Source organism: Onychostoma macrolepis, chromosome 04, assembly GCF_012432095.1.
Source record: "Onychostoma macrolepis isolate SWU-2019 chromosome 04, ASM1243209v1, whole genome shotgun sequence".
Lineage (NCBI taxonomy): Eukaryota > Metazoa > Chordata > Actinopteri > Cypriniformes > Cyprinidae > Onychostoma > Onychostoma macrolepis.
Genome location: NC_081158.1, coordinates 8,518,565 through 8,662,743, shown reverse-complemented (window position 1 = coordinate 8,662,743; position 144,179 = coordinate 8,518,565). Strand labels below are relative to the sequence as shown.

General features: G+C 37.4%; 5 protein-coding genes, 2 long non-coding RNA genes and 1 other non-coding gene across 23 annotated transcripts in view; 5 read left to right on the top strand and 3 right to left on the bottom strand.

Annotated features, from left to right (window-relative positions):
* The window catches only part of LOC131538474 (interferon-induced very large GTPase 1-like), an 8,314-nt gene extending 5,818 nt beyond the window's left edge, over positions 1–2,496 (top strand). The window contains exon 4 of the mRNA XM_058772347.1: positions 1–2,496. This exon is cut by the window's left edge and continues 287 nt beyond it. Within this exon, the coding sequence (XP_058628330.1) occupies positions 1–2,496 (2,496 nt within the window).
* A 46,761-nt stretch (positions 2,497–49,257) lies between these two features.
* Positions 49,258–57,212, bottom strand: LOC131538851 (uncharacterized). Its single transcript, XR_009270712.1, has 3 exons — positions 55,429–57,212; positions 51,330–51,420; positions 49,258–49,662 (listed from the first exon to the last, which is right to left on the bottom strand). It is a non-coding gene; the product is annotated as an uncharacterized LOC131538851 (long non-coding RNA).
* Positions 57,213–57,222: 10 nt separating this feature from the next.
* LOC131538761 (gastrula zinc finger protein XlCGF8.2DB-like) lies at positions 57,223–84,288 on the top strand. 6 transcript variants are annotated; one of them, XM_058772862.1, is made up of 3 exons: positions 57,223–58,859; positions 59,346–59,552; positions 81,560–84,288. In XM_058772862.1, the coding sequence occupies exons 2-3, from the start codon at positions 59,396–59,398 to the stop codon at positions 82,549–82,551; spliced, it is 1,149 nt and encodes a 382-aa protein (XP_058628845.1). In that variant the 5' UTR covers positions 57,223–58,859; positions 59,346–59,395; the 3' UTR covers positions 82,552–84,288. The 6 variants fall into 6 exon arrangements, with proteins under 6 accessions (XP_058628845.1, XP_058628842.1, XP_058628847.1 ...); XM_058772859.1 differs by having other exon boundaries at positions 57,223–58,644; positions 81,560–84,287; XM_058772865.1 differs by lacking the exon at positions 81,560–84,288 and adding an exon at positions 73,948–75,128 and having other exon boundaries at positions 57,227–58,644.
* A 6,310-nt stretch (positions 84,289–90,598) lies between these two features.
* On the bottom strand, positions 90,599–93,854 carry LOC131538848 (uncharacterized). 3 transcript variants are annotated; one of them, XR_009270709.1, is made up of 3 exons: positions 91,638–93,854; positions 90,923–91,543; positions 90,599–90,826 (listed from the first exon to the last, which is right to left on the bottom strand). It is a non-coding gene; the product is annotated as an uncharacterized LOC131538848 (long non-coding RNA). The 3 variants fall into 3 exon arrangements; XR_009270708.1 differs by having other exon boundaries at positions 90,599–91,224; positions 91,381–91,543; XR_009270710.1 differs by having other exon boundaries at positions 90,599–91,543; positions 91,638–91,749; positions 91,941–91,984.
* A 2,938-nt stretch (positions 93,855–96,792) lies between these two features.
* LOC131538715 (gastrula zinc finger protein XlCGF57.1-like) lies at positions 96,793–125,392 on the top strand. 5 transcript variants are annotated; one of them, XM_058772774.1, is made up of 7 exons: positions 96,793–96,807; positions 97,724–97,797; positions 98,431–98,539; positions 104,926–105,210; positions 105,514–106,434; positions 108,761–109,541; positions 123,807–125,392. In XM_058772774.1, the coding sequence occupies exons 4-6, from the start codon at positions 104,952–104,954 to the stop codon at positions 109,498–109,500; spliced, it is 1,920 nt and encodes a 639-aa protein (XP_058628757.1). In that variant the 5' UTR covers positions 96,793–96,807; positions 97,724–97,797; positions 98,431–98,539; positions 104,926–104,951; the 3' UTR covers positions 109,501–109,541; positions 123,807–125,392. The 5 variants fall into 5 exon arrangements, with proteins under 5 accessions (XP_058628757.1, XP_058628756.1, XP_058628755.1 ...); XM_058772773.1 differs by lacking the exon at positions 123,807–125,392 and adding an exon at positions 109,928–110,052; XM_058772772.1 differs by lacking the exon at positions 123,807–125,392 and having other exon boundaries at positions 108,761–109,842.
* On the top strand, positions 107,594–107,668 carry trnaa-agc (transfer RNA alanine (anticodon AGC)). Its single transcript has one exon. It is a non-coding gene; the product is annotated as a tRNA-Ala (tRNA).
* Positions 117,602–121,605, bottom strand: LOC131538779 (uncharacterized). Its single transcript, XM_058772891.1, has 2 exons — positions 119,965–121,605; positions 117,602–119,534 (listed from the first exon to the last, which is right to left on the bottom strand). Exons 1-2 carry the CDS (start codon positions 120,220–120,222, stop codon positions 118,752–118,754), a joined length of 1,041 nt encoding a protein of 346 aa, XP_058628874.1. The 5' UTR covers positions 120,223–121,605; the 3' UTR covers positions 117,602–118,751.
* Positions 125,393–131,187: 5,795 nt separating the features above from the next.
* LOC131538744 (gastrula zinc finger protein XlCGF52.1-like) lies at positions 131,188–136,376 on the top strand. 5 transcript variants are annotated; one of them, XM_058772822.1, is made up of 3 exons: positions 131,188–131,933; positions 132,541–132,695; positions 133,708–136,376. In XM_058772822.1, the coding sequence occupies exons 2-3, from the start codon at positions 132,611–132,613 to the stop codon at positions 134,850–134,852; spliced, it is 1,230 nt and encodes a 409-aa protein (XP_058628805.1). In that variant the 5' UTR covers positions 131,188–131,933; positions 132,541–132,610; the 3' UTR covers positions 134,853–136,376. The 5 variants fall into 5 exon arrangements, with proteins under 5 accessions (XP_058628805.1, XP_058628806.1, XP_058628804.1 ...); XM_058772823.1 differs by having other exon boundaries at positions 132,445–132,695; XM_058772821.1 differs by having other exon boundaries at positions 132,045–132,695.
* Positions 136,377–144,179: the final 7,803 nt, after the last annotated feature.

Sequence of the window (144,179 nt, the reverse complement as noted above, 5' to 3'; positions counted from 1 at the left end):
TCTGGATTTCCACTGGAGCTGATGGATGGAGATGCTTCTCATGTATCTCTGATATGGGTTACTGCTGTTTTTGATGAACTTGTCAAGAAACTGGGAGACCAGAGAGTCTTTGTGCTGTCAGTTTTGGGAATTCAGAGCACTGGGAAGTCCACGTTGCTGAATACCATGTTTGGACTCCAATTTGCAGTCAGTGCTGGCAGGTGCACCAGAGGAGCTTTCATGCAGCTGGTCAAAGTCTCAGATGAGATGAAAACACAGCTTAAGTTTGACTATATTCTGGTTGTTGATACTGAAGGTCTTTGTTCACTAGAACTGTCTGGAAGGGAAACGAGAGATCATGACAATGAACTGGCCACATTTGTTGCAGGTCTTGGAAATCTGACATTGATCAATGTTTTTGGAGAAAGCTTAGCTGAGATGCAAAACATTCTTCAAATTGTTGTTCACGCCTTCTTGAGGATGAAGCAGGTTAAACTAAATCCAAGCTGCATATTTGTGCATCAGAATGTTTCAGACATCACAGCTAAAGAGAAAAATATGGAAGGAAAAAGAAAGCTGCTAGAAGAACTGGATGAGATGACAGAACTTGCTGCAAAAGATGACGTCTGTGAGGTTCAGTGCTTCAAAGATGTCATTAAATTTGATGCTCTGAATGATGTGAAGTATTGTGCACAACTGTGGGAAGGGAACCCACCTATGGCACCTCCAAACCCAAACTACAGTGAAAATGTTAACGACCTAAAGGAAACAATATTTTTTCATGCCTCACAATCTGATGGTATTATGTTGACACAACTAAAACAACATATGCAAGATCTCTGTGAGGCATTGCTTAATGAACGTTTTGTATTCAGTTTCAAAAACTCCCTGGAAGTTGCAAATTACAGGAAACTAGAAACTGAATACAGCCAGTGGTCTTGGAATCTTAAGAATTCTATGATGGAAATTGAAAACAAACTACTTATCAAAATAGAAAATGGCTTAATTAATACAATTAAGGACAATGATTTTGAAGACCGATTCAAAGAGATGAGTGAAGTAAATAAACATATGTCAGAATTCTTTAAGAAGCACAAAAATGCTTCTATGCTGTTTCAGTGGAAAGCTTTTGAGATAAAAATAAAAGAACTTCAAGAAAGCATTGTGAGCGAATCAAAGAGGAAACTGAATGAGGTTCTTAAACAGCGAGACATAAATAAAAAGATCAATGATCAGAGAACACATTACGAAAACATTATCTATGAAAACAGCAAACAACTTGCTTTAACACTCAAAGACACATTAAAGGATACAAAAATTCTGGAAGAAAAGTTTGATTCCTCTTGGAAAATGTGGGTAAATGACATCAGGAAAGACACTCCTGCATTGGCCGACTCGGATCCTGTTCTTTTTTTTGAAAGCAAGAAAGAAGTACACTACAATATTTTCCAGAAATGCTGTGAAGGAGCAACATCATGTGCCATTTTTGGACAGTTCATCTGTAATAAACTAAAAGAAACCATTCAACAGAGTGTCTACAAAAAGACTGCCAGAGACCTGGCAAATGAAATGAGATCAAACTGTGAATCACTGAATGGGAACCGATCTAAACTAGAGAAACACATCCTGAAGGTACTGGCAGAAGAGGAGAAGTTTGACATGTATGTGTCATACATTCATAATCCCAGAGACCTTGTTGAGAGTTTCATCAGAGATGAAGTCAGTAAGTACATCAGTGAAAAGTTCAGTGTTAGTGTTCTGCAAAAGATAAAAGAGGGCATTAAACTGCACCAGCAGAAGATCATAGAAGCAGCACATGAAGCATCTAAACTGGTTAAAGTAAAGAACGATGTTGATTCATGGTTAAATCATTTTACAAACCAGCTGTCAGATGTGCTGATGCTCTCTGAAAAGATCTTCACCGGAGTGAGTCATAATGATGTTGACATCAATCTCTTAGTAGATGTGATCCGAAGAGAACTCCCTTCTGTAAAATTTGACACAAGCAGAACAGAGGTAGTTAATTTTCTAGGTAAGCTAGACTATAAGGACAGGCCAGATGAGATTCTGATTGATCACCTTTGTCAGTGCTGTTGGGTTACGTGCCCTTTCTGTAAAGCCATCTGCACCAACACCATAGAAAATCACGGAGGAGATCACAGCGTTCCGTTCCATCGTAACGTAGGGCTGAATGGGTGGTATTTCAGAGGAACAAATAACTTGAGCGTTGACATCTGCACATCAAAAGTAGCAAGCAATCACTCTTTTTTCCCAAATGCCTCAGATAACATACAAATACCATGGAGAGAATACAGAAAAGGAGGTCCCAAATATGCTAACTGGAGCATTACACCTGACCTTTCTGAGCTGCCATACTGGAAGTGGGTTGTCTGCAGATTCCAAAAAGATCTGGAAAATAAGTACAATAAAAGATTTCTGGAGTCTGGGAAGATTCCAGGTGAATGGAGGAAGTACACAAAACAGGAAGCTATTGAGAGTTTAAATAAACACTATTAATAAATAAGTGATTTTTTTTATTCTACAGCAAATAGATACAAATTTGCTACAAAAATGAATAAGTGAAATTCCATGCATAATGAAATGTATTGTACCCCCCTAATTTAGCAGTATAGCTGTTCTTCTCCTGTTGCTAGGAATGGCTTTCCTTTATAGACTTTATGGCAGAATTTGTGGACTGCTCAAGTTCAGTATCTTTATATATCTGATATATAATTTTGATTGGATTTAATGCAGAAATCCATATTTAACTGATTGGGGGAAAAAAAGCTTCAGGTTTGGTTCTTATAGACCTTTTGTCTTGTGTTTTGTTCCCCACGTGCTCCCTCATGTGCCCATATATGGATTTTCCTGTCTTTTATTAGTTAATTTGTTTCCAGCTGTGTTTGTTAATGTCTCGTTTAGTTTGATTATTTAAACCCTGTGTTTCTATGAGTCTAACGTCTGGTATTGATGTCAATGTTGTGTTCTTGTGTGTCTCTGCCTGTCACGTGTTCCCTGGAGTTTTGAGTTTGGATTTATTAAAGACTGTTTATGTTAAGTTTATCCTCGTCTCTGCGTTCCTTCAGAGCTCAACCGTAACAATTGCCTCTTTAAAATTTTCTTTACATTTTTTTATTTCTGTATACAAGCCAAGCATTGTTTATTATTTTATTGCTACTTTATTATTGCTGCATCTCTGCACTCGTGTTTATAAAAAACAAACTTTTTAAACTTTTGATTACAATCCCAAACTCTTCTGCAATCACACATTATTGTATGACAAGATCAGAATTTTGTATGGAAACAAATTCATTGCCTTTAATAATATCTTTTGAAAATCAATAAATTGTGTGCCTTTGCCTGTGATTTGGAACAAGATAACCTTTATTCTTAAAACAAATGAAAATCTGTGTTATTCTTTATAATATTTTTGCAGTATAATATTCTGTTATTTATTCTTAAAACAAATGAAAATCTGTGTTATTCTTTATAATATTTTTGCAGTGTAATATTCTGTTTCAAATGCAAAAGTTCTATGAGCACAGCAAAATCACAAGTTTTAATGAACACCTCTAGGCATATATACAATATACAAGTCTCAACCACAGGTGTAGGATCTACTCTTTGTAGTGTTAACTGTAGAATTGGTCATGCAGTTAATTAAATCAACTGAAGAATTCAGCTAAATAATTCAACAGTTATAATGAAATAAACCAATATAATTAAATAAATGTAAATTGAGCATTTTGTGATGACTTGAATAGAAAACTAGTTTGTAAATTGACTTGACTAGAATATTTGCCCCTCAACTTAAAGGATTAGTTCACTTCCAGAATAAAAATTTCCTGATAATGTACTCACCCCCATGTCATTGTAGGGTAATGTGTAATGTAAATAATAAGTCAATTTAGCTCAAAGGGAATCATTTATGATTTTATAGGGAATTTGAACAGAATCACTGGTTTACAGCTGATCACTGAGTCGCCGGCAATTCACTGAACGAGCCGTATAACCTCAACTCTGCACTGGATATTAAAATCCAAAATATAGTGAAAACACTATTAATAAGCACAGTAACAAGATCGGCAGTTTAAGACATTAACTTGTAAGCAAAAAACACAAGATACTTCTCTTTTCAATATAAATAAGACTTTATTTATATAAACCTAAGACATTAACTAATCTAACACATGAACACACGCATTCACACGTTGCAGAAAGAGAGAAAGCGAGGAAAGGATGAGTTTCTATTGCATAGACCTGAACAACCATCAATCACTTATTTAACCCTCGCATTCAGTTTCTCAATGAGGCTAAAATTTATATTAAATGCACCAGCTCAGTTAGAATCTGGAGGTTACTTGCCTCTGTGTTAAGGGATTCCCTTTTGTCGTCATCGTTGCAGAAAGGGGGTTCCCCAAGTTGCTGATTGGCTGGAAGTTCAGTAGTCGTTGAAGGGATGTCTTGGGCTTTGGCTGAAGTTTTGAGGCGGTCACAGGCTCGAGTTGAACTCGGAGACAAGGCGTGGCGGCAAAACTTAAACTGAGAACACGAAACTCGCAACGGAAAGAAAAGAAAAGAAACTAAAGTAAAAGAATAAAATGATGTAACGAGACTAGGTGGTTTTTCTTCTCATCGTGGTGTTAAGTAGCAGCTGGCATGTAGGCCAGATCACCCTAGAAGAGCGCTAAAAAGCAGTGTCAAAACTCAGGTGTCCTGAGTTTTTAAACTTGGCTTTTGGACACGTCCCAATGGATGTCTTGACAAATTAGATATGATCTTAGCTCGTTTCTCCTCCTCATCATAAATCATGTATCCGTCACATGGTCCGAATTTTACACGCTCTTGCAAAGTATAATTTTAGACATGATTTCTATAACAAGACTATAATACATTTGACAAAGAATTGATTGGAAGAAACGTTTCAAGCACGATTTTTCAAACTCATACATACCAAACAAGGATATGAACCCTTAAGCTATTTTGGTTATTAAAAAGAAATAGCCTACATAATATGTGATCAAAACATGATAGTCTAACGTTTGGGTTACATACATAATATGGAGTTATGCATAGAAATCATTAGTTGCTCATAAGTCCTTTTAAGATGATTTTAGGTGCATATGGAAAAGACAGTGTCTGTGAACAAAGGAATTTCAGTCTGGTTCTTTGTCTTGTATGTGTGGGGGAAAAGTCAATCTAAGAAAGCTTGTGATTTCTCTCGTGGAACACATGTGATGGCCATCTCTTTGACCATCAGTCTTGATTACTTGCCCCAAATTTGACGATCTCCTTCCTGCATTGGACTTATCAATAAGTATTCTTTTGTCTTAATGTTGCAAGCTGTTCTGGAGGAGGCTTGTTGGTTAGGCTTGCTTCAGACGGGTTGGAGCTAGGGATCTGATTTACGACGTCCTGTTTTCATGGGGCCTCTCTGAAATTTCGGCTCCTCATGTTTCGATGTTCTGATCGAATCTTAAATTTGTCTGATTCGTCCTGATCCTACATAACAGATTAATAATATAATTTAGTTCATAAGAGAAATATGGTTTTAAAAACAAAGTAAAATATCACGAGGTTCTAAATTATAGGCTTTGTTTAGTTTTGTCTATTTTAAAGTCAACCCAAAATGAAATAGAAAAAGGGCAATAGAAAAATAAATGTTCAATATAAATGTTCAATATCTTAAACTGATATGTTACAAAAGGTAAATTTATTACAAACACTATGAATATATCTGCTAACAGCTGCATTTACAGGATAACATCTGTGAATAATTTTGTAAAGTACTTCTTTTACTTTATTAGAAATAACATATTTATATCCAAATGCTAAGCCAAGGCATACAATGAGGTTTGAGTAATTTTGATGTACATGGAGGATTGGATCCAACATTAAAGTAGTTTCTTATAAAACTGTTATTGAAATGTTTGTCAAAAAAGAGAGACCATTTACAAAAGGTTGAACATTTTGTAGGGTTGTATTATTAATATTTACATTTGAGAATTTGGTTAAATTCTTTTTCGTTTACCAAAAAAAAACAAAAAAAAATTGTAATAAAATTAGGGTAAGTGTATAATTGCCCACTCTTGTCAATAAGTTGGTATGCCGAATCCAATTTTCCATATATAATGATTTTTTTATTATGAGTGATATTACCATTGTTCCATATAAAAGATTCCATATAAAATAAGTTTTTGTACAAAAGTGACCGGTAAAGTAATAATTGTTTGTGATAATTGGCCAAAGCAATAAGTTTGCCAGTTATACAAGGACACTGCAACAAAAAATCCCCCACGTTTTTCAAATAATTGATACAAGAAAATATTGAAAATACTTTTTTTAAGCCAAATAATTTTTATAATTTGGTTGAAAATTGTAAAAATAAGAATATTTAGAGATTTTTACAGTTGGTTTGATACCTTTATCTCAAACGGTGTCAGAGTTGAATGAATTTAAGTAGGTAGAGTATATAAAACATAAAAAATATGGATTCAGTACCATATATAAAAACAATAAAACCATAATCTGAAAAATAAAACAAGCCTTGTGCATTACAGGTAATAATATTCTGAATATTTTACAGTTGGTTTGATACCTTTATCTCAAATGGTGTCAGAGTTGAATGAATTTAAGTAGATACATTATATAAAATATTTTCAAAAATATGGTATCAGTACTGTATATAAAAACAACAAATTAATAATCATAAAAAACAAGCCCTGTGCATTATGGAGAAAAATATTTAGAGATTTTTACAGTTGTTTTGATACCTTTATCTCAAACGGAATGAATTTAAGTAGGTAGAGTATATTAAACATATCACAAATACGGTTTCAGTACTGTATATAAAAACAATAAAGGCATAATCATAAAAAACAATCCTTGTGCATTACAGGGAATAATATTTAGATATTTTTACAGTTGGTTTGATGCCTTTAAATCAAATGGTGTTGTTGTTTAATGGATTTGTATTATTGCATACATTAAAAGTTGTAATAAAATTTTAAAATTTTTGCTAATTCCAAAAACAGAGCCTTATACAATAACAGGGATGTTTTTCTGAACATTTTAGTATTGGTTTTATAGTATAATGTAATGTAGTTCAATTGTTTAATTAATTTAAATGAAAAAAAATTTAAATCTAAAAATTGAGCCTTGTGTGAAGGGCATATATTTATAGCTGCGTCCGAAATGGCATACCCATACTATATAGTAGGCAAAAAGCAGTAGGCAAGCGAATAAGTATATTTGAATCCTCAGTATTCATAAAAGAGTAGGCGAAAATTGCACTAATTCTTGCAAGATTCGGACGTACGTATACTTAATTTGCGTTCTAATATGCCTACTTACCTACTATATAGTACAGAAAAAGAGTGGGTGAAGAAAGTAGTATGTTCCAAACCTCAGTATTCATAAAAGAGTAGGCGAGAAATCCCTGGATGTCCTACTGCTTCAGTCCAAATTCTGAAGTGTTCATGGATGGATACTTTTCTATCCCAGAAGCCCACACGAGAGGATACGTCATCATCGAACGTGACGGAGAACAGCGGCGCGGGTGTTTACAAATGTGAGTATTACCAAAAACATAGTTTCTTGTGTTAAAATCGTGTTTGTTGAGTCTTATCCTCTCTGTGCACTCAGACAATGATAGACTCGATGTCCCTTTGTCATCCATGATCAGATTCAGTCTGACTGCAGCAGTGAGGATGTGATGGACGGCAGAGACAGGTGAAGGTGGACGCGGTGGTCAGCTGCTTCATCAGAATAAAGCTGCAGAACTGGCACAGCTGTGTTGAGATGGCAGTAGGATGTGGGTTCACCGTCTGTAAATACATGATCATCAGAACAATATGTTTGAATAAAGCTTTGTTTCATGTGTCCTTGACTTGTATTTATTGTCATGATTACTTTTATTTATTCTTTTACTCATTTATTCATGTTTCGCAGTGATATTACGTAGCGCATGAAAGTAGTCCCCAGCTATATTATAACTAGGTACCTAGCTGGGGACTACTTTCAGGCGCTGCGTAATATCACTGCGCCATGGTACGGCAGCAAAGTTCCTTGATTATTACGCCGGAATGAGAGTATAGTTCTTAATCATATCAGCCTAGAAAATCGCAACTTTTCATTTTCTGCCGGTCTTAGTACACGATATAAGTACAGAAGGGTCAAGTTTTAAATAGGACAAATATCGAAACTCTTTGGTCATTTTTGAACGCGATGCTACTGGTCTAATAGGATTCAATGATCTATGCTAAGCTATGCTGAAAGTGCTCTCGCCAGATCCAGAGATCAGCTGAATGGATTCAAAAACGTTAAAACTCAACTTATTAACTCTGGGGAGTTGGAGAATGAGCCTATTTCCAAAAAAAGTGGAGTGTTCCTTTAAGACTTTTTAATGCAGCCTACACTAATCCATAATGATCAGTAGGCTAAGCTAAAAAATAAAAAGCCTGCACTGACAACGAAAATTAGAAGGTAGTAAATATTTGGGTGGTGTAATATTATAATACAATGTCATTAATCAATATATCAGGATAACCCATGTTATTTAAATGACTAAAATAGCCAATAGACAATAATGAGCAATAATAATTCTCCACACTGCATAGGATGATGCTATGACAAATTCAAGCGCACAGCTTCACCTAGGCCCAATTATTAATTTGTTTAGTCATATCATTTATAATTTGATTAAGAGAACAACAACAATAAACTTTTCTTCAGGAAACGGCCAGAGTATAATAAATAGCAGCACCGTATGTAGCGAACAATAAACGATATGGCAAGACAAAAATGAAATAATAAAACCAAAGTTTGACCAATTATGAGTAACGTTAGTCTAAAACATCTAAATATGATGTCTGGATCACTGTCAGATGAGCCGTCAGATGCTGAGCCGACCCAGGACGCATGACTCTCCATCACTAAAGGCATTTGTTTCTAATACCGATCTTCCATAAATCGCCTACTTTTAGTCATTTTGACTTTATTTATGAAACTGATAACCGCTAAATCGGTGAGTGAAAGGCGTTGCCTAGAAATGTACAATGTTAAAACATAAGCGGCAAGAAAATGACAGCGCAAAAATACATGCATTATATAGCGGGTACATTTGACCCGCGAGGCGCTTATAGGTATAAATACTCAGGTTTTTGATCTGGTTTTATCTAAATAATTTTTAACAATATTGGGTTGTAAATTACATAATTTTAGTAAAAGTCAATGACTGGGAGACTTGAATGTTTTGTTGAAAATCTGTTATGTACATTTGAAAAACAGGTACGGGTAAAATTTACCCCGTGGCGGTTCTAGTGTTAAATAAAACTACTACATATAAACACAAAAACAGAGCTAAACAAAAACCTTCTGAAAAGTGGTTTGACCATGACTTTAAAACAATAAGACAAGAGCTACGATTAATTTCAAATCAAAAACACAAAGATCCAGTCAACTCAGAATTACGCTTAAAGCACTCAGAACTTCTGAAACAATACAAAAACACACTGAGAGTATAAATTGGATTATTATAACAACACACTTCAGAAGATCGAAAACACAATTGATCAGGGTCAGTTCTGGAGCACTTGGAACAGTCTAAACAATACAAAGCCACAAGAACTAGCCATACAAGATGGTCAAATTTGGAAAGATTATTTTGAGAAGCTCTATACACATCAAGCTGACCCTCTGAATAATCCCAACCAGTTAAAAGTCCTTGAAAAATTGAATGCTCTTGAATCATGTATCAAAAACAACCAAAATCCACTAGATTATCCAATAACCCAACAAGAACTTAGTGGAAAACTGAAATCCCTCAAATGTAAAAAATCCTGTGGCCCTGACAACATAAAAAATGAGATGTCAGTTGTCCTGAACTTCAGAGTGCACTACTCAAACTTTTTAATTTGACTTTGAGTTCAGGCGTTTTTCCTGAGGTCTGGAACACAGGACTCGTCTCTCCTATCTTTAAAAGTGGAGACAAAACAGATCCTAATACCTACCGAGGGATATGTGTAACCAGTCTTTTGGCAAAAGTATTTTGCCCTATAATCAACTCTCGGATTTCATCTTTCTTAAAGCAGCACAGTGTCATCAGAAAATCTCAAATTGGCTTCCTCCCTAAACATCGAACAACTGACCATATTCACACACTACACACATTAATAAATGAACATGTACACCAAAAGAAAGAAGGAAAAATATTTGCATGCTTCATAGATTTTAAGAAGGTTTTTGACTTCATTTGGCATAATGGATTGTTTTATAAAATCATTCAAAGTGGCATAGGGGGTAAAATATATGACTTAATTAAAAACATGTATAACCAAAATAAATGTGCAGTAAAAATTGGACAGCAAAGGACAGACTATTTTTCTCAACAGCGAGGAGTGAGACAGGGCTGCTGCCTCAGCCTGACTTTATTTAACATATATATCAATGAATTGGCAGATAATAATAATAATAATAATAATTTTTATTTATATAGCGCCTTTCTAGCACTCAAGGTCACTTTACAAATCAAGCTTAAGGAACAGAGACAATAGACATCAGATCTACTGGACCAATCAGACAGTCCAGGACTACAATTATTCACCAGAGAAGTCAAATATTTACTGTATGCTGATGACTTGCTAATTCTATCTAAAACACCAGAAGGTCTCCAGAACAACTTTGACATTTTAACTAAATACTGCCACGATTGGAACTTAGAAGTCAACATCCAAAAAACTAAGATTATGATATTTCAGAAAAAACCCAGAAATCTAGAACATAAACATCTATTTACTTTAAACAACACCACACTTCAACACGCTTTACAATATAATTATCTTGGTCTGGTTTTAAATCCCACTGGAAATTTCAATTTGGCAATAAAAACATTACTTGTAAAAGCCCGCAGGGCACTGCACGCTATTCGAACAAAATTATTCAAAATAGACATCCCCATCAGAATCTGGACAAAGATTTTCGATAGTGTCATACTGCTTATTGCCCTGTATGGAAGTGAGATCTGGGGCCCAATGAATAACTACAGACATAAAGATTGGCACAAACACCCTTTGTGTTTTTTTGAAGCTCTGCATGTAGAGTTCTGCAGAAGCATCCTTCATGTGCACAGAAACACACCTAATAACACCTGCAGAGCGGAGTTAGGCCGTCTCCCCCTGAATCTAATCATTAAAAAAATTTACACTAACTCCACCCACAAACGTATGATTGGGATAGTCAAATTTGCAAAAGACGGTTGTCAATTGTCAGATTCAGTGGCGCAGATGGTAAAGCGTGTGTTACACTTCTTTTGACACAATCGACCATGGTTTGAATCTGCCTTTTGGCGAACTTTTTTTCTTCCTTTTTAAATTTCAAATCACATCAGAAAAGCATTTATTTTTTAATAAAATTGAAGGAAATAATCAAAAAGTTGAACATATTGGGTAGGGTTAGGGTAGGTGTAGGGAGAGCTTTTGTCCCAATAAGGTGGCATCCATTTAATAATTTGAAATAAAATAAAAAAAATTACACTCAATAAGTTATTGCATACTATTTTATAATGTTTAATTTAATCATTAATTTTATAAATCATCCAATTAATCATACCCTTTTATTCAATATTTGCAATAAGTAATTAGCATTCTATTTTAACATAGAATAAATAGAACCTAAAGATATTTCCACTGTGTAAATAGCATATCACTAAAGAATACTGCTATTTTCACTTAGTCTCCGTAATATCTCCGCTTTTCTTTCGAAGATGAACGAAAGTCTAATATGGTTTGAAGCATCTTAAGGGTGAGTGATGACAGAATTCAAATTGTTTTGGGGGAATTATGAAATTAATTAGAAAATATAGCAGTATGTTCTTATTTTTACCAGCTTCTACAAGCGTGTATAGCATCTGGCTTCGGAACCTCACTGTGAATTCAGGTAAGATTTGTATTTAATTAACGTTATTTGTCTGTACCAGTCGTGTTTTTGACTCATGCATTGGCAGAAAAAAAAATAAACATTAACATTCTTTTATTTGCAACATGAAGTTTATTTATTTCCGATTTCCTGAACAATTTGGCTTCATTGTAATGAGGTTAATGATCTTTGAAAAACCATGATTATGAACATACAATTACTTTGTCTTGAGCTGATCAGCAAACTGTGGTAGTTTTTGTAGGGTTTGATACATAAATATAATTTTAATTTAGCTCAAAGGAATCATTTATGATTTTATAGGTAATTTGAACAGAATCACTGTTTCACGGCTGATCACTGAGTCGGCAGCGATTCACTGAACGAGCCGTATAACATCAACTCTGCACTGGATATTAAAATCCAAAATATAGTGAAAACACTATTAATAAGCACAGTAACAAGATCGGCAGATTAAGACATTAACTTGTAAGCACAAAACACAAGATACTTCTCTTTTGAATATAAATAAGACTTTATTTATATAAACCTAAGACATAAGCTAATCTAACATGAACACACGCATTCACACATTCACACGTTGCAGATAGAGAGAAAGGATGAGTTTAAGAGAATGAGAATGTGAAATCCCAAGTTTATAGCAATATGTGCTATTGCATAGACCTGAACAAACCATCAATCACGTAATTAACCCTCGCATTGAGTTTCTCAATGAGGCTAAAATTTATATTAAATGCACCAGTTCAGTTAGAATCTGGAGTTGTTTTACTTGCGTTGCCTTGTGTTACAGGGATTCCCTTCTGTCTTCGTCGTTGCAGGAAAGGGGTTTTCCCGAGTTGGTGATTGGCTGGAAGTTCAGTAGTCTTTGAAGTGATGTCTTGGGAAGCCAATGGTTTGGCGTTGGCTGAGGATGGTCTTGGAGTCAGTTGCTGGTTGAAGTTTGAAGCGGGTGCAGTCGGAGCTGGACTTTGCGGCAAACTTAACTTTTGAACACGAGACTCAACGGAAAGAAAAGAAACTAAAGTAAAAGAATAAAATGAGTAACGAGACTAGGTGGTTTTTCCTCTCATCATGGTGTTAAGTAGCAACTGGCCTGTAGGCCAGAGCACGCTCAAAGAGCGCTAAAACAGCGTCAAAACGCGGTGGCGAGAAGAAGAAGGGGCGATTTGATGGTGTCCTGAGGTTTTAAACTCGGCTTTTTGGACACATCCCATCTGGTGTCTTGACCAATTAGATAGGCTATTATCTTAGCTAGGGTTGTTCCTTCCATCATAAATCAGCATGTTATCTGGTCACATGGTCTGACTTTTCACACTCTTGCAAAGTATAATTTCGGATGTGATTTCTATAACCAGAATATGATACATTTGACAAAGAATCAGTTGGAAGAAACGTTTCAAGCTAGAATTGTCAAGCTCATACATACCAAACATGAATAAACCTTAAAGTCATTCAATAGTTATTAAAAAGACATACATAATATGTGCTTAAAACATGATAGTCTAATGTGTGGTTACATACATAATACAGTGTTATGTCTAGAAATGTCCTTTTAGGATGATTTTACGTGCATATGAAAAAGAAAGTCTCTGTGTAGTTCTGTGGGGACCAAAAGACATGTTCTTTGGACAGAGGAATTTCAGTCTGGTTCTTTGTCTTCTATGTGTGGGGGAAAAGTCAATCTAAAGAAGCTTGTGATTTCTCTCATGGAACACATGTGATGGCCATCTCTTTGACCATTAATCTTGATTATTTACCCCAAATTTGACGATCTCCTTCCTACGTTGGACTTATCAATAAGTGTTCTTTTGTCTTAAATGTTGCAAGCTGTTCTGGAAGAGGCTTGTTGGTTAGGCTTGCTCCAGAAATCGGAGATAGGAATCTTTACGATGTTGTCCTGTTCTCCTGGAATTTCAGCTCCTCATGTTTCGATGTTCTGAATGAATCTTAGTTTTGTCTGACTCGTTCTGACGCTACATTTTGGTTGGTTGGTGTTTATATTTGTTCAAGCTTGACAACATTATGACTTTATTTTCTAATATATATTTCTCATTACAGATAAGAACAAAGATTAAATTGTAAGAGGGGTTGCTTATAAGAGCATACAGTACATCTGAAACTGCTGAGGCTGGGAAGGTTTTTGACTATATTTCCAACCAGGTACATTGTTCTGTCATTCTTAAATAGAAAACAAATCATCATTTGCCTTTTTTTGTGCGTGTGAGAAATATTAACATTTGTTGTTTTTCAGATCAGCTGCTATAGAAGACAAACTGAAATGTGAGTGCAGAGACAAGCAAAGGGATAGTAAGTATATTTTAATATCGTATCACCTCTGTTATAGAGATTTTTGAATCAGGCCTAAAGGAGGGGGATTCGGTCAATCTTGGAAGAAAAATGTTAGCAATGTGTCCATTCCAGGTGGCTAATTTGTGCTTCCTTTCAGTCATTCATGTCAAAATCTGTTATCTAATTTTGTTTCTGTTTTGTTTTTTTCTAAAGCTGCAAGGCACTACTGACTAGGCTGTTCCCAGGTCTCCGGAAACCTGCGACGACGCTCGGCTCCATCAGCCCTCCGTCTGCGCCTTCGGATCCACCAGCTCTGTCTCCATTGGTCGGCCCCCAGAAGTCGGCAGCCACACCATCTACATCTTGGTCCCTCCCTCGTTCGACTCCGCCGTGTATTGTCAGCACTGGGATGCTCTGGGTCTGTGCCATGTGCCAAACTCCATCTAAGCCGCCAAAGCATCATCATCATCATCCTCTCGTCACCATCCCTTCACCACATCCTGCCATCATCCGGCACCTTTGCCTCTCACCATCCCTACATCATCTCCTCGTCCACCTCCAAAACCCCTCCATCCCTCCCTATTCTGTCGCTTGAACTTGATCATCTTCAGTCTTTGCACACACATCTATTCACTTCTGAACTTTGTTTTTCAGTCAATTTTTATGTTTTTTTCCTTCAGAAAATTGCATTGTAATTTATTTATTCATTGATGTAAAATTCTTTACTTTTCAGTAATACAGGTATAACTGAAATGTTCTACAAATGGATAAGATTGCTCTGCCATAGACATTTTCATGTATTATGTTTTTTGTATAATGTTTTAAAATGTACTTGAGTATGTTTGTAGTGATACAAATATACTATAAACGTACTTGTATTTCAAGTGCATTTTAATACATTTAATAGTATGTTTTTTGTTTTTCACCAAAGTATATATGCTGCTGTACTTTTTAATGTACTTTATGAATATTTGTAATGTACAAAATATACAATACTAATCAATATAATATACTAGTAGTGTAATGCTAATGCATTTCTAATGAGCTGAAATACAATTGAAATGTACTTGAAGCACATTAAAACGATGCTTCAAATATACTCTACCTGTAGTTCATGAAATATTAAAGTACATTTTAAATGTATTTTAAAAAATACATTTAAATTGAACTAAATATACTTAAAGTGGTTCCAATTTAACACAATTTCAATATATTAAATATATTACAAATAGATTAAAATTGAACTTAAACATATCTTGAAATACACTTAATATACTTCAAGTTGTTTCAAAATAATACAGTGTTATGTCTAGAAATGTCCTTTTAGGATGATTTTACGTGCATATGAAAAAGAAAGTCTCTGTGTAGTTCTGTGGGGACCAAAAGACATGTTCTTTGGACAGAGGAATTTCAGTCTGGTTCTTTGTCTTCTATGTGTGGGGAAAAGTCAATCTAAAGAAGCTTGTGATTTCTCTCATGGAACACATGTGATGGCCATCTCTTTGACCATTAATCTTGATTATTTACCCCAAATTTGACGATCTCCTTCCTACGTTGGACTTATCAATAAGTGTTCTTTTGTCTTAAATGTTGCAAGCTGTTCTGGAAGAGGCTTGTTGGTTAGGCTTGCTCCAGAAATCGGAGATAGGAATCTTTACGATGTTGTCCTGTTCTCCTGGAATTTCAGCTCCTCATGTTTCGATGTTCTGAATGAATCTTAGTTTTGTCTGACTCGTTCTGACGCTACATTTTGGTTGGTTGGTGTTTATATTTGTTCAAGCTTGACAACATTATGACTTTATTTTCTAATATATATTTCTCATTACAGATAAGAACAAAGATTAAATTGTAAGAGGGGTTGCTTATAAGAGCATACAGTACATCTGAAACTGCTGAGGCTGGGAAGGTTTTTGACTATATTTCCAACCAGGTACATTGTTCTGTCATTCTTAAATAGAAAACAAATCATCATTTGCCTTTTTGTGCGTGTGAGAAATATTAACATTTGTTGTTTTTCAGATCAGCTGCTATAGAAGACAAACTGAAATGTGAGTGCAGAGACAAGCAAAGGGATAGTAAGTATATTTTAATATCGTATCACCTCTGTTATAGAGATTTTTGAATCAGGCCTAAAGGAGGGGGATTCGGTCAATCTTGGAAGAAAAATGTTAGCAATGTGTCCATTCCAGGTGGCTAATTTGTGCTTCCTTTCAGTCATTCATGTCAAAATCTGTTATCTAATTTTGTTTCTGTTTTGTTTTTTCTAAAGCTGCAAGGCACTACTGACTAGGCTGTTCCCAGGTCTCCGGAAACCTGCGACGACGCTCGGCTCCATCAGCCCTCCGTCTGCGCCTTGGATCCACCAGCTCTGTCTCCATTGGTCGGCCCCCAGAAGTCGGCAGCCACACCATCTACATCTTGGTCCCTCCCTCGTTCGACTCCGCCGTGTATTGTCAGCACTGGGATGCTCTGGGTCTGTGCCATGTGCCAAACTCCATCTAAGCCGCCAAAGCATCATCATCATCATCCTCTCGTCACCATCCCTTCACCACATCCTGCCATCATCCGCACCTTTGCCTCTCACCATCCCTACATCATCTCCTCGTCCACCTCCAAAACCCCTCCATCCCTCCCTATTCTGTTGCTTGAACTTGATCATCTTCAGTCTTTGCACACACACATCTATTCACTTCTGAACTTTGTTTTTCAGTCAATTTTTATGTTTTTTTTCCTTCAGAAAATTGCATTGTAATTTATTTATTCATTGATGTAAAATTCTTTACTTTTCAGTAATACAGGTATAACTGAAATGTTCTACAAATGGATAAGATTGCTCTGCCATAGACATTTTCATGTATTATGTTTTTGTATAATGTTTTAAAATGTACTTGAGTATGTTTGTAGTGATACAAATATACTATAAACGTACTTGTATTTCAAGTGCATTTTAATACATTTAATAGTATGTTTTTTGTTTTTCACCAAAGTATATATGCTGCTGTACTTTTTTAATGTACTTTATGAATATTTGTAATGTACAAAATATACAATACTAATCAATATAATATACTAGTAGTGTAATGCTAATGCATTTCTAATGAGCTGAAATACAATTGAAATGTACTTGAAGCACATTAAAACGATGCTTCAAATATACTCTACCTGTAGTTCATGAAATATTAAAAGTACATTTTAAATGTATTTTAAAAAATACATTTAAATTGAACTAAATATACTTAAAGTGGTTCCAATTTAACACAATTTCAATATATTAAATATATTACAAATAGATTAAAATTGAACTTAAACATATCTTGAAATACACTTAATATACTTCAAGTTGTTTCAAAATAATACATTTAATATGCACTTAGTACAGTATAATATAAATATATTAAGTGTGTCTGAAAAAGCACAATTTAAATATATTTCTTTTTCACCTGGGACACAATATCATGTTAATAATTTGTTCTATTATATTTCTGTTTTATATATATACACACACACATACACACTGCGTTTTGTGCAGTTGTGGCGGTGCTCACGACAAAACCTGTCAAATCCAAGTTGGAAGGTTCTGAGAATGTTCAACATCTGTATTTATTTTATTGTTTTACAATTGTTTTGTTTTGTAAATAAATAAACAAACAAACACTTACATATGCCCATTAAAACACCGTATTGGTAACATGTCACTAACCAGTACAAAAATACTGTGTCCAAAATGTCAAACCCAATTCAAATAAACTGCAATAGAAGTTAAAACTAATGGAAATCTGACACTAAAATACCTCTGGCAAAATAGGCAAACCTTAGCAATAGGATTGTCAGGACACTTGTAGATGTAAAACACAGCAGATCTGAAGATGACATTGTCATCAACATAGAACACATGAATATTGCTTCATTAGACACTGACGCAACTGCAATCACTGACCGTGACACTACAGATGGAACATATACTGAAACTGTTAGAGACACTACACAAGACATTGAAGATCTGGAGTTTGATCAAACTTTACTGGAAATACATACACCACCACACACAACACATCCTACACCCAACCCTCCAACTCAGCACGTCCAAGTTCAAAAACAAACAAACAAATAGTTACGTTCAGTACAGCTAAAAAAGAAAGAAAAATGAAAAAGTGTTATTTTTTTCTTTTCCCACTGAATATATAGTTTGTATTGTATCATTTAATTCTTGTTAAATATGTTTCCTTGTTCAAAACCATACGTTTTTTTTTTTTCTTCCATTTTTGCATGTGTAAATAGTATTCAAAAGACTGCATGGAAAATCATGTTTGAAAATCACAACTGTCCCTTTATTCTACAATCAATTTTGTTCATTCTTGTAATGCAAATGTACATTTTCAGCATCATTTCTCAAGTCTTTAATGTCATGATCCAGAATTCAGAAATAATTTTAATATGCTGATTTGCTGCTCAAAAATGTTTGTTTCTTAGTGCTGAAAACAGTGCTGCTTATTGTACTTTGGACATTGCAATACAATATGTTTTAAATCAGAATTATTTCATAAATATAAATAGGAAAAATAACACTTATTTGAAATTAATATGACATTTGTAATACATAGGCCTAAAACATTTATAGTGTGTTAAACATTGTACTATTTTCATAATAATAATATAACAGTTAAGTGCAGAATAATATAAAGGTAATACTTTGTATTGATTATTACTATAATTAATTTAATTTTGTGTCAATTATTCTGGTAGTATTTTACGATCATGATCACATTTCTAATATGACAAAAATGTTTTGAAAAAACAAATTGATATTTATAATTGCTATTTTAACAATAACAATGCATTTTTAGAATTTTATTCAATAAATGTAAATATTTTAGTCTTTAAAAAATATTTAGTCTCACCTAGATGAGCCCCAGAGACAGACCTCGTCACCTAGACGGCCATCGGGACAAGACCTCGGGAACCAGATGAGTCCTCTGCACAATCTGACTTTGCTGCAGTTGGAACAAACTGCTGGTTCGTCTGGCCAGAGGAGAACTGACCCCCCGACTGAGCCTGGTTTCTCCCAAGGTTTCTTTCTCCATTCTGTCACCGATGGAGTTTTGGTTCCTTGCCACTGTCGCCTCTGGCTTGCTTAGTTGGGGACACTTATTTTCCAGCGATATCGTCGACTTGATTGCACAGATACCATTTAAACTGAACTGAGCTGGACGATGACATCACTGAATTCAATAATGAAATGCCTTTAACTGAAAATCGAGTGTTTAATCTTGCCATTTTACATTATTGACACACTATTTTCCTATTGTAAAGTTGCTTTGACACAATCTGTATTGTTAAAAGCGCTATATAAATAAAGGTGACTTGACATGTTATCTGGGATGCCCAGACCGCAAGAGGTACTGTGGCAAGAAATGATGCAGAAGTTGCTTCTGTTGCAGGTATTGTGCCTTACCAAGAATGATCGCATCTCAGTTTATTAAAATATGACAGTGGATTTAAGTACAAATTCATTACTTTGAATTGATTCTCAGTTCAACTTCTGAAGTTCAGCATCTGTGTGAACACCCATTTATCCGGGTCGGTGACAGGCGCATGACCTGTAGATTGTGGGTTTGAGTGCGTGTGGTGCAACTTTATATAATTGTGTGTAATGTTGTGCTGTTTTGATTTGTTTATTATCCAGATCAGCACTGTACAAATCTTTATTGATCCTGGATTAGAAATAAATGTTTTTGTCCATGCTGTGTACATTTTCATTTGAACTTCTGTTCATTCTGAGTTCACTCTCACCGATAATTACGAACCGGCTGTTTTCATTCAATTTCAAAAATTAAAAAATTAAAAAACAAAAATAATAATAATAAATAATATAATTATTTCCTCAATCACATTGATATACCCCTTCCCCCTCCCCCTCATTCATTTTAGTTTTTAGCAATATTAACTACAAATGAATACTATCGCCACCCTGTCATGTATCATGTATGAGTCATGAGTCTATGTGGCCAACAGGGTGGACGTTTTGACTTTCAGTTAGCATATTAGCTTACAACAAACTAAATAGTTTGTCTGGTTGTTGAAGAGAATTTGGTATATTTAAACTTACACATTTTGAAAATACTGTATTCTAATCTCTTCTGGCATATTTTATGCCGACAGGGTGGACATGTTAAGCTTTGGCAAAGCAAGTAAGCAAACTCATACAAAGAAAATTTGTCAAAAGTCACCAACTTGTTCAACTCTTGTCCACCGTTGAAATTCCTGCCACTGAAGAGATGAAAAAATCTGTTGTCCTGATGTCACTAAAGGGGATGGCCTTTTCTTAAAGGGGCGGATTCCCCAATACGACAGGGTGGATAACCATTCAAGGGACATGGACAAACTCTTCTTTTTTATTAAATAAAAATATTGTTTTTATTACCAAATGATCAATACACTCAAATTGAGTAATCTCTTATTTAACAAAATATTAATAGGAGAACAAAAGTGATTGTATATATATAAGAACCTCTATATAAATTAATGTGTCTGTGCAACAGGACCTATGGCAAATGTGAAACAGCGCAGGTGAGCAATTAATAATTCTGATTAGGGAGCAAATATAACACAATCTCAGAAATGGTGCCTCATCCAGAAACTTCAACATGTCTCTCAGCAAGTCTGTCTTCACGCTGTCCACATACCAGACTGATGCAGCCGGACCAAAAGGAACTGTCAGGAAGATGGATTTGACCTGGACTCCCAGCATAATAGGATGTTGATGTCCAGTGAAGATGCCAGAGAACGGAAGGTACCAGCTACACAGTTTAGTCAACTGGCTAATTTTGAGGATGTCATTTATACCCCAATATAATAGTAATGGACTTTTGACCAGTCTTTAAAAAAACACACACAAACAGACAATGTAGTGCAATTTCTGGATTCAAAGGCCTACTAATACCAGTTCATCAATTATACACAAACACAAAAATTAAAGAGCTTATGAGACAGAGGAATTCTAAATTATTACATACAAGTATAAAAATATAAACAATTATAAAATTCATAAAATTTAAAAAGAATAACAGAGAATGAATGCAACAGAGGGGCACCTGGCTTAATATGTATACGAAATCTTGGTGTATACTCTGGTTGATAAATAAAGGACTTATGGATACTTAAAACACATTTGAACTCACTTGAGTGTGGTTTTCAACAAAAATTCAACACAAGAATTATATTTAATAACAAAATACTTAAACAACAATCCACAGCATCACATTTACGATTAAAAAGAATCTTAGAACATGATTACATTAGATGTACAACGCTTATTCTTTTAAAATATAATATTTCAGCAGTCCTACAGTCCTTTTAAAATGTCTTTTCAATATATATAAATATTCTGATATCATATTATGACATACTGTATATACACTATCCGATAAGATGAGAGACAGTAATTCATAACAACAAAATATAGTTTAAAAAGCCAAATAAGACCAAAAATGAACCCCTCTGAAAGTACAGAAAATTCATGGGAGCTAAAAAAAATTATTTCTTGTTAATATCATAATGTGGAGAGATAGGATAGGGTTTCTTGCAAATACACACAATTTGATGAAGTTATTATGGATCTATAAAGATAAATTGAAGATTTTTATGGCAATAATGGACTCTAAAATCTGAGTAAACGTTTATAAAATTGTCATGTTTTAAAACGTTCGGAAGGAATTGGGGAAATATGGACGTTTTCACTGTGGAAACAGCTATAAACAAAACATTTAAAAAGCAAAATAGAACTTTTCCGGACAAAAGACAAAGGGAAATACTTTTTGGAAATGTTAGTTGACAAAAACCCATGCAATTTTATGCCTAACACCGTGTTTTTGTCTAAAACCATCAATAAACACGACACCAGACTTAAAAAAATAAATAAATAATAAAAAACATCCTTACAGGAAAGAAAACGGATAAAGATATTTTTTGGAGGTATTTGCTGACTTGGACTTGACAATGATTTGTGTTTTGGTCTAAAAACATCAATAAACGATGCCAAAAGTAAAAAAAAAAAAAAAACACCTCTCTTGGACAGAAAACTAATAGAAATATTTTTTAGAAGGGTTTGCCCCACCAAATTCGGGGGCCATCAAATAGATGCCAAAAGACATCTTTTCTGGATAGAAGATGAATAGAAATATTTTGTAGAAGGGTTATTTTGCAGAAACTTTTATTTTCACAGTTTAAATCGTGTTTTAGCTGAAAGGGGTGTGACTCTGAAATCGCATGACAATGACGTCACGGACAGCGCCCATCAGAATCACTTGACACAGTAACAACCCAGTATTGTTAGTGTGTACTTCCTTCCTCATAAAACGATGTTTAGACAGCCTGAAGAAGTAGCAGCAAGTTTCAAACGTCACGATAGTTCTAGACATCGTATTTTATAGGAATTCCTTACTTTGATTTTGTTCTCAGATCTTACTGTAATGGAGTATTTCAGAGCACGTAAGGTACCAGCTACACAGTTTAGTCAACTGGCTAATTTTGAGGATGTCATTTATACCCCAATATAATAGTAATGGACTTTTGACCAGTCTTTAAAAACACACACAAACAGACAATGTAGTGCAATTTCTGGATTCAAAGGCCTACTAATACCAGTTCATCAATTATACACAAACACAAAAATTAAAGAGCTTATGAGACAGAGGAATTCTAAATTATTACATACAAGTATAAAAATATAAACAATTATAAAATTCATAAAATTTAAAAAGAATAACAGAGAATGAATGCAACAGAGGGGCACCTGGCTTAATATGTATACGAAATCTTGGTGTATACTCTGCTTGATAAATAAAGGACTTATGGATACTTAAAACACATTTGAACTCACTTGAGTGTGGTTTTCAACAAAATTCAACACAAGAATTATATTTAATAACAAAATACTTAAACAACAATCCACAGCATCACATTTACGATTAAAAGAATCTTAGAACATGATTACATTAGATGTACAACGCTTATTCTTTTAAAATATCATATTTCAGCAGTCCTACAGTCCTTTTAAAATGTCTTTTCAATATATAAATATTCTGATATCATATTATGACATACTGTATATACACTATCCGATAAGATGAGAGACAGTAATTCATAACAACAAAATATAGTTTAAAAAGCCAAATAAGACCAAAATGAACCCCTCTGAAAGTACAGAAAATTCATGGGAGCTAAAAAATTATTTCTTGTTAATATCATAATGTGGAGAGATAGGATAGGGTTTCTTGCAAATACACACAATTTGATGAAGTTATTATGGATCTATAAAGATAAATTGAAGATTTTTATGGCAATAATGGACTCTAAAAATCTGAGTAAACGTTTATAAAATTGTCATGTTTTAAAACGTTCGGAAGGAATTGGGGAAATATGGACGTTTTCACTGTGGAAACAGCTATAAACAAAACATTTAAAAGCAAAATAGAACTTTTCCGGACAAAAGACCGACAAAGGGAAATACTTTTTGGAAATGTTAGTTGACAAAAACCCATGCAATTTTATGCCTAACACCGTGTTTTTGTCTAAAACCATCAATAAACACGACACCAGACTTAAAAAAATAAATAAATAATAAAAAAACATCCTTACAGGAAAGAAAACGGATAAAGATATTTTTTGGAGGTATTTGCTGACTTGGACTTGACAATGATTTGTGTTTTGGTCTAAAAACATCAATAAACGATGCCAAAAGTAAAAAAAAAAAACACCTCTCTTGGACAGAAAACTAATAGAAATATTTTTTAGAAGGGTTTGCCCCACCAAATTCGGGGGCCATCAAATAGATGCCAAAAGACATCTTTTCTGGATAGAAGATGAATAGAAATATTTTGTAGAAGGGTTATTTTGCAGAAACTTTTATTTTCACAGTTTAAATCGTGTTTTAGCTGAAAGGGGTGTGACTCTGAAATCGCATGACAATGACGTCACGGACAGCGCCCATCAGAATCACTTGACACAGTAACAACCCAGTATTGTTAGTGTGTACTTCCTTCCTCATAAAACGATGTTTAGACAGCCTGAAGAAGTAGCAGCAAGTTTCGAAACGTCACGATAGTTCTAGACATCGTATTTTATAGGAATTCCTTACTTTGATTTTGTTCTCAGATCTTACTGTAATGGAGTATTTCAGAGCACGTAGTGAGCCAAGGAGGGCTCCTCGACAACATGTGAGAATTAGGAACCTCCAGTAGATCGGAGATACAGATCCTTTTCGAGAAACACAAAAGCACGTTCACGTGCTGATGATTTTCGGTTTGAAGAAGATGATTTTCCTTCTGGTGGCTATGACATCGAGCCCCACCATCGTGACGACGAGAACATCCCCCCAACAGCCCGTTTACGGATAAACTGTGACACGAGAGAGAGGCGTCACCGTTCTATTAATCATGATTTCATTCCTATTGAAAATACCGTATTGTCCCGAATATAAGACGACCCTGATTATAAGACGACCCCCCTTTTTCCAGATGTACCTGTTGGAAAAAGGCTTTTTGAAAACCAAATCTTGTTTTTTTTTTTTTTTTTCTCTCTCTCTGTAAAACACATTTATTCTTAAATTATTTTCATATTGCATATTTTTCCAATTCTAATTTTTGTTTTGAAAGTATGGTAAATACTGGTAAAATGTACCAACAATGACATTGGAAAATTTTGATATACCATTGAAATAACAGGTAGCCCATCTGAATTATATAACAATTAGGCTATCCAACTCATAGTAGCCTACCAAAATGTTATTATCAGTAGACGTGAAATCTTATTGTAGTCTTCAAATCTGGGTACTGTCTTATGTTTTAAAATCACTTACAGAGGAAGTTTGGTCCCATCAGGCTAACATGACAGTCACGATCATGCTGCTGTAAGCTTTCTTTTTCATTTGTTTTCATTTGTGATCTTTACAACACACATTACATTACATATTTCATGGCACACTCGTTTTATGTGTTTTTGGCGCCACCTATTGTTGTGGGTGTATTATTGACATGTCAAAGTCTAGACCCTGAATATAAGACGAACGCGTTTTTTCAGATGTATTTCCAAGGAAAAAACATCGTCTTATATTCGGGTCAATACGGTAATAATGATTTCGATTACAAAAGAGACACAAGTGACACTTTTCAACAGAAACAGAAATACACAAACACTGATCGGTTCACACATGATGAACAACGCACATTCACCAGAGAATTCATTAATTCTGAGTACAGAAATGGTGGTGGAGCAATAACAGAAACTACACAAGATCACTGCCCAACGAGAGGACGAATATTTAACTTCAGAGCCCCCCAGAGCACATAATCTCACTTATCATGACACATATGCGGACTCAGCCCGCACCTCAGTGGCCCAGGCTAAGAAACTAAGCCTTGTTTGCCAACAGAGCGAACAGAGACATAAACACCAACACAGTGTTCAACAGAGACACATCCTATTATGGTCAGAAAAGGGACAGAAATAAATGTTACCTCCCCAGAAAAAAAGAACAACAGGTGGGGAGGGGTGTAAAAGATATTTTGATAAACCCAGTGAGGACAGTCTGAAGAAAAAGAATTACACACCTGCTCTCCTTAGACTCAGAACGGCTATGAAATTAATGTACGACTTGATTCACCTGGTGCACCATCTTGAGAAGGTCACCACCAGAGTGGTCAATAACATGCCGAGTACTTTCAGGAGACTGACCCAGTTGCTGACCAGCACAGTAAAACCAGCTGTACCGAGCAAAAGAGTTGAACAGTTGCTAGAAGGTAACGCAAGAAACTGGTCATATACCACGCAACTCATACTCGAAGAACATTACAACACACTGGTAGAACAAACAATAGCAGAATTCCAAGAAAGAACTCATCAGGCGGATTGGTTCCACGCCTTTCAGACGGCCAGCAGCTGTGCCAGAAGGAATTTCAGAAACAGGATTGACTCGGACATGTTTGAAAGGGTGGAGGTGCTGTTTGCGGCAGAAATGTGTGATGAAACAGAAAACAGTAGAGGAAAAGAGGCTACGAGCACTCAATGCACAGCAAACACCAGACCTTCAAACACGTATGCTGAGGTAGTGAGCGGTGACACACCCAGAGTAGTCAGGCCAAAAGCTGGGGTGCAACATATCAATGTTCAGATACAAACCTCCCCAAGAAGGGACAAAAATACAGTGGAAGGTTCCAGGTCCACCCCCCTCCAAACAGAGGGGACTGGTCTTTTTTACCAGGAAATTCCACCGCTGGTTCGAACCCCCACCTGCGATACAACCCACACCCACCACGCCTTATAGGCTGGTGAAGCCACTGCCACAAAGAAAGCCCAGAAGAATTTTCACAGAGATGTTGGTGGACACGAGTGTGCCACCTACCACCAATGTGAAATCACGAGCGGAGGAACAGTCTCAATCTGTGGACAGGGCAGAGGCGACAACCCTTTACAAAACCATAAATCTGATGGAGAAGGTGACTGTCGCTCTAGAGCCTGAAGTGCTCATCTTTTCGTTTGGAATAAACAAATCAAAGAGGTGCATCAACACCACAACAAAGGAAATTTAGAGAACGTATAGGATGGCGCGTAGCCACTTACCACACACTGAACTTTATTTCCCCATCATCAATTTCTTGAATCAGCTCCCATCGGAAGAACAAACGTATCTCACAAAGATAAACGAGTATATCCGAGACACACTGAGCCACATTGTTGCATCGCCCTCTGTCCAATTCGAAGTGGAGAGAGACTTGGTGCACTGGACCACAGCCACGGTTAAGGCCATGCTAGAGCATTGGCTACAAAATTTTACCTTTCGGGGTCCATCAACCTTATAGACAGTAATGAGAATCTCATAGTAAATCTCTCTTCATCCCTCACCTTGACACCAGAGAAAAGTGCAATACTACTCAAAGGCCTTTCTTTTGTCCCAGCACCACGTAATTTGAAAACACAGTGGATAGAATTATTAAAAAGTATACAGTCCTACCATAGGAGAGTAAAGCTGGAGACCTTTTTCGAAGGCAAGAAAAATAAAAAGAAACGTCCCTTCAACCACAGTTTGGAATGGACCCCGTCACTTGCTAGGCTCCCCAAGCTGATCACTTCCATCGTCAGGGCAGATCTATATGCTTATAAACACTTACACTGGGGAATGACAGAGAAACAGATCTTGACCGTGGGTGAAGGGAAGGACTTAAATCAACTCAGAAACAACAGAAATATTATCAAACCAGCTGACAAAGGCAACGCGATGGTACTGATGGGCAAAAAAGATTATATCTGGGAGGTGATGAGACAGTTAAAGGTCACAGAACACTACAGTCCATTAGATGAGCCCATGTAACCCAAGACCAAAACTGAAGTCAAAGAAATTTTAGAAGAGAGTTATTAGCAGAAAATAAAAAAAATACCTTGTAGGCCCTGACACCCCTAGGCCCAGGAGGTTCTACCTCCTCCCCAAAATCCATAAGAGCCCAGACAGCTGGAGTGCACCATGAAAAATACCCCCTGGAAGACCAATCGTATCTGATTGCAGTAGCGAAACATATCAAACAGCTGAATTTGTGGAATATTATTTGAATCCAATCTCACAAAACTATTTGAAGGATACTTACGACTCCATAGAAAAAACCAGAGGCCTAAAGATTCCGCCCAACGCTCTACTCTTCACTATAGATATAGATAGTCTATATATGAATATCGAGACCCGGTACGCAAGTGCATGAGAAAGTTGAGCGCTCTCTGTCTTCTCCGTCTCCGCAAACTGTTTTTAGAAACGCGTCACTAAAATGAACTGTAACTCAGCAAATACTTCACACAGAGACATGAGAAATATATCTATAGAAAGCTTGAAGTGTCTACTTTGAAATTAAGCAAACATTCTGTGATGAAGTAATCCGTATGAAACCAACACGATGTTCAATCTGTCCCGTCTGACTCATTATCTCTAATGTGACCCCGCCCGGCTCATATGTAAATAGCCACGTGGTAAGTGCGCACGTGCAAACGCCCAACACAAACAAAGAGTGAGGAGATGCATCGCGGCTTCTGTTCGTTTCTGGAAGACGCGCCGAGTAAAAGCAGGATTTCCCTCGAAAGAAGAACACGATTTCATCCAGCAGAGGAGATCAATCTGATGAGTAAGTAATGTTTCTTTTTTACATTAGTTAACGTTTTATTGTGACATAAACTTGAACAGATTTACTAACAGTTAGCTGGGTTTTCCCCCAAACGACAACATGATGAATGCTACGCGTCTAAGAATGTTTAGACCATGTTTATTATTAATACTCTGTTCACAAATAGATTTTAATAGCGTGCTAAACAATAATAATTAGTTTCTCAGATATAAAATATCATTTTTTATAGTACAAAGTACATCCTTTTATTGTACAAAGCATGCTTGAGTCTGTGGCTACAGAATCATATCATAGACTACTATAAAATCATACATACTAGACTATATGACTACAAAATCATAGTTGGGTTTTTCCCAAACTATAATTCCTGACTACAATGTTTGAAATCGTGTAAAACATTTTGAATATGAAAGGCAATTCATTGTATTTAAATTTCTTACAGCGCGATGATGTTTTCATGCTCTATATAAAACAATAAAAGTAATATGAGTGTACACTGTAACATGATGAATGCTACGAGTCTAAGTATGTTTAGTACATGTTTATTATTAATAGCCTACTCTGTTCAGAAATAGATTTGAATAACGTGCTAAACAATAATAATTAGTTTCTCAGATATAAGATTTTTCTCTTTTTTATGATAGTGATATATATGATATTTATGATATATATACAGATGTTCCTGATATTAACATGCTCACAAATGTTTTTTTGTTTGTATTTTATTGAATCAGATACCAGCACCAGATGAATCCTGATGTCTCTTCAAACTGTTTTCTTCTGAGAGCGCTGTACCAACATCAGATGTTCAACTACACTGATATTCTGTCAAAACAAGCTCCTTCTCTACTGATTGTGTTTTTTTCTTCTTGAATCCATGGAAAGACTTAAATAACACACGTAAATATCAGGTATGATTTACTTGTTTCACTTGTTGAACAGAATCTGTTGCAGGAATGACTCAAAGTCTGTTCACATCTCTGTGGTTAGATCAGTGTGCACAATAATGTGTCTTTGACCTTCATTATGTATGTTTTGATTATACTGTGTTGTAAATAAAATACAAATAATTAAAAACCTTTTTCAATCTCCTCACATTCTCTCTTACCTGCCTCACAGTCACAGTCACACTGATGGGCCATTAGGGGAGGGCCCTTTGTCTCTCAGGTGAGACTCACTTAATATTCATGGCCATTGCCACTCCCTCGCATATAGACCCTCGATCACAAAACATGTCTTGAAAATTTTAAATCAATATATTGTTTTCTGTGAATGAGTAAGCAGAATGATTTTCACATAATTTTGAAGTAAATATTCTAGGCTACAAGACTGATTACTCAAAAGTCTTATTCAGAGCTATTTAGTGTGGGTTTTATGGCCTTATTTCAGCTACATTTTTTTCCCCAAAACTTACAAACCACGCATAATATTTTTTTTCTAAAAAATGCAAACATGTACATCCATCTTGGTCACATATTATTGTAGCACAGTTTGTGCTGAATACAAAAAAAATTACATGTTGGTCAATAGTATGTTTTAAGTAGCTGAAATAAGCACAAATATCAGGGCATGTCAAACATCCCAAAATGACCTCGGACCCCAGAGGGTTAACTTAACAAAAAATTATTTTGAGTTCAAATAAGTTTTATCTGCAAACCAAAGGTACTGCCATGGGAAAGATGTTTGCACCCTCGTATGCCAACATATTCATGGCCTGCTGGGAAGAGTCGGCGTTGTCCTCGTCTCATTTGAACCCACTCGTATATTTCCGCTTTCTTGGTGATATTTGGGGTATATGGGCTCATTCTAAAGAGCAGTTCATCACTTTTAATCAGAACCAGAGATCAATAAAGATAACATTTGAGGTTGACACCACACAGGTTAATTTTTTGGATGTGGTTACTTATAAGGGACCGAGATTCAAAAAAGAACACCAACTGGATTACAGACCGTGTATTTTAAAGAAACCGACACGCACTGTTTGCTACAAAGAAATAGTTTTCATCCAAAGCACACATTTAAAGGCATCTTGAAAATCACAGCTACTCAGGTTCCACAGGATTTGTTCACAGGAGGAAGAGTTCTTGAAGGTGGTGAAGATCCTGTTTAAGGCCCTGAGATCCTTCCTGAGGAACGTGCTAAGGTTATACAGAACATCCAACAGTAATCCAGTGACGAATGTACAGTTCAGAAATAAAATAATGACCCTTGTGGCCTTTTACTCAACTCGACACAGCTCAACAGTGCACTAAAACAAACTTTTATACATTTTTAGATGGTACATGATACTTGCAAAAACATAGGCCTATTGCAGCATATCATAGAAAAAAATCTATTAGACACCTTGGTTCAGGGTACAGTGGGTGCTCCCCAGTCTAAGGCCAAAGTGGTCTCTTGTAAATATTATGTGCCATTAAGGTGGGTGAAAAACAGAACTAATAAACAAATCCATGAACAAATCCATGAACTCCAACAGACTTTGTCCCCTCAGACTGCAAATTGCGTGTACCGGTCAGGAATATTCGACTGTGTTTGCTTGTTTCCATGTGCTCCTTGACCTAGTTTTCCCTTGTGTGTGCCATGCCCATATTTGTTTATCTTCATGTCCCTGCTCCTAGTGTGTTTATTGATTTCAGGTGTGTCTCGTCTGTTCCCTCATTAAATTCTGCATTTAAAGAGTTGTCTGTCCCGTGTTTCCTCGTCTGGTGTTGAATGTCTTCATGTTCTATGTTTGTGATCCTGCTTGCTTGTAATCCCTTGGATGTTTATTAAAGATTGTTTGTTTGAAGTTTATTCCACGTCTCCTCACTCTACGGTGTAGCAGCATACCGTGACAGAACACCGGACAAACTATCAAGATGAACTGGGCTGAGGAATCTCTCTTCGAGTTCCAGCAGTAGGGAAGGCTTTTGGAGCAGTATGTGGAGGAGTTTCTGAGCGTGATCCATCTGGTGAGATGGAGCGCTTCCGGATGGGACTAAAAGAGGATAATTTGTTCCGATTCCTGATGACTGCCGCAGACCCGTAGCGGATTTTATAAATTACGGTAGTGATTAGTGATGCCATAGAAACACATAAGCCACTTGGCAATATTTATTTTAAACTGTTTAGCTCTTCAACGCAAGGTTTCAGCAGACATTTTGTGTGCAGTTTCACAGAGTTTTGGCTTGTCAACACAGTTCACCAAATGCGATGCAAATGCAAAACTCGAGATGTGAACTTTAGGATATCTAGATCAGTGTTGATATGGTGAGGGATTAAAGTAATGTCAAAAAGGGAAAGTGTTTCATGTCTTCAAAACAAATCATTTCTACATGAAATAGAACAATTATTAGGATAAAATAACAGCTCATCTTTGGCCTGTCATAGGCTCAAATATACATTAACCCTCTGGGGTCGACAAACGCGTATACGCGTTTTGAGGCAGATTTTCCTGATAAGGCCGAAATGAGCTTGAATTACTCTGCCATTTTTGATCGTACAGATAAAAGCAATACACCATTCGAATCTGTAAGGGGTCTACTTTTATTTGTATACACTCATAATAACAACTAAACTTTGTGCTTCTGAAGGATAAAGAAAACAAACAGGGTGCGCTCTCTGTCTTCTCCGTCTCCGCGAACTGCTTTTAGAAACACGTCACTAAAATGAACTGTAACTCAGCAAATACTTCACACAGAGACATGAGACATATATCTATAGAAAGCTTGAAGTGTCTACTTTGAAGTGAAGTAAGTCTTATCGAAAACAAACATTATGTGATGAAGTAATCCGTATGAAACCAACACGATGTTCAATCTTTCCCGTCTGGCTCGCGCTGTTCATATGTAAATAGCCACGTGGTAAGTGCGCGCGTGCAAACGCCCAACACAAACAAAGAGGAGGTCCTTCATGGCGGCTTCTGTTCGTTTCTGGAAGACACGCTGAGTAAAGGCAGGATTTCCCTCGAAAGAAGAACACGATTTCATCCAGCAGAGGAGATGAGTAAGTAATGTTTCTTTTTTATATTAGTTAACGTTTTATTGTGACATAAACTTGAACAGATTTACTAACAGTTAGCTGGGTTTTCCCCCAAACGACAACATGATGAATGCTACGCGTCTAAGAATGTTTAGACCATGTTTATTATTAATACTCTGTTCACAAATAGATTTTAATAGCGTGCTAAACAATAATAATTAGTTTCTCAGATATAAAATATCATTTTTTATAGTACAAAGTACATCCTTTTATTGTACAAAGCATGCTTGAGTCTGTGGCTACATAATCATATCATAGGCTACTATAAAATCATACATACTAGACTGTATGACTACAAAATCATAGTTGGGTTTTTCCCAAACTATAATTCCTGACTACAATGTTTGAAATCGTGTAAAACATTTTGAATATGAAAGGCAGTTCATTGTATTTAAATTTCTTACAGCGCGATGATGTTTTCATGCTCTATATAAAACAATAAAAGTAATATGAGTGTACACTGTAACATGATGAATGCTACGAGTCTAAGTATGTTTAGTACATGTTTATTATTAATAGCCTACTCTGTTCAGAAATAGATTTGAATAACGTGCTAAACAATAATAATTAGTTTCTCAGATATAAGATTTTTCTCTTTTTTATGATAGTGATATATATGATATTTATGATATATATACAGATGTTCCTGATATTAACATGCTCACAAATGTTTTTTTTGTTTGTATTTTATTGAATCAGATACCAGCACCAGATGAATCCTGATGTCTCTTCAAACTGTTTTCTTCTGAGAGCGCTGTACCAACATCAGATGTTCAACTACACTGATATTCTATGTCAAAACAAGCTCCTTCTCTACTGATTGTGTTTTTTTCTTCTTGAATCCATGGAAAGAAGTAGAAACACTTAAATAACACACGTAAATATCAGGTATGATTTACTTGTTTCACTTGTTGAACAGAATCTGTTGCAGGAATGACTCAAAGTCTGTTCACATCTCTGTGGTTAGATCAGTGTGCACAATAATGTGTCTTTGACCTTCATTATGTATGTTTTGATTATACTGTGTTGTAAATAAAATACAAATAATTTAAAAACCCTTTTTTCAATCTCCTCACATTCTCTCTTACCTGCCTCAAAGTCACAGTCACACTGATGGGCCATTAGGGGCCCATAGGGAGGGCCCTTGTCTCTCAGGTGAGACTCACTTAATATTCATGGCCATTGCCACTCCCTCGCATATAGACCCTCGATCACAAAACATGTCTTGAAAATTTTAAATCAATATATTGTTTTCTGTGAATGAGTAAGCAGAATGATTTTCACATAATTTTGAAGTAAATATTCTAGGCTACAAGACTGATTACTCAAAAGTCTTGTTCAGGACTATTTAGTGTGGGTTTTATGGCCTTATTTCAGCTACATTTTTTCCCCCAAAACTTACAAACCACGCATAATATTTTATTTCTAAAAAATGCAAACATGTACATCCATCTTGGTCACATATTATTGTAGCACAGTTTGTGCTGAATACAAAAAAAATTACATGTTGGTCAATAGTATGTTTTAAGTAGCTGAAATAAGCACAAATATCAGGGCATGTCAAAACATCTCAAGGGCCCCAAAATGACCTCAGACCCCAGAGGGTTAAGTGGCAATGTATGTCAAGTTATCTAGGGATTCTTTTCAGCCATAATGTCTGCCCAAACTTGAAAAAGGGTTCAATCAACTTCAGAGGGTGCATGGAATAACTCAGAACATCTGATTCTTCATCATCGAAGCAATTTATTGAAAATCTTTCAGCAACAACTTGATCTTCCTTTGTTATTTTCAGAATTTAATTCAGATGCTGAGCTCAGATGCTTAGCTTAATAACCTATACAGAAAAAATATGAGTCACTACATGCAGTAATGCAGTCATTTGAGGATGTTAACTCATTTAAACTACAACCAATGTTACTAGAATACTCACAAATCACAAAGTACAGTACATAGCGGTTCAACAGCAACACTAAACCAAGTGCATTTACTGCACATGGCCAGTTAGCATATTAGATGCTAAACCCGCTGGTTTTAACAAACAACTTGCAAGACATTCACAATTGGTCTTTTAAACCATCTGTAATCACTAAAGAAATGAGTCTTTATCCTGCCAGTAGCATCTCAAAGTCGATGAACACATTGTGGCTTTTCCCAGCTGTCTTTGAACAAACTTAGCATGTGGTTTACTCCAAACTCAATGGCTACATCCGCGCAAGCTTTAGCAATCTTTCTACTTTGGTTTTATAACCAGTATCAACACCAACTTGGGTAGGAGAAGCACATTCACTTTTCCAGCAGAGATCCCTCTGCACACTGATAATCAAACAAGCACACCTGGTTCTATTTAACATGTGAAGTTTCAATGGCCAATCAGCTTCCCTGTTTCTTCCAGGTTGCTCTATATGCCCACAACCAATAGTATCCATTCATTTTTATCTCAAATCAAAACATTTAATCTAATATATTTTATTCTTTATTTAACAATGATGAATATAATGTTTATTTATTTTTTAAACACGATTTCAAGTTTAGCTTAACAACGCATATTAAAAATGTTTTTAACTTTTAAATACAAGGTTTCAGCAGACATTTTTTTGTGGTTGTGGGGGAAGAGGAGAATGTGAAATCCATTTTTATCTACATAAATGTGTATCTACACAAACTTTTCAGGAGGAGGTGATGTAGACACATTGCTCTGCCTGAAATATTAGTTCCTTTGCATTAATATTAATTTTGTCCTTTTTTTTTTTTATTTTCCTTATATTTTTATCATTTTTTAATCTTTTTATAATTTTTTACATTTTAATAGATGTGTGTGTTTTTAGTACATGTTTGTGTTTATAGAATAGATTTAAATTTATATATAACTGTAAATGTTGCATTAAAATGTGAAGTTTTACAGAGTGTCGTGTTTCACAGAGCTTCAGCTTGTCAACACAGTTCACCTAATGAGATGCATACTCGAGATTTCAACTTTAGGATATCTAGAACAGTGTTGCCATGGTGAGGGATTAAATTAATCACATAAAAGGGAAATAGGATGTGTTTCGTGTCTTTTAAACAACAATTTTTTTTTGTAAATGCTTAAAAATAAAAATAATAAATTAATAGCTGCTCGCATAAAATTCAAGGCATTAATGTTTGCCTATAAAACCACCTCTGTCTCTGCCCCCCTTTACCTAAATGCATTACTTCAGACCTATGTGCCTCTAGAACATAGGTCACTAACAGGCGGACCGCAGTCCGGGTCCGAACCCAGAAGCCGTCCCATCTGGACCCGGACCTACGTATCTAGCTTCTATTTCAACTGGCGCAGCTTTTGTAGTCTTTACGGTAGTGGACTCCGGTCCGAAACCGTGAAGGCTTTTGACATAATGAAATAAATACCAAACGCTAATTTCTAGTAAATCAAATTTATATCTAGCAGATCAAGGTCAGCTCTAGAGCCGTTTGGGTGCAGTCGTGCGTGCAGTGATGAGTCTGCGCACAGACAGATGAAACTTTCAGTGGGTGAAAAACAATGGCATTTTCAAAAATTAGGAAAGTTGACGGGTCCTTAAAAATTTTAAATGTTAGAAAGTCTTAATTATGATTTTAGGAGGTGTTAAATGTGGGGACTGAAAGACAAGAATTGCGATTAAACTTAAAAAAGGCTATTCATTGAATAAATATGAGCGCTGCACGTTTCAAAGTCATCTGCTTCGCTGCTTTGTGGAGTCTGTCTCTTGGGCTTTGCCGTTCCCAAAGCGCCATCTGCTGGAAGAGAATGATTTTCCATTTTCAATCAGCCCGTACGTCTGCTGTTGTCAAAGGCCAATGTGAAAATCAACCCATGTTTTTAAGCAAACACGCAGAGTTGTAAATGTGAACTGGTAGATCAACAAGAAGATAATGTGTTATAAAATGTAAATTAAGGCAGTAAAATATATTTATATGTTGTTTAATAATATAATACTTGATTGTTTTTGTGAAAACCTGCATCTGAACTGTAAATCATGCTTTTTACAGTTATTTAATTTTTTTTTTTTTTTTGTGCAAGTCTTGAAAAAGGTCTTTTAAAAGTCTTGAATTTAAGCTTAAATATCCTGCAGATACCCTGGCCTGGCAAAAACCATCAATTGTTTTTTATATATAATTGTTCGGACCTCGGCTGGTGGGGAGGGTTCATTACTGTACCTCGAGCCGTTTTAGTAGAAGACCCCTGCTCTAGAAGCTTGCATTCTGCAAGTGAACGACGCATTATTGTTCATCCCAAAGAGGCACAAAATCACTTTCACTGACTTTTTTCATTAACTGTTCCCATCTGGTGGATTGACCTGCCCAACTCAATTCCAGCAGCTGAGTCCTTAGCCTTCTTCAAGTAACGGCTAAAAACACATCTCTTCCATCTTTATTTGACCCTCTAACTCTGACACTCTATTCTAATTCTATTTTTTCTATCTGTCTTCTTTTTATTTAGGAAAAAAAAAACACACACACACTTGACCCTGGTCCGTGTAACTCTTTGCAGTTCTTTGATCAATTTGCAACTTCAAAATGAATCAAATGAAAAATAGGTTTCAAACTTCAATTTTCCATTTTTTGGAATACGTCACAAATGGATAATTGTGTCTCTGTTTAATTGTCAGTTCTACACTTTGGGTTGCTGCTTCCGATTTAGATTTTGTAACAAACAAACAAAAATGACTCATTAGTCTAGTTTTCCATTTTTGTGTTCCCGCTAGCGGTCGGACCGTACCATATTACCGCCGAGTGAGGGGAGATTAGCCTTCAGCCAGCAGCCGCGGCGCGGACACAGAGCGCTGTCGTGTAGTGTCCTATGGCACTTCTGGCCACGCCATTTTATTCTTTCTTTTTTTTTATCTGCTACCCAGTATGACAGAGGGGCGACACGGTGCAAGGCTCGTGCATTCGGATTTCAGAAAAGATTTTCTTCTCTTCTTTATTGTTAAATTGAGGCATAACTGTAGTAATATGTTTGTATTATGAAACATACGGCATTTTTCCAATAGAATTTAACATCCCACCAATAGAATCCATCACATACCAGTAGACACCATTATAGTTTCCATTAAAACCAATACAATTCCCATTATAACCATTACATTTTCTATTGTGTTTTGGGCAGGGTTCTATTGTTTTTTTGTTTTTTTCAGCAGGGCCATCAGAACTGCAGACCTGGCCAGGACTAAAGACGGGAAGACTTGAAAGTGCCACCAAAAAGAAAAGGCAAATTTGTTTTCAGGAATCAAAATAAATCATGATTATGCAGTAGAGGTCTGCCTTGCCCCGTTTAATACTTTTTCTTACAGCTTGTATAAATTGAAGATGAAAAAATATACAAACCTTATGCTGCACAAATACACAAACGCTATGCTAACCATTCAGAATAACTGAGATCAAATGTTTTTAATTAAACTTGACCAGAAGGTAAAGTAATGAGACCACCACAAATAACAAACACATTTTACCAGAGGGCTGTTTCATAAAACAAGATTAGACAACAAGCCAGGCTTATTTTGGTTAGTCAGACTTATTGTTGGTGGATTCTGTTTCATAGAGCAAACTTAAAATAGTTCAAACTCAGTTACTCTGGCAGCTTATGCTGGAAACGTAGCCCTGGTCTGGGACAGACTAACTGTCAGGCTAAGCCGAGTTTCTCTAACATTGACCAATAGATATGCAATGATATTACCACTGACTCTCTCATGAACAATTATCTGACTTTATTAACCACTGTCAGTCCAAAAATAAAAGTGTACAGAAAATGCAGCTTAAATAATAAATCAAATTAATCATATAGGCTAAAACCGACTGTAATTAATGTACTGGGCCCAAGATGTTCCTTTACAGTTACTGTTATCATAAAAAATACACACTTACTTGTAGGTTGAAAGTTCTACATGAGTTAGATTTAATGTTCAATAACAAATATTTTACATTGCATGTACAATGGTAATGTACTGTATGTAATTTTTTTTTTTTTAGGTTATTTAAAGTCAGGATTTTGACTAAAATCCCAGCTTTTCTTTATCACTCTTTATGAAACAGGCCCCAACTTTTCATTAGCCTTATAAAACTATCAACTATTAAAAGAAAACATCACAAAGTAGTAAAGCCTAAAAACATATTTAAGCGTATGTGTAACGCACAACTCAATATTGAAATATTTATAGAAAAGACAGATTACTTGAATGAAAGCAGCTTTACAGTAACATGACAAAACTGTCATTTTCTTGTTCAGAAACGGTTACAACTTCAGTTTCTACTATAAATCAGCTCTCCAGTGTTTATGTTCTTACTCTCAAAGCCTGTCCTCAACAAACTCCACAAGTAAAAATGAGCTGAAAAGGATTTGTGTCAGTAGGTGGAGCATCAGAGCCACACCCTATTTAATTACCACAGACCTTTCTGGAAAGTTCACTTTGGCAAGTTGATTCAAATTAAAGGGATAGTTCACCCAAAAATGAAAATTTGATGTTTATCTGCTTACCCCCAGGGCATCCAAGATGTAGGTGACTTTGTTTCTTCAGTAGAACACAAACGAAGATTTTTAACTCAAACCGTTGCAGTCTGTCAGTCATATAATTGCAGTCAATGGGTCCCAGAGCTTTGAGAGTAAAAAAAAAAAACATACACAGACAAAACCAAATTAAACTCTGCGGCTCATGACGATACATTGAGGTCTTTATTTGGTCTTTATTAACTTTTATTTGGGCATGATTTAGCTTTTTTGCTTGAAGTATATTGGGGCCTTAAAGGAATAGTTCACCCAAAAATGAAAATTGTCATTTACTCAGGTTGTTTAAAACCTGTATAAATTTATATTGTTCTGCTGAACACAAAGGAAGATATTTGGAAGAACGTCAGTATCCAAACAGATCTCATCCCCCATCCCCCATTAATTTCCTAATATGGTAGTGAATGGGGGATGTAATCCGGTTCGCGGTTGTGAGTGTCACCTGAGTTTGGAAAACGATGTTTACATCATACAAACTAACTGAACTCAGACATCAATCGAACCTGGGTGCACACCAGAATTTCTGTTGTGAAAGCACCCTAAATGTTTGAAATGCAAGAACCAAAAAACAACTGAAAGAATACAAAGAACATAAACCTGAAGAACAATTAAATATTTTGGAGTGATCAAATGCAGTAACATTTAGTGTCTGTTCATGGAGGTCTATTTTTCAAAGTAGCATTTATCGTTTATAATCAAAGAAATGATGATTAAGGTACAGAGCAAGAAGGGCAGAGGGAGTGTTTTCAGTTCATTGCTATGGAAGTTGATCTTCACTCCCATGAACAAGTATGGAAGTATTTTCCGGACTTTTTTCAAAAGGAATTGCAAATTGTATTTTCAATTGCGTTTTCCACATGTGGGCGCATAAATTGTGATATAATCCAAATGCAATTGCAAATCTTGCATTACCGTTTGCATTTTCGCTTTCGTGAACTCACAGTGACTGCCACATTTCAAATGAAAAAGCAAAGTCCATTTGCAACTGTATTTCCCATGTCTTACTAGTTATGAGCCTGTCATATATAAATAGCGATATTAATTACCACATTTGGTTTTTTACTTTCTCTGCGCCGCGCATGTAACCTGCCAAAACTCAAATGAAATCGCAATTCCTTTTGCATTTGAATTTCCGATGTCTACACGGACAGCTGCCAATCAAGTGTCAGGGGTGGGACTATTTTATTGGGCGTGTTTGTATTGGGAAATGACGTCACTCACAGTCGACGGCCAAGAGGGGATATGCCAGTAATAGACGATTTTGTGGAATGTTTTGAACAATGCAGGTAATCGGTGAAATTATGGAGGAAATTATGACGCTCGCGCAGCAAGTTGATGACAGTTCATACTCTACAGATTTCCTATTACTCAGAAGCCATTTAGTTTTGGACAGGTTAAATGAGTTTGTGGCCGTGACGAACAGCAACATCAATAATGTTGTCTTCGCCAACCTAAGTGAAGTGGCCAACAGGCTTTTTGTGAAGGACGGAACAACTAAAGGACCAGGACGTCCTTTGATGGACATACCACTAGAAATGATTGAGTACTACGTGATATGTGGTTACTCATGTGCCCAGCTTGCTCGGCTGCTTGGAGTATCTGAGCGAACCATTCGAATAAGACTGGAACAGCATGGATTAAGGTAAATACTGTTTTCATAAATAAATTAGCAACTGACCCTTCGCAAAAACCCGCCATCCTTAGTTACTGTTGCTATGTCCGACAAGTCGTGCTGTCATGACAAGAACACCTGTCAATCAAGCTCTTTGCGAAGGGTAAATTGGAATGTTATGCATTGTGCATATAACAAATACAAATTCATACAGTATAAAACATATATATGGCTGCTACTTTTGGCACTCCAGACCAAGATTGTTTTTTAAATTATTATTAGGGTCCAAGCCAAAATGGCGCAGGGCCCTATTGTTTCCTTCAGGATTTTTTTTTTTTTTTTTTCAACCTTCCGGGGGTTTTTGGGGGCCTTAACATGCTCAAAAACTCTTGAAAATTTGCACACACGTTGGAATCCGCGGCCATTAGGACGCCGCGACCCGGGCGTGGCACAGGGGCTCTACAGCGACCCCTGGAACACAGTCTGAAAACTTGATGTGTAGCTCACACATAGTTGCACGTATTCATATGAAACTTGGTACACATATAGATCTCATTGAGCTGAACAACTGTCGCGCTACATGTCATAGGCTCCACCCAACAGGAAGTCGGCTATTTAGGGCTATTTGAAAAGCACATGCTCTGGAATTTGATATACTCCTCTGAGGACTTCCATACGATTGCCACCAAACTCGGTGAACATGATCTCAAGACATTGGGGATGCTAAATTGCGGAGGGATTTTTGATATCTCGAACGGTTTGCCCGTGGCGAGGTGATGAATTATGGCGAAAAATGAGAGACAGGAAATGTCTAATAACATCCACATACATTGTCTGATTTTGATCAAACGTCAGGGGTTTGTTCGTTGTATGATGCCGATCGAATAGATGTGACTATTATGAGTAAAAGTTATAGCGCCACCAACTGGCAGCAGGAAATGTGTCCATTTCAAAATGCTTTGAATTCAGCATCTTATTTTTACCCGATTTGCTTCAAACTTCATCAGAATAATGACAAAACACGGCCGATGTAAAACTGTGAAGGGAATATTGATATCTAAAATATTGTTGCCATGGTAATATGTCAAAGTTGAATATTTTGTTCCGGTTATTTTGAGGCAGATAACATGCTTAGAATTCCATGAAACTCAATACACATATCCGTATTAATGATAGTTAGACACCAACAAAAGCTCATAAATGGGCGTGGAAGAGGCACTCTATAGCGCCACCTTTTGTCAAAAGTTTGGGGGTTAGTTTTAGCTACAGACACCAAACTCGGTACATAAATTTTTCTTATTAAGCCGGACAACTTTCTAATTTACAGTCATTAGCTACGACCAACAGGAAGTCGGCTATTTTTATTTTAATGTTTGTTTTTTGAGAAAACAGGCTGTAAATAAACTCATACTCCTCCAAGCAGAAACAAGTAGTTCACACCAAACTTTGTCAGCATGATGCCAATATACTGAAGATTTTAAATTGCGGACGGATTTAGGATATCTCGAACGGTGTGGTAATGGTGATTTATTAAAATAACAGTGAAACAAATAGCAGTAATTTTCTTATATCTTTAAAGTGTAGTTTCCAAACACTTCAACACTTTTTACATAAATATAACAAGTCATTCTGAGGAAACATGCATAGTTTCAAAAATGTATCATGCTCAGGGGCCACAAAACAATTAAAACTATAACTGAAATTGGTTTAAAGGTGAAGAGTGTAATACCAAGGATGACCACCAGATGGAGGCATTACCTTATTTTTCATGAGCCGCCTGTATGTCTATCAGAATGAAAAGTAATGCATAGAGTCAGCTGAAATGTTCTGTACTGTCAATATTCTTTTACACACACACACATATATATATATATATATATATATATATATATATATATATATATATATTTTTTTTTATAGTGATAGAATATAACAGATTAAAATAGAATAGAATATTAAAAGTATTGGTAACAATTTACATTAAGGTCTCTTTGGTTAACATAAGTTATTACATTAATTAACATGAACTAAAAAGAACAATATATTTTAAAATCATTTATTAATCTTATTTAATGTTAGTTAATACTGACATTAAAAATATTAATGCTATGTTAATTCACAGAACATAAACTAATGTTAAGATACAACTTTAAATTTTAATAATGTATTAATACATTTTTAACTTAACATTAATTAACATTAATAAATATTATATAAGTATCATTCATGTTAACTAGTATAGTTCAAGAACAGTTTTTAATATGAGTTAATTCAAAACTAACAAACTAAGTATGAACAACATATGTTTTACTATATTTTTGTGTTAGTAAAAAATTCTTTGTTAGTTCATGTTAAAGTAACTAATGCACATTAACAATAAATTTTAATTAATAATGTAGTAGTCAGTTTTGAAAATATAATTAACCAAGATTCATGAATGCTATAAAATTATTGTTCGTGCTAACTTCATGTTAACTTATATAATGTTAAAAAATAAAAACTTATTTAAAAGTGTTACAAAAGCTTTACATATTGTTCTTTATGTGTGTATGTGTGAGTGAGTGTGTGAGAGAGAGAGAATACAGAGACTAACATTAATAAAAGCTATATAATTATTGTTCATATTAATTAATATAGTTAATGTTAATAACTGAAACCTTATTGAAAGTGTTACCCAAATGTTATATACATTTGCGTGTATGTGTGTGTGTGTGTCTTTCACAGTCTTGATAGTTTGGATTAACCCTTTCAATGCTGTATCTCTCAAAACCAGACTGACAGAGGGTTACTGTAATGCATGTGCCCGCTGGGCACAGTTTTCCTGATGCCACCGGGGTGGCGGTTGCGCTGACGGCTTGGGCCCGCCATCGCTGCTTGCAGCTATATTTGTGATCTTGTTATGCTTTGTGTTTATGTTTTATTATTGCCTTGTACAAAAATATATGCTGTTAGTTAATATATCTTGTTCTGACCCTTAAAGGCTTCACTCCAGGTATGTTCCCTGTACATTTCAAATGTAAATTTAAAAATGTTTAATTATGCACACAAGAAACTATTTCAAAGTATTTCAGTACAAACATGTTTGAGATTTTTAGGCTTGAAGTCACAGAAATGTTTGTGCTGAAATACTTTCTTGTGCGTGTGTATATATACTTTATATAATCTGAAATTAGGGAACACATTAACTATTAACTAGGTATTAACTCCAAATTACTGCTTATTGTTACCAAGTAAGGTAGTTGTAGTGGTTATGTTTAGGAATGGGGTATGGTCAAGGGATCTAGAATAGTATAATGCAGAATAAGGAATTAATATGACCTTTATAACCACTAATGGATAATATAATATAATATAATATACAATATGAAATAATATATAATATGGTAGTAATATGCAGGCTAAGCATAATTATGTGTTCCCTAAAAACAGGTACCAATATGTATTTAGATACCAATACATATGTTGAAATATTAATAATAAACCCTTCTATGTTGTGTTAACTTCTGTGGAAATGCATTTTTAGTTGCTCATTAAGAAGTAGTAAACTGTTGAATGTTTGATGTTAAAACCTGCAACAAAGTATAACACTAGTTTATATTTGTTTATAGACTCATAATGCAGCAGACAGAGTTTCCAAAGCAATAGAACTTGCATCTGGTTTAAAGCTACCTCCACATAACCATCTGTTTCATGGCTACCTACATTTTGAAGCATTGGTACAACATGACTACAAATATTCATGCACCAATTGTGGCTCTCATCCTCCTGTAGTTATTATGGATCTTCATAAAAAGGGAGTGTTCAGTATGCCAGGTAACAGCATATACATTAAACCCATTCTGAAAACTTTTTTTTTTTCTTTTGTCTTTGTTTTTAATGTGAGGGACAAAGAATGTTGTTTTCCTTCTGCAGTGAGTGAGGTGCCAGATCCAACCGAGTATACTGGGGAAGTTAATGTGAAGGACTTCTGGGAGTCTGTGTCCTTGAATATTATTTCCCTTGGGTTTGTGAAGGGTAAGAGACGGATTTTCTTTCTCACAGAAGTAAATTGTACCCGGCTCTTCTGAATGATAACCCCTTTTCACACATACTGTCTTTACTGGTAAAATGCCAGCAAATTGCATCATGTGTGAACGGGACCTTTCTGGTGAATCAGTACTGCCAATTTACCAGTAAACAAAGTTGTAACATTACCAGCAAATTACCAGTATGAGGCGATGTGTGAACAGCACATGTATTTACTGGTAAAGTCATTCTGATTAATTGCTGTGTGAAAAAGGCTATTGATTAAAGGCTATTGATCAACTAACTTGACAGATGTTATAAAATTTTTCATTTGTGTAACAGTTTGTTCTGGTCTTTTAAATGTTGTAGCTCTTATAGTCCTGGGGGTGTTTATTTCTTCAGTCAACTAAAACCTGGCATAAACTACACTTAGAATAAACTATTTGCTGGTCTACATTCTGGTGGACTACGTTCGTTTAGCTCAGCACTTGAAAACCACAACATCTCAGCCACCACCAAAAATTGTCCAAAGCACATGGAATATCTCTAAAATAACCTATATTTAAAAAAAAGAAATTTTCATGCAGCTGGAGAGGAGAATCCATTTATTGTTAAGCCAAACTTTGGTTTTTGGGCACCATGGATTGGACCAGAAACACGAAGATCTGATCTGGTTTTAAACACTGAGTGGGAAAAAGTACATCGCCCAGCAAAAATAAAAGAGCAGGCAGAGCTAGACATTGCTGAAGATAGACTTCTTGAGGAAGTCATGAAAACGAAGGTAGGGATTATTTATGATATTTGTTGTTTGTGAAACTATTTGAAAAATTGTTTCAACTTTACAGGTTGATGATGTCAAGAAACTGTGCAAAGCTTGTGGGGTCGATCCATGTGGTTCAAAAACAGACCTTATCCTCAGGCTTCATAAAGAAATAAGGAGTAGGAGCGTCTATGATCAAATTTTTGAGAAAGTTTGGGGTGCATCAGGTATGGAACCATACTCTTGAGTTTGTTAATCAATCAAATTTAAAGTATTTAGCATTTTTATTATTGGTGATTTTAGGAGGCTGGTCTACCGTTATGTGCCCATGTGGAGTGGTATACAGCCTGAAATTCAACATGAGAGCGGAAAGTCCAAGAGACTACATTGATATTTTAATGTCCTGGCAACATTTACCAAATGTTAGCATTCATGATTTTGCCAGAAGTCTGGCAACACATGGTAATCTGAAGGATCCGTTGGTGTTGCCATTTGCTCCACATGAGGGAAGACTAATTAGCCCTACAGAAGAAAACATTGCTTTAGCAAAAGAAGGCAAGGTCAAGGTTGATCTTCCCTGGATAAGAGAGCCGGGAAATCCCCCAGATATCAATGGGCATCCTACAACAGGTAGTTCAGAGCATTATGTCCTATACGACAAACTGCATGAAACTAATGCTAAAGATCCCAAGGATTTTCTAAGAAGAACCGCCATTGTCCTAGAATTGGCTGGGAAGGTTAATACCCAAGTGGTAGAACAATTTTTTGCCCAAATGGAGAAAAACAACTACTTTCTTAACATGATGTCTCCCAGCTCTCAGATCTTTCTAATTCAAAATATAGTCCACCATCACAACACCCTGCTTAACAGATCAAGGCTGGAGAAAATACAGAAGTCAATGGGAACTGGACAAACCTCCATGAACAAGAATGGGCAGCTTGTCATTGGTAACATATGTTGGTGTTTGTAACATATTTCATGATATTCATGCTCACGCAAAAACTACATTGTTACCAAAACACTAACCTTTACCTACATGCAAATAGTTTTTACTCTTTTCCAGATTATTGACCAGCAGATCCAGGAGGAAGAGCTCGAGATAATTGGGGTGTCAGAAAGACACGATAAGCTCATCCTTCTCGACAGTAGGCTGGACGACTATGTTGTCCCAGCCCATTTCTATGCAGGCGACCCTGACGACTTGGTAAACCAACTACCACTGAAACTGAAAGTTCGGCATATACAAAGACATGTTCTTAAGATAGAATGCCTGGATTCACCTAAAAGTGAGGAATCGCTGAATCTACTTCAGGATGGGGCATCCCTAGATCCCGGTCAGAGTGGGGAATCACCTGATCCACTTCAAGCTGCTGCATCCATAGATCTAGATCAGAATGGGGAATCCCTGGACCCAGCTGAGAGCATGGAATCCCTCGATCCAATCGACTAATGGAAAAAAGACATTGGTTCAGTTTGTTGTTTTTTTTTCTGTAATTTAATCTAAATAACTTGAATGAATTCACTAAATTAATAAATTCAACCTTCTTCTATTTCTGTAAGTTCAACTTAATATTGTGTAATGTTCAATAATTTTGTTTATAGTTTAAATAATGTTTAATTTCTTATTTGTTCTTCTTAGTAACACTTTAATATCTTTGCATGATTGCAGATGATTTGTGTAATTCCTAGTTCTAAATTATAAATTCCTAATTGCATTGCACAATTACTAAGTCTCATCATTTCATACCTACCCACCACACATACATTTATAGATAAAGCCTTAATGCTGTTGAAACCTAAAGTATTAAGAGTTAAAGTATTAAACTTAACAGACAGGCCAAAAATAACAATGAATACTGCGGTCGATTTACCTCGGAAGTCGAGGCTGGGAATAACATCACATCCAAGTGGACCTCGTTCCTCTAGAGAAGTCAGAAAAATAGGTATGTGTTCGACTTGAAGCAGCGCCGTGCAGACCGAGCAGTGTTTGTAGGGGTACTCAAGTTCAGAGGCCAAGCGGGCCGCATTTAAACTACATCAAATGTGAAGGGCCACTCATTACAATTTGCATTATCAAACTTTAAGAAAGACAATATTTGCAGATTTACAGATTTAGATTTTTTTATTTTTTAAGAGTAAAAATCTAGAACAAAAAAATTGGATTAAAAGTTTGTTTTGCTATATTGATGCAAAAAAATACTTTCATAGATAAACTCAAAATGCTAAAACTCAAAACATTCTTGAGCAAATAGAGTTCACAAATTTCTTTAGAAAGAAGTATTATTTTTCATATGCATATTAACTATATTGTATCAGTATTTTATTTTAAAATACTGTTCTCCCACCATGATTCTGAAAAAAGACAACTAAACAAAATAATGTGTAATTTACTAGAGTTTCTATTAAAAATTGCTGCAGTCTATATATAAAACACAATATTCAATGAATTTATAAAAAAAAAACTTGCTCATTAAGACTTCACTTGTATATGACAGTAAACATACGACGCGACAATATATGATTTATGTTCTTCAAGCCACCTCTGGTATTTTCATATTAATAAAGTATATTTATATTCCAAAGCTAATCAACATAGCCTTTATTACCATATAGAATATATTATCTCTGCCTAATTCTGTGATGAAAACCGCACATCAGCGACAAACACTCGACTGATGTTGTGGAGTAGAATCATCCCTTACAAAAAATTACTGCAGTTTTTAAAAAAAGTAATACTGCAGTTTTTGTTACATGTAGAAAAATGCATTTTTTTGGACACGAAAAAACTGCATTATTGCCGTTTTACTGCAATACATCTGAAGTACTATTGAAATACAACTGCAGTAGAGCTGTAGTATTACTAACAAACAACTGCAATAGAACCGCAGTATTACTGAAATACAGCTGAAGTATTACTACAGTTATACTGCAATAAATCTGCAGAAATACTGCAATATATAATACAACTGAAGTACAATTCAGTACTACCAAAGTGCAATACTAATAAAATGCTGTACAGTAACACTGAAATGCAACCAGAATATTCTGAATAACAAGTTTTATTTTACACATCTGCAATATAATAAATTAAGGTAAAAAACAACAGTGAATGTCTCAAACAGCAATGCAACAATAAATGATTTTACTTTTCTTTAAACTTAAAATAACAGGCTGAGAGTTACACTAAATGTATTTAGTGTTTATTTACATATCACGCAATCATGTACATTTCTTCCCGCATTATTCAGACAGGTTTCATTTTTTGAAGAGCTTCTCCTCATCGTTCTGCTTGGTTTTTATGACTGCCTTCATCTCAGATGTGGAAACATAAAAATAATAATAATAGAAAAAAACAATTTACAAATATACAAGTATATAATTTAAATATATTATTATAATACAGTATATAGAATATATGTGTTGTGTTCCACTGTTATTGTGTCCCCTTCATTTAATACTGTGTGTAGCCTATAACCCTCTTCACACATAAGTGGCAATCCATGGCTAGGTGTGCATTACATGATTTTAATGCATGAGGTGGAGGCACAGAACCACCCGACATGAAACGGGTTGCCTCCACTGAAGTTGATTAAAATTAAAAATAAGACCTTCATTCCTCTTTGGAACACAAAGAAATCAGAGAGGTTTCTGACCCTGCACAGAAAGCAATGCAACTTACACATTCAAGTTCCAGAATGGAAGGAAAGACATCGTTAAAGTAATTAATGTGACTCCAGTCGTTTTAACTCAATTTTATGAAGGGACACAAGTGTTTGCGTCCAAAAAACATAAACTACTTTACCACTTATTTACAAAAATATTGATCTGTAATGTGCATTCATGAGAGCATCACAAAGCATGAGAGTTGTGTTCATGCGACAGAAGACAAAATTGAGGTTAAACCACTGGAGTCACATGGATCACTTTCACAATGTCTTTCCTATTGTTCTGGAACTTAAATGTGTAAGTTGTGTTGCTGTCTATAGAGAGGGGTCAGAAAGTTCTCAGATTTCATCAAAAATATCTTAATTTGTGTTTTGAAGATGAACAAAGGTATTATGGGTTTGGAACAACATGAGGGTGAGTAATTAATGACAGAATTTTCATTTTTGGGTGAACTAACCCTTTAATGTTTGTGGAGTACAATTTGACTGGAAGTTAAGCATTGAGAATAATTGCTGTTATAACTACATTTCTTTACTTTTCCATTCCCTCAGCTCTCTCTCTGTTTTCATGCTGAAATGGCAGTAGTATTGTAAATCTTCTTTTAGCTCTTTGATTTCATTTAACTCCTCGATCTCTTCATGTCTGAAGATCTCTTCCATGGCTGAGGAGACAGAGGACTTATACACTTGATTTCTCCAGCACTCCCACTGGTCTTAGTTTCTGAAATACAATAGCAGTTATTATGTATTCTAAACTATAAAGATAATCAGGGGTGCAAACTTGTCACCTTTCGGCGAAATTCGCAGTTTTCACCTTGAAATAGGTCATTCACGTGAATCGTGTAGATCTTTAAAAAAAAAATTAATTGGGGGGGGGGTCGTATCTGCGTGTCATCTGTGTCACGTCACCTGTAGCGTTTTTTTCCCCTGTTGGCAAAGGAATGGACCCGCCCTACTCTGCCTCTAATTGGCTTACCTTAATGTCCTTTCCCTCAACCAACCAATCTCACTCCTGAAGCCTAACTTTTAGACGCTGCAGGCATGCTATCCATATTTCCAGAGGCTACGTAAAACGTGTAGGAACAAGCTAATGGCAAGCAACTTATGACCGAATGAAGAATGTGCATCAGTGTGTTTTTTATTTTTTCCGTTTTATTTCATTTATGAAGGTGATGTAAACTGAATAATTATATATTCTATTATAATTATATAATAATATTGTGTGTAGGCTATGTAACATATAGTTTTCATTTGATTCATTTCGACAACTTTACCGACACTGCATATAGTCTTTGGCTGCGTCCATTGCATCCGACACGTTTTTTCATGGACACGCCGCCAAATCGGAAAGTCGGGGCTTAAAGAAAATTTCGAGTTTCCCACTCGTAATAACGACTTTGTGGTGCCATTCATGTGCGTTCAACTCGTACATGTATCTGACATGACTGTAACAGCCTATTTCAAGACGGAGAAACCAACACAGTCTCATCCCAACTCGTCACATATCGACTCTTGGTCAGGACCCTTTGGCGTCGTTTTTTGACGCACAGGGTACCCCTTTAGCGTCATTTTTCGACGTGCAGGGTCCTCCATTGCTTTAAATAAGAAACCCTTAGCGTCAATATGCCGACGCAAAAGGCTTATCATCATGATTAAATTATATATTAGGCAATAATATTGCTATTATTGCATATATGTTGGGGTTTTATTTACATTACACTATTTACACATTTATGAGCACGTAACCCAACCCCTAAACCTACCATTTGTCAATAAAGCACAAGATACAACAGGCAGATGCAACTACCGTCATAATTTGTTTTTTTGTTTTTTTTAATAATATTCCAAGTCTTTCGAGGCAAAGCGATTTATTTGTGAAAGGAATAGACGAGATCGCCGTCTCTGTCCGCCCTAAAGCTCTTAATGTGTGCTGTCTCTGTGTGCGAATTCAAAAAATGCCGCCAGAAGAAGCCTTACGTTAGCAATTGGCTCTTGTGTGTCTCGTGACCAATTGCGTCATGCTGTTGTGAAATGCCATTGGCTCTTGAGTATCTCGTGACCGTGACCGATTGCGTCATGCTACGGGAGTATCTTTTTGAATGAGATGTGAGCGCGTTAACGGAGCGGGATCATTTTCAGCGATTAAAACCTTATGTTTTGCTCTCTTCTTCGCATAAAGATATCGTATGGCTTCAGAAGACTTGGAATGCAACACGACATGTTTGTAATGCATTTATAATGCTTATTTATGGTTGTTTTTTGCAATAAATACCTGTGACTGCACTTATATTTGCCTGTGTGTGTTTTATATTGTTCAGAGGTGGGTAGGTTTGCACCCCTGATAATAGTTAATAAAAGATCAATTAAATTAAGTAGATTACTGCTCACCATTATTTGAGTGCTTGTTTCACCACAGCCATCACCCTCTGTTGAATTATATTTTTGGTCGTCTTTTTTTAGTTGTTACCAGTGCATTTTCCTGAAAATAGCAATCACACACTAAAAAAATGTCCATTTCCACACATCAATGTCACACTACTGCACATAAATGCTGGTGTACAGTGCTGTGAAAAAAAATCCTGATTTATTCTATTTTTGAGTATATCCAGCACTAAATATTGTCAGATATTCCTAAGAAAATTAACACAAAAAACAAAGGCAAATACAGTTATCATTAATAAACTGTAGTTTGTGTTTATTCAGGTTGGCTGTTTCATGCACTTTTTTTTGAATATTTGAACCAATTTAAGTCAAGTCACCATTATTTATATAGCGCTTTATACAGTACAGATTGTTTCAAAGCTGCTTTACAGTGATAAAAAGAAAAATAATGATGCAAACAGAATTCACTTCTGCTGTGAAGCAGCTCTAAACAGTAAAACGTGTCATTGTTCAGTTAAAATCAGTGTTGACTCAGTTAATTTCAATAACTGTATAAAATAATTTCAATGCATCTAGATAGCAGTGGTGTCATCATCCAATAGTGTCAGTGGAGTCAGCTCAATAATACTGCTGAATATTATTAGTCCCCAAATAAGCATGCCAGAAGTCGACAGTGGCAAGGAACCCAAACTCTGTCAGGTGACAGAATGGAAAAAAAAAAAAAAATTGGGAGAAAGTATGTATAGTTCATGGATCAGTTCCCCTCTGGCCAACAAATGAACATGATTATGATTCAGGCTGCATCACAATTTAGTGTGAAATATACAGGACTGTAGGCCTACAAGTAGCTGGAGTTACGGATCTCATTTAAAGACTAAAATCTAAAATCAGGTTTACATTTGTGGCTAACTAGAATGTGAGTGACCTTTAAAGCATTTCCAGAAATAAAGTCTCACCAACATCTGTTGAGTGCCTTTTCACTTCCTCTCTTCTCCTCTTTCCTAATGCTTCCTCCGTTGCAAGAGTTGCAATTTAGTTTATTCCATTATTGTAAATGATGTACTGATGCTATTGAACTGAACTGAGCTGGACAATGAGTGCGTTTACATGGACCCTCTTAATGCGATTATAATGACATTTTGGCGATATTGCGATTATGCTTTACCTCATGTAAACGCAATACTTCGACCTAAATAATACGATTAAGCTTATAATCGCAGCAAGCATAATCGTATTAACATAGGTGGCGTACACCGATTTTAATCGGAATATACAGGCATGTAAACACCTTAATCGCAGTATTGCCGCTCTGACCAAAGTGCGCATGCGCTTGTTACATATATGAATAACGTGACACGCACCTGTAATAATACGGAGATTAGAAACGATGGAGGGGAAGAAAGCATCGCATTCTGAGGAAAACACAACAAGCTGCCAGCAGTCTCTGTGCAACATGATCTCACAGAATTACGTGTAATGTTCACGGACTTAATTAACCCTGAATCTGTGGTGGCATCACGGAATCGCCGAAAATGCCGTGATGGACTCACAGAAGTGATACCAATGTAAGTCAGTGACAGGCATCAGCCGTGCCCCACGCACGGAAACCAGTGAATCCGTGCATGGACCACGGCTGATGCCTTCTGTGAGCCCAACATGGAACTTTCGGCGATTCCGTGATGCCACCACAGATTCGGGGTTAATTAAGTCCGTGAACATTACACGGAATTCTGTGAGATCAGGTTGCTCTGTTCCTTACCCTCATCCAGAAAGGACGAACAGAACGCGACGGCAGCGTATAGGCAAACAAATTCCATCATATTTCTATCATGGCGCTGAAAAAGCGTGGAATACAGCGATACAAAATCATTATGCATTAGACGTAAATAGATTAAAACAGCGACCAGTAACTAGGGATGCACCGAAATTAAAATTCTTGGCCGAAGCCGAAGCCGAACAAAATGGCATTCTTTTTCCCCAGGACTGTTTTTCCATTTTTTTTATTTATTTTTTTTTGTCACCACTGCATAAATTAAATATCCAAAATGTGCTTTTTACTGTTTTGTCCTGCTTTTCAAAAAAAAAAAAAAAATAAATTACAAAACACCAATTTAAAAATATTTACTTAACACTGAACATTTTTTTAACATTCTATCAGACATTATACCAACAAAGCAAAATTTTACTAAAAATTAATAAGTTACTAAAATAATATTTTTGGGCCATTTTTGAGACCTCCTTCTTGAATCAGGCATGTATTTTTTTACTGTACAAATAAATGCAGCCTTGCTGAGCAGAAGAGAATTCTTTTAAAACATATTACAGATCCCAATTTGAACACTATTGTGAATGTTATAATAAATGTATAGAGCTTTTGTAGGGTAATTATTATTATTTTTATTTTACTTTACAGAACAACAGTAAAATTACAATACTAACATTTATGAATGTTGATGGAGTTGTTGCTTTTTCTTACTGTGCGTTCACACCAGACGCGACTTGCGCGAATAAATCGCGCTATTCGCGCGTAGTTGGACGCTTGAACATTTTGAGTTTACTCGCTTCATTCGCGCGTGAAATTCGCTTCATTCGCGCGTGAAATTCGCTTCACAACAGACGCGAATTCGCGTCATGGGAGGGGCTTCTGCCAGGCGGCTCCAGTCTCGTTGAAAAATGGCAGACATGGATTTTATTGAGAGGGTAGCTGCGCTTTATGTGTTATGGAAGGCTGAAAAACAGCGTAGACTCGTTCGGCGCCGTGTCTGGGTCCATCAGATCCTTTTTATTCCTGTTTCTGTAATGATACGAAGATGTATCATACAGCTCCGGGAGCCCACAAACAGCTACGATCACTTTGTCCTCCATTGTTGTTTCGATTCCGCCGCCGCTATGTCATAATCACGTCACTACTAGAGCAAGCTCCTGATTGGTTAACGCGCCAATTTTCGCCAAAGTTCAGATTTTTCAACCGCGCGAATCACGCGTTAAGCGCGTCAACGCCCAAAACGCTCAATTCGCGCCGCCTCATTCGCGAATCGCGTAATTGCGCCGCCTCATTCGCGAATCGCGTAATTGCGCCGCCTCATTCGCGAACCGCGCCGCAAGATGTCTATTCGCGTCTTTGCATTGACTTAACATGTAAATCACTCGCGCTTAACGCTTCATTCGCGTCTGGTGTGAACGCACCTTGAGACTTTATTTTGGCAGAAACCCGCAGGAAGATCTTAGTGCTTCTTTTTGTTGACAACAGCATGCAGATATTTAAATGATACTCATTACGAATTTGGGAAGATGTTTGTAGCACTTATCACATTGCCATGTGCCATTTACTGAGCAAAAGACGAGTAGGCTACAGTGTTTTAACGCAGATGTTCCTCGCGCTTTGGACTTTGAACCCTGGCACCGCAAGCTCGTGCAGCGCTGTTTGAATACATGCAATCCCTGCTTGTATTAGAAAACATAACATTCTGCAGTTTATTTACTAATCAGTTGAGGCTATTTCGCGATTTCAATCATCATAGTAACAGCATCAACCACCTCTTCCTCTTCTCATCGGAGACATGAGATGCAGCGCTAAGCATCTAACTGTCGGTGCTTCGTGCTTGGAATTATTTTTGCGTCTTTCTCTGACAGTTTTAAATACTTTCACACTGCAGACGTGTTTGCTGCATTAGTGCGCGCCTCTATTTGATCGCGTCACGTCATTGTTCGGTTCAATTTATTCGGTCTTTTCGCTTATTCGGCCGAACACCGAAAGAGATTTTTTTGCTATTTTCGGCCGAACAATTTCGGTTGCCGAACATTCGGTGCATCCCTACCAGTAACACTGCTCTTTCTGAGTCCATCATTTGTGCTGTCCAGTGGGGTATGTGAATAATGGCAGTGAAAAAATTAAAAATTGTTGGTGTTTATTATAGTAAAAGTGTAGTAAAACAGCATTAAACCAGTTGTTTTGTCTTTCTATCATTATCTCCTCGCGCACAGACCCGCTCGCGCTACAGATACAGAAGCGCATTTCCTCTCATCTTCTTCTCATCTCAAGTCTTTTTACATCTGTCTAGAATTATAACTAAAGATATATGAGGACATTAGACATTATACTCACCGCTAAACTGGATGAGTCGACTAGTCTCCACCTCTCCTGATGAACTTCTTCCGGAAAGCGTTTCTTCTCTTTTGTCGCACTTGTGAAAGGTCTCGGAGTGAAATGTTATATCTTTGTGCTTTAATTGTGATAGTTCACATATGAACGATGTTGTCAAACCAAAACGTGTTTTATACTTTACATCCATCCTGCAGCAGACACTACGGAAAAGACGCTGATTTACTGTCGGTTACTTAATCCGCTGCTCGCGAGACTCGTTGTCAGGACAACGACCTTTGGCGCGAACAGAGCCGTTTCTCTGGGCGCGAAGGAAGATCTCACGTGCGGGTTATTAATCGATGCGGGTGAAATATTCCATAGGCAAATATTTTTTTGTACAAAAATATTTTTGTACGAATATTTTATAGGAAGCCAACGTTACAAAAAAAAAAAAAACACTTGCCAAGTCTACTGTAACCACAGCACTTCTACATGTTGCACAATACAGCATAACTGCAGTACAGGGCCTATAAGACGGTTTCAACGGCAACAACATAAACAAACGTTACTGCGCATGCGCACTTTTGTGGCCCTAACTTAACTTCCGGTAGACTTCCAAATCTAATCAACAGCTTGAATCCCTCTTGAGTAGATTATTTTTTATAAGCAAAATATTTTTGCTGCGTAACTGACTTATTGAAAATGCAAATTCATTCACTGCCAGCAGGAGGTGCTTTAAAGCGGGAGAAAGAGAGGTTTCCCGATAACACTACACAAAGCAGAGCTCTGCTCACAAACGCTGCTTTATCAGGCATATTATGGACGTTTTTTCCTAACAAAATTAAAATATCTAAAAAGATCAAATAATAAATCAAACTCTCAAAACAACTACCCAAATGATAAATCATAGCATATAACATGCAAGATGAAATGAAAATGACAAGACAGTCTTCCTTCAGAAATACAGTGATATAAAAACACCAGCGCCTTGTTTTGATTTTTAAACGTGCAGTACGTGTTTATTCAACAAAGTCTTTTGGAAAATCGGTCAGTTTTGATATCGTGGCAGGTTGCCAGAAATAAATAACTGTATGGGAAATAAAACCCACAGCCCAACTTCATTACTCATCACTTTAACTTTAACTGCGTTTGTAGCCAAACCTATAAACAAACACACACCGGAAGTTAATTTAGGCCAGGCGCATGCGCCCGATGAAACCGTCTATACAAGAAGACTTTATTGGCAATGAAAAGAACCTCATTGCCATTAAAGTGAAATTACTGAACCTAATCATAGGAGCTTTATTTAAAAAAAAAAAGCTCATAAAAAAAAAAAAATACAATTAAATTAATTTAATCAGACAGACTTAGAAGTTTTTGCATCTGAAATTTTCACCTGCATTTCAGCGTATCACTGAACTGCAGTTATATTGTATCTGTACTTCATTATACTGCAAATCTACAGTTGCACTTCATTGCACTTCAGCTTTACTGCTCTTGAACTTTAATGAACTGCAGTTATATACTTCATTATATTGCAATTGTCCAGTTGTACTTCATTGTACTGCATTTATACTACTTATTGTACTTCAATTTACTGCAGTTATTTTTTGTAAGGGCAGTACTTAACAGGAAGTGCAGTTCATCAAGTAATTCAATTGCTGTAGACGAAACATAAAAACAGTTTTCCAACTTTAGTAAAACTGAAGCTATTTTATGTTCGACTACTTTTGGATGATCCTCTGAAGTGTCTGCATCACTATCTGCATTTGACAGAGCAACAAAATCTATGTCTGCAGAAGTTGAGGAGCTAGCATCTTCAGGACTACCAGATTGCGATTTTTATGCGAGTTAAATGTACCATATACAGTGCACAGCATAAATAAGTACACCCCTTCTGAATAAATATAAAGATGTATTTTCTTAATGATCACTAATATAATTAATGGAAAGATGGCAAAATTGAAATGTATTAAATGTATACTTAATAAAAACAACAAAACATATTCCAATATTTTCTGTAAGATAAGTAAATTAGCCAATTTTGTTGCCAATTTAATTCAGCAAATGTATAATATTCTAGGACTTAGTATGTCCTCCAGAACTTTAAGTATACTGCTCTGACCCTCTTAGCACTGAGTGTACAAGTTCATGACAAGTTTTCACATCTGTCCTGTTTAACTCCTGGAGGACGACCTCCTTAATTGCTCTGGTCTTTAATGGGAAGTTTTGCTCAGCTCGTCTCTACAGAATCCCTCACAGCTGCTCAAGAGCGTTAAGACTGAGTGAAATACATGTCCACTGAAGCATTTTTACCTTGGGAGAATGAATATCTTCATTGTCATGCTGAAAAAATGCCCAATAATGCAGGGAATGAGGGGAGGGTAGCATCTTCTGTTTCAAGTTTTTGTATTCCATCACACAGTAGTGTGTGAATTCATGACAGCGTTGATAAAGCACAACTCCCTCACACCTTCAGCACTCACTCATCCCCATATAAGAGCTTTACTACCACTGAACGTCACTGAGCACTTCTCACTGTACTCCTCCTCTAGCAACACCAGAACACTTTGGATCCGAAATGATTGACTTGGTCTCTTGAGACCAGAGTATGGATTCCCAGAAGTCTCTATTTTGTAAATATGGGCCTTGGAAGAGGTTAAATGAGTTTATTTTGCTTTGGCTACAGTAGGTAATTCTAGCGATGACAACAAGCATGCATGTCACTTCTGCAGGCTGCATCATACTCTGTCAGATAAAGTGTCACTCTTTTCATAGCTTTTGCCGGCTCTGAGACACCTGCGTAATCAAATGTATTTTTGTGTTCTCAATTGCCGTAATAGCAAAAGAAAAGAAAATATCCATGATAGCATTTCAATGAATTTCCAAAAGAGGACGGAAATAATAAATAAATACATGCATACATACATAAAATAACAAGAGATTGATTATGATAGTCAAAAGAGTGAAAGATGTCAAATTTGCCATCACTCCCCCTTTATAATAGAAACAGTTATGCAGCAGCTAGTTATGTAATTTAATGGCAAGGTAAGAAAACATAAAGTATAGTGTTATAAATGTACATTAATTTAAATAAATAAATAAAATGTTTCTAAATTTATGATGCTTCTGTGGAAATGCAGACCTTAGTTTGTAAACGGGACTTTTATTTTGCTCTGGTGGTGTGAGGTCATAAAGCAGCGCCGCGCTCCTGCATCTGTTGTGATTCATCCACAGGTTTGTGGTTTTAAGTGTTTAAATCAATGTAAACTCTTCTGTCAATTTAAACGTTTTCACAAGCCAAGTACAACAAAGTAATCCTGCTTAAATATAACGTTGTAATGCTTTATTTAACGCTATTTTGCGAGTAATGTGCATCCACACATTAGAAACGGAAAAGCTGCGTCTCATTTCGCTCCCTATGTAGGGAATAGTTTCAAAACTGGAAAAAAGTGAGTTTTTTTTTTTTTTATTTTTTTTTTTTTTTAAAGTAAACTGAACCAAATCATTCCTGAAGTGATTCACTGTTTTGAATCGCTCGAATCAGCGCGCGATGAAGACAAACACCGAGAACAACAAACACAAACATGTAATGATAACTTTTACAAAGTAGATACGATGTACAAATAACTGAATACCACATATAAGTAATAAATTACTTCAATATGAACTTTATTTACAATATTATATGTGTATTTTAATGAGGTGGTTTAAGGTCATTATCCTCAGAAAAGTAAGGGACAGAATAAGGGATGCTTAAAATATTTGTTCTGTAACACAAAGTGTATGTCATTTTCATGGCTTAGTTTTATTTATTTTCTATATTATTGGCAATCCTACAGTGCACTGACCACTGAATTAGGGAGCTGTTTAAGACACACCCAGAGATTTAGTTTGCGTTTATTTTCCTTTATTAATTATTTGCATCTTAAACACAGAAAAACTCCTGAAGAAGCAGCTGAGATCCATGTGATAAACTGGTATAAAGATGGAGTTTATTAAAGAGGAGAGTGAAGACATGAAGATTGAAGAAACATTCAGAGTCAAACAAGAAGATACTGAGAAACAAATAAAGATGGTGTTCACTAAAGAGGAGAGTGAAGAAACATTCAGAGTCAAACATGAAGATACTGAAGAACAAACAGGTTGGTTTTTATTCTCAAAGCTGAACTCATTCATTTGATCCTTATTAAAACGTCCAGCTCTACAGAGAGATATGAAAACGATGCACAAGTAGCCTAAACAAAACAGTTATTTTGTATAACATTTAATTAAAAAACTTAAAAAAAAAAAAATAATAATAATTTGAAAACCTTACGTTTCCATCACTTGATTATGCAACAATATACAAAAACTTTATTTTGCATAACATTAAATGTGAGCGATTACATACTAATCTTAACATACCTGAGCATAGATACACATCAAAAAAAAGTTATGTTGTATTTACTTCACTTTATGTCAATTGGGTTACTTTGCATTTAAATAACATTACTTCATTACATACTAAGGTTCCAATGGGATGATTTTAGACTCAAAATTATTAATAGATGCACGCACAATTATCCATGCATTACATACATTTTATGCATGTTTATGTATCTTAGTAACCACAAACAAGTGCCTTTCAATTTGAGTCTGTGGGATTTGGGATTAAATGATTGTGATTTGTACAACAGATATGCTTGCAAATAAAATTTGTTTTGCATTAATATGTCATAAATTATGCAAAAAGGAATCTGTGCATTTGTAAATCAGGTCACGTGCATGCATTTATTGATATCTTGTTTGGTTATTTGGATTTTGAGACTTTGCAGTTCACAGAATTTCAGAATTTCATAGCTATGCAAAGATTTGCTTTTAAAAACAGTATCATAGTTACTAAACTATTTCTTGTTATGGATTTCAATCAGTATTTAACCCCAGAATGATTTCAAAGTAAGTCTGATTTTGTGGTGGCTGTGCTTTAAAATTAAATTATTATAATCTTAATTCAAGGGATAAAGGATTGCGAAAGTGATAGTAATCAGTGCTGAGTTCTACTTTGTAAGGCTAACCCTGCCTGGTTTACACGTTTGAAAATTATTAACAGTTGCAAACATTACTTTTCTAAATTTATAATCAAAACGTAATTCAATGTAATCAGTTACATTACTTTAATAAAGTAATTGAAATAGTTACACTACTTATTACATTTTAGATAGGTTACAGATTTCAAGTTGCCTATTACATTTCCAAAGTAACCTTCCCAACACTGATTAACGTGTACACGATTTGAAAAATTTGCATTACTACACTGAAACAAATGCTTTTCAACCGGTGTGAATACTTTTGTGAATATTTCTGAATACAAATGTTATACTTTGTATTAAAGTATCATAATTTGTGCATGTAGCGATTAAAATGTGCATTTATGGATCAGGTGACGTGCGTTCGTTCGTTCGTTCATGTCTCTTCTGAGTCTATTCTATTTTGACGTTCGTTCCACTCTTTTAGCCTTGCGCTATCCACACACAAATAGCTCGCGATCTACACGCAGCTGAGCCTAAGAAAATTAGCAACCACTAGATGGCACTAGCCCCAGTCACATGTGCGCATTCAATTGTGTATGGTTTTATGAATGTTACATTGTGTTTTCTGTTTATTTTTGGTTTGGCTATTCTCCTCTGCCCCTAGAAATATAATAAAGATGTTTTATTAAACTTGTTCTAACTTAACTTGTCTTAAGACACAGAATAGCTTATATTAATTTTCCAAACAAGTCATGACGGTACATTGGGGTTTTTTCTGTAATTCAACGGCATGTTGTCAGTTATTCATTCCTTGTAGTATTATTATTATTATTTTTAGGCCATTATTATTATTATTATTAAAGGGCTGTTATAGTTGCTCATTTAAGCCATTAGTAATCGCATGTTTATATTAAATTAATTACTTAAACTGTACTATACTAAACCAATGAGCTTTTTATTAGGTTATAGCCTATTCTCTCAAGCGGACGCATAAAGCTTGCTGGTCTGTTTTCCCCAGGCTCTCCGCAATGTTACGGTTTTTCACTGGATGTCTCTTTGACTAGTGCATCTTTGAGCCTATATTTAGTATTGAGGCTACATTACATTTATTCATTTAGCAGATGCTTTTTTCCAAAGTGACTTGAAGAGGCAAATAGACACAAGAAGTGCTTGTAATACCGAGTTTCATGCATTGTTCAAATAAGTGCAAGTTAGACTGGGGATTAAGTAAAGAGTAGTAAATTTTATTTTTATTTTTTTAAGATGAAGTCAGATGGTGTCGAAAGATGAGTTTTCAGTTGTCGCTTTAAAATTGTCAGGTAATCAGCATTCTGGATAGTGGTGGGAAGATTATTCCACCAGCCAGGAACGGTGAACAAGAATGTTCTGGAAAGTGATTTTGTGCCTCTCTGTGATGGTACCATGAGGCTAACAGATATGAATCCTAAAAACTAATAATGTCTGAGCAAATCATGAGTTTTCGCTTTACACCTACTTCTGACTAGGCGTAAGATTTAGTGTCAGACATAGCACTACGCCGAGATGGTGCAACGTAGAGATGCACGGTTAATCGTTAAAAGATCACGATCTCGATTCAAACACCCACGCAATCCCATTTTTAAATGACAACAATTCGCCCGTGTCTATTAAACCTTTGAAAAAAAATCATACAACATTCAAATCTGCGTTCGCGCTGCCACTGACACAGAGAGCAGACATTTAACATGTTTGGGTAAGAAACAGCTTCTCAAACAGTCTTTTCAACTGCACAGTATTATTTCTGTCTTATATAGTCATTCATATTTATCACAGAAATACTGGGATGAAAGTTTGCAGTTCAGATATTAGTTGCGATTTAAACTTTATCTCATGTAAACGCAATACTTCGATTTAAATAATGCGATTAAGCTCATAATTGGAGCAAACATAATCATATTAATATAGGTGGCGTACGCTGATTTTAATCAAAATATACAGGCATGTAAACACCTTAATCAGAGTATTGCCGCTCTGACCAAAGTGCACATGTGGTCGTGACATGATCAATGACGTGACACCTGTAATAATACACAGATTAGAAACAATGGCGGGGAAGAAAGCACCCTCATCCAGAAACGGCGAGCAGAACGCGACAGCAACGCAAGCAAGCGAATTGCCGTCACATTTCTATGGCGCCAAAGCATGGAATACAACCATACAAAAGGGTTTTGCATTAGACTTAAATAAATTAAAACAGCGGCCAGTAACACACCTGCTCTTTCTGAGTCCATCATTATGCTGTGCTGTGCAGTGGGGTACGTGAGGCAGTAAAAAAATTATAAATAAGTACAACTCGCGAATAAGAATAATGGAAATTGCATGTAAACGGGAGTGAAGAGATTTGCTCTTGACATGTAAACATCATAATGCAATTAAGTCCTTACATTATTCATGCGCATGTAAACGTAGTCATTGATGTCTATGGTAGCGATCAAAATAGAGTTAATCCCCTTTTGAAAGTGAATGGCACTTCAAATAAGGTCGATTGCATTGTTTTGCCACCTAGTGACTGTTAAAAATATAATTGTCATTGAATCTTTCATTCAGGAGATTCGTTCAAAAATGCTGATTAATCCATTAATAAATAAAACAAGTGAAGTATTTATGAGCGAGTCAATTAATCATTCATTCAAACTAGGCATGGGACGATAACCGGTTTCAAAGTATACCGCGGTTTGGAAAATTCACGGTTTCAAAACCACTAAAATTTTCTGTTATACCGTTCCTGCGGTATGCACAGTTTTTTTACGTGTCGTCAAAGACAGAAAGTGCCGGACTCCCTCAGTTGTGAGCAGTGAAGAGCGTAACGAGTCACACGACTCCCCATCCGGACAGCGGTCAGTGAGAGTAACCTGTGTGTAGGATGATGGCCGCATGAGGTGAATCCCTGGAACTTTTTCCCCCGTCGAAAAAGGCGAAGTCTGCCGTATGGGAATTTCTCGGGTAATGTAGACTAATGTTCCGTACACAATGATGTTCCGTACAGATGACGTTTTGGCGGCGATCGCTAAATAAATACTTCCAGGTCGTACACAAACGATATATCTGTCTCGTCTTCATTTCTCCCTTTCACCCTCAATCAAGACAGAGACCCATTCACCGGTTGTTTCAGTGTTGAAATAAATACTATTTTGCTTGCTACCAAGGCAGATAACATACCTAATTAACTAGCTAATGTCAACTAGTTTCCTCCCTCGCATTACTTCACAGAGCGGGGAATAGCAGACTAAAGTACTACGTTTCTGCGATTTGGTACAATAAATTTAGCTGGTATCACGTCTATAATTTTAAGCCTCCTGCCATTGTTTACATCTGTTCAAAATCACGTCATTTAAAAGAGAAACAAACTGCTGGCTCAGGTGTCTTTGCCACTGTTTGAGTGTTATACGGAGAGAGACCATGTGTGTGTGTGTGTGTGTGTGTGTGTGTGTGTGTGTGTGTATGAGACACAATCGCGCACTCCTGATGTCTATGTGCACACATCTTTGTACCTCACCGCTCATAACTTGGACTGAAAGATGAATGTGTAGAAAGTGAGCATATCTCCAAAAACCTTGTTGAGCTGCAGGTTTAATGACTGCATTTTTTATTTTTTACAGAAATTGTTTTGATTTATGTTTTTGATTATTGAGCTGTAGGTTTAGGTTAAGTGACTGAATTTTCTATAATTTATTTATGTTCTGATTATTGTTGAGCTGCAGGTTTAGGCTCACTTAAGTGACTGCACGTAATTTAATTAACAAGAATTCAATTATTTATATTAATTATTTAGCCTGACATGTTTACCATTCCAAAATGTTCTATATGTTTCTTAAAAATAAAATGTATTGTGTTCAGTGGAAAAAACGTTGTTGTTTTTTATCCAGACATTTAAAAATAACATATTTTAGAGCTATAATCGCAATACCGTGATACCGTGAAACCGTGATATTTTTATCTAAGGTTATCATACCGTCAGAATCTCATACTGGCCCATGCCTAATTCAAACCATTTTTTCAAAATTTTAATATTACAAATTGGTGTATTTAATATATGTTGAAGATATATATATATATTAACATGGTTAGTAATAAATTAAAATTAATTAAACAATTTTAAATAGACTGCAGCAATAATATTTTGTCACAAATTATTTTGTTTAGTTCAGAATCGTGGGAGAATCATGATCTCAATTCAAGACAAAACAAATCGGGATTCTCAATTTATCCAGAATCGTGCAGCTCTAGTGCAATGAGTATAAATTCTACACATGACTTAAAGTGCATTTTACATCCAGGCTAGTCTTACAACCAGGTGTACGTCCAGCTGGCGCAACCGGCCCCTGGAGGACATGTAGATTCGTAATAGTGAGTGGAAGTAGGCGGGTGCTAAACCTGTGGTTGTTCTATATGCAAGGAAATAAAGAGAGGTGTAACATGGGCTTTTGGGCGTGTTGAAGACCAGTCATCCCACTGCATTCTGAATCATTGTGCATGCTGGAAGTCCAGCCAGAAGAGCAATGCAGTAGTCCAGCCTAGAAATGACAAGGGCCTGGACAAGGTGTTGTGCAGCATGCTCCGTTAGGAAGGGCCTGCTCTTTCTGGTGTTGTGCAGTGCAAACCTGCAAGATCGAGCAGTTTTTGCAAAGTGGTCTTGGTAAGTCAGCTGGGGGGTATTTCAGAAAGCAGGGTTAACTTACCATCTGCTAAACCCTGAACTCTAAACCTTGCTTGCTCGAGGTATGCTGGTTCCAAAAACACGTCCGCGAGTAAGTTCATTCAACACAGAGTATGTTCCTGGTTAACACACAAGGCATTCTCAACAGAGCAACAAATTGACGAGTCACTATGGAACGCCACGCTGCTGCTGCTTTTGTTCAATGGTCATTTACATTCTTGGTGCATATCGGCACCTAATTGATGGTTGTGCAATCATTTGTCATTTTTTTTGTTTAATCTTTTAATCACTGAGAATAAGAACAATATTGTTTGTTTGATGCTAATTATATAAGTTATTATATAAGAAGAAATATCACATGTCTTTTTATTACAGAAATATATTATAGAAAATGCAGATCCATGACATTAAAATATAAGTATATTATAATAAAATGAACATTACCTTGTTATAATAGTGTTTTATAATTAATATATATGGATAACTATTTAATATGGCAATGTAATAAATATAATAACAGAATAATACAATATTACATATTATACAGTATTTGGAATAGTGTTGATAAGTAAATATAAGTAAATATATAAGTGTAGTGTATATAGTATATTTGATCATTATATTGTAATAATGTACAATGTCGTGCGCAATCTGTCACGCCCACTGGAATCTCGTCAGTAGGTCACGCATGTGCTGATCGCGCTGAAGTGAACTAACCCTGAAACAGAACATAATCCAGAGCAGGTTCTGTTCAGAGAATAAGTTGCTATGGCTACTTACATACCCTGAAAGTTACCTCTGTTTTTGGAACTGAAAACTTTGGTTTGAAAAAAACAGGTTTGTCTGCCTGCTTACTCTCAAACATACCCGGGTATGTCACATAACCTGCTTTCTGGAATACCCACCTGGTCATCAAAGATTAAACCAAGATTTCTGACCAAACTTGATGGGGTAATTGTTGATGAACCTAACTGGATGGTGAAGTCATGCTGTAGAGTTGGAGTGGCATGGAAGACCGGGAGCTCAATCTTTGCCAGGTTGTGCTGTAGGTGATGTTCTTTCATCCATGCCAAGATGTCCACCAGGCAGCCTGAGATCAGTGCAGCTACCGTTGGATCATCTGGTTGAAATGAAAGATAGAGCTGTGTGCCATCAGCATAGCAATGGCAGGAGAAGCCATGTGCTTGTATGATGGGACCCAGTGATGTAGTGTATGTGGAGAAGAGGAGGGGTCCAAGAACTGATCCTTGAGGAACCCCAGAGACCAGTTGATGTGCTCTGGATACCTCCCCTCCCCAGGCCACCTTGAAAGACCTACCAGTGAGATAGGATTCAAACCAGTGGGGTGCAGATCCTGTGATGGTAGACAGGATAATTTGATGATTCACAGTGTCAAAAGTGGCAGATAGATCCAGCAGAATAGGAACGGAAGATTTGGAATCAGCTTTTGCAATCTGCAATGCTTCAGTGACTGACAGTAGTGCAGTCTCCGTTGAATGGCCACTCCTGAAACCTGACTGGTTAGCGTCCAATTTGTTCCGTGAAATTCAACAACTTGTTCAAGTGTTTTTGCTATGAATGAAAGTGGAGACAGGTCTGTAGCCAAGTAGGTTTTTTTTAGCAGTGGGGTTACCTGAGCCTGCTTGAATGCAGTGGGGAAAGTGCCTGTGAGGAGAGATGTTGATGATGTTTCTGAGTGCTGGTAAGAGTGTAGGAGAGATTGCTTGGAGAAGGTGTGAGGGGTTTGGGTCTAGAGGGCATGTTGTTGGATTCTGCCTCAGTGAGGAGACAGGAGGAGAAGAGGGGAGTTTTATAAGGGAAATACTTAAGTACTGTTAAAATCAGATACTTTAAAACTTTTGCTCAAGTTGTTTTGGATTTGGTGACTTGTAACTTGTAGTAGAGTAATTTTCACTGTAAGGTATCTGTACTTTTACTCAAGTATGGTTTTCAGGTACACTTTACACCTCTGAAAGCAGAGGAGCAAATACTGAGCCCTGTGGCACGCACTGCAAACATGCACCTGCGGGGCCCATGCTGGCTTTTTGCGGGCCCAGTGGGCTAGGGCCAGCCCACACCAAACCTAAACAGATGGCCAGGCGAGGCTCCCATAGCTTTGGGCTCACCGTGGGCTCTCTGTGAACAGCCCACACTATGGGACTGCCCACATTAATTCAATGATGGCCCAGTGTGGGCCAGCCCATTCGGGCCCAGAGCAACTTTTGTACCTTTGGGCCCATGCAGGTTTTTGTGTAGGTAGCCCTGTAATGCAACTAGGAGAATACAAACAACACTGATTGGCCATTCTGTAACCATTCAATTGAACTGGAATGGCTCAAACCAAAAGACACCTTTTCAGAACCTGTTGTTTCAAGAAGGCCAGGGATCCACAAATCGGGCTCACGAGATACACTTTCCTGCAGAGTTTAGTTCTAACCTTAATCAAACACACCTGAGCATGCTAATCAATGTCTTTAGGATCATTAGAAAATCACAATTGGGTGAGTTTGATAAAAGTTGGAACTAAACTCTGCAATAAAGTGGGTCTCACGAGTCATATTTGAGGTGCAACAGACATGAGCCTGTTAATAATTTTGTGTGCAGTTTTCTTCCTTACCACTAGGGGTGCTAGGGTGTCTTAGATTTCCTTAAGTAAAGCCATGTGGGTAGAAGGAGTAGCAATAACAAGTAGCAGTAGCCAGCATAGACATAATATACGTAGACGCCTCATAGACTGACGCTGCCTATTGGAGCTGACGTACAGCGCGGCCGCCATCTTGGATGGGTCTTCGATGCGCCCGTCCTGCATTTATTTCTACTGAGGAATGTGTATCCCCAACTACAATAATCATAACCAAAATAACCAAAATTATTGTTCAGTCTTACTTGTGAAAGGTAATCCCACGCGATCTGGTATCTGCACGGGTTATTGCAACACTAAACTGCACAAAATACGGGCATAAATTGCTCGCTCTTCATTGACTCCGGTGCTAGCGTAGAGTGAGGAGACCCAACCAATAGGGCGGCGACGCTGGATTACGTTCCAGCATGTCATGAGGCGTCTGCATATATTATGTCTATGGTAGCCAGCATGGCTCACCTGCTGAGCATATTGTGCTGTGTTCTGGTTGGGAAATGTGTCATTTCAAGCCCAGTCTAAAACAAGGAGTTGATGTTTTTTGCAGAGATGTTACATGTATGGCCTATGTTTGGATTGATGCTAAGAGTTTAAGACAGTGGATTTGTATGCATTTTAGAAGGACTCTTTATTGGTGAGGTCACCACATCATGGTCCAGTTTGAATCCAGTTTGAGAGAGCCCTGCTCCAATTTGAGGCTCCAGTTGATCTTTGATCAAGTTAGTTGATGAATCACAGGATCTTGAATGGAAAGACCTGGCCAGAGTCTGGCACAATTTCAAGGTGTGTCAAAGACTTTTAGTAATGCCGAGTTCACACTGCTCGATTTTAGCCCGATTTTTCACTCGCCGACAGGTTTTGATAAATTGCCGACAAATGCCCGAAATCTGAGGCAAATCGGAGCTCGTTCACGCAAGTGACAATCACGCAGTGTGAATTATCAAAGACGCAATCTCAGAGAATCGCAGACACGCCTGTGAAATATTTGACATGCTAAATATCTGGAGCTGTTGGCGATTCACAATCCTGCTGTGTGCAATGATTTCTGACTGAAAACTACATCGCGATCACCTTCAGCCAACGAGAGACAAAGATACAGGGCAGAGGGAAGTTCGGTGAACAGTTATAGACCATATAAGTATTTTAATATGTACAATTATATCATACAGAAACAAGCACAAACGCTTGACCAGCCGCAACATCAGCATAACAGTTACTGCAAAATTATTTACCACTCTTTGCAGGACACAATCCCTGTTCCCTGCATCTCCCTCCTGCATAATCCGTTTTTCTTTTTGTAGCTGGAAATCAGCGCACAGACAATTTATGGGCTATATTTTTTTTTAATACTTCCAGTCTTGCTGGAGAACAGCGGGCTGATGCACGCAGGTTCTCGCGTTATTTCCTTATCAATTCTCGCGTGTTTTGTTGTGAAACGTAGTTTGTGAATCAGACAGAGTTGTCAGCAATTCTTCCTATTGTAAAATCGTGCAATGTGAAAGCCCCTGTCGCCGATACATCGTGCAATGTGAACACAGCAGTGACTGAATGCTACCCCAGATAGTCACGCAGTGTGAAAACAACAGCGATCCGACGAGTTTGAAAATCGTGCAGTGTGAACTCGGCAATAAGCATCTTCTCTTAGATATCCAGAATCCTAGAACTCCAAACTGCCCTGATCTTACAGTGTGAGGATATCACAACCCTAAGAAGGCTAGTGAGCCAATGAGAAAGTGTCCTTCCTCAGGCAAAGTTTATGACCCTTTGTCTTCAAACATGGTGTTTTGCAAATATAGTTTGATTGGGAGTTGAGTAAAAAAAAATATTATTTTTATAATTTCAGTGTTGCATAGTTATCATCATGTAATGTAAAATATCATCCAAGAACATAAAGAAGCCGATAGATACCAAATATAGCATACATGTGATATTAATTAATGTTTAAAGGTTCATGCAAAGATACATGATTGTATATCAAGTGATTTTATAATATAAGGGATACAACAATACAGTTTGTCCCACGGTTCAATATGTTTTTTTTGCAACAAATTAACAACAGAAAAACTCCTGTAAACCTCTCTACACTGGAAAAAGTGTGGATTTTTATGTCTGCTTAACATTTCTTTTGAAAGAGGTATTATTTTTCAGATTTTTACCCAAAATAGGATGGATTGGCCAATATTGGGTGCTATAAATACATGTAATATGTGTTTCATTCATACTGAACGCCAGTGGGCGTCCTCGCGCACACAAAATCCACATATGCATCATAGAAGTGACGTTCCAGGAAATCCCTAAAATGGACAAAGGCATCGCTATCCTGTAACTGAATAAAAAGAAGATATGACGTTATACGTTTAGAATGATGAAATGTAGGCTAAGGAAAATAAACACTCTCCCACGACAATATATGGTTCATGTGTGTTTTTCAAGCTTTTTCTATTTGACATAGCCTTTATTACAGTAAAGAATTTTCTGCCTCATTCTGTGATAAGAAGCCATATCAGATCACAAAAGGAAGTTATTTCAAACACTCGACTATTGTTGTGAAGTAAAAACAAGTTGTTATGTTCTCTTTTGTTGGACAACAGGTTTAGAAAGAATTATCATTGCATGTCATTACAAGGGAAGATGCTCAGCGTGTGTTGCTTTTTCAAATATAAGCAGGGATGTGTTTCCTTATCTCAGCACGTGAACTCACGTGCACACACACGGGCAATTCTGAGAAAAATAAAGCACACGGATATTATTTAAATGCAAAACTGAAAATCTGCAATTCACAAGCATGTATTGAACAGTGGATGTCGTACCAAATAGTTTGGTATTATATCAAGAATTGTGACATCCGTTAAAAAAATATATATATATGTATGTATGTGTGTGGGAAAAGTCCAGGCAAGCAGGGATGTGGTCCTACATGCAGGTTATTAATGCAAGAAAGGAAACAAAAGTCAAGGAGCACAAGGAACAGGAACCATGAGCAAAAACACTGTAACGTTCAACTACTGACAAAGCACAAGGAAACACAAACGCTATATATACAAGGGAGAACAAAAGGAACCAACAAATTATTATGGTGGGTATAGTCCAATGAGTGGATATGGCAACTAATGAGTGTAACTATGGAGACAAACCAGGCACACCAGCAGACAGGGGCAGATGGAGTGGAAGAGGGCCTGGAGACTGTGGTGGAGCAAGTGACCAGGTTGGAGCAGGCAGACCGGGTGGCCAGGACGGAGCAAGCAGAGCGGGAGACCAGAGCGAAGCAAGCAGATCTGGTGGAGCAGGCAGAGCCAGAGACCACCAAGGCGGAGCAGGCAGAGCTGAAGACAATCACAGCAACGTGGGTGGAACTGTCACATAAAGCAAAGCGAGGTTAGTAACTGCCTCTGTGGCCATGACAAAACAGGCAGAGTGTTCAGAAAAGGTTTCCATGCCCATGACAGGACAGGCAGAGAGCTCAGGGATGGTTGCCACCTCCTTGGGAGGTTCTGTAGAGGTCAGTGCCACCTCGGGACACACAAAATGGCGACCACCATCACTGGAACGGGCAGCAGACGTGGAAGAACCGCTGAGGCCATTGTAGAATGTTTTCATTAATCTTGAATTAATATAATACATAGAATAATGCCTATTTGTGAGAGGAAAATATTCTACTATTATTAATTTTGACTGTGTGAAGGTGTCTGTTAAGGATTGCAGTGAGCCGAGAACTGAGTGAATTATTTAAAGCTTGAAAAACCCATATATGGAGAAGCTAGAAACTACTACATGCATGACAAACTATTGATCACCTCCAAGGACACATATATGGTAAAAGACACTTTGTCCAAAAACACAACGGAGCACATATGGAGTATTGTGAAATGGCTTGAGGCAAATATATATCAGTGTGAAACAGACATTCTAGAGTTACCTTTGCAAACCGTAACTCGACTTTGTTGTTAGATTAATGGCTTCAAAACCTCTCTAGCAATTTATTTTGAACAAGGAAAATTCTACAACACCATCAGGCTTGAGAACGCTGAGGGTGCCAGGATACCAACTGCTCGCACCGCATCAGTGGTGGTTCCGCCAAACTGCAAGCCCTTGTAGCCTCAGATGTGACGTTTATGACACTCGGAAACACTGGTTTGGTGTCCATGATGGCTGGAAACTCTGGCATGGTGGCCATGTCGTGAAGAGACTGGGGTAGCAGCCCTGTGGTGACGAGACTCTGGAGAGGCAACCACTTGGACCAACATCAATGGAGGGTCCGCCCCACTGGGCGCCCCAAGATTGGTCCAGTAACTGAGATAGTGCAGGCTGATAACACCCCCCAAAAAATGTTTAGGGGAAGAGTCCTCCCTCACCTGAAAACGCCTGACCTAGAGGATCATTCAGACCAGCACAATAAAAGGTAATGAGAGAACTGTCTGGAAAGTGAGTGTGGTTTGCTTAGTCCAAAAACTCGTGGGTATGGTCCTCAAGGGAGTGCTCCCCTGGTGCAGGAGAATAAGCTGCATACCTGCTAGATCCATTGTTCTGTCATGTGTGGGAATGGGTCCAGGCAAGCAGGGATGTGGATATATATTCAGGCAGTGTTTCCCACACGTTGATTTATCCACATCGACAGCCACAAATACCCACCGCCCCCTGCCATCAGCTCCCGCGTCTCTCACACACGAGCGCAAATTTAGCAACTTTCAGACCCTTTTAGCGGGGGGTTTTTTTCCATAAAAAGTACATACTAACAAACCTAGCGACTTTTAAAAAAAAAACTTTAGCTTTCATTTAGTTGGAAGATGTCGCCAGTGCTGCCCCGCGAGTGCGAGGTCTGACTCTCTGCCTCTCTCGGCGTCTCTTCTGTGCAGCGAGCGGCAGAGAAGCAGCGCATTCAGCTGGCCGTACCGCAGCAGACTCATCAGTAAATGAGTACAAAACAGCGTTTCCAAGCACCTGTCGCTTACTGACTGTTTGGACTTTTAAATTTGAACGTAATTCGTCTGTTAAAATGCTCTTAGTTTGTTACTCGGGCAGTGCGCTGAATAAGACAAAACAGCAACATAGCCAAAACCACCAGTATGTTGATTTTATCAGACGGTGTTGCGACTATAAATCAGGATTTAAGGAGTTTAGTGAGAGTGATTCCTGGTTAACATGTAGTATTAATGGGTCGTGTTTAGTCACTATTTATATCAGTTTTATGCATGAAAACAGAAAATATGTAAAATTGAACATCTGAAGTGCCAAAACTTGTCTGATCGCAAAGACGCAATGACATCATAAATATGCAAATTAATATGTGCAGTCACCTGCTGCCACAAGTGTCACAAAATCCTGTGGGAAACACTGTTCATGTATGATATTACTGTACTAACGGACACAAAACAGTTGTGTTTTCCATAGTTATGTTTGATGAGATGTATCTTCATTTACACAAAGTGGTAGCAGTCAAATAGATAGGACAAAAAACATTATTTCTTGTCCACAAATGCCTACATAATTCTCAAGCTTTCCAACAGAATGTTGTGGTATATGTTATTGAAAATCCAATAGGTCTAGGAGAGAGAGATATCGTTAATAATAGGGTGACCATACGGGCCATTTTTAAGGGATGAGTCCTTGCCAGGAAATATCCAGGTTTTGGCTGTTTTGCACTTTGTAGATCAATCCTTGTATGACATTCATGAGAGCTATAGAGCGCAGAGCAGATGGCTCCTTATGCTTTTGAATTGCTCACACGGTACTTTGGTGTTGAATACGTGCGTGTATTTGCATTGCTTTGATCATCGTCTGTAGATCTCACCTTCTCGCGAGCTATAATTAGTCGATTATATACAATACCTGCATGTTATTGGTCAAACTACTTTTTGGATGTTTTAGGCAATATAAAAATCCTGGCCAGGACGTGTCCCATATAAATGGCATATGGCCATATGGCCACCCTATTTAATAAGAACAGTTTCAGTGGGACTTAAGTCCTGATTGATATTGTTCAGAAATACAGTTTTTCTGCAAAACTCTTAATTGATCACACCTGAATCAAGGTATTCATTACTTGAAAACTAAAGGTAGGAGTGCTGGATCTAAATTCTGCAAGAATGTGACACCCCTGTTGTAGACGTAAATGGCAGATTTGGGCCATTGTTACATTCTGTTTTAATGTTGCTTTTTAATGGGGGTTAACTTGTATTTGTCTCTTTTTGCCGTAGACCTGATGGCACTGAAAGAAGAGAGTGAAGAACTGAATGAAATGCAAGATAAAGATCTGTGTAAGAAATACAAGGATTCTACAACTGGACAAACATCATTTAGTTGCTCACAAACGGAAAAGTCTTGCTCATCTAAAAGAGCTCAAAAGACTGGAACTAGAAGTCATTTCACCTGCCAACAGTGTGGAAAAAGTTTCAATCTACAAGGAAACCTTAAAACCCACATGAAGATTCACACCGGAGAGAAACCTTTTACCTGCCAGCAGTGTGGAAGTAGTTTCAGGCAAAAAGGAAACCTTATAAGACACATGAGAATTCACACTGGAGAGAAACCTTATACATGCCCTCAATGTGGAAGGAGTTTTCCACATAAACATAATTTTAATGCCCACATGAGAATTCACACTGGAGAAAAGCCTTTCACCTGCCAGCAGTGTGGAAACAGCTTCACTCAAAAAAGAATCCTTAAAAGCCACATGACGGTTCACACTGGAGAAAAGCCTTTCATCTGCCAACAATGTGGAAAATGTTTCCCTCACAAAGGAACCCTGAAAAAACACATGAGGGTCCACACTGGCGAGAAGCCTTACACATGCTGTCAGTGTGGAAAAAGTTTTACTCACCGAGGATGCATTAACAATCACATGATGATTCACACAGGAGAAAAACCATTCGCCTGCCGACAGTGTGGAAAGAGTTTCAATCAAAAAGGACACTTTAAAAAACACACGAGAATTCATACCAGAGAGAAGCAATTAAACCTGGATCTGGAAAAGATAAATGTGGAAAGAGCATCACAACAAAACCAAACCTTAGGTATCACATGAACAGAAGTTATTTACATGTAATCAGTATGAAAAGAGCTTCAGACATAAAGTAACAGGCTTCACAATGGAGAGAGACCTTTCGTGTGCAAAATGTTTCACGTATCAAACAGACATCATTTGCAAACTCATTCTGGAAAAACATTGCCATTCTTCTCGGTGTTACAAGAGGTTTACAATAAGGAGCTATTGCAGAAATGACAGTGCTAGAAGAGAGATGTGGCCACAATCAGATGGCAAAAGCAGGTCATTTGTAAATTTAATAAGCAGTTTTTGTGCAATGATGGGCATTAAATGTTGACTGTAATTCTTCAAAATTACTAGTTTCTCTGCAAAATTAAAAAACAAATAAATAAATTATAGACTATTTAATATCAGTGGCGAGTGGTGACTTTTTTTAACCGGGTATGCTGAGTGATAAAATTATGACCTCCCATCAGTTTTTAGGACGCACTCAACGTGGGATCACAGATGACAAATAGGAAACATCAGGTGTTGATTTAAAAGTATGCACATTTCCTACCTTATTTGTAAATGAAATTCATCTCCAATCCTTCTTCTATTGTTTCAGGTTTATCCATTGTTATTTGAATGCTAGAAAAATATAGCTGGTTTTCTAAGTAAAAACCGCCAAATAACATTTACTAGTAGTTACGTTATGATACGTAATATTCAGAGGGAGATGGGGGACTCTCCTAGCCTGACTACGTAAGACTTCGTACTTCCGCTCAATTTCATTTCACTTCTGTACTCAGTCTGATATAGCAGACCATCTCCCAGTTTATCTCCGGCTCCGCAACAGCCGGGCCAATCAACGAACAGAGGGCGGGCTGAGAGCCGTGACGTAGACGCTAAGCGCCGAATTTAAGATTGTAGTTTAGGTTTAGGTGAAGGAAATCAAAAACGACAACGGACATGGAGACACGGGATGCTATTCGCTCTGTTGTGGAGAATATTCCCTGAACTGAAGCCCGATCAAGAAGAGTGTTTGGTTCACATTTTGAATGGAGGTGATGTTGTGGCCCTACTCCCGACAGGTTTTGGGAAAAGTTTAATTTATCAACTGTTACCGGTCATCAGCGAGAAACTGGGGAGGCCAAAGTTCGGCAAGGCAATAATTGTGGATGCGTAGATTTACTTCACATAATCTGCAAAAGTCGTTCACAGCCATCTTCTTTACGGTATTTCGCTCGATGGTTTTGTTTTCGCCGCATACCTGTGTTTACAGCGGAAGTTCGAGGCGGCTGAGCCAGCGATTAACATACGTCATAACCAACCGTTATGTGATTGACTTACGGGTACACCAATGATTTTAAACTTCAGACAAGCACCCGCTCACGAGAAAGTAAACGCTTGTCAATTATGCCCTTCCAGACTCTGTTAACGAAGCAAAGCGAAGTAGCAGAGTTTGGTATTATCAGGCTAGGACTCTCCCCGGTCTATATGTCTCTGCATCACCTAAATGTTTTTTTTTTTTCTGTGAATCGGAGTTTAAACTCCCACCCGGGTGACATTACTCCAATAACAGACCATGAAAAAACCCAAAATAATATCTTTAAAATATTGACAAATAACGTTGCAACCTTGCAAACAGCAGTAAAATCAGAGAAAGACTTTAACTGTAAGTGAACAGTTTTCCTGATGTTTATTAAAATTTTATACAGCACACATTTTATAAAGGTTTATTTTATTTTTTTTATCATGTTGACAATAACATAGGCTATTATCTTCAACATACGCTGTCTATGACCAAAAATGTAAGAAGTTATGTTTTGAGTGGACTTTTAAAATTTTCTTATGAACATAAAAGTACAGTTACGGCGTGTTTTTTCTTTTGATTTAGTCGAGTTGGTTTTGCATCAAACACAATGGGCCTCATTTATCAATCTAACGTAGAAACAAGCGCAGATCCGTGCGCACAAATCAACTTACAACAGAGTTCACATGTGATTCATGAAACATTCGTATGCCACCAATCTCATCGTACGAATGATCGTATGTTGATATAAATGTGGCGTCAGAAAACAATCGCATTTGAATATCACACCTCTAAAAACACCCTGGTTTTGAAGCCTCGCCCCTAGAGTTTACGACATGGAGAAGCAAAACTCGGTCAAAAAGAGGAAGTAATCTCATGAAAGAGAAATTGATCTTACTCCAAAAACACCCATTAACTATGTAACTGCAAACAATTACATATATTTACCGGTATTAATATACATAAATTTAAGGAAACTTTTACAAACATAAACATTATTTAGCCTATCAGTCCACAACAAATCCTTTACATTTAACAATATTACAGAACAAAATGACAAAATAAGCAGCTATAAAATTATATATTAAACTAATATATATATATATATATATATATATATATATATATATATATATATATATATATATAATATATATAATATTTAAAACCACGTTATAAGCTAGTGGCATTTATTATAAACGGCACACAAACAAAGCAATGCTGAGCCTCATGAGCCTCTCTCGTTTGAAAGGAATCCAAATGTTTCCATTTTTGCCATATGTTTTATTTGGTTATTAAAGTATTATTTATTATGTAGCCTAAAAATGGCTTTATACTTCACACATGTTCCAATATTTGCGTAAAATCCTTCACATGCGGAAAAGATTTTGGGCACTGCACGCTGATTTCACAGCGGACCTTTTAAAATAAACAGTGTAGCTTTTGTATTTGGTTGACTGCATTTTAGTTTGATGATGAATGGCTGTAATGTCATGCAAAGCTATAACTAATATTGTTTGTGTTTGTGTGTGTGTGTGAGGCGCCAGCGCGATCAGATGGATTAAATCAAATAAAAATATAAAGAAAAGAAATAATGCATTGAGTGTCACAAAAAGGAGCGTAGCCTATAGGCTATTGCACAGATTTTTTTTCCCTTTTGTTTATCTGTTAATTATATTAGAGCCTATTATATATTTTGTGTGGTCCTATTTATTTTATTCCTTTTATAGACTTAATTTCTGTTTTTCTCCATTAAGTGCTGCAGGTGCGTGATGCGACGATGTGTGAATCCTCATGGTCTTTTTTGCACATATAAAGCTAAAGAAAATTTTTAAAAATTACATTAAAAAAAAAAAAAGAAAAAAAAAAAAAAAAAGACATTCTAATCCTATTGGCCAGTGATCGACTAATGAGCTTCGGTTGTCGATCAGGAAAATAACCTAAATGAACAAAATGCAATTCTACAATTCAAAACTTTGCGTACACTAGCTGAGACCAGACGTGAGTTTTGATCGTAGCCACCACTCACGTCCATGTTGATAAATTTCAAGTTTTGCGTTGAAATGACCGTACGCCCAATTTTCTGTCGTACGTTCGTTTTATAAATGAGGCCAATGTGATTTTCGGCAACTGAGATTTGGCCAATGAGCTGCTATTCCCTGCCCCCTTTCCAGAAGAGGGTCATGCCTTTACAACAACAAACAAAACATCTGCATGTGTTTTTAAGCCTTGAAAGTTTATGTGAGAACTAAGTTCAGATACAAACAAAGTTATGCTAAAAACAGAAAAAAACTAGTTCAAATAATTAGGGTTTCCACGGGACCTTAAAAAGTTGTATAAAATTTTACAGCCATCATAAGTCTTAAATGGTACAAGAAAGTCTTAATGATGTTTTCCAGAGGTCTTATTTGGGGACGGAAACACAAGAATTGCAATATGGCTTAATGCGATTACATTTCAAAAGGCTTTTGCTGCATCCCAATTCGCCTACTTATACTATGCCCTAAAAGAATGTACTCTTTTTGTGAAGAAAAAATACATACTTTTGAGTATGTAGCAGAATAGTAGGCAGGCTTTGGGACATAATACTTCGTCATAGCTGCGTCTTTAACGGACGCTCTGTTGCTTAGTTACGTGCTCTGTTGCTTAGTTATGTGCATCCTGTAACTGTTTAAACTGCCGTGTCAATCATCTTGTCTCAGTTAACATCATCCACATTTCGTTTAATTTGATTTCCTACCGTATTGGAGAGAAATAAAGAAGCACATTGCGGGGTTTTCATGCCGAGAACTCTGCTCATGTGTTTTGCATAATGATGTATTTAAAAGTTAATGACCAAACGTATCATTATAAAAGTTCACAGTGTTGCTGCAGATGAAATATAACGTTAAATAAATATTTTTTCATCAGGTTAGACATTGATTATTTATCACTCAAATCCCTTTCTCTACCTGTCTGTCAGTCGTGCATATCCGGCATGTTTGTAGTTTTTAACACTTTTTATGCGTGTTTGTAGTTCTGATCGAATCCTCGTCCACAGCGCAATGTGTTGTGGGCAATATTAGCCGTTAGAGTGTGCATAGATCTGCGCTTCGAATTCTAACCGGAAGTAGTAGACCATCCAGGAATCTTTGGCATACTTTGTTAAACATACTATGATTTGGAACATACTCATTCTATTTTCGAATACTATTTAGGACGGATAGTATGCGAATCGGGATGCAGCATGTGTTTTTACTGAATAAACATGAGCGCTGCACGTTTCAAAGTCAGGTGCTGCACGGCTTTGTGTACTGCTGTTACCGGGGAAACCTCTATATTTCTGCTGTTCCGTATGCGCCACCTGCTGCCAGAGAATGAATTTGTATTTTCAATAAGACCATCTGCTGTTGTTGTTTTTTTTTTCCCAGATCAATGTGAAAGTTGACCCATATTTTTACGCAGCAAACACACAGTTGTAAATGTGAACTGGTGGATCGACAAGAAGCTAATGCTAAAGCATTGTAAAAAATCTAAACAATTAAAACAAAGATATATGATATGTTATTAACCCCTTAACTGTCACTCACAGTTTTCAACATAGACATTATAGTGCACTATCCAAACTTAAATTTTTATAATTCGTGAATGAAAACATTTTGTAACATGATTTTGATGTACCATTTCCATGGTAATGCAATGTCTGATTTTAAAATGGGTTTCAAAGGATGAATTTTGAGATTAAGTTTTCAACTGATATATAATTTCTTATGATTTCTAATACGTGATAGAGAAAAAGGCAACTAAGAAGACTTTCTGTGACAAAGGTCAGAACTCCTGTTATGATGTAGATTTTTCAGGTCCACTCTTGTCATAAATTAATCTATTATTTTTCCTACATAGCCATTTTACCACTTTTTGTGTTAAAAAATTATTTAGGAGTCTTAGACCTTTCCAACGATATATAGTTTGTCACGATTAGATTAGGATTTAATTGTAAATCAGTGTAATAATTGATCATTTTGACTGATCCCTTTTCTTTAAAATGGTTTAAAGTCTAAAATATGAAGTTTATCATTTTATAAAATGTTTTGCTTTTGTTTTGCTGAACTGTAGGCTAAATCATGATTTTTAGTCATTTTACAGTCTAATGTGTTACCATAGCCATTTCCCTACCCTGCTTATATGTTATTACATAAGGTCTTAAAAAGGTATTAAAGTCTTTTAAATTGATTTCAAAAGTCCTGCAGATACCCTGAGAATGTTGCTTATGTCTGTGAATGTGAACAGCTGGGGAAGAAATCACATGTGTTAATATTTTAAATCTGTGAAACAGTCTTTTGGTCATAGTGACAATGCACTACTAACGCAACTCAACCAGGCCCTGGACAGAAAAAAATTCAGGACTACAATCGAGACATTTCAGAAACAGTGCTTATTGAAATAAAGAATAACTTGTTTTGGAGTGATTTCTGCTTTATAACTTTTGTGATCTTTTTCATGCTTAGACAGCAACATTACACACTAAAGAACATTGAAAGTGTAAAAAGCATTAAAACCTCCATTAAACATAAATAGTGTTACATATGTTAGCGATTTGCATTATTGTTTTGCTCTGCTGTTCTCTCTTGCATCTGTGAATTTGTCCTTGTTTCTTTTCCCCCACGTTTATTTTTTTTACACCTTAATCCCTAGAAGATGTAGTAAATTGGTGATTGATATCTTTTTTTTAAAGGATTAGCTCACTTCCAGAATAAAAAAAAAAAATCCTGATAATTTACTCACCCCCATGTCATCCAAGATGTTCATGTCTTTCTTTCTTCAGTCGTAAAGAAATTAATGTTTTTGAGGAAAACATTCCAAGATTTTTCTCCATCTAGTGGACTTCAAATTGACTCAAAGGGTTGAAGATCCAAATTGCAGCTTCAAAGGGCTCTACAAGGTCCCAGCCAAGGAATAAGCGTCTTATCTAGCGAAAGATCAGTCATTTTCTAAAATAAATTTAATTAAAATTTGTATATACTTCTTGACCACAAATGCACAAATTCTCTTTTTGAACCGAAGTACGCAGATGAAAAACTAACGGCGTGTGACTTTTCCTACATGATTATGTAATGCATGAAGACACACATGTGCATTTAAAACTGAAATTTGGACCTCCGACCCATTGGCTGTCATTGAGGTCCATTATATGGAGAAAATTCTTAGAATGTTTTCCTCAAAAGCCTTAATTTCTTTGCGACTGAAGAAAGAAAGATATGAACATCTTGGATGGCATGAGGTTGAGTAAATTATCAGGAAATTTCCAATTCTAATTCTTTAAACAGAAGGTTTAATTGCTAGCTTGATAGTTTTTGAGACGTGTCTTAAAGAAAGTGAGAGAGAGTTAGCAAGTTCTCAGATTACATGTAACACTTCTTTTTAGTTGCTTAGTGGGTATAAGATCTTGTTTTATGTTGGTTTTGACACTTTACATGTTTGAATATTTTGACATCTACTGCTTTGTGCCATTAAATTGGGGTTCATTTTTATTTGTCTTTTTTCGCCTTAGGCCTGATGGTGCTGAAAGAGGAGAGTCAAGAACTCAATGAAATGGAAGAGGAAGATCAATATAAGAATCAACGTGATTTTATAACTGAAGAAAAATCTTTTAGTTGTTCACAGACTGAAAATACTTCAAGTATAACGGCTCAAAAGACAGAAAGTGGTAGTTATTTCACCTGCCAACAGTGTGGAAAGTGTTTTAGACAAAAACAAGGTATGAAAAGACACATGAGAATTCACACAGGAGAAAAGCCTTATGTCTGCCAACAGTGTGGAAAGCATTTCAATCGAGAAATAACTCTTAAAAGGCATGTTAGAATTCACAATGGAGAGAAGCCATACACGTGCCAACAGTGTGGAAGGAGTTTCACTCAACTTGGAAACCTTGGAGTCCACATGAGTGTTCACACTGGAGAAAAGCCTTACAAATGCCAACAGTGTGGAAAAAGTTTCAACCGGAAAGGAAATCTTAACTCCCACATGACAGTTCACACTGGAGAGAGCCTTTTCACCTGCCAACAGTGTGGAACAAGTTTCACTCAAAAAGAAAGCTTTAACAGACACATGAGAATTCACACTGGAGAGCAGCTTTACACATGTGATCAGTGTGGAAAGAGTTTTGGTCAACATGAAAACCTTAAAGTCCACTTGAGAATTCATGGAGGAAAACCCTACACATGCTCTCAGTGTGGAAAGAGTTTCCGTCAAAAACGACACTTTGAAGGCCACATGAGAATTCACTCTGGAGAGCAACCGTACACATGCCCTCAGTGTGGAAAGAGTTTCAATTATAAACAACACTTGGAGGACCACATTAGAACTCACACTGGAGAGAAGCCTTTCACCTGCCAACAATGTGGAAAGTGTTTCAACCGAAAAGATACCCTTAACAGGCACATGAGAGTTCACACTGGAGAGAGGCCATTTATATGTGGTCACTGTGGAAAGAGTTTCAGACATAAAGCAGGCCTTAAGTCCCACATGAGTTTTCACATTTGAGAGAGCTTTATGTCATCAGTGTGGAATTGTGGAAAGTTTCACAGACAGGAAATGTCTTGGGAATCATGTAATAAAACCAGACAGAAGCCTTTCGTGTGCTATCACTGTGGAAAGACTTGCAGAAATAAGGCAATCTTGAGGTTCACAGAAGCACCCACGATATAGCGGCAGATTTGGGTCTTGTTTACACCTGGGTTTAAAATGTGTTTTGGTTGATTGGATCTCAAATAGACTGTCTAGTTTTTTTCAAGTGTGGGGAGTCGATGGGTGGGTAAATGCATGGGTTTTTCAGATATTTTGATCAAATGGATGAACAAACATCCATTTTCACACAATTTACATAAAACGTGAAATGAGACAATAGAAAAAGATAAGGAGATCAGTAGCTTTCGTTTCTGTTCTGATAGCTGCAAAACCACACCGAATGCTGTGGATGCATGTTAGAAGTGAGGATTGGCAGAGAACATTGTGCTTGTACCAAATTTACAACATAAGCTGCCAGAGTTTATATCCTATCTGGTAAGATGCTTTAGATCAGTGGTTTTCAAACTTTTTTCAGATATATTGATCCTCTTAGCAGCATGAAAAATTACACTTTTATTCAAATTCTGAAAAGGGTGCAAAGTGCACTTCCTTAAAAAGCGGTCACTCAAGTTTATCGTGATCTCTAATTCCGCTATAATCAATCTGTCAACAAGGCACAATAAATTTCTTATTTACATCACCTATACTTTGTTCATTATAATCTGAGGATTTGCGTCGCGAGCTTCAGAACTCTGGACTGAACAAGAACCCTTGCACGCTGAGCGGTGAGTTGATTCTGACTCACTAAAGCTCCTCTGATTGGCCATTGCGTTATAGAAATCAACAGATATGACCCTGATTTGCTACAATGTACAACGCTGCAAAAACAGAGCGCAAACACAAATACACATTTGTTGTTTGTGTTATTTAGTTGCTTCTTTCCTGAATCTTTAACTTGGTTACATAATTTTTCCTTAAATCATTCTGGCGACCCATTTTTTAGGTCTCGCGACCCAGGGTTTGAAAGCCACTGCTTTAGATCAGTAGGTGGAGAGAAGGCGGTCTTTTGTGGCTATTTAAATCAATTTTACAACATGCATGTTTACACTACCAAAGAAATCCAGTCAAATTAGTTTTTGACTACCTCTAGAAGTGGTTGAATTTAGAGGGGTACTTACGATTGGAACAACGAAAACATCATGTAAACGTGATTAATATGTAAATATGTGTTGCACATATTCCTTTCATTAACAAAATAAATGTGGTGACAAAACAGCATTTATGAAAGCATCATAGCGATGTGGATATTGTTACTGTTAACTGTGTTTCCTTGATTTTTACTAGTCACCTCTAGGGGCCGATTGTGTGTCTTATTCCCAGGTATGTCAACTAGATTCATACAAGAAATGAGTCAATAATGTAAATTTATTAAGAAAAACATCATATGGTATGGCATGGAGAGAAAGATTTTTTTTTAAAAGCTGCTAGAATGAAAGAAACAGGTCAAATGTATAATTGGTTGTTACAATTTTTATTTCAAAGCACATTTATAGTGCAGGTAGGATCAAGTCAGTCGTCTGAATTTAACGCAGAAAACGGTATACCACAGGGAGGTGTAATTAGTCCTTTAATTTTATGATTGATTATATACTTGACAATGTAGTCCCTGGTATAGGATGTGCATTATATGTAGATGATGGCGCCATATTGAAGAGGGTTCAAAACTTTTTGCAAGTAATTTCTTGCATGCAGGTAACCATCAGAAAGGTGGAACAGTGGACTGGAGATTTAAAATGTCAACAAGTAAATCATGTTGTATATTATACACCTATAATACGGGGTTTCCGTGGGGCATTGGAAGGCATTAAGTGTCAGTAAATGGGTTAAGCAAAAATTAAGGCCTTAAATGGCATTAAAAGTCATAATATATCTTGTTAATTTTGAATATAGACTTAATATTAATTTGCTGTCACAAAATATGTACATTGGTGTGATACACACGTGGAACTAGTTTGCTAATTGCCTCCGCTTGGTGTGAAATTGCTGTAACGCCGAATATTTGGACAACATTTTAAGCTGTCTGCTGATCCATTTCTAATTGAGTTCAGAATTATACAGTTTATTTAAATTATGTAGATTTTCTCAAATATTCAAGATTATGGGCCTCATTTATGAAGTGTACGTACACACAGATTTTATTCTTAGAGTGTGTGTACGTTTTTGGAAATGTAAGCTGTTCTTGCAGCTCGCTGTTCTAAATTAAAGGATTTGGATGATGACTGGTGATCTTTTATATGTTAATGACATTAATTAGGAGTTGTTTACAAGGCAGAGAGCTGAAACCATTCAGTCGTGCACAAGTTCAAGATCTTTTGTGATTCATAGTTTTCACATCTGAAAGAAAGGTGTACATACGTTTTCTGTACGTAGGTTCATTCTATGAATCACGTACGCATTGTTGAGAGATTATCGTAAAATCAAATTTAGGATGGTTTCTACACAGCATTTTATAAATGAGGCCCTATCATGATTGCATCACTGTGAAATTGAATGGTTAATTTAACGCTTTCCCCGCCAAACACAGAATTTTCTGCTATTCATGAGACAACGCTTCCATGCCAAACATGAGATTTTCCGTGTTTCCATGTTTTCACTGTTATACACTCGGGGACGCTATTACGCATCTCCTGAAACATAGACCAGGAAGACGCAGAAACGAGCGATCTCATATGCAAGTATATGCATATGAAAAATAATGCGATCATCCACACTAACTGCATATAAATGTAAACTGCCTAATGTTACAGAGTGAAATGTCAATCCAGGAAGTGGTAAAGGCCTGAGCAAGCTTTGGGAGTACTGATGGAAGCCATCTAGTGCATCTTTGCTTTGATAATAATATTACTAAATGTGATCCAGATGTAGTATTTGATAAAAATGCGATTTTCTCAGCTTTTAGCTCAAAATGTTGCTTTTAAGAAACCTACCTACATTCAAGTGTTGATTAAAAAAAAAAAAAAAAAGTGTTCTAGCTTCAAGCATTGTTTTTTAAAGTAGAGGGACTGATGGGTCCTGATGTATTGCATGTTCAGATATTCATATAACAAAATATTCTGGGGGCCAAACGCTGGCGGTGGCTAGAAAAAGTTAAATAACAAGTCAAAAATTTGGGATTAATAAGATTTTTTTCTGTTTTTAAAAGAAGTGTCTTATGCTTACCAAGGCTGCATTTATTTGATCAAAAATACGATAAAACAGTACTATTGTGAAAACAACATTTCAATTTATAATACTTGTATAATACAATTTTATGTGAATATATTAAAATGTAACTTATTTCTGTGATCAAAGCTGAATTGTAAGCATCATTACTCCAGACTTCACTGTCGCAAGATCCTACAAAAATTATTCTAATATGCTGATTTGCTGTGCAAGAAAAAGTTCTGATTATTATGAATTTAGAAAACATTTTTTACTTCATATTTTTTGTGGAAACCATAATGTCATTCAAAAGTATCTTTAAATTTTATATATACATACACGCAGTGCATTCAGAAAATATTCAGACCCCCTTCACTTTTTTTTCAAATATGTTGCAGTCTGATACTACTGTTGTTTAAATCCTCATAATGTTGTACCTCATAATGACAAAGTGAAAACAGAATTTTAGAAATGTCTGTAAATTTATTAAAAAGAAAAAACTGAAATATCACATTTACATAAGTATTCAGTATTCAACAACATTTAGCTCAGGTGCCTCCCATTTCTTTTGATCATTGCTGAGATGTGGCAACTGAACGGTGTCGGTGGAAACAGGAATAGATGGTACATTTGAACACAAAAAAAATTAAATGAATGAATGAAATTTATACGTGAGTGTGTGTGTGTAAAATACATGTGCGCGTACACTGCTGTTAAAATTTTTGGGATTACTAATGTTTTTTAAAGTAGTTTCGTATGCTTATCAAGGCTGCATTTATTGGATAAAAAATTCATAAAACAGAAAAAAATGTGAAATTGCAATTTAAAATGACTGTTTTCTATTTTAATATACTTTAAAATATTCATTAAAATAATTCAGAAATCATTGTAATATACTGATTTATTATTAATGTTTGTAAACCGTTTTTGCTGCTTAATAAATATAAATATATATATATATATATATATATATATATATATATATATATATTTTTTTTTTTTTTTTTTTTGGAACTTATATTTTAAAGTATAGTAAAATAGAAATTAAGTTGAAATTCTTACTGATCCCAAACCTTTGAACTGCAGTATAAAATACACACACACACATATATACACCGCTTGGTGTCATCATGTCATGATGCATATGTCATCATGGATGATTTTGAAAGTCAAATATTGGCCATTGTTAATGAAAAGGAAAAAGGAAATGATGATGATGTCGAAAGCTTCCTCAGCTGCATTTGACCAGCACTCTCCTGTATACCCAGGCAAACCAGAAGTCTGCTTCAAATAAAAATAATGCAGTTAATACATGAGGCAGAGTTCAGCCCTGGTAATTAAAGCACATGAACCTTAAAGAAATAATTCTCCCAAAAATGAAAATGTGCCAAAATTATACCTGCCCTGTGGCCACCCAAGATGCTGAGTAGTTTGTTTCTTCATTGGAACAGATTAAAAACAGTGATGTTTTTATCAGATGTTTGGATTCTCATTCTGACAGGACACATGCACTGCAGAGCATCCATTGATGATCAAGTTCTCCAAATCTGTTTCAATGAAGAAACAAACTACTCTGCATCTTGGGTGGCCAGAGGGCGAGTAAATTCAGCACGTTCATTTTTGGGTGAACTATTTCTGGGATGAAAATTAATTAACATTGCATAGAACTATGTTCACATGAGTTTGAAGATGTTTAATGTTTTTGCAGTGTTGTTTGTAAGTGCATTAAAGGAACAGTTTAACCCAAAATGAATATTATGTGATAATTTACTCATCTTCATGCCGTCACTTTGACTGTCTTTTTGCTTAGTATACTTTAACATTCTCTTTAAACCATCACAAAGCTTTATCAATGACAATGCAGTTCAAATGATTTGACTGAATTGGCTGGAGATTCTAAGTGTAAGCATACCATTCTACTGGAGACGTTCTTGGTTGCTGGAGACAGCTGTAAACATCTATGGAATAATTGACTCTTTATGTGACAATGAAATGGCTCTGAAAAGAGCCTTTTTATGGAGAGCCAGGCCATCTCAAACCTGGTTGTACTGCCAAGGAACTTCACCACACGGGGAGTTGAAGTATTCTCTATACTTCTCCCTCGTAGCCAGGACCTCTCGCGTGATGCAGTGTTGCTTCCCATCCTTCCAGCTGCATTCAGTGAAGCACCTGGGTCAGCGCATCCAGTGGTGGAAGGAGAATTCCGATGACCCCATCTTATGAAATTGTGGAGGATGGTGGTTGCTTGCACAATCTTTTCTGCATTACATGGGCTCAACTCAATCACTCTGTGGTAGACACGAAACCACCATCACTACTCCAATGTCTACCACTCTGAAGAGGTAGTTGGCATGCACCACTGCCAGAAGAACAATAGGGAATTGACCCTTGTAATTATAATAAAGGGACCCAGAATCAGCAGGAGCTTTAATTGTAACGTGCTTCCCATCAATTGCAACCAGGCAGTGTGGAAAAGCCCATTTAGTTGAGAACCCCTCAGCAATCTCCCTCCAATCTGATTCCCTCCAATCTGAAACACTCCCAAATGGCTGTGGCTACAGATGGAACTATTCCAACTACAGTGGATTTGCCAACCCTGAAGCTCTTGGATATTGTGTGGTAGGAGTCACCAGTTGCCAAAAACCTGAAATTAAAGAGGATTTTTGTAATATTAATAAATATTTGTTGATAAAAATTAACATCCAGAACATTAACATCCAGAAACTTAATGTTTTATCATAAACTTTACATATAATAATAGTATAATACTAGCACATATAATAATAGTAAAGATTTGGCAATTAAATGCTAAAAAAGAAATCAGGTGGCGTGGTAAATTAATCTGGCCTCAAATACAGATGTAACTTACAAAAGCAGTTTCTGTTGATATTACAGGGTTAAAAATGTCCAAGTATTTGCAGATATCATGACATTCAATATTCTGAGGTTAAAGTACTCACCGTAAACAGATTTCAAGATGTTCTGCAGGGCCTATTGCTTGACGCAGTGTGGTGTCTTGCTTCTCAATCAGCGGGGCGACCATCGTGAGCAAGCGATCAAATTCGGTGGTACTGAGCCAAAAATATTCCTTGTGGTGATCCTCATCCAGGCGAAGCTCTTGAATTAAGGAATGGAACGCTCCCTGTTCATTCCACGACTGGAGAATAGGGTGAACCCACAGCCTCGTCCTTTGCAGACGCTTTCGTCGCTGTCGCAACAAACACAGTACAAGCACATCGGAATCCATCTTCTTCTTCAAGCGTATTTGGCGGATTCGAAATCCATGTGGTTGTGTTCATATGACATCATATCCTGCTCCCCGACCATATTTGCAGCGGCATCCGAAAAATATTTGCATGCTAAAAGTCTAGTGTGACCGTGCCTTCACAGCGTTCGCATTGTAGGCTACTCTCTCCCAGTTTCAGGAAATAGTCCTCCGTAAAATGCGCTGCACACACTCGAATATTTGCGGTGTACTGTTCTGGAACAGTGTTGCAAATATAACTTAACCACTGATTTCTAGTCATGTACTCATTTGGAAGGCCAAACAAAGTACTTAAGCTTTCACAACGAAACACACAGGGTCTCCACGACATGGTGGTGGCAACAACAATACTACAGCAAGAATAAAAGTTACACCTTCTTTCATTGCGTATAGGTTTGGGCGGTGTTATGCAAATCTTCCCACACTGTGACGTAGACATGTGGGGGTGTGTTTGAATGAGCCGTTTTAGGAAGGCGTGGCAGAGTCTTTACTTTTATAAAGAATATCTCTTTGGGTTTGAGACTTTAAGCTTTGCAACTTTACAGATCTTATCTATGCATGAACAGCTTGTAGCACTCCAAAGACAAAGGAAAACATGAAATCGCATCATATGACCCCTTTAAGTTATACAAAAGTCTTTCTGACAAACTAAATACTATCTCCATTACGAATAATGATAAACTTTAGGGCTGCAACTATTGATTATTTTGCTAGTCGAATAATCTGTTGATATGACGTAGTTTTATAATTATTGCAGCCCTATTCAACTTTACACAAGAATAACAGGTAACATTTTACTTGAAGTTCAATACACTTTAGCTCAGTTGTCATTTTTAATGCAAAGATGACATTGTTTGAGATGTCTTTATGACAACTTGACATTACCAAGACGATATAACCTGTCATAAATCTGTCATAAACATGACATAGCAGATTAATTATCAAACTCAAGAAACAACTTACTTTATGGGTTAACATTACATTAAACTGTCATGTGGTTGGTTTTGACATTAGCTGTCATGAGGCCATTATAATTGTGTCATGAATATTTTTCTAACCACTGTTATTCAGTGGTACAAATTGAATGTAATTAAGTGTTAATACTCTGTCAAATTGTTTTATGACAGCGTCATGAATATTTTTCTTATTTTTCATTTTTTGACAATGAGGTTGTCATAAAAACAATTAGATTTAAATGATTTGGAAAGGCACCTCGGTATTGTCCCATTCATCCTCTCAACAAGCCCATTCATCTGTGGATGGTAGGTGCTCACCGGGTCCTTTCAATGTTGAGCACCTTGCATATGTGTCTGTTGAGCTACAAATATAAAATAGTCTAAGTAAACAGGGAAAAGATGAAAGGGGATGATACACACAAGAGCAGAAGTTAAAAACAACACAACTTACCTTGTTGCCAAACTGTCCCCTGATCTGTGAGAACTCTTTTCGGTGCCTTAAACTGGTGGACAAATTTTAATTTCAATTTCAATTTCAATCTGTGACCTCTCTGGCAGATTGAGATTATAAAGGAAAGGCCTGTGGCCACTTTATCACGTCATCAATTACAGTACGGACTGCCATTGTCTGTCATTGTTAGTTTGCCAATGAGGTCCATTTCAACACACTCAAATGACTGTTTAACCTGGCAAGTGTCTTCTTTGCTTTTGCTGGTGGATCTTTTCAGATACGAAAGATCTTTTTTTAGATCTTTTGTATGTGAAATCATCCACGACCTGCGCTTCAGTGTTTCACCCACACAACACATCACACCCTTCACTCCACGGCCTGTAGAGAGAGAGAGAAAACAAATATTGCAATTGAACAAACATTTAAAACTTGAGGGATGCAACAAATATGACTAAAAATATGAAAAATACCCACCTACTGGTTCAGGAACATTAGACAGTATCACAGCTTTCTTGCTATTTTTCGCTATTTTATTTTTAATTTTTTTAAGTATTTAAGTTCCCACAAGGTTTTGTGAGACTATGTTGGGTGGACCTCTGTCCCTATAGGTGGGTTTGGAAGTGAAAAGACCGAATAAATTGTACTGAACAATGACGTGACGCGATCAAAGTGGTAAGCTGATATGAATTATTTCAGATGACTCTGCTTCATTTGTGTCCATGATGATTTGTTTCCTCTCTTTTGAAGCTCTTTTTTTAACACTGAATTTATCGAATCTGGAAAAAGTTCAAATATGTAAGAATATAATACATTGAAACAGCTGTTAAACAGAAAAAAATCCTAATGGTATGTTGTATTCTATAAGGGAGAATTCTCTGTAAAACCACTTTGAAATTATATTTATAATGAAAAAATTATATCCTAAATCTTACCTCCATAGTTTTGCAATTCTTTTGTGGATTGCCATGCTAACAATGAATTGCTCAGTTCGTAACAGCAAGAGGTACATTCTCAGACAAATCTTCCACCTGCCAAACCAGACGATGTGGCCCCTTCTCTTTCTTTTTTTTTTCTTCTTTTTTTTAATCATCAGACCTACAGTTAAAAGCAAACACTTAAAGATAAGAAACTTTGGTAATAATCTTCTGTTCTGTGAAAGCAATCAAAACATACAGTATCTTATTCTTACCAAGCAACAAATGATGTCCGTGTTTCTCTCTTGTGGTCAGCTTTGTTGGTGACGAAGCCAGATACATGTGTTTTTGAAAACTTCAGGACTTTAAAACAAGCTGGGAGCCATTCTTTGAAAAAAAAAAAAAAAGTATATGTGTTATGTACTGTATATGTTTATGATGTATATATACACACACATATATTAAAGCTAACTGTAATTATATTGTGTGACTAGATGGGAGTAGGGAGAAGACTGCATTTTAATAGTTTTGAATCTGAATTAGAAACTGAACTTGATTTCATAGTGTTCTACGCTCACCTAGAGTAGTTTTGGTCTGGTCTGCCATAATGCACACATGAGACCTGAACAATAACAAGAATAATATCTATATTATTAATAACTGAAAAAAGATGCCACAGCATATTTACATTTACATTTATTCATTTTGCAGACGCTTTTATCCAAAGCGACTTACAATTGGGGAATACATAAGCGATTCATCTTGAAGAGGCAATCAGACAGACGAAGTGCTCGTACCTCAATCTTGTTTTCTGTTTGAAATAAGATTAATTTTCTTACCCCTTTGGCAGATTATTTTGTTTGTTCTAAGCAAAAACTCACTTAATTTTGACAATAATTTTTACTGGTCTAGAAAATCCTTCTTGATTTAAGAATTTTTAGATATTTTGGCTGGAAACAAGACAAAAAATCTAAGTAAGAAAAGCATTTTTTGCAGTGAGCTGAGGTGCAAATTATTATAATTACCAGTAAGTGCAATCAAAATTATAAACCTCAACGAAAATGCAGAATAGAAATAGGTAGGAAACAAAGTATTCCTTCCTAGCAGCAAGTAAATCATTTAAACAGATCCACGAACAAGTATTGCAACACTTACAGCATATCCTGTACATATCATTTATGTGCATTTCAGGTGACTCTTCAATAATTCAATTTATAAAAGGTCTATTTATTAACAATTATAAATGAGACACCAAGCACGCACACACACAACCTGAGACACCAAGCAAGCGCGCACACACACACACACACACACACACCCACACAACCTGAGACACCGAGCACACACACACAACCTGAGACACCAAGCAAGCACGCACGCACACACACACACACACACACACACACACACACACACACACAACCTGAGACACCAAGCACACACACACACACAACCTGAGACACCAAGCACACACACACACAACCTGAGACACCAAGCACACACACACACACACACAACCTGAGACACCAAGCTGAATTCTTAAACTGCGCATGCTCCTTGACCTAGCAAACAAACCACGCCCGCTTAATGACGTCAGACCCGAAACACCAAGTATTTAGGCTGTATCCGAAATCGCCCCCTATTCCCTCAAATAGGGCACTATTTGAGTGGACAGCCATTTTTAGTGGTGTCCGTAACCATAGTGGACGTTCTCGAGTGCACACATTCAATCCCACAATGCACTGCAAAAATGAGTGTACAACCGATGTATACTCAACGGCTAGAGATAACCCATAATGCACTGTGAGTCGCACACCGAGTGAATTCCTGAATCTCGCCAGAAAATGGCGCCTGTAGCTGAATCATCCATTCATTTTAAAAACGCTCGTCCACGGTGTAATACAACACGGGTACAAATGAATTGTAAATTGATTATTAAATTGTTTAACTATGGTTTATACATAATTTCCGTGAGTTCAAAATAAATCCTTTATTCTTACTACTGGAGCTGCCCGTTTCAAATGATTATTAAACAGCAAGCAAAGCGGCAGTCATTCCGGTGCACTCAGTGTCCGAATTCACTCACTCGTTTTCATTCACTCCTTCAAGTGAATTGTATGAGTGGACTAATGTAGGGAATAGTGAATGAGGGTATAGGGGCGATTTCAGATACAGCCACAGTTAGTGTTGTCACGGTACCAAAATTTCTGTATTCGGTACCAATACCAGTGAAAATCCACGGTTCTCGGTACCAATTTTGGTACCAAAGCAATACACAAAAACATGCTAATTAAAAAACACTATTTCACACTATAAGTCAAACAAAAATAAAATGTACAAAAATCAATGCCATTCTTTATGCTTATTTAAAATTGTGTTTCAAGTTTTTCCACAAGTAATAAAAGTATGGAAAACTGTAAACAAGATTCACCCAAATTTAATTTGTCTTTTAATTAATGAAATTTAAACATTTTATTTTTTGGTGGGCCTAAATAAAGGGGGTTCACTATTAAAATTAAAATATGGAAGAAATATTGTGTAATTATTTATTTTAAAAAAACAGTAGTAGTACGACATACATTCTACTAAACAGTAGCCTAATATATTTCTGGCACAATGTCTAAAACGAACTTTTATTTTGACGGGTTGCCGTGAATACCTTTACCTTTTTGTGTGTATATGATATGACGCTGGTTTTAGTAAAATGAAACGGTAAAATGCTCGTGAAGTGACTCTCAGAGCAGTTCTGGAGATGTTGTTTATGTATTTATGTCCTCATTTAGATGGCAGACGCTGAAATCACCACGACAGCATATGTAACAAAACCGCACGTCTCTGCCATTCATTCATTCACACTGTGGGATTCATATTTGAATCGACTTTTGCGGCTTAATATTTACAGATACTAGTCCATATCGCGATTTGATTTAAGTGTAATGACCTACTTTGACAAATTTCATGACATTCCGTGTTAAACTGTAAATTCCGTTTTTAAACTAGGTTCCGAGATTCCGTCCGCGTTTTCTGCATCGCGGAAATCATCGGGCCGTACGCGTCAAGAACCGGGTTGACCGGCTACTCGGTACCACCGGTACTTAAAAAAACCTGGTACCGTGACGTTTTCATTTTTTTAGTACCGACTTGGTACCGAAGTACCGGGTCTTTTGACAACACTAGCCACAGTCTATGCCATTTGTGAGAGGAGTGCTGCTTGTGTACAGCGTTACCAGGGAAACCTCTATCTCTCCCGCTTCAACAGCGCCTCCTGCTGGCAGAGAATTTGCATATATATGCCGCCACAAATAGTGTAACTCTGTGGGACTACGGTATAAATAAATTCAACTCTATAACAGTTTCACTGCGATTCATGTTATAATGTTAGAATTAAAGAACAATAAACATAATGCATATTACCGTTGCACTTATCTGTACATAGTAAATGCAGTTATTTTTAAGCGGTTGTTGACATCCTATCTAAAACGTGATTTAGCCAAAAAAACAACAACAACAACAATAACGTTACCACTTTGCATATGTCTTACAATATCTGTGCGTGCAAAGGTTCTGCGTGATCCGCTTGTTCAATATTCTCGGGGTCTGAATTGGTATGGCAATATTGACGAACTTGCTGCTTTGGCAAGGGGCGGAGCAATACTGAAACACCGTCTAAGCCAGGGGTGGGCAATTAATTTCCCCAAGGGGCCACATTAGAAACCGGGGCGGTTTTTGAGGGCCGGACCAATACACTTAACTCAGTTTTTCCCAATATATATATCTCTTCATAAAAAGCAATAAATGAGAGATTACAATGAGACACAATTATATCCCTATTTAATAAACATTCATAAAAACAGTTTGGTAATGTGCTTTTTTTCTTCTTTTTTTTAAAGTTTCAATTACTAGCAACTTTATACACAAAAATGCAAATACATGTATTTCAAAGACCAGCATCACAAACATCAACGTCATATAAAAAAGCAATAAATGCCCCAGTGTTTGTGTGATTGTTTTCCCTGAGTTTTTTTTTTTTTCAGTAAGAGAGTTCTAGCCAGTGTTGGGCTTGAACAAGTGCACTGAAGTCAATTTTAAATTTCAAAAACTGTCAACTTATACAAAAATGCAAGTACATGTGTTTTAAAGACCAGCATCACAACATGAACTTTATATAAAACATTTGTTTGATTGTTTTACCCGAGTTCATTTTTTGTGTTCAGTGAGAGAAATTGAACAAGTGCACTTAAGTCAGGTTGAATATCTGAGGTGGATATGCGAAGGACAGCACACAAGTGATCATCACTGAGAGAGGATCTGTTTCTGGATTTGTTCAATTTCATCACTGAGAATGTTTGTTCACAAATGTAGGTTGATCCAAAGAGAACCAACATCCTCTGTGCATGCCTCCTAATGTGTGGAAAGTTTCCCTCTTTGAGAGAGGAACAAAAATGCAGCGGTGATAGTAGTTTATCAGACTGCAGGTCAATGAGTTCAAGCTGAATGTCAATGGGTGCATTGTCCACACAGCAAGTGAAGGGAGAAGAAATAATGTGCATTTCAATCTCAATTGTTTTGAAGTCTTCAAATCGCCTTGAAAACTGCCCGCTCTGCATCCGTCAAATTCTTGTATTTCTCTGCATGTTTAGTCTCGTAATGGCGATTCAAATTGTAATCCTTAAACACAGCTATCTGTTTTCCACAAACTAAGCAGAACGCCTTACCTTTGACTTCAGTAAAGTCAAAATACTTTGAAGTCCATGTCTTGTTAAAAACTCTACATTCTGTATCAATTTTTCTTTTTTTAATGTTGGCTAACATATTTAAGGGCTAACGGCGAACTCTTTAAAGCTGTCCTACGTGATCGCGAACACATTTGAGTGAGGGTGCATATACGGTCACACGCACGGACGTATGTAAATAAAACAAAATACGCTTGCCTTCAAAATAAAAGCAGTGCGGTTGCGTGTTTATAGGTTATTTATGTCATGTTGCGGACAAATAGCAAAATAATGTAGATTTCCGTTGACTCTTTTATCAGACCTGGGCATTGCACGGCCCCGTTTGTGTTTGAATTTCAATTAACCAATTACTTCACACGGGCGGTCAAGAATATCCAAAGGGTTCGGATATGGCCCGGGGGCCGTAAAATGCCCAGGTCTGGTCTAAACTGTTCGCCAATCACAACGCACTGGGACAGCTAACCAATCACAACACATTTAGTTTTTCCGGAAGGCGGGCCTTCATCAAACCCGGAACTAATCGAGCCGTTTGTGTCAGGCTGGGGAGAAAGGTATTTTCATTTCGGTGCATGCCTACTGAATTGACTTTTGCTTGTATCTCCAAACCTCATTCCTAAAAAAACACGATCTCAGATCCAAGAGCCTTGCATCGGTGTCATCTTCACATTTACAGCGTCTCACAGGAAAGTAAGACAGTGTTACTGTTCTGCAGGTAAATACGACAGTGTTTCCCTTCACTGCTGATTTTGCGGAGACAAAATGTACAATTCTGGCCAGTTGACATCTGTTTGTAATGTACATGTTTAACAACCTAACAGCTGCAGTTTAGGAAATATCATTATGGATGTAAGTGATTTGTGGACTTCCAGCATGTACGTTAGACCTCTGATAGAACTTCACTAAAATAACACTAATATAACATAGTGTGTGTATATATACAGTATATATATATATATATATATATATATATATATATATATATTATATATTTTTTTTTTCTTGGTAGTTTCTAATAAACTGGTTTTTGCATGGTATTTATTAACTGAACTGTTCACTCTTAATAAAGGTATTTGAGGAGTAGCAACTGAATATATTGTCATATTTTTGCTGTTAGAACAACTGAAAATTTAACACTGAAATCAATTTGATCAAAGACTAACCATATTATCTTTTCCATTCAAGACAGATTTGTTCATTTTCAGTGTGTATCTGTTATTCATAGTTAATGAGACTTATATAATCACATTTTAGCACAGATTATGTACTTCCATTTTTAATAAAGATAACCTGGCAGAATTTAAATTTTTAAATTATTTAAACATTTTAATCAAAGATTTCTATTCAGATTCAGTATCAACTATTTTCAACTGTATCTTCTATTAAAGGATTACATTTACGGTAGTAATTGTAATCCTTTAATATAATGCATTTCAACTAAATGAAGCTGAAATTTGATTTATTTCCTTTCTGGAGAGAAACTGAGATGAAATAAGAAACATTGACATGAGAAGTGAGCTTCAATTAATAAATTAAATAGTTCAATCTTTTTGCTAGCTCTGGAATTAATCATTTCATTAAACCTGTGCTGTTTTATATCTGTTTTCTGATGTAAAATAATATGATTTCAGCACAAAGACTTTTATTTTGGTGTGGTGATGTGATGTGACGTCATCAGGCCGCGACGCGCTCCCGCTGAAGAAAGGTGAGTGATTAAAGTGTTTCAAACAACTAAACTCGTTTAGAGAATTGTATATAAAACGGTTAACGTAATTATTAACCAGTGTAACATTGTGATGCTTTATCTAGTGACATGAAGAGTATTTTATGCGCGTGTAGCGCTCCCGCACGAGTAACAGAAACGGCGCGTCTCATTTTGCTCCCTATTTAGTGAATCAGTTTCATTTAAACACAGTTCAGTCGCCGGAAAGTACTGATGGAGAAACGGAGCATTTATTAAACTCTGAGTCAACGACAACAACAAACACAAACTTGTGTAATGACAACTTTTACAAACAAACTGCAAATGTTTTCATGAAAGTGGAGTCTATTAAAGTGAATCATTACCAGATGTAATTCATAACTGAATATAATGTATGTATAATTTGTGTTTGTACTTCTAGTTGTAATTTGTGTCCTTTTATTAATTTTGAATGCTAGGGTTTTTTTTAAACTCATTATTAGCTCTCACACTGACTGGCTCCCTTATCAGTGTGCTGACTACTGAACTAGGGAGCTTATTGAGACGCACCCAGAGATTTAGTGCATTTCTTTCTGCATTTGAAAATGCAGTTTGTATTTAATTTATTTATTTTTGTTAATTCTCTTAAAAACGCAGATAAATTCACCTGAGATCCAGGTGAGAGACTATTATAAAGAGGAGAGTGAAGACTTGAAGATTGAAGAAACATTCAGAGTCAAACATGAAGATACTGACGAACAAACAGGTTGGTTTTCATTCTCAAAGCTAAACACAGTCTTCTGATCCTTATTAAAATGTCCCACAGAATACAGAAAAATCTAGTGTTGCTTTTTTCAGTTATTAAAGGGAACCTATTATGCGCCTTTTACAAGATGTAATGTTGGTCTTAGGTGTCCCCAGAATGTGTCTGTGAAGTTTCAGCCCAAAATACCCCACAGATAATGTATTATAACATCTGGAAAATGTCATTTTTGGGATGTTTCTAAAAAAAGAGCTATTTTGGTGTGTATCACCACGTTCAGGGACTGCGAGCTGCATTACATGCAAGGCTGAAATGTTGCCTATCGTGAAAAGTGTATGAACGGTGGTGATATCAGCGTATTTAAGAAGAATAGTGTTAACAAGCAGCACTACACACCCACATGAAAACAGCAGCGCAATCAGTGTTTATCAAAGCAAAGGCAACATATATGAATTCCATGAGCGGAGGATGGGAGCGCATGAGTTTAATTCTGATCATGGCTTGTTTTGAAAAATTAAGACTACACATGTTATCCTAGGATTATAGGAATCTGTAAGGATTTTCAAAATTTGTCTCAGATGGCCAAAATCGCACAGTGTGAGCTAGGGCTGCTCGATTATGACAAAAATCATTATTACGATTATTTTGGTCAATATTGTAATCACGATTATTTAAAACCATTATTAGTGGGCCATATAACCAATTTTTTTATGCAAGTCTAAAGTGTTCAGTTAACAGCCTATAGAAATTGGATAATCAAATGTAAAAAACACTTCCTTTGTTTCTTATTAAAGCTACAAAAGACCTTCTGTGAAGAGCAGTGAGTGATTTTGTCTGTCTTTTGATTAATATTAAGCACACAGTCGCAGCAAGAATATAGCCCACTGTCACATTAAGAGCCGCACGGATCCAATTTACTGTTACACACGTATTTTCATTCACATCTGTTTACATTCATTTATTACATAACCGACGACGGTTTGTGTGAATAATCACTAAGCGCCGCATTTTGACACATTTTTGTGTGTGTTTGACTGTTTAGGCACTAAAAGATGATTTAACATGTTCGTGTTCTGCTCCGTCTCTGAGCGCAAGCCTCCTGAGAAAGCGCAAGTTCTCTTTCGTGCTTTTAAAAACATTAATAAATCTAATCAATTTTAATAACTCAAGCACATCCCATTTTGCAAAAGTCATGTTACATGATATTGCTGATTTACACATGGAAATGGGCTTTTATGGAGGAGTGAAAGCGCACTGCTGGAAAGGGGGTGAATGGGGCGCAATAATCGTCTTATCTCGATTATTATATTTTCATAATCGTTGGAGGCCGAAATCGATTAATTGCACAGCCCCTATAGTGTGAGCTGGGCTTAATATGAGCCAAAAAAAAAAGCATAAAATCACTGGATTGAATAATGTCTATGGCTTTAATAGGACGACATTTCTTACTTGAATGCTGATTTTAAATCCTCTAGTGCAGCGGTTTTCAATTCAGTCCTCGCGCCTCCCGCTCTGCATATTTTCTATGAACACTAGACAAGCATGGCATTCATGTTGAGGCATCATGCCAAATGCCACTCTTAACCAAGAAGAATGTGAAAGGCTGACTAGAATATGCTCAAATTAATCATTCTGTGTAGACTTGTGGAGCTCTGGAATAATATTTATGCAGTGATGTGACCAAACTGGAAACTTTTGGACCCGCTGATCAGCAGTATGTCTGGTGCAAAAAGGCAAAGCAGGAAAACACCATCACCATGATCAAACTGAATCTGATTGGCTGACGAACGTTCCAAGGTGTGCAATTACTTTCAGGGAAACGCACGGCGAACGTAGTTCCAGGCAGGTTTTGACCGCATTACATGACCATATCACTTCGCCAAATGATTTGAGTTATTTCAAAGGTTCTTACAGCCTAAAACAGCAAAAGAACCGAAACCCACAACGACACTGGCCAAACAAATAAATATAGTAGTAAACGATAGGATAAAAACGACAGATCATGTCCATGTTTTTGCCACAATTATGTTTTATGTACAGAAAACACATACTCTATCTCTCTCCGAATTAGACTGCTATCAACGGCTCAAGCCTCCGTTACTAGGTTTAAAATGACGTTTTGGATTTAGCAACGGAGGCGTTGGATGAGATATGGAAGAAATTTAAGTATTAAAAAAAACAGACAAATGCCTTGAAATATATCATCTGATCGATGTCTTGAGGTGTGGTAATTGTAGCATAAGTGGAATAATTGACTTCGGGCCGCATTACCAACTTGGGTGTGCATTATTTTCTAAGAATTCAACAGCCCATCGTCAATTATTGTAGCTGTTGTTATATTAATTTATCATTTCTAGGATTCATCGGGAAAACACTTTTAAAATGCACCTACTATGAAAAGCAATAAAACAGCATTATAAAATAAAAAAAGTGTGCTTTGATTTTTGAATGGCGAAAACGTGCTCACCCACAGACATTCAAAGGTTTATTTTGAGGTATTAGCAAAACAATAAAGCTACTGCTTTTCACGGAACTTGCGTAATTACCCATCATACATTGTGAAATAGCCTGGTGCGTTGGTCCGTTGCATTGGATTGCTTTCTCACTACAACCAAACTGCTCCAGAGTTCACTTTCAATCGAGCCGAGACCACCTCTTTCAGGCGGTCTCGGACCGATTGTTTTGGGGTGGATCTGAGCGCGATTGCCATGTTCACATATGCCAAAACGAACCGAGCTAAGGGGGGAAAGTGCTGTGACAAGTCTCAGTTAGCCTAACACAGTACATGTAGCAAGTTTTTTTCTTTTCTGTAATAAATAAAATTAAAACATAGAATAGAACAAGAACAAAAAAGTTATTTGTGGAAATGAAATTGTTAGTGATTTTTTTGCCTCTTTGGGATGGCACAATAATGGGCCGTTGACTTGCAGAACGCAAACTTCTAGAGGGCACATAAGTCTGAAGTAATGAATTTAAGTAAAGGGGGTGCAGAGCCAGTAATGGTTTTGTAGGCAAACATTAATGCCTTGAATTTTATGCGAGCAGCTATTGGTAGCCAGTGCAAATTGATAAACAGAGCTGTGACGTGCATTCTTTTCGGTTCATTAAAAATTAATCTTGCTGCCGCATTCTGGATTGATTGTAAAAGTTTGATAGAACTGGCTGGAAGACCTGCCAAGAGAGCATTACAATACTCCAGCATGGACAGAACAAGAGTTTTTGACGCATGTCCCGAAAGAAAGGCCCTGACCTTCTTGATATTGAATAAAGCAAATCTGCAGGACCAGGAAGTTTTAGCAGTGTGATCTGAGAAAGTCATCTGATCATCAATAATAACAGAGGTCTGCATTCCCGTGGGACTGATCAGATTTCTTGAGATGTGGGATTAAATTTCCGAATAAAATGCGTCAGCAGTCGGTAACTCTGCTTTACTTATTTTTATTGACCAACACTACAGCCTGCCCTCAGAATGCATATCTGCGTGCGTCCACCCCAGAGAGGGTTAAGGAGCATGGCACTGGGTTCTTGGCATGGAGAATCAAAATGAAAAGAACATTCAACACCATCATTTGTCAGCAATTGATTGGAAAGCTGAGCCTGAAGACCTCCCTCAACTGAGCAGCTCAAGCTTCATCACGCTTTGTGAAATACAGACTGAACGGCAGCTCAAAACAACCAACCGCTGTATGAGAATATAATACGCAAACTACAGCTCTCAGCTGGATAAATAATTGTGCGTGTATCCATTATTATTCATGTACAGCGAGTGTTTTATAACGGATCCTCGCCGAAGAAGCGTTTTGGCAAAGTTTGTGAGAATCAGCGGTCAGAGGTTCATGTCACGATTGCTTGTTCTGACAGAGGAACTGTTCACTGATGACATCGAGCCACCTTCAGATCACTGCGTTTCGACACATTCAGAATCGCTGCCTCCAAATTTGCTTAATTATACTATGCCCTAAAAGTATGTACTCCTTTTTGTGAAGAAAAAGTACATAATTTTGAGTTTAGCCGATTTTACCAGTCCTCTTACGATTGTTTTGCGAGCTTTGGCATACTCTTTTCAACATACTATGATTTGGAACATACTAATTCTATTTTCGAATATTGTTTAGAATGGATAGCATGCGAATTGAGACGCAGCAAATCTTTTAATTTTTCATTTGTATTTTAGTGATTCTGAATGGATCCGTATAGTAGTTTATTTGCAGTCCTTTGGCATCTCCCTGTGGTTTTGCAGGTTGATTTGTGCTTATTTGTTAAAGTTATTGTATAATTAAGCTTTACTTACTTTTAAGTAGGCCTAGAATATCTGCAGTGACATTTTTGCAAAAAAAGAACACTGAATGTTTAAATAATTTAGTGAATTTGTTTTGTTTAAAAATATTACATGGAATTGAAAAGTAATAACAAGAATACCAAGGTTTTTGTGAAAAGAAAAGGTTGGGTCCTTGTAGTATTGATGAGGAGGAGGGCCTTGGACTAAAAACGATTGAGAACCACTCTCCTAGAGAAATGCTGTTTCGTTTCGCTGTGTACCATTGGTGGGAATTCCGGTTCTTCATTCATTTAGTAACACTTCTGGCCAAATTCAGTAATATTTCACTGTAATTATATTAAACCTTAACATTTACGTTAAGTAACATAAGTTTGATTTTAAAAAAACGTCAACTTATTGTGTAAAACCATCAAACACTATTACACTTGTGTATTTATCATTTTATTTATATTGAACGATCCAAAATAAAACACATCACAAAACAGAACCAACAAATAACAAGAAAAAAACATCAGCATCGTCTGTCGGTTTTTAGGGCAGATTGGCATTGAGAAACACTAAGTGTCTCAGCTTTGAGCTTCTGATCCGGTTTCTTCTTTCTGTTAAAATCTACCGTTTTTGAGAGAATTCTTTCTGAAGGGATGACTGATGTTGCTACAGTGCACAGTCTCTGTCAAGTGGTGGGTAAACTGAAGCCTTGGCCTCCTACCAGCTCAGCAGGTCTGCAGCTCTTTGGACAAGGGGCTCCTCAAGATAGGATCTTACTTCCAGTATAGCATCTGCTGTGGGATTTCTCTTTCATCAAACAGTAGACGTTTGTGGCTCCACTTCTAGTGTCCCTGCTCCTTCTTCTCCCTCCTGGCCTTCTGGTGATAGAGATGGCTGGCTGCTGGTGCTGCATTTTTCTGATGCTGTTGTTACTCTTCAACAGCTCTGTTGTCATTAAATGCCAACTTTTTGAACCTCGGGTCCAGTGCAGTGGTTTCTGAAAGAACAGCATTGTATTCCATTCTGTGGAACTTTCTTTCCATTGACACACAAAGGACAGTAACTAATTCTCTCACTTTCCCTCTGGTTAATGTTCCTCCTGTCTGGTGGTGAGCTGTTATTCTCTGAAGACCCTTACATAGGAGCAGAATTTTGGAGGCTGCCACATAGCTATAAATAATAATAATAAAAAAATAACAGTAACTCTGTGAATTTTTTATTTTAATGTATTATATATAGACTTTGTTCAGTGATCTCCACAGTGACTTGCTCAAAGGGTTCACTAATCAGTTAATTTATGAAACTTATATTTGTATTCTACAAAATTATTCCAAATAATAAATGTTTAATTTCTTACAAATGCACATCAATTAAGACAGAAAGATAAATGGCATTTAAATATTAAAATCAATCTCTTTTGTTTTAGGTGTGTGTGAATACAGATGTAAAATTGTGGTAAATGAGTCTGTCACCTTTTGTCTTTATTGCCTCTTGCTGCTTCTGCAACATTACTTTAACTGATGGTCTTTGTTCATGCTAATCAGTCTCTGGGTTAAGTGTGAATGTGATGCCTGTAGGTGAGACCTTCCCTGATCTCTGTGATAACGAGTGTTATAGTTATGCTGATTGGATTAGAGTTGGTGAAAATCTGGGCAAATTCCTGTAACTGCTCACATCCTTTGCGTCCTTTATCTTCTAATGACAGCCTCCTGAAATGTGTATAAAACTACAGTGATTCAGTGCTTTAGTCAGTCTGGATGATTTTTAATACCCTGTGAAGGTTACAGTTTAAGTGTTTCTAATAAAGTGCTTAATGTATCTTATATTTAGAAACTGAACACCATTCACTCCTAACAACGTTAGATGAGGAGTAACACCTGAGTATGTTGTCATTTTTTGCTGGTTGATGAACCCGAAAACGTACAGCTTTAATCAGTGAACCAAAAATAATTATTTCTTCTGAAATAAAAAATGCCCATATAAAGATACTTGACTTAATTCTTTGCTGGAAATATCACAGATGCTCTGTAGTCAATTTAGAGCACTTCACACTTGCTTACTATATAAGACAGAAGATCTGTGTAATTGATAACTTTAGGAATCTATGATTCATCTCTTACAGATCCACGTTGACACACTGTTATAAAGATGGCGGTTATAAAAAAGGAGAGTGAAGACATGAAGATTGAAGAAACATTCAGCGTTAAACATGACGATACTGAGGAACAAACAAAGATGGCGTTTATTAAAGAGGAGAGTGAAGACATGAAGATTGAAGAAACATTCAGCGTTAAACATGACGATATTGAGGAACAAACAAAGATGGCGTTTATTAAAGAGGAGAGTGAAGACATGAAGATTGAAGAAACATTCAGCGTTAAACATGAAAATACTGAGGAACAAACAGGTTAGTTTTCATTCTGAAAGCTGAACCCATTCATCTGAACCTTATTAAAATGTACAGCTCTACAGAAATGAATGATATTTTTGAAGAATGTTATGAGTTTTGTAATTAAAAATGATTTATTTGACATGGAGCGGGTCGCCTCATGTGGACAGACATGTTATAAAGGGAAGAGGTTTTGAGATTACATTTAACACCTCCTTTAATAGCTTAGTGTGTATAAGATATACATGTTGTTGGTTTTGATGTTTGTTCTTTGTGCCATTTAAAAATTGTGTTAATCGGGATTTGTCTTTTTTGCATTAGACCTGAAGACACTGAAAGAGGAGAGTCAAGAGGTCAATGAAAAGGAAGATAATGTTCAGCATGAGAAATATGATTTCATTACTGGAGAAAATTCATTTAGTTGCTCACATACTGAAAAGACTTCACAAAAAAGAGCTCAAAAGTTAAATGGAAGTTATTTCACCTGCCAGCAGTGCGGGAAAAGTTTCACCAGAAAAGGAAACCTTGAAGTCCACATGAGAGTTCACACTGGAGAAAAGCCTTACACTTGCCAACAATGTGGAAAGGGTTTCATTCAAAAAGGAATCCTTAAAAACCATCTGAAAATTCACACTGGAATGAAACCCTTTGTCTGCCAACAGTGTGGAAAGAGTTTTACTGGAAAAGGAAACCTTATTGTTCACATGAGAATTCATACTGGAGAGAAGCCTTACACCTGCAAACAGTGTGGAAAGAGCTTCCTTCGAGAATCAAACCTTAAAATCCACATGAGAATTCACACTGGAGAGAAACCTTACACATGTTCTCAATGTGGAAAAAGTTTTACACACAAACAACACCTTGATGGCCACATGCGAATTCATACTGGAGAGAAACCTTTCACCTGCCAACAATGTGGAAAGAGCTACACTATAAAAGAAACCCTTAAAGACCACATGAGAATTCACACTGGAGAGAAACCTTACACCTGCCAACAATGTGGAAAGAGCTTCACTCAAAAAGGAACCCTTAAAGACCACATGAGAATTCATACTGGAGAGAAACCTTACACCTGCCAACAATGTGGAAAGGGCTTCTCTCAAAAAGGAAACCTTAAAGACCACATGAAAGTTCACACCGGAGTGAAGCCTCACACCTGCAAACTGTGTGAAAAGAGCTTCACTGATAAAAGAAACCTTAGGAAACATATGAAGATTCACACTGGAGAGAAGCCCTTTACAGGTGATCAGAGTTTCAGACGTAAAGTAGCCCTTTAACGTGTACAATTACACTGGTGTGGTTATTGTTCAGTGTGTCATGTGATTAACTGCTAAATTCAAATATGCTTTCGTGCTTTGGCTGGTTTTGAGTGAGAGATGGACATGTTCAGCTTGTCATATCCCTTATGAAATTAACCATGGTTTTACTGTAGTAAATTTGTAGTAACCATGACTGTTGAAAGGAGTGAAATTATTTATTTTATGAAATTAATTCCTCATGAGGCCAAAACTCAGGAACTCTTGCAAAACAGATGCCATGCAATAAAACCATAAAACCGATCTGGAGAAGAGATCTCCATAGACAACAAACAGTACCACTCCCCTTGTTCGTTTACGACCCCCTTCTCCCCCTGCCCTCCCTGCCTCTGACTCTCCCCCCTCACTCTTCTTCTCCAAAAGCAAGAATATCCATATGCCACAAGTGTTATATCTTGTGAACGTTGCTTTTTCCCTTTCATGTTTGGTATAATTTTAAAGGTCTCTGTGCGATTGGTAAATTGGTTTCAATTTCACAGTAATCACTTGTATTATGAGAAATATTGAAAACTTTTGTAGAATTGTGTTTCACTGAGGAGGGGGGTGTGTCCCCCTTTAGGGGTCTGCGGGAATGTTTATCCATTTTCATCCAGGTGTGACCTTGGAGTAGAGGTCTTCACGGAGAACTCGAGACCCAAGGAACCCAGGACTCGACCCGGGACCTGTACGGGTTAGGGTCTATATTTTAAATGGTCAGCCGGGTCCAGGTCAGGTCCCAATCTATTACTTTGGGTCCCGGGTCTGTTTAACATTGTGTGTAATACCAGAGTCAATCCGAGAACACTGTACCCGCCAGTGATCAGTGTCAGTTAGCATGCGTGTGTTTTGTAACATGCAGTTTGTAAAATTAGGATTAGAAAATTGTGAGCGGGAAATAAGGTGAAAGAAAAAAAAAAGAAGAAAAATATGCATTACCTCAGCTGCCAGAAGCAGAGCGTGGGCAGAGTTAATGTAGCCTACTGCACGCAGACGGTGATCATAGATTCCTTCATGAGTGATTTGAAAAGAAAAAAAAAGCTGAAACAAAACTGAAGAAGAGACGCACCTGTTATTGAACATGCACGCAGTAAAGTGTTCAATAACAGGTGTTCCTGTGGCTCAGTGGTAGAGCATTGCGTTAGCAACGCAAAAGGTTGTGGGTTCAATTCCCAGGGAACACACATACTGATAAAAAAAAATGTATAGCCTGAATGCACTGTAAGTCAAAGCATCTGCTAAATGCATAGATGTAGATCTAGTGTATGTAATGCTAAATGCATAGATGTAGTGTAACGCACTCCTTGTTCTGCACATTTTTTGATAAAAAATAATTGTTCCGAGTCTTTATTACAACCAACAAAAAGTATCGTTATTGTTGCGTAAATGCAACAGTCGAAGTTGACTCAAGATAAAAAAAAAAAAAAAAACTGCGTAGTTGCATTAGTCATCCGTCACTGACTATAACAGCAAGTAGACTTTTAAAGCAATAATGAGTGGATTACCTCGTGAAGACCTCTATCCTGGAGCACTAGAACCAAAAAAATCAAAAGGTCTTTTATGTTTTTACAACTCACTTAAACATTTCTTTGTCTTTGTTATTTGGGTATATAAGGGAAGTGACAAAACACTACTTTGCGATTCTGTAGCCAGATCAGCCTGTAGTGTGGAGTGTATTTCATACGCTCCATACTATGTATCTTCCTGAAGTCAGGTACACATTTTACTCTTAGATTCATCTTTGAACAACTGATGTTATGTATTTTCTTATTTTTGAATTGGCTTCTTATTGTTTAATTATGCAATTGACATGACACGTTTTTACCAGACTAATAATAAATTGTTATATTTGATTTATTCTGAACTGTCCTGAAATCATTATGACTAGTAGACTGTGAGGAGGCTTTTGTTACCGCAAATCTACGGCCAGGACAGGTCAAACTGAAGGCTCATGAATGAACGGAGCAGTAGGCACGTCATTGGAGACCTCAGATTTTTGTCTATCACTGGTGTTAGCAAGTTGTACGGGAAAAGACTAAGTAAACTACACTTTTTGTCATAAGCAAGCAGATGGCGGCAGACAATTAGGTATTAGTCTCCTACACCCTCTGACTAACATCAGATTGGCGAGTTTGTGTCTGTGAGATCTGGATTGAGGACTGGAATTGAGAACCGCTGGCTTAGTGTGTATAAGATATACATGTTGTTGGTTTTGATGTTTGTTCTTTGTGCCATTTAAAAATGGTGTTAATCTGGATTTGTCTTTTTTGCATTAGACCTGAAGACACTGAAAGAGGAGAGTCAAGAGCTCAATGAAAAGGAAGATAATGTTCAGCATGAGGAATATGATTTCATGACCGGAGAAAAATCATTGAGTTGCTCACATACTGAAAAGACTTCACAAAAAAAAGCTCAAAAGTTAAATGGAAGTTATTTCACCTGCCAACAGTGCGGGAAAAGTTTCACCAGAAAAGGAAACCTTAAAGGCCACATGAGAGTTCACACTGGAGAAAAGCCTTACACTTGCCAACAATGTGGAAAGGGTTTCATTCAAAAAGGAATCCTTAAAAACCATCTGAAAGTTCACACTGGAATGAAACCCTTTGTCTGCCAACAGTGTGGAAAGAGTTTTACTGGAAAAGGAAACCTTATTGTTCACATGAGAATTCATACTGGAGAGAAGCCTTACACCTGCAAACAGTGTGGAAAGAGCTTCCTTCGAGAATCAAACCTTAAAATCCACATGAGAATTCACACTGGAGAGAAACCTTACACATGTTCTCAGTGTGGAAAAAGTTTTAAACATAAACAACACCTTGATGGCCACATGCGAATTCATACTGGAGAGAAACCTTTCACCTGCCAACAATGTGGAAAGAGTTTCACTCAAAAAGGAACCCTTAAAGACCACATCAGAGTTCACACTGGAGAGAAGCCTTACACCTGCAAACTGTGTGGAAAGAGCTTCACTGAAAAAAGAAACCTTAGGAAACATATGAAGATTCACACTGAATGAATGAAGCATTCATTTAGACACTGAAGAGAAGCCATTTACAGGTGATCAGAGTTTCAGATGTAAAGTAGCCCTTTAATGTGTACAATTACACTGGTGTGGTTATTGTTCAGTGTGTCATGTGATTAACTGCTAAATTCAAATATGCTTTCGTGCTTTGGTTGGTTTTGAGTCAGAGATGGACATGCTCTGAACATACATGTTTTTATTGTATGTGTACCTGCCCGGGGACTGCAGATGGAAATTAGCATTGCTAACTCTGGTACAAAGCATCTTTTCGTAAGATTAATGTTTTTTTGTACATTGTCCCTGATAAATAAATAAACTAACTAACTAACTAACTAACTCAGCTTGTGTCATATCCCTTATGAAAATTAACCATGGTTTTACTGTAGTAAATCTGTAGTAACCATGACTGTTGTAACCACAGTTCAACTAAAGTGTCACAACCATCAGCTGGTGTGCCTATGACAGCCACCAGAGGGCACTCTCCCAGATCATTGTTTGGAGCTGGGAGTAGGGGGCCTAGCTCAGACATTTTGGACCATGGCGGTGGGGCTGGAACTTAGCCATACTGAGCTTAGTAACATCTTAAATGGGTGCCTTGATAGCTCTTGCCTCTGTGGGAGATGGAGGGACTTAAGACTCTTGATTTCTGGGGCTTCATTGACTATCTCAGTTACCGCAGTCTAATAGTAACATCAGGACAGTCTGTGCTCATGGCAGAGCCCCTGGAGAAGGTCGAGTCTGCCACAACATCTCCAGAGGACAGCAAGGCTTCATTGTCTCTGTCTCACAAGCAAAGGTCGAGAAGGAGAAGGGCAGCTAAGTCCACTCCTGTTGTTCCAGAGACTGCTCCAGAGAAGGCTGTGCCAGAGCCCTTTCACAAGACGGCCACCAGCCCAGAGTTTCTTTACAAGATGGCTGCCACACCAGAACCTCCAACCGTCATGGATGTCAGGCCACAGTCTTCATCCATCACGGATGCCACTCCTGTGTTCCCGGTCATCGTGAACCTTGCACTTGAAGACACATAGGTGTTTAAACAACACTTGGGGCTGATCTCTAGTTTGGCAGATCGACCGCTGATTTTGGTCAGAGCAACTGGTATCTCAAGGGCCTCAGCATTAGTTGGCACAGAGTCTATTCCATTCCATGAGTTCACTCAGGAATTCGCTCCAGCCCAGGAGTCTTCGGAGTCTACAAAAGTACCTGCTCCAGTCCAAAAATCCTCAGATTCCGCTCCAGAACCCACTCCAGTTCGAGAGCCCTCAGAGTCCACTTCAGAGCCTGCTCCAGTCCAAGAGCCCTCAGAGTCTGCTCCTAAAACCGCTCCAGTCCGGGAGTCTTCAGAGTCCACTCCAGAGCCTGCTCCAGTCCAGGAATCTTCTCTGGAGCTCATTTACTCCAGTTTATGAGTTCACTCCAGAGCCCGCTCAAGCTACGAGTTTATTCCAGAACTCGCTGCCATCTGAGTTCACTTCAGAGCCTGTTTAAGTCTGAGTTAATTCCAGAGTTTGCTCCCATCTTTGAACCTGCTCCAGAGCCCGCTCAAGTCTATGAGTTCACTCCAGTCTATGAGTCCGCTTCAGAGCCTGCTCAAGTCTATTTCACTCCAGAGTTCACGTCAGTTTATGAGTCCGCTTCAGAGCCCGCTCAAGTCTATGAGTTCACTCCAGAGTTCGCTTCAGTTTATGAGTCCGCTTCAGAGCCTGCTGTAGTCTATGAGTTAATTCCAGAGTTTACCCCAGAGCTTGCTCCATCTCACAAGTCCACACCAGAGCTTACCTCAGTTTATGAGTTTGATCCAAAGCCCATTCCGATCGATGAATCTGGACCCGGTTGCTAAGAAATCCCTTAGTTATAAGGTTAAGGAAACTCTTAGTGAAACTTGGGTTGCAAGAAAAATCCTAAGGGTCAACTAATGGCGCTTTTCCACTGCATGGTACGGCACGGTACGGTTCAGTACGGCTCGCTTTTGGGGGGTTTTCCACTGGGTACAGTACCTGGTACTTTTTTTAGTACCACCTCGGCCGAGGTTCCAAGCAAACCGTACCGTTACCAAAACGTGACGTGTAAACTCTGCTGATCACTGATTGGCCGGAGAAAATCGTCACCTGCCTGCGTCATTGAACTTGCGGCACGAGACACAACAGACCCGCTAGATTTAAATCAGCACAGCCAGCGAAGGACCGAACGCAACCAAAAAACGTCCGTTTCGTTGTCAGTCGAGGAAGTACAGACTGTCCTCTCATGGATAGCCGAGGAGCGGATCCAGCGAGAGCGTGATGGAGCAACGCAGAATTAAAAAGTTTTTCAGGAGTCGCAGCAGTAGAGGCGGCGCGACTAACGACACGTGAATAATCCCGCCCACTCTAAAGCGGTACTAAACTGCAGTGGAAACGCAAACCGAGCCGAACTGAGCCGTACCGTGCCGTTCTGAACCGTGCTGAGCCGAGTCGTACCACGCAGTGGAAAAGCGCCATTAAGGAACCTTAAGGCTGTCATTAAGTATTCCCCTTAATTATCTAAGTGTTCCCTAAAGCGTTGCTACAAAGTCCTTAGTAACTGTTTCACCCTGATAAATTTAACCTCTTCAGCTCTGCAACATATTTTGGATTTTTTACAGAATTAGGCATACCAGAATTTAAAAGAGTGCCCTATTCACATACATTGGAATAAATTGATAAAAATGGTGTCATTTGACAGGAATTTGAATTTTAAAACATGAGTAAAATATTGCATATTTTGTATTTAATATTTGTACAATATTGTGATAAACACAGACGAAAAGTCAGATTTTTTTTTTTTTTTTTAATTAAGTTTTTATTTAAGAGTGTTATTTAGGATCTGTTTGGTCTATATCTCTTCAGGTGGCAGTAAACAGGGGAAAAAATAATTTTGTTGATAACATCTTCTAAGCAAAAGTTATTTAGCTTTAAAAGTACACTTGGAGACTCCAACGCCTCCTTTCGGTTAGTCACCATTTTTTAGTTCTGAAAGCAGTAGGCATACCTGAACTTAAAAGAACGCCCTACCCACATACTTTGGAATAAATTGATAAAAATTGTCTCATTTTACAGAAAACTCCCTGAAGTTTAACACAAGGGTAAAATATTGCACATTTTGGATTTTTAATTTTTACAATATTGTGATCAACACAGACTAAAAGTCAGATTCTTATTATTTTTTAAATTAAGTTTTTATTTAGGAGTCTGTTAATTAGGACTTGTTTGGTCTATTTTCCTGCAGAAAGTTTCTTTTGATTCCACTAGGTGGCCCCTACGCCCTACCCACATACTTTGTGCATGTATAGTTATCTATCACCCTCTTCACAAAAGTTCTGTAGCTTTACCTGAAGAGTCTTATGTCTCCAAGTTTCCTCCATAAACTCATGTCATGTAATAAGCAAAAGTACCGTTCTTGCATTTTATTTTACACATACACAAAAAAAACTCAAAGTAAATAAATCAAATTTATAGAGGGAAAAAGTGCAAAAACAATATACAAATCTGAGAAAAAGTAATGGAACACAAGATCTCACTTAGACAGTTTGAGAGTGTCCATCAGTGTGCCATTTCCTGAAGCAATTTCTGGATGCCACCAAGCACAAGGGTACACTGCATTTTGTCCAGTACACAGATGTCTTTACTTTGAGGCCTGAAAGTTTGCACAGAGCACAAACTCTCCTCCCACTCCTGGCATCTGACCCAAAGTACTCTGGACAACATGGCTCTACTGCTTCTCTGGCAGATGCAGGCAGGTCTGGGGCATGCGATGTGGATGCAGGCGGGTTTCTCATTCTCATTCATTTGGACCACTTTAAGGCAATTTTCTCAATATTTTGATGTTTTTGCACCCTCAGATTCCAGATTTTCAAATAGTTGCATCTCGGCCAAATTTTGTCCTATCATAACAAACCATACATCAATGGAAAGCTTATTTATGTATAAATCTCAGTTTTTGAAGATCACTGACAAGCTACGCAATATCGCATTCATTATCGCAGATGAATCGCCTTCGATAATGAACACGATATTGCCTAGCTTGTAAGTGAACTACGGCTCTGTGTATTAAATGCCGCTCCATTTGAAAACAGGTGATGGAGATTTAGCGCTAATCAAGGAACCGGCTTTACTGACGAGATGCGCATGCATATCGCATTCGATATATCGCCCAGCCCTAGCCTCAGGATATATTCTTTTGTAGTCTGAAGTCCCATGAAGAAACTGGATTTGGGGACGTTGAGCAAATCCAAGTGGAGGCACGGTTGATGCCCCTGATGCAAATTCAAGGACCATCTCCATTGTCAGAGGCTGGCATTCTCCCTCTGCAACAAAAGTCAAAATGGCCAAAAAGGTACATCTGGGCCCATACGCACAAAACATTTTATCTTACCACTAAGAGTTCTAAATAGCAGTAAAGGTTTTTAGCTAAGAGTTTTCTCTTCAAGGGGGTCATATGATGGGGTTTAAATTTTTCCTTTCTCTTTGGAGTGTTACAAGCTCTTGGTGCATAAAGAAGATCTGTAAAGCTGCAAAGACTAAAGTCTCAAATCCAAAGAGATATTCTTTATAAAAGTTAAGAGTGATAACTTTTCTATGTCACGATGTGGGGAGATTTGCACAACACCGCCCAAATTTATACACAAAGATTGAAGGTGTAACTTTCTCGCTCTATGTTGTTGCTTCTGTCGGCGCCATTTTGGAGACACTGTGTTTGGATGCGAGTAAAGAGGACATAAGAAATCTGTGCTGAGTTTTATTTACAACTCAGGATTGTTTTCTGAACATGGGAGTCAGAAAGGCCGGGTGTGCATGTAACTGCTCCAATGCGAGTGTTACACACGCTTTAGTAGTATGTGTGTAGTAAACAAAACCGAGCATCTCCACCATTCATTTATTCATACAGAGATGATTGCGTAATTTGAGTTAATACTCATCGTATCGCTTAAATCAGTGGAAAATGAATAAAAAAATTATTCTGTGTACATAAATATCAAGTTAACTTGTATTAAAATATCAGTATTTTTCCAAATATGAACTAAAAGCTCTAAATGGATGCTGTTCAGTGATGCCTGTGCTGACTGCTTGAGAGGCGGCACTAAATTTGGCGGTGGCGGTCGCCTCATAATTCTCTATGCAGGAAAAACCCTGGTCTTTATTTAACCATCCAGAGTCAGAACAGCTTGTTCGGAAAGACTCCATGAACTGAACAGTGTGGGTGAGATAAAACAGACATAGAAAAGGCGCTTTCACACAGCGTAGTTCTAGGAACTTCTTTCTAGAGCCCTGCATTTCTGCCTGGGCCCGATGGGCCCAGACTTTTTTACATCCCCAGGGCCGGGCTTTGGGCCAAATTTCACTTCACAGTTCAGACGCAGGCCGGGCCTCGGGCCTGTTTTAGGTTTCTCCTTATTTATATATTCTAGACATCCATCAAATAGTGATGAAAAAATTGCTTCTGCGCAGCTGAAGAGTTCTGCGTTCAAATGCATGCAATAGGCTAAAGCTTGACGCAAAGCCCCACCAACGTTATTATCATGAATGTGTCAGAGGGAATAGGAGGAGAGATTTGAGTTATGTATTAATAAACTAGTGTTCTGAGTCCATGTCGCAAAGATGAATATGACGATCCTGACTCGCCATCTCCTCATTAGACGCGCATTTAGAGAGAGTGCATCTTTACAGATTAAGATAAGAGTTTTTATTTTCGATTTTTGTTTATATCATTAAGTGGTCATTTAAAGTTTTCTATAGATATAGTTATGTCGGTGAGGCATGTATTCGCTCTGCTTCGGTTCATTTTTGTGAAGCGCTCCTGTTCAAGACGAGATGGCAGAATGGGCAATAGGGCCTATGGGAATAGGCTCCTTGATTTCTTGGGCTTAAAGACCATCTTTGCCCAAGTAGCCATACGATCCAGTTCTGCCAGGACCCATCTTGCCTGCACGTGAGTTGGTGTCATCACTGTAAGATCATCCATGAATGCCCTGATTGCTGGCTGTTGACATCCTGCTGCGGTCTTCGGCCCTCTTGACTTTGTACTCGCTGCTGAGATGATCAGGTTCATTCCCATGATGAACAGGATGGGAGAGACAGTAGTGTAAATTACAATTTTTTACATGTTACATAAAATCTGTTTTGTTTTTATTGTGAGTGTACACAAAAGCAGACCTTTATACAGTTATTATTAATAAGACAATAAGTGTTTAAAGTTGATTCTGCTGGTATAAGGAAACAGTTGAAGTGATCGCGCAGTTGAGGCCAATAGCATCATCAAAGTTATTTTCCCAACATATTTTCTAAAGTTTGTTTTCTTCATATATTTTCATTATTTTGTTTTCTATTTTTCGACTGGTTATCCACACCCCCAAATATGAGAACCAGCAGGGCTGGACTGGTAATCGGGCATTTTCCCGGTGGGCCGACACACTGAAGGGGCCGACAGAATTTTTTTTTTTTTTTTTTTTTGCCAAGGACCATCACGCAGGGACTACGAGCAGCCAGTGGCCCATTGGTTTGTCTCCTGTATTGACAGGTTAAACCACCCAATCACAATGCGCTATAGCCATGAAGTGTTTTGCTCCGCCTATATAAAGAACGCTTCACCCCAACTTCTTCCTCGTCGGCTTTTCCCACGTTTTCACAGCAGCTTTATCAAGAACAGGCTTGCTCTGCGGTGAGTGATGTGGCGTAAAGAGCCAGCAGGAGGAGGAGAGGAGAGCAGTTGATTCGGTAAAGTGCTTGATAGGGACTAGCAACGGAGGCAGGCATCTATCCTGTGTGCGCGCGCCATTAGTGCAGAATACACAAACACTTTTTAATAAAACGTAAATTCGTCCACCGCGATTTTTTGACCAAGTCATGTCAAGTGTGTTCATAGAGGTTTTCATGGGCCAATGCGAATAAATCTAGATTTAAATTAAAAAAGACACGATATTTTCAGACCTGACGTTTTTTTATTATCCAAAACAACTAGATGCAATGATACATATCTACACTACCAGTCAAAAGTTATTGAACAGTAAGATTTTGAATGTTTTTTTTAAAGAATTCTCCTCTGCTCACCAAGCCTGCATTTATTTTATCCAAAATACAGCAAAAGCAGTGATATTGTGAAATATTTTTACTATTTAAAATAACTGCTTTCTATATGAATATATTTTAAAATGTAATTTATTCCTGTGATCAAAGATGAATTTTCAGCATCATTACTCCAGTCTTCAGTGTCGCATGATCCTTCAGAAATCATTCTAATATGCTGATTTGCTGCTCAAGAAATATTTATTATTATTAATGGATTCTTTGATGAATAGAAAGATCCAAAGATCAGCATTTATCTGAAATAAAAAAGCTTTTGTAAAATTATTCAATACACCATTCAAAAGATTGGAGTCAGTATAATTTTTGTTTTGTTTTTTGGGAAAGAAATTATGGAAATTAATACTTTTATTTAGCAAGGATGCTTTATATTGATCAAAAATTATGATAAAGACATTTATAATGTTGCAAAAGATTTCTATTTCAGATAAATGCTGTTCTTCTGAACTTTCTATTCATCAAAGAAACCTGAAAAAAAATTATACTCAGCTGTTTTCAACATAATAATAATAATAATAAATATAGCTGCAAGCAGCGATTACCGGGGCCAAGCCCGCGAACAGGCCGTAGCGTGGCGCAGAGTGGGAAGAACAAAAACGGAAGAAACGGAACGTACGATGAAAAGTTCGGAAGTGCAGAAGTTCAAAAACGAACAGAAGTTCAGACGACAACGAACAAAAGCACATTTCTGATTCATGACGAACGCGCACGGAAGATCCGACGTCCGGAACAAAAGCAGCGTTCACACCGCTTCTGGACACAGTACGGTCTGGGTGTGTGCCACCCTGGATTCAAACCCACAACCTGAAAGATTCGGGGACAGTGGCTTAGCAGAGTGCGCCACTCAGTTGACACATGTTTAACAGCCTGCTGTTGAGAGGTTAAGGTGTGAGAATGAGCAGACTAAAAAGTTCTTTAGCATTTTAACCAGCGTAACACGCAAAGTTATGTTAATTGTAACACAGCTTATGGTTAACTATGTAGATGAAGAGTCACAAAAAGAGCGGAAACTGAATGTCTGTTGAAAAAACCACTCAGTTGACATATGTTCATTAAGCTCCAGAAGAGAAGTTTAGGGGTGAAAATGAATGATTTACAATGCTACAATATACTATGCTGATATGGATAAGAAACTAATCAAAACAGCACAATTTTACACCCAATTATATAGAATCGTGAGAATGAGCTCACAAAGTTACTTTTCATGTTAACCAGAGTAACATACAAAGTTAGTGGTAACTCCGCTTATGGTTAACGTGATAGTTGAAAAGTCACATTAAACAGGCATGCTGAACTTCCAAGAGGTATTTTTCAGGAATGAAAGCAAATATCAAAAACAGTTTTGTTCATTTCTGTGCAGCTCAGCTCCAAAACTCTTATCAGTTTGAGCAATTTGCAGGGAAAGTAAAATAAACTTTTGTTCACTTAAATATTGGACAAACAATTTTATGCAAACTGAAAATTACATAAAATTGACAAGCATGAAATGTAGAGTGAGAAACCCAAATTGAGAAGTCTTCAAAATTAAGTTGTTTGCAAAAATGAGGTTTAAAACAGGTGGCATTGTATGCAGTGTTCTCAGGGCCTTTCAGGACATGCTGTTGATCTCAACCTCATCTTGTGCTGAGGTGTTAAACTTTTGGATATATTGCAAGTACTTGTGACTTCAAAAACAGTGGTTCTGGTATGAGTCAATAGACAGTTATGAACTAACTGTTGAAAAGTTAAGGAAAACGCACACAATCTTGCCACAATTTATGCAATTTGATCAATTTAAACTTTTAATCTTATAATAAAGACCTATAACCATTTTTGACAGCACTTCAATAGAAATGAGAGAAGCATTGCATTTCTTTAAATTGTTTATTTACAACATTCAGAAAGGTCAGAAAAAAAGCCCCATAGCAATAAAGACAAACTGAAAACACATACAACATCTTACATGTTGAGCAATGTTACAGAATTATTTTATAAGTTGCAAGTTTACACAGGAAACAGCTACTCACCAAAAAATAAAAACAATTGCTGGGCTGAAGTTCAAGTAAACAAGATCATTTCCAGATGAAAAATGGTAACCTATAGCTCTTACAATAGAGAGAAAAAAAAAAGAAGTTATTTATTTGGGGTTTCTGAAATGACAGAGGTGGGAGATTAGGCGGATGGGGTGTCTGATTTTGGCTGAATGTCTGTAGGACCATCAGCCATAAAAAGGTCCAATTCCTCAGAATCACCACTTGTTGAAAGAGAAGTGGATTGTGCAAGTGGTGAGAAGGTAATGAGTGGGGTTGTTTCTGGATGTGATGGTTCCGGATATGCAAGGTGGGTGATGGAGTTGTTATGTATGGTGATCTGCATTCTTGGGAGGTCTAGAAGGGAGTCCATTATGGTGTCTGTAGTGGCGGTTTTTGAAATTTGCACCACTGATCTTATGACTTTATTTTCGATGTTGAGTGTTTTAATGTTGTCAGTTGTTTGTATTGTCAGCTTTGCATGTGTATGTAGAATAATCACATCAGACTTGTAAAAGATGTCACAGTTGTTACAGAGGACTCTGCTGCATGACAATGCCATGTCTTTGATTTGATGCTTTAACGGACAGATGTAAGTTATATTGACTTTTGCACCTATAATGTTGGCTGTGATGTGTTCAGATGTTGTCACCTCAATGGGATGTGTGGTGTCTGTGCAGGCTATTGTTGAAAACGTGATGTCTTTGGTCGTTGACAGGAACTTTTTACCTTGGAAGACGCGTGATAGGTTGGTCATGTAGAACCAGGAGTCAATATTCATGTTGTGCTGTGGTCCCCAAACTGTGAGTTCAACCACCCCAGTGGTATCTGCTATAGTGTATGTTGTTTTCTCAAGAAAAGTGCCATCTTGTAGAATGTTATGGCCTTCACTTTCCAATTGAATGCATTTGGCTGTGATATTGACCTGCAGAAAAAACAAAAATGAAACTGAATTAATAGCTCTTGATACAGTTTTGGTTACACTACTTTGAGAGTTCACTTTGTACATTCTAGAAACTATAAGTAACATTGCAAGCAGATGTCAGCTAACTCTTAGTGAATGAGACTTGATTAGGGTTAGTGTTCGATCAAGTTGATTTGTACTTGTAAGGTTGTACCATGTTAGCTGAAGGACCATCATAAACTGTTAACAGATATTGAGCTAATGGTCTACCAAGCGTGACTAGTAGCTGATATTTGACTGAAGTCACTTATAATTAGTGGATCTGCAGAATGAACAGATGTGTAAAGAGCATTAGTAAACCTGGATGTGTATAAAAGCTACCAGCATTTTCTTAGTCTAGTATGGGTTTAACGATTTTGAGTAATAGTAATAGTTGAGTAATAGTACTTACTCTCTGGTATTCCATGTCCATTTGAAGAACCTGGGTGACGGTCTGGTCTTGTATTGTTGCGGTTATGGTGGGGTTGTAGGGATAATCTAACGAAGTCAAACAAGACCATTTGGACTGGTGTGTAAACATTACATCCTTTTCCCCTTCTTTCCTTGCTGGCTGCAGGGCCACGTTATTTAATTGGACAGGACATCTAAAACATGAGAAAATACACAAGATATTAAGAGAACAATTCTTCGTTGATATAGCAGGGGGCATTTTCTTTCCCGTCTGTTTGAATGTAGACAGCTGTGTTTTCCCGTCTCCGGAATGTCAACTGCTGGCAGCGGGAGGCAAAGAGTCTTCCTTTTCTAAAAACTGTGTTGTTTGAGCACTGTGCTGATATGCTGAAGTTAAAATCTTAGAGAAATCTGAGAAAAGTGCATAAATAGGGAGCGAAGCGCAGAGCAATAAGCAGGAGCGTCCGAACAGTAGCGAAGCCGGAACCTAGATTAGGCTAGCCCGCCGGCGTATGATGGATTTAAACAATGGATTTGTCTTCTCAGTGGATGTTGTTTTCAATGGATTTTGACCATGTTTAATAAAAAAAGGTAAGCTGCGATCTAAGTTATATCTGCTGGGTTGGTCTGTGTGTAATGTTTTCTCCTCGCCAGGGGAGGTGTGTCGTGAGGCGTCCCCAACCCACTCGCGCTGTTTTCTGTCAGATTGGCTGGATAGTATCCAGGCTTTGATTTATTGTGTTTTACAACTGGCACACCATATCATGTAGTCTATTTGTGGATTAGGAACAGTTTGTGTCAAGTAGCCTATCTTAGCCCAAGTTTGCATCGCTAGCTAGCTAACTAGGCTACCAGTATCCTAGCTGAATTGCACAAAATCTGAAGTAGATTTTATCTAAAAAAAAAAACGTAATGTATCCATATATCCTTACCTTGATCTTCGTGTTTGCGTTTCAAAGCCATGTCCAACATCATTTTCCCACGAGAATAGGCCATTCTTTATGCTAGATAAAAAACAACCACTGCAACAATTTTATTTTCACTTTATTTAAGTTAATGGGTGTGTCAAAAGTGCTTCAATACATTTGTGCATAACACCGTAACTTCAGCGCGGCAAAAATCTTAACGTTGGTAAAACAAAGGCAGAGTGCCTTAACTCCAGCGTAACTGAATTCCAGCGTTCTAGAGTGCAGCGGAACAAAGCTAAAAGACTGTAACTGATGTTAAGGGTTTCTGCCTTTGCTTTCCCTCTGCTTTTGGAAGTTATGGCAAAAACAGCATCCTATTTTCAGCAGAAAATAACAAAATTGACTTAAGATATTTTTCCACATGATAAAACTGATGTCCATTGTTCCAAAAAAGGCAATAACTCATTTTGACCAAAATTGAAGTTAAGGTCTTTTGCCTTTGCACGGCAGTATTGTCCCCAAAGGTCATGAGATACCAGTTCCACTGTTGTTTTATTGGGAAATCTTAATTGGTGTTCTGAAGATGAACGAAGGTCTTATGGGTTTGGAATGACATTAGGGTGAGTAATTAATGACAGAATTTTCATTTTTGGGCGAACTATCCCTTTAATATGCCTAGTATTATACATAAGAACTGTGACATATACTGCATAATTGAAAAAAAAAAAATTCTAATAATTGTGCTATTTCATTTAAATTTACATTTAGAACAATAGAAGCAATCAAAACCAACAAAAGAGCAACAACATGCAAGTGCTATGACAAGTCTGGGTTAGCCTAAGAAAAATGAAAATGAAAGCTAGTGTTAGTTTTTCAAGAAAATAATTGATAATTGTCTCTTTGTTTAATTGTCAGTCCTACACTTTGGGTTGCTGCTTCCGAATTAGATTTTGTAACAAACAAACAAAAATGACTCATTAGTCTAGTTTTCCATTTTTGTGTTCCCGCTAGCGGTCGGACCGCCGAGTGAGGGGAGATTAGCCTACAGCCAGCAGCCGCGGCGCGGACACAGAGCGCTGTCGTGTAGTGTCCTATGGCACTTCTGGCCACGCGTTTTTGACAGAGGTCCACTGAAGTGTAAATTTGTATTTCAACCTCCACAGATTGACAGGACGATGTGTGAATGGAGTGCGCTTGATGATTACGAAAGTGTAGTCCACAGGTTAGTGGAGGAGTTGGGATACACATGCAAACAAGTTCAAGAGGTCCTGCATTTCCTCGATTTCCAAATTCTGCGCATTAAGGAACATTCATCGTTTTGATTATGAGATGGTGTGAATGCAGTTGTTCGACCAGCAGTTACAGTTTGTGGCCCTGTATATGGTAGAAAGATGAGAGCTTCTGGATACAGGTTGTATACTGTACACGGTTTCTCTGTGAAAATTTTAGGATTTTCTGTAATGCTGCTTAAAAATAACCTTATCATTTATGACGAGGTGTACAGAGTCTTAAATCTGCCTGAGCCATGGTCTTTTTTGAGCTAAGGGTTGATCACGGGCGTGAATTTGATTTATGTTTATATCAACAAGATAATCTTCAGGCTTTTTGCACTAATGTCAATAGGCCACCTTTCATTCAAAGTCAGTCAAGACAGAACCATGCTGCAGAAAGGAAGTGGATGCATTGTGTGTCATGCATTGTGTGCATTGACCAACAATGGCTATTTGGACATTGATGACCACTTTTGGAAGCATTGTGTCTCTACCATTGCTTCAAAATGCTGTATGGTTGGGTTACAGAATTTCATCCCTGCCTGGAATGCACATCCCATCCAAGGGCATACCAGCTGTTCTTTTCACAGCCCATCTCAGAACCGCTCAGATCCCACCTCAGTTTCTTCCACCTGCTGAGGATGTTGCAGCTGAATACATTAGGAATGGAGGAAATCTGACTTACCCAGCACCCTTTGGACGAGATCCGCTCAATGGCCACCATGACCTTCAGATGCAGAGGGAAACGTTGCCACCTGCCCACAGCATGACGACAAGCACACAATTTGGAATATTCCTGCACATCCTACATGTCAGGGCATCTCGGAGAGATGAGGCAGTGGATAGTGACTTTGACACTTCAGCAACTTTCTCTTTCACCTCTGCTAACACATCAAGTTGTTGCACTACCCGTAGAACATTTGCCTTAATGTGGTCGACTGAAATGGATAGCTCACTAAATTTTTCATCCATGTTTTCAGCTAGCCTGAATGCATAATTTTTAACCTCAATCTCAACATCTAACAGGCTTTCGAGCACCTCATTTTCTCCTGGGTGCACCCTGAAAAAGTGAAAGACATTTCCATTACTTCACAGACAATATCAGCAAGTCATTTCACTGCAATCTATCTGTAACAAACAGTATCACAGAGGTAGAGTAACAGAAAGTGCACACTGGCACAGAGCAAGCATGTTCAGTTCATTCACACTTGTTTATGGAAGTATTTTCCGGACTTTTTTCAAAAGGAATTGCAAATTGTATTTTCAATTGCGTTTTCCACATGTGGGCGCATAAATTGTGACATAATCCAAATGCAATTGCAAATCTTGCATTACCGTTTGCATTTTCGCTTTCACGAACGCACAGTGACTGCCACATTTCAAATGAAAAAGCAAAGTCCATTTGCAACTGTATTTCCCATGTCTCACGAGTTATGAGCCTGTCATATTGAAATAGCAATATTAATTACCACATTTGCTTTTTCACTTTCTCTGTGCCGCGCATGTAACCTGCCAAAACTCAAATGAAATCGCAATTCCTTTTGCATTTGAATTTCCGATGTCTACACGGAAAGCTGTCAATCATTGTGAGGGGGCGGGACTATACTAGGGGGCGTGTTTGTATTGGGAAGTGACGTCACTCACAGTTGACCTCTTGTGGTTAGGGGCAGGATGGAAGATGAGCTGATGATCGGGTAATGTACAATTAAATCTGTAAGAAATGGAGAAGTCAATTTCGCAGCTGCTGCGAGAAGCGGCTGCAGCTCTTGAACGATCTGCAGGTCCATCATCGAATGCTCCTTCATCAAGAAGTGATGGTCAGGGTGAGTATTTATTATCTTATTTGTGTAATATTAAACTATTATATCTAATATATTATATTATACATGACATACAGTTTGACCATACGTCTCGGATTTTAGAGTTGGCTATGATGATCCTAAATGTGACTCTTTATATATTAGCGTTTAACGGTACATACGTTTTCTGTTCTATGCTGAAAACCAGTGTTTATATATTGTGTCCCCGTGAATGTTGCGTAATAAATGTAATATTATATTAAATATATAAACTTCTTCTGATGAACACAATTTCAGCAAGTAATGTTTCCTAAACGATTGCCTAAACAAAACCTAAACCATCTCGATTATCAAGCTGTTTTGATTTTCTTCTCAGGCCCTGCTCACGACCACTGACTTCAGGGGTGTCTAAACTCTGGTCTGGAGGGCTGGTATCCTGCAGAGTGTAGATGCAACTTGCCTCAACACACCTGCCTGGAAGTTTCTAGTATGCCTAATAAGACCTGATGTCTGATTGGGGCAGGACTGAGTTTGGACACCCCTGTCGTATTTCCTCCCTCAGTCAGCAAGAGACCTGCATCGAAACGGGTTGCTGTAAACAGAACTGAAAACATGTTTAATCAGACTGTTTGACAACTAGGTTATTTAAATTATTACAAAATATTTACAGTACAAACATTAAACTCTTTTTTTCTTGCCTTAAAATGTTTTCAAGGTGCACGTAGTGAAGTGAGCAGGCTGTTTGCCCCATACACACCTCTGGGTATACGGAAGAGGTCATGTATTTCAGCTGTGCCAGCAAAGAAGCCCAAGACAGTAACATATACCCACAGGTTATTCTGCGTAGCTAAAAGAAGAGACTGTGAGGCTCCAAATACACCTGACAAGCTCAAACTTGTGACCCCGGATCACAAAACCAGTCATAAAGCCCTGTTCACACTACAAGCGACATGCAGCGACATGCAGCGACAAAGCGACGCGATTCCATTCATTTCAATGGAGAGCTGGCGATTTCCGGCGACACGAGCAACAGCGAGCGATAGCGACCGTTGGCGACCGGATGGGGCGTGTCCAGCGACGCGACAAAGTTCAGAATCCTTCAACTTTATGCAAATGAAGAGCGATTTTTGGGAGCCACAGCCAATAGCAAAGAAGACGGTAGCGCTCATGTGATCATTCTCCTTTCAGCTCCTGCAGTGACGGAAAGATGGAGGAGAAGTTGATTCTTGCCGTTAGCAATTGTCCTGTTTTATACAACATGTCCCTGCCCACATACAGGGACATAAATTTAAAAAATCAGGCATGGAAAGGGGTGTCTGAGATCGTGGGAATTCCAAGTAGGTTTTTAAACAACGAATAAGATGTAAAATTACATTACCTTTTTTAAAAAACAAAAATAAAATGTGTTAAATGTGTGACAACAGACAAAATCATAAATGATCAGATAGCAAATAAACATACCATATTAAAAATATTAACTATATTAAAATTAATTGTAACCTGCTTCTATTGTCTTTATTTGTAAAGTCGCTTTGGATAAAAACGTCTGCTAAATGACTATATATGTATACATTGTGTGTGTGTATGTGAATAATTTTTTCACCCTTTTTTTTTTTTTTTAGTTGAAGAATGCAAAAAAAAAATGGAAAAACCTCTGTGATATATATATATATATATATATATATATATATATATATATAGAAGAGAATTAAATAACATAAAATAAAGAAAAAGTGGTTCAGCTGCTGATCCAATAAAACCTTGGCGGTACAGTGCCATCATGGGCTTCCTCAACCCCTTTATGGAGTACAGAAGCACGAGTGGAAACATGTCCCAAGGGGTTGGGGAGCCCACTGTGGCAACTGACCTCCAAAGCCAGGCAGTGCCAGTCAGACAGCCAGCAGATCAGGAAGAACCAGCCAGCCACAGTCACCAGTTAGCCAGATCCCACAAGCAGCCAGCCGAATGCAACCAGCAGCCAGCTAGATCCAGGCAGACAGGGAAAGCAATTAAGACAGGAGGAAGAAAAGTCTCCCCAGGGCATCTCAAAAAGGCACCGTGGGGGTTGGACTTCTCTCTGTTCTAAATAGGGCAGAGGCACCATCTCATCTCCCATCAGCATCTGATGATTCAGATGAACTTTTCCTCCGGAGCCTGTTGCCACAAATTAAAAATCTTAATTTGACAAGGAGGGAAAAGGTTAAATTTGAAATACACAGAATCATCTTTGAGGCACAGTGCAGCCAGGACCAGGAGCAGAGCATGGTACAGCTGACATAGCCATGAGGGATACCATTGTAGTCCTGTACCCTGCAGCTAGAGTTATATTATGTGTTTAGTGTTCATATTGTTGGTGTTTTTTGTTGTTTATGAGAGCGAGGTACAGCTAACAAGGTCTAACTTTCTATGTTTAGTATTCATATTGTTTCATATTGCTGGTGTTTTTTGTTGTTCATGAGAGCGAGGCACAGCTGACAAGGTCTAACTTTCTATATTTACTATTACTGTTTACCCTTGTGCAGCCTCATGCCGTTCTGAAAAAAATGATATATAAATTAACATGTTAACTTTAAGGCATTTTTTTAAATAAATTAGTTTCAGCCTTTTCAATGTTTCTTTTTGAGATTATAGTTAAGGTGTCTTTAGTGTCACACGATCCTTCAGAAATCATTCTAATGTGCTAATTTGCTGCTCAAGAAACATTTCTGATTATTAGCAATGTTGAAAACAATTGTATACCATTTTCAGGATTCTTTCATGAATCCAACGTTCAAAAGAACAACAATTATCTGAAATAGAAAGCTTTTGTAACATTAAAAAATGTCTTTCCTGTCAATTTAATGCATCCTTGTATTAATTTATTTTTTTAAATCTTACTGACGTCAAACTTTTGAACAGTACCGTAAAATGTTGCAAAAGCTTTCTATCATGTATATATTTGGGGAAGGTGAGGTATATCTAATAGCATAGCCAGGACATAATTTTTTCAAGAAATGATGGAAACGCATGGAAACATTGCTCTTTTATTATAATGTGGGTGGCTCTTAAAAGAGCCTTTGGTTTGGTTCTAAGAATAACCTTTCATGCTTGTCACACCTGTGGCGGCCAGGGAACTGCACCCTCAGCGCAGAAGTAATCAGCAAGGGTTTCCCTCACACGCATTGCTTCCCGTCCTGCATTGTTGCTCCCTACTCTGCTGACGTTCTGCAGTGCAGAGGCTTCTCCATCAGCAGCTGGGGTTAGTGGGTACTGCACAGTCCCTGTTGTCCTCCGCAAGAAGTTGTGTAGCACACAGGTGGCCTTCACACAGGCCGAGAGTTCCATTGCGAAGACCATTCCCAAACGGGCTATTAGCCAGAGTCCCACCATCACTTGTTTTCCCATAACTGCCAACATCTATAATGCGGAAGCAGTATTTGGCATCTACAACTGCTAAGAGGACAATAGAGAATGTCCCCTTGTAGTTGTAGAATAGTGATCCAGAGTTGTTGGGAGCCTGGATCACTACATGCTTCCCATCAATAGACCCAAGACAGTTTGGGAAATTCCAGCGATGGTGGAACTCTGAAGCAATGTCCCGCCAGTCTTCTGTGGTGGGAACAGGCATATAGTCCTCCACCAGGGAATCCCAAATGGCCTTTGCCACGTCAACAACAATACCAGCTACAGTGCTGTGCCCAACACGGTAGCTGAAGGAAATGGTGCGGTATGAGTCCCCTGTTGCAAGGAAGCTGTGGAAATGTGTGTATAAGTTATTTTGCTCATAATAATAATTGTAATATATATATATATATATATATATATATATATATATATATATATATATATGTGTGTGTGTATGTATGTATATGTATTGTTACAAACTACCAGGCTCAGGGCAGCGTAACAATAATGGGGAGGCCACGCACAAAATCGGTTAACTCAAAATAAACATTTATTAAAGTAAATTAAACTAAAAATAAACCCCATAAGGGGAAGAGAAAAGAAAACAATTAAAGAAGGCTCAAAGTCTGGTGCTGGAGAGAAGTCGAGCTCCAAATGAGGCCCCACACTGTAGGACAGAGATCCTTATATCAGTCCACTCATCATCTGAAATCCACTGCACCTGCCACTCGTTTCCACCCTGCAAACAGACAAAAGAAACACACACAAACCAGAACCCAAAACGCCACCTAGAGGCGAACAGATCCCATCTAGGGAACAGGTGCTACCCCGGGTCATAACAGTATGTATGTGTGTGTATACATATACACACACATATATACATACATATATATATATGCATACACACACTCAGTCATTAAGAATAATACAAACATTATATAGTTAATTAAACGTGATATATAGGGACCTCTAAATCGATTAAAATATATATTATTTATATATATATATATATATATATATATATATATATATATATATATATATATAGTGTGACGGGTGTCGGCGCTCATCAGCGTCGCCCTGGAAACCAACGAGGATCACTTGCACGCCCTCGCCACGGGCTGGCCGGGCGCACCTGAGGCTCATCACGGCAGGGCTTGATAAGCCGCCGCAACACACACTGGGGAGACATGTTTGACCGGCCAGCCCCAGCACGTGAGCACGGCACGGAGGACAACCACTGGAAAGCACAAGCACCGATCACACGAGGAGCACGGAGCACCAACCCATGATGCTAAAACAAGTCTGCACTCTAAAAAACCCCTCAATAAACTCAACCTCCGGGCATTTATTGACTTCACCTTGTCGTGTGATTCTTCACCTCTTTACAGTGTGTATATATATATATATATATATATATATATAAATCATCAGGGCTCAGTAAATGCATTATGTTTATTATATACTCACCGTAAGCAAATCGCCAGCCGTTCAAATGGGGAAATGGCTCGGTGGAACCTCGTGACATCTTTTGCAATCAGGGGACCCACCCTCTGCAGCAGCTCATCAAACTGGGTCCTGTCCAGCCTGAAGTACTGCTGGAACCGGACTTCATCCAGCCGCAGTTCCTGCACAAGCAGGTGGTACTCACCGTGCTGACTTCGAGCCTGAATGGTTTTATGGACCCAGACAGACCGGTGTTTGCTTTTTCGCCGTAGATAAATGCACGCAATGGAAAAAAGTACCCTCTGTTTCTCATTCATTTTTGTTTGTATGCACGGATTCAGTTTATATTCATATTATATTAATTCTTTTGTTTCCAAAATGTTAGTATTTAGCGGCAAGAAACCTGATTCGCTGTCAACAACGGCGTTACTAGGCAACCAGTAATGAGAACGCCCACTAGCGACCTCATCGCCAGCCAAAAGTCGCTGCTAGTGTGAACGAGGCTTAAGGGTTCATTTTTTGAAACTGAAATAAATAAGCTTTCCACTGATGTATGGTTTGTTAGTATCGGACAATATTTGGCTGAGATACAATTATTTGAAAATCTGGAATCTGAGTGTGCAAAAAAATCTAAATATTGAGAAAATCGCCTTTGAAGTTCTTAGCAATGCGTATTATTAATCAAAAATGTTTTAAAAAGTTTTGATGTATTTGCGGTAGGTAATTTACAAAGTATCTTCATGGAACATGATCTTTATTTAATATCTTAATGATTTTTGGCATAAAAAAATCGTAAATATCAAACACCTATGATTTTTTTTTTTTTAAACATATCCTTAACAAATCATTCTGCCTCACATACAATCACTGTGGCGCCTTTTCAACAGCTTGCATTCATCAGCACATTTCTGGGAGATGGCCTTCTTAATTAGACTTGCTTCTACGCTGAATTTATTTTTGATGTAGCCTGTAAGTTACAGATACACAACTTAAGTTTACAAACCCTAATGATTATTGAGGAATGGTATTGCACATCTATATGCACAATAGAACACCTCGGGGTGTGCCTATAAAACTATTTTTTCTTGTTTACTATTAAACACATACATCTAATCTATATTCAACCTGTATTTTTTATGTATCATTATAATCCATGTACATGCAGTACATGCTGTAGTCATTCACGCATTTAGAAAAAGTTGACTAATTTTGTATATTTCCTAAACTGTATCTTTAAGTGACCGAACCATTCAGCATCTGAAAAAAAAAGATAATTTTCCAAATTTCTGAGTATAATTATACAAATTTATGTGTATCTTGTTGCTTTTTGATATCTTAAAACATGGGAAAAAATAATAATTTTTAGAAAAATAAATTACTCACTAAGGATGTCAGCTTATTACGCATTTTTTCCACACTTTTTCCAGTGTAGCAGTGAGTTGAAACAGTTGCTCTCCCAAACACTCGTTTGTAAAGCTGTTCTGACGTAAATTTTCGGATTCATGAAATTGTTCGCATTTTCAAAATGTTAGTTGGTACGAAAGAAATGTACACCTGCTCTTTACGTACGTGTAAATGGTGCGTAAAACATTCAGTGTGCTTTTTTGCAAACTGATGAGACTGAATTGTGATACACTGCCATTATAATAATTGACAATAATTTCGTTTGCGCTGGGGTTTTTTTTTTGTTTAGCTTTGGGTAAAACGTAGCGCTTGTCACTGTCACTTTTTACCCAGCCGTCCAATCAGTGGAGGAGGGGCGGGACAAATACCACACCGACCAAACATCCTACTTGTACAACAACTGAACAACAATAGAGAAGACAAAATGTCAGGTGGCTAAAAACACTTTGGTGGACACATGTTATTGAATATTTATTATTAGCCATATGGCCAATTAGTCTTTTTTGCATTCATGCAATATACTGGAGAATTTGTATGGCCCAAATCTAGTTATGTGAATAATTACATCAACATTTTATTCCAAGGTTGTACAGTCCTTGTATGAAATGCATCACCTCACACAATCGACACAATACACAAATTTCAAACCATTTGTGACCTCAACCTGGCAGCCTACAACCCTGTTGCGCTGTAGACGTGGGAAGTTGAATCTACCATCAGTGGTAGAAATGGAAGGAGAAGAGGCAGTGGTGCTCCAGCGAAGAAAAAAATATTTGTGTAAATTTAACAACAGTTGGACGGAAGAATTTAATTTTTTGTCTCGAAGCCATGTGAAAAAAAAAAAGTGTACATTTTAAAGCAAAATTCATCAATCTGGTGCACTACGAGTGCTCAAATTAAGAGCTTCAGCCCATGTTCATTGAACAAATTTAACAGAAAGTCACTGAATTGACTTGTAGCTGAACTTTAAAGGGGACTCGATCCTCGTTTTATTTGTGATATTGTGTCTCGGTCTACATCATCATCATCTCCAAACCTCATTCCTAAAAACACAGTTTGTGGCCACATCTTGGATTGCATCCAATCCATATACTGTAGAAAAAAAGATTTGTTGTGTATCTATTATTCATAGAGGGCTGATATGGGAAGGAAAATTATGTTAGTAAATTAATTTCCAGTAATCCAGCAGCTTGATAGATTATTTATTATTAAGATTTATATCATCACATTTTAGCCCAGATTATGTACTGCCATCTTTAATAAAGATAACCTGAGAAAATGTAAATCACATTTCGTTAACATTTAGAAGAAATTATTATAACCTTTTTAATTAAAGTTTTCCATTCAGAGAGTCAAAGTAAACTGTTTTAGCCCAACATCAATTGAATACTGTAATATAATCTTCTTTAAACAAATAAAGCTGAAATTTGATTTTTTTTTTTTTTTTCGTCTTTATATTCTGGGGAGAAACTGAGACTGAATAAGGTGAATACTTTGACATGAAAATTCAGTTTCAGTTAATAAATTAAATAGTTAAATCTCTGCAATAACAAATTTAATTTTGATAGACAAATTCTTTATAAATCTGAAATACGAAGATACTGGTGTTTACCTTTGATTGAGAATATCACAAGTGCTGTGTAGTTCATCATGAATTGAAAAACACTTTTTATGGAAAAAAGACTTTTATTTTGGTGTGGCGATGTGACGTCATAAGGCTGCGCCGCGCTCCCGCGTCTGTGATTCGGCTGAAGAAAGGTGAGTGCTTTTAATCATTTAATGTGTTTAAATCTACAAAATCTGTTTAGAGAAGTGTATATAGAACTGTGAAATGAATTATTCACCAATGTAACACTTTAATGCAAAAAGGTGCGTCTCATTTCGCTCCCTTGGGTCGCTGGCGAGCAGTGATGAGAAACGGAGCTTTTCGAAACCACGAGTCAACTGAATCAAATGCATCGCAAAATGATTCACTTGTTTTGAATCGCTCGACTCAGCGCACACTGACGACTCCTGCTGCTCAAAACAGTGAAAATGCAACGAGAACAAACACAAACTTGTGTAATGACAACTTTTATAAACCAAATGCAAATGTTTTCATGAAAGTGGAATCTAATTATTTGTAGATTATATATATAATTAAGTCTTAATACAAATGTGAACCTTTGTGTATTTTTGTCATTCTGTTTGTTTGAATGCTTTGGTTGTTTTTGTCTCATCAAGTCCATTAACTCTCTCTCTCTCTCTCTCTGACTGACTCCCTCACCAGTGCGCTGACTACTGATCTCGGGAGCTGATTGAGACACAACCAGAGATTTAGTTTGGGTTTAGTTATCTTTCAGCTAATTATTCTCATCTTAAACAGGAGAAAGTGTCCAAACACACAGAAAAACTCCTGTTGAAGCGACTGAGATTCACGTGACACTATTATAAAGATGGCGTTTATTAAAGTGGAGAGTGAAGACGTGAAGATTGATGAAACATTCAGAGACAAACATGAAGATACTGAGACACAAACAGGTTGGTTTTCATTCTCAAAGCTGAACTCACTCATTCGATCCTGCTGATAGCAGTAAATGTTCATTACAACCAGCAATACATAGTCACATGTCAGAAATACCAGCCTACTTATAAAATAATAAAACATTTCTACAGCTGACACAGCTTGGTAGAGTCGCTGCATGCTGTTTATCTTTGTCATTCATTTAAAGATGTTTGGTAAATAATATAAAAATAGTGGCCAGTAACTTTATAATGAACTACAGCAGCATAAAATCAAATTGTTCATGTTTTGAGCAATACAAACAGTTGATATCAAAGACCTTTAACACCTTAAGAGGTGGCACCCTTTAAGTGGAACATATACGCTTCTTTCGAACTGGAATCATGACACATAGATCAGCGGTATGTCTGATGCAAGAAGATATGTAGGAGACAGTAAAGGGGTGCTTTGCTGTTGTTATACAGTATTTGTGCCTGGCCTTAATGAATATGCATTTGTAGGAGTTTCCCTTTCGGATGCAAAATTAATGGGAGGAGAGTATTCAAATGAATCATGCAACGCAATTTATTAATGTTTGCACTCATCAAATTACTGCTATTTACGCCATGATGGAAATGATCTGGCTGCGTCTGTGATCTTTAATGTGTGCATTGTCAGTAAATCACATCGGTGCTTTTTTGAAAATGCACTCTAACGCTAATTTACCCTGTTTAGTAAATCTGGCCCTTTATCTAATAGTTTACTGATGCTTTTGTTGAATTGTTTTCATGAAATTTTGTTCCTGGCAGTAAACTGTCTTGCAGATCAAGGGGGTTGAATAATTTTGATTGGAGCTGTATTTTGGGAAGTGTCCTAAAGAAAGCAAAGAGTAAAAAATATTGATGAGGTTCTGAGATGACAGGTTACACCTCTTTCAGTACTTTAGTAGGTATAAGATTTAGCATACATGTGTTTGGATTTGATGCTTTTCATGTTATGTTTTGATGTCTTGCTTTATGCCAATCTGTTATTTTTCTCTTTTCACCACAGACCTGATGGCACTGAAAGAGGAAAATCAAGACCTGAACGAAACAGAAAATACAGACCAAAATGAAAAACATAATTATTTCAAAACTGAAGAAAAACTGATTAGTTGCTCACAAACTGAAAAGACTTCCTCACCAAAAAAAGCTCAAAAAACACAAACTACAAACCTTAATCCCCACTTAAGAGTTCATACTGGAGAGAGACCTTACACCTGCCAACAGTGTGGAGAAATTTTCAGTCAAAAAAGACGCCTTAAAGTCCACATGAAAATTCACATCGAAAAGAATCCAATAATATGCTCTCAGTGTGGAAAGAGTTTTAAACGGAGAAATCACCTTAACACCCACATGATCATTCACACTGGAGAGAGACCTTACACCTGTCCTCAGTGTGGAAAGAGTTTCAGGGTTAAAGGAAACTTTAAAGCTCACATTAGAATTCACACTGGAGAGAAACCTTACACATGCAAACTGTGTGGCCAAAGTTTCTCATTAAATAACGGTCTTAAGACTCACATGAGAATTCACACTGGAGCGAAGCCATTCACATGTGATCAGTGTGGAAAGAGTTTCACACAGAAAACACTCCTTAATGCCCACATGAGAGTTCACACTGGAGAGAGTCCTTTCACCTGCGAACAGTGTGGGAAGGGCTTCACACGAAAAGAAAATTTTAAGGTTCACATGAGGATTCACACGGGAGAGAATCTGTTCACATGTGATCAATGTGGAAAGAGTGTCACATGTAAAGATGGCCTTAAAAAGCACATGAAGATTCATTCAAGAGAGAACAGTTTTAAATGTCATCAGTGCAAAAGGATATTCACAGACACGCAGCACCTTCAGGATCATGTTAAAATTCACAACAGACAAAAGCCTTTCAGGTGCCATCACTGTGAAAAGAGTTTCACAAGCAATACAAACCTTGAGAATCACATAAGAGTTCACACTGGGGAGAAACCTTTCACCTGCAAACAGTGTGGAAGGAGTTTCACGATTATAGGAAACCTTAAGACTCACATGAGAGTTCACACTGGAGAGAAACCTTACAAGTGTCTTCAGTGTGAGAAGCGTTTCACATGTAAAAGCAGCATGAAACGTCATTTGCAAACTCATTCTGGGAAGAAATTGTCGTTTTCCTCAGAGTGACGAGAGGTTTTAGAAAAAGGAGTGATTTCTACAGTCACCTGTGCATTCATTCTCAAAGACAATTCAATTGTAGTCAGTGTAAGAAAAACATTTTTTGCATTCACACTTAACATGAAAAGTCATGCAAATGTGAGACCATGTTTGTGTCCTTTGTTATAGAGTATGACAGGGACGGTTCTATGATTTCATCTTTAGGGGGGGTTAGCCCTCACTACTGTTGCTGATAACCAGTGTTGGGGGTGACGCATTACAAGTAATGTGAGTTACATAATCAGATTACTTTTTTCAAGTAACTAGTAAAGTAACATTACTTTTCCATTTACAAGAAAATATCTGAGTTACTTTTTCAAATAAGTAACACCTGTTCCTTTTTTCCCATTTATTGATTGACAGCTCTTCTGTCCCCATGTTGAGAGAACTCAGGAGTAAGATGTTACTGTAGTTCTTGAATAAATGCGAACATCCATTAATTCATCTCACTTGCAAAAAAACTAATTTAGTATTCCTCAGTGAATAAAAATGGTAAAATGCAACTCAGAATATGACGCAAACCTGCAATCATTAAATGTTAAATAACACATATCCTTTATGTATTTAATTCCATTTTATTAACCAGTGCCTTTGCTGCTGACCTTCAGTGATCCAATTCAACCATACTAATAAGCAAAAATTACTCTAGATAAACATTTGCGCTTCTTTTTTTTTATTGCTGAAGTGTGTTGAACCTACTTCTACATTAAATTGTACAGACGTGAATTCACTTTCCCTTCAGCCTGAGGTGTATTCATTTCACATTTGGTGTGAAAGGGCTTTTACGTTTGCCAAAAATTTGTACTTTTTTATATTAAAAACAAACAAGCAAGCCCTGCCCATATTTAAAAAGTAACGCAAAAGTAACGTAACATTACTTTCCATAAAAAGTAACTAAGTAACATAATTAGTTACTTTTTTAGGGAGTAACGCAATATTGTAATGCATTACTTTTAAAAGTTATTTTCCCCAACACTGCTGATAACACTACCTAGTGCTGTGGCTGTGTATTGCAGAATGTTGCAGAATATAAATGCAATCACATATGTGAAGATCCAACATAATCTCTGCTAATTACATGCTGCAGTTACAATATGAATGCAGTCATTAATGAAGCAATCTTCACAAGTTAAAGACACAATCTGTGCTCGTAGCTTAAATAAATGTAAAACTAAAAACTTTGCTGTCTTTTTTTTTTATTGCTTATAAAGTGTTTCCTGCTGCTTTTTATCTTTTCACTCATATTTACTTTTTTTTTTAACCAAGGGCATTATTTTTTATGATTTATTAATTAACTCATGAATGATTATTTGTTTGCATTAATATTTTTTCTGTTGTAGGTATTGAGAATCATGAATTTCACTACTGTTGGTTTGACTTCTTGAATTGTAGTATTGTGAGAACACAATATATGTGACCCTGGAGCACAAAACCAGTCTTAAGTCGCTGGGGTATATTTGTAACAATAGCCAAAAATACACTGTATGGGTCAAAATTATCAATTTTTCTTTTATGCCAAAAATCATTAGGATATTAAGTAAAGATCATGTTCCATGAAGATATTTTGTAAATTTCTTACCGTAAATGTATTAAAACTTAATTTTTGATTAGTAATACGCATTGCTAAGAACTTCATTTGGACAACTTTAAAGGCATTTTCTCAATATTTAAATTTTTTTGCACCCTCAGATTCCAGATTTTCAAATAGTTGTATCTCGGTCAAATATTAACAAACTATACATCAATGGAATGCTTATTTATTCAGCTTTATTTAATTTTGAAAAATTGACACTTAAGACTGGTTTTGTCGTCCAGGGTCACATATATTCTGTATTAAACCAAGACAACCATACTCTGTACATTAACGCCAATTCTATGGCAGAAACATCCAGTATCTAATCATGAAAACGCTCACACAACACTATGAAAAGGTAACATGCAAAGATTTTACTGCATCCTTCAACGGTTTACTTGTGGGACAAACATAAACTACATCCTCAAAACACAACCCTGCAAACAATTATAAACAGCAAATATAAATGCAAATGACACAACTTTTTACAACCTCGTGAAAAGATAACCCTATCCCCTGAATCTGGGAAAGTCCAGTTATATTTTAGATTATATCATTAAGGCATGTCTCCTGTCTTTCATAGATGCAGAACGGTCAATAAGTTTGTCCTGGACCAAAGATATCAACTGACATCACAGCCAAGTGATGGAGTTTGTTTTGACCCATTGTTCCTCTGAGCCAGTTGTGGAGGTGACGTAGTACACTAAATGACCTTTCACAGCTACAATTAGTGCCTGGATAAGAGCTTTCAGGGATGGAAACATGTCCCCATCCAGTTGGTTGTCATTGGGGCCACCACCAGCCTGAGTTTTTCGCTTCAGAAAGTTTCTGGCTACCACAACTTCCTCTGGCTTCAAATCAGTTTTATAATGTTGTGCCAGTACTGTCAAATCAGGCTCAGACAGGAAGTTCTGTGAGGTTGGACTACATGCCTGAATGTCTTTGATCATCTCAATACTAACATCAGAAAATCGTTTCTCTAACTCAGCAATCATTCTGTCCAGGTAAGGAAATAACAATTTCCTTTTAAGCTGCTCTGAATCACTGCCACAATCCTTGCTTCCTGATCCACAAGATGAATGGACCTCAAATTCATCTCTCTCTCTCTCTCGCTCTTCTTTTCGGCTTGCTCCCTTTATCAACTTGTGCAACCCCAGTGCTGGGACACACTCACTGGACCTCAAATTCATATATAGGCTATATATATATATATATATATATATATATATATATTAGTGGTGGGCCGTTATCGGCGTTAACGTGCTGCGTTAACGTGAGACTCTTATCGGGCGATAAAAAAAATATCGCCGTTAATCTATTCTCAAAGTTGGGTTGGGAGCTGGGTCTATACTACGCAAGCTATGATGACTTTCACCTTGATATTTTAGCGCGGATGTATACCTAGCCGAATTGCACTGTAGGGGGCGAGAACGAGTCTTCGAACCTGTGTGTATGCGTGCTAACATGGATGCAGCTATGAAGCCGCCGGGTTTGCTTCAGGGAAAATTTATTTTTAAGAAGCTTCCCAATGGAAATCGGCAAGTCATTTCTGTCTCTACGTTACATGGTCGCGCTCTCTGTATCGCGCGCACAGCGGAGTTCCGCCTCGGTTCGCACACACACAAACAAACGTAAGCGCACACACAAGTGAGCACACTCCCACTCCTATTTGTAAATATTAAGCCACAAAACGTCTATTTAAATATGACTTCTGTGTGTCTCTGTGTTAATGTATGGCGCAGACGCACGGGTTTGTTCACTACTCCTACAGAAGACCGCGTGACGCTTGCGGCGATATTAACGTCTGTCGTCTCACTAAATGAGGACATAAATACATGAACAACATCTCCAGAACTGCTCTGAGAGTCACTTCATGAGCATTCGAGCGTTTCATTTGAGAAAAACTATCCTCACGGCAACCCGTCAAAATAAAAGTTCGGTTTCACTTGAAGACATTGGGCAGAACGTAATAGGCTACTACTACTAAAACTATTAAAACCTTATCTTTAAGGAATAATCATACAATGTCTTCAATGTTATTATCAATATTAAATTCTTGATTACTGCTAGTTGTTTACTTATCTACTTGGCAGAATTCAAATGAGCCATTTTAATCTAGATTAATTCCAAGATTACAGTGAGATTAATCTAGATTAAAAAAATTAATCTATGCCCACCACTAATATATATATATATATATATATATATATGTATATGTATATGTATATATATATATATATATATACAGTGAGGAAAATAAGTATTTGAACACCCTGCTATTTTGCAAGTTCCCCACTTAGAAATCATGGAGGGGTCTGAAATTGTCATCGTAGGTGCATGTCCACTGTAAGAGACATAATCTAAAAAAAAAATCCAGAAATCACAATGTATGATTTTTTAACTATTTATTTGTATGATACAGCTGCAAATAAGTATTTGAACACCTGAGAAAATCAATGTTAATATTTGGTACAGTAGCCTTTGTTTGCAATTACAGAGGTCAAACGTTTCCTGTAGTTTTTCACCAGGTTTGCACACACTGCAGGAGGGATTTTGGCCTCCTCCACACAGATCTTCTCTAGATCAGTCAGGTTTGTGGCCTGTCGCTGAGAAACACGGAGTTTGAGCTCCCTCCAAAGATTCTCTATTGGGTTTAGGTCTGGAGACTGGCTCGGCCACGCCAGAACCTTGATATGCTTCTTACAGAGCCACTCCTTGGTTATCCTGGCTGTGTGCTTGGTCATTGTCATGTTGGAAGACCCAGCCTCGACCCATCTTCAATGCTCTAACTGAGGGAAGGAGGTTGTTCCCCAAAATCTCGCAATACATGGCCCCGGTCATCCTCTCCTTAATACAGTGCAGTCGCCCTGTCCCATGTGCAGAAAAACACCCCAAAGCATGATGCTACCACCCCATGCTTCACAGTAGGGATGGTGTTCTTGGGATGGTACTCGTCATTCTTCTTCCTCCAAACACGTTTAGTGGCATTATCACCAAAAAGTTCTATTTTGGTCTCATCTGACCACATGACTTTCTCCCATGACTCCTCTGGATCATCCAAATGGTCATTGGCAAACTTAAGTCGGGCCTGGACATGTGCTGGTTTAAGCAGGGGAACCTTCCGTGCCATGCATGATTTCAAACCATGACATCTTAGTGTATTACCAACAGTAACCTTGGAAACGGTGGTCCCAGCTCTTTTCAGGTCATTGACCAGCTCCTCCCGTGTAGTTCTGGGCTGATTTCTCACCTTTCTTAGGATCATTGAGACCCCACGAGGTGAGATCTTGCATGGAGCCCCAGTCCGAGGGAGATTGACAGTCATGTTTAGCTTCTTCCATTTTCTAATGATTGCTCCAACAGTGGGCCATTTTTCACCAAGCTGCTAGCCGTAGCCCTTTCCAGCCTTGTGGAGGTGTACAATTTTGTCTCTAGTGTCTTTGGACAGCTCTTTGGTCTTGGCCATGTTAGTAGTTGGATTCTTACTGATTGTATGGGGTGGACAGGTGTCTTTATGCAGCTAACGACCTCAAACAGGTGCATCTAATTTAGGATAATAAATGGAGTGGAGGTGGACATTTTAAAGGCAGACTAACAGGTCTTTGAGGGTCAGAATTCTAGCTGATAGACAGGTGTTCAAATACTTATTTGCAGCTGTATCATACAAATAAATAGTTAAAAAATCATACATTGTGATTTCTGGATTTTTTTTTTTAAGATTATGTCTCTCACAGTGGACATGCACCTACGATGACAATTTCAGACCCCTCCATGATTTCTAAGTGGGAGAACTTGCAAAATAGCAGGGTGTTCAAATACTTATTTTCCTCACTGTATATATTGTGACGAGTCGGTTGCCTCCCCCCTTATTATGATCACCACCCCGTCCCTTATTCGCTGCCCTTCACCAGGCTCCCGACAGGAGTGGGTGTGTGAGAGAGGAGGGGCGTGGAAACAGCGAGGGCTGGCGGCGTGTGATGAGGCGCACCTGAACCGAATGGAGCCTCATCTCTGCCGCTGTTTAGGGTGAATCCCATTTCTCTGTCTTACCCCTTCCCCTTAGTTTTGCACGTTCACGTGAGAGTAAGGGCTATCCCAATTCTCGTTTTGATCGAGGGGTAGGGCTAAGAGGAAGTGGTAGATAAAACCAAGCATTTTCGCGAGCTTACTTGATACCAAGGGGTACCCAGAACACACTGTGCAACCGGCAACAATGGCGGCCAGATCATCAAGTATTCAAGTATTTTCGACTTAAATAATTTATTTAAAAATTAAGTCTTATTTTGTGCTCTAGACAGTCCTGTACATATATATATTTGCAACCATGTTCTTAATTGAAATGTTTTTAAAAAATCACTAGTTTGCTACGTTAACGTTACATTGCTGATTTGCACAACAGTCCCTCAGACTAGCATTGAATGGACTCCATGCATGTCTACAATTTTAACAAGTTTGTAAAACGATCCAAAGTTCATGATCAACACTTGTCGGCTCTGGTGACGTAGCAACCAGCAAGCGACGGTGTATGATGACGTTACCGTAACCAAGTGGTGTCTCATTTCATAGGGGTATGTTTTCACCCCTAGCGCTTACCACTCGGTTTCGAGGGACAAGGGCTAGGGGTAAGACGAAGGGGTAGGGGAAGGGCTAGGGCGAAGGGGTAGGGGTAGGGGAAGGGAAAGGGGTAAGACAGAGAAATGGGATTCACCCTTAAATGCCGAGCGCGCCTCCCCTCGAGAGACCGGTCTCTTCCCCCGTGCATGCACACTGGTGTCCTCGTGGGTCCAGGAAGGGAGCGTGGAGGGACTTCCGTGCCGCCAAAGACGTGAGCTGCCGGACCCGTGGTCCGAAAGAAACCGCACCCGTGTTACAGCCGTCGGGCCAGGATGCTGGGCCGAACAAGTCCCGCCGAACACCGTGGACCAAGAGGAAGAGCCGCCGCTATGATGAAGCCGCCGCCCCCTTGCGCCCCGGACCCGAGTGGGAGTGCGTTTGGCCGCCGGACTCCGCCCCTTACCTGGACCCTCCCTTCCAGAACACTGGCCTCTTTCACAAGCCCTGCAGAACGACGAGGACACCAGACCCCCTGTTTATTTTGGACACTTTATTCCCTTTGGACACTTTATTTTATTGTTTTTGTTTAATAAAAGCCTCTCCGAGGCCTGACGCCACACCCACTGTGTCTGTTGTTTGCTCCTCCCGCCACTATATATATATACACATATATATACACATGTGTATATATATATACACATATATATACACATGTATATATATATACCATCAACATAAAAAATAACTACTAAATTTGGTATTACATTTTTAATATATATGGGTCAATGACAAATAGGGTTTTCAAGATAGGAAAAAAAATTAAGCAAAACAGTTTTAAAATGCATTTTTATGTTCAAAAGAATGTATGGTGTTGATTCATTTTGGTTTTATAGCTTTGAAGGCAGCATTAATTCATTTTTAAACAAGATTTCTGATTTTACCACCCAGAAAATGTCAGGTGGTGTATGGAGGACCACGAGTGTCACGGAAATAGTAATAAAGCATTTAATTAATTGATAACCAATTGTACAATAAAAATATACATGAATAAATGAGATAACAAATGAATTAATTAATCGACTAAATTGGAAAGTAATTCATTGTTTGTTTGTTTTTTTGTGAGCAATAAAAGCAGTAATTGTAAAAATGTATAAATGAAATATTAATCCATCAATAAATGGTTCAAATTGAAAAGGGATTTACAAAAAACAACACTCAATAAATACAGCATTTAAAAATGCATTTACGAATTCATAAATAAAATGTGGAATTTCAAATTGTATTTGAAAATGCAGTTTAAAAGGGGAAATATGTAATTGGATTCACAAACTGAATTAAAAATATAGGTTTAGTTAAATTAAAAGGGCAATTCCGTTACCTATTTGCATTTCCATTTCCCCGCTCTTTCCTTTTTAAATTAGCTATTCGATCTGCTTTATTATTTAGCTTCTCCTTATAACCTCTCCGTTTAACATTTCTGTGACACGTTGGGCCTTGCGCGCTGGTGAAAATGCGAATTAGCCGATTGGTGGGATGGATGTAACAAGCTCTCTGATTGGCTAAAGAGGGGAATATTATTTAGTAGCATCTTCTTGTTCTCCCACAAAGACAAATAATATCTACATAATCATACATGAAAGAGATATGTGAATTTAACACTCATTTTCAAAACAGGAAACATTGCACAATATTTGCAGCCTATATTATCACAACGATAAATTATGTACAAATTACCAACCTGAATTGATTCAGATATAATGAATCTTCTTGTTCTGGTATTGCCACTGGGGTATTTAAATCTGAGGGGAACTCCATGAGATGCCTCAGGAATACCAGCCATTCTCAGTTGCCTCTCATATATGGCCTACATATAACAAATAAAAAAAAATTAAAACTGTAAAATGATTATTTTTTACTGGGCTGATCCAGAGAGAGCAGTTATCATGTTTAGGTATGAAACCACACAGTATCATTATTTCTGTGTTACAAATATTTCAATTATCACAGAAGTATGTAAAATTAAATTCTGGGACTTTCAAGGAATTTCTGCGAAAAATGTTCTGTTTTGTCACAGACACACACAAATGAACTGTAACACAGCAAATTTTGAGAATATGTGAAATAAAAAAAATAAGTAATAAAAAATTACATATCCAGAGTGCAAAGACACACACTCTTGATTGGGTATGAGTGGGTATAATTGGTGTTACTTTGAACCCCGTCCTCTCATTCTGCACAATGGCATGAAGGAACTCTGCTGAGGAGACCCTTGAATACCTGCTTAGGTCAAGTGAAGAAGAAGAGAATGATGCCCCAGACGAGGCAGTGGATGATACCTCTGAAGAAGAGGATTGTACAGAGGCTGAGCCAGATTTGGAGTCAGATGAGAAATACTGTGGTGCTCATCTCCTCCTCCACAAACACAAGGGAGAGCATGGGCAGAGGAGGTCCTCAGGAACACCCCTGGACCAACCTGCTGGAAGAAATGCAGGCATTTGTTGGCCTTCTCATACTTGCTGGTGTTTGCATATCCAATAATGAGGCAACAAGGAGCTTATGGGATGGTGAGATGGGGAGGGCGAATTTTCGGGCCACCATGCCATCGAAAATGTTTCACAAACTGTCAGGGGTTGTCAGATTTGATGACAAAACAACAAGACATGTGAGAAGACAAACTGACATCTGGAAAAAATGAGAATCCTGATCTCAATGTGACTGTGGATGAGTGTCTGGTTGGATTCAGGGGGCGGTGCCCTTTCAAACAGTACATTAAGTAAGCCTGCAAAATATGGCTTCAAAATCTGGACAGCCTGTGATGCAGAAACTTGTTACTGCTGGAATATGCAGGTATACACAGGCAAACCTGCAGGAGCACAGCCTACGAGAAACCTGGGCAAGCGAGTAGTAATGGAAATGACACATGGCCTGCAAGGACATATTGTCACATGTGACAATTTTTTTTTACATCACATGCTCTTGGCACAGAGCTCCTTCTAAAAAAATTAAGAATGCTTGGAACAGTGCGCAGGAACAAGCCGGAGCTTCCAAGCGCCTTGAGGGCTCAATTTTCCTCGAAGTTTGCTTTCACGGAGACACATACTATTATGTCATACTATGCTAAGAAAAAGAAAAATGTGCTTCTGTAGCACGCCCACTGTCCAGTTGGCAGT

Excerpts from the sequence above, each read along its gene's own strand:
- LOC131538761 (XM_058772862.1), top strand. The coding sequence starts at position 59,396 with ATGGAGTTTATTAAAGAGGAGAGTGAAGACATGAAGATTGAAGAAACA. Across the intron at positions 59,553-81,559 it reads AGATACTGAAGAACAAACAG|GCCTGATGGTGCTGAAAGAG; the intron begins GTTGGTTTTTAT and ends TTTTCGCCTTAG.
- LOC131538715 (XM_058772774.1), top strand. The coding sequence starts at position 104,952 with ATGGCGGTTATAAAAAAGGAGAGTGAAGACATGAAGATTGAAGAAACA. Across the intron at positions 105,211-105,513 it reads AAATACTGAGGAACAAACAG|ACCTGAAGACACTGAAAGAG; the intron begins GTTAGTTTTCAT and ends TTTTTGCATTAG. Across the intron at positions 106,435-108,760 it reads TGGAGAGAAGCCCTTTACAG|ACCTGAAGACACTGAAAGAG; the intron begins GTGATCAGAGTT and ends TTTTTGCATTAG.
- LOC131538779 (XM_058772891.1), bottom strand. The coding sequence starts at position 120,222 with ATGCCCCCTGCTATATCAACGAAGAATTGTTCTCTTAATATCTTGTGT. Across the intron at positions 119,535-119,964 it reads TGGACATGGAATACCAGAGA|GTCAATATCACAGCCAAATG; the intron begins GTAAGTACTATT and ends TTTTTTCTGCAG.
- LOC131538744 (XM_058772822.1), top strand. The coding sequence starts at position 132,611 with ATGGCGTTTATTAAAGTGGAGAGTGAAGACGTGAAGATTGATGAAACA. Across the intron at positions 132,696-133,707 it reads AGATACTGAGACACAAACAG|ACCTGATGGCACTGAAAGAG; the intron begins GTTGGTTTTCAT and ends TTTTCACCACAG.